Source organism: Camellia sinensis, chromosome 14 (genome assembly GCF_055761805.1).
Source record: "Camellia sinensis isolate YWXY chromosome 14, ASM5576180v1, whole genome shotgun sequence".
Taxonomy (NCBI): Eukaryota; Viridiplantae; Streptophyta; class Magnoliopsida; order Ericales; family Theaceae; genus Camellia; species Camellia sinensis.
Window position 1 is genome coordinate 61,728,269 of NC_138974.1, and position 144,179 is coordinate 61,872,447.

Genomic DNA, 144,179 nt, shown 5'->3' on the forward strand with positions numbered 1-144,179 from the left:
ACTTACACTAAAGTGATGTTTGATAATTTAATTTAATACTTAAAACTGAATATAAGCGATAATCAATTAAACTTGTTTGATTACTATAATTGATATAAAATATAGGCTAAAAACTAATAAAATTGTAAATAATATGAAATTTACTTAATTATGACTGAATTTATAAATACTAAATATAAAAATCGACATACTCAAATATATAAAGAAAAATATTGACATACATTATTATAAACTCACTACTGTCGTGTTGCCGCCACTACTACTACCACTACTACTACCAATACCTTCATCACCCTTGTTATTATTGCCATAAGTATTTCCATCATTTCACTACCGCTATCATATCACCACCACATTTGCCATTGTAATTATTACCACAACTATAACAACCACTACAACCCTTCACCTGCACAACTATTGTCACAACCACCACCATCATCGCTACCTTTTTTTTATTTTATTTCTACAATATTATCCTTCCACCATCACCACAATCATTATCCCTTTATCTCTACCATTACTGACATTGGCCATAACTAAAGTTGTCGTGTCTCCTCCATCACTACTAATCACAATCACAATATAAAAATTGTAAGGTATACAATTTGAATAAAAAAAATTTAAATTTAACCTTATATATATATATATCAATTTAGTTTAGTACTTAATTTCTTGTCGAACAACTTTCTAACTTAAAATTTTCATCATTCAGTTTTTAATATTTAATTTTTAATTTTATCAAACACCACCTAAGTCATAATAAATTTATTATAAAACTTAAGAAGGAAATAAATTTATAGTTATTGTTCAAAAATGGTTAATTATTATACATATTTTTAAATTGCATATATTAATAAAGGACTATTAGTTGATGCTTATTTTATGAATAAAACTCTCATTCAGGCTTTGATATTTTGTTAGACCAGACTGTTTGAACTGAACAAACTAATCGACCACAGTCAACCTTAGAGGATGAAGTGTATTTATGATTTACTTTAAACACAATTTTATAACCTACCCAAAAAAAATTAGATTTTTTATTTTAATAAATTATGTATAATTCACACTTTAAATAATAAAATTTATAATTTATTATTATTTTTTTAAAAAAAGTAAATGCTAGAGTGACCATATTCTAATTATCATATAGGGGCATTTTGGCAACCTGATAAAAAGTTAATTTTTTAATTTTTTGACTATTTTATGTCTTATCACCTCTCTATTTTTTTTACACCAAAAAATTACAAAAAAAAAAAAAAATCAAAAAAATCAATTTTTTACCATCTTTCTAAAATACTGGGCTCTTGACATTAGGTGCCACACCGTACATTTGGTTAGTTCCTTTAGGGCATGTTTGATTGGATGGATTAGAACATGTGATTGAGATTATTAATCCGTAGGTCCAATTATCCTATGTTTGTTTTAATATTTTGGTTTAAGATTATTAATCTAATGGATAATTAATCCAATAAATTTGTAAGATTATTAGTAATGGGGTAGGGGTAGGATTATTAATCCAATAGATAATTAATCCAATTGAATAGTGAATACCATACTAATTTGATAGGATTATCAATACCTCACTATTAATCTTGTGAATCAAACATGGTCGTAAGGCGCGACATCAAAGATAGTATATTATTGTGACCATTGCGTTATTAAATTTTTATTTTCGATTTTTTAAAATTTAAAATCTAAAGTTTTATTTTAAAATTTTCATTTTCAAATTTCAATTGAAATGTGACTTATATATAATAATAAAAACAATTTTAAACTTTTTGTTTCAAGATCTTTAAAATTTAATTACGTTGCATATATTTCTTAGTTTTTAAAAATCAAAATATAGCCAAGATTTTATTTTTGAACTTTTGATTTAATAGCTTTAAAATTTTGAATTTAGATATAGTTAATAGTTATATGTCATTTATATTTCTCAACTTAAAAAATAATAGTTTAAATTAATATTTTGAAGAACTTAAATTCTTCATAGATTTTGTGATGGTGATACAAAATAAAAGTTATTTTTTTCCCGTAAAACAGCGCAGACTCCCAATTTATATAGATATCAATACATATTCTATTAATATTATTTTGATTTTTAGCCTATAAAATTTAAATATCTATTTTTTTTTTCATTTTCAAAAGTAATGCAATTTAGTAAAATTTAAAAAATGTTTTCATATTGATAAAAGAATCAACAAAATAAATATAAAATTTATAAATAAAAAAAAATTGTATGATAAATTGTTGAAAACTAACATGGATATATGTATTGCATAGGTTGACATCATGTTTACTGTTATAGTAAACAAATAAAAATTGTTGAAATTTATTTTCCATATCAATGTCATAAAAGCAACATAAATTATTGAATTTGAAAGGTAGCAATTAATAAATTTGATATCATATATATATAAAGTTTTTTTTTTTTTCCTTAGGTGACATATTCTAAGGGTTAACTCAAACCCAATTTAAATTATACTAATTTTACCTATTTTATATAAATTTTATTTGAGAAATATTTATTTTTCATATATTTTCAAAGTAGTGTTTTTATATGGACTCTATACAAAATTATTATATGATAATTACATTTTTATAATACAATAGAACTAAAATTATTAAAATATACAAATAATTTAACCAAAATTAATATATATAAGTATTTAAGTAACATTTTTATAGAACGATAGAGCAAATATTATCAAAATTAATAATTAAAATCATATTTTCATTTTAAATTAAAATTAAAATTATTTTTTTATAACAAACAAATCGTACCATCAAATATTTTTTTGAAAAAAAAATAACATGTACATTGCGCGAGTCAACCGCTAATATATTACTATAATAATGAAAGATTCAATAGATATAATTAAAATGAAAGAGCTAATAATTTTATGACACACAATTTTATATTTTTTAATTTAAAAATCTAAAAAAATTAGGTTAAGAAGTTTACCTTGATAAACTTAAAACCGTTTTTACTTATATTATATAATTTCTGTACATATATATTAGACTCCTTGACCATGAGTTAGATAGTCATTAATATTTTCCTAGAATGACAAATGACTTATAAGGGTCAAGATATACAAAGATGAAGGTTGATTCACACGAGAATTGATGTGGAATAGAATTGAATAAACTTCTAAAAATCATTTTATATGGTCGTATACATTAGTGAAAATATAATAAAAAAACAAATATATTTTTATAATATTACATATGATCGTGGTGGGTTGGGTGGGCTACCATTCCCCTCACTTGACCTAAAACTTTATCAATTGTTCTATTTCCATCTAGTCTAATCTTATTTATTTAAAAAAATATAAAAATTAAAAACTAATTTCATTATAATCGGAAAGAGTCAAGAGATTCAAATTGAATTCTTTTGTCAAGATTGAGACCTTCCCTACTTTATAAATGGAATGTAAATCTAAATTTTATAATTAATGATTGTGACATATCCATATTAATAAATATTGATGTTAAATTTAAAAATGATTTTAAATATTTACAAAGTTTATGATTAAATGATAGTTATTATAGGCTATTAATTTCATGTGTTGATAACGTGTTGCAACTTAGGGGTATTTTGGAAAGATGGTAAAAAGTTAGCTTCTGGCTTTTTTGGGTTAATATTTATTTATAATGTCATATCACAATAAAATGACCAAAATACCCCATCTAAATTAAGAAATTTACCTTTTGACCAATGTGGCTCATTTACAACATGGAGGGTAGTCATGTAATTTCATTGCTTACGTTTTTGCAAACTTGCCAAATGATGTTTAGCTTTTTATGGCTGCCTGTAGCTGCGTTTTTTGAAGATGCAAATGCAGCTTTTAATTGGTTCCCAAAAGACCACATAATAAAGGCCTCGTTTGAAAAATTGGTTAAAATAGTTGTATTTTGAAAGATGGTATTTATTTATTTATTTATTATATTTGATTTGATGATTATGAGAAGAAAACATTGCAACAAAAACACACTTTAGTGACACTACTAGTGGCATATTTTTAAAAAATGTCACAAAAATAATATTTTGTAGCACGTTTTAGAAAAATGTCACAGAGCCACAAACATAAAAGGCTCTAGTGACATTTCAATAAAGAAGTGCCATATCACTACAATAAAAATGTAATCTAGTAATATCAATTTTATGACATTTTATAAAAGAATGACACAAGAAATTATTTTAGTAGCACTTATTAAGGCTTGGTTTGGGAAGTAAGTTGGCTTTTTGGCTTTTTGGCTTTTTTAGCCTGGGCTAAAAAGCTTGGTTTGGGAAGGGCTTTTTAGCTTTTTGGCTTTTTTGACTTTTTTTGTGAGAGAAGAATGTAATGATTATAGGTTGGATGTGATGTTTTGTTTGTTATGACTAAAATAGCCTATTTTGTTTTTTGTGGCTAAAATAGCCAAAAAAGCCTGAAAACCATCTTGCCAAACAGAGGCTAACAGATGCCACAAAACTTTAGTAGCAATAGCATTTTTTAAAAAATTTCACTAAACTAAGAAAGTGCAAGCTTGTTTTTATGGCATTTTAAAAAATGCCACTAAGCCAAAAACTTTCCAAGTTATTTAATGGCATTTTTTGAAAAAAAAAAATGCCCAATATACTTTCAAATTTTTTAAAATGCACAAAATAAATATAAGTAAATAAATTGAACTCAATACAGCATGTTTTTCAACTGTACTTGCCACATGTACAAAATTGATCGAGGATTTTATATGAATTAACTGAATAAATAAAATTTCAAACTGCTCTCTTATATAATGATAAAGCTACTTGAATTTTTAATTGAAATAAATTTCTAACATTATCAAAAAGTGTTAATTAGCTTGATGATTTATTAATAAAATGGATAATTTATTATGAAATTGGAAACTTCAAAGGACAAGATTTGGTCTTTGTTTCATTTTAGTCCATATAGTTTCAATTAACTCAATTTGACTCTAAATTTATGGATTTATCTCAATTTATTCCAATTGCTTATAATTGTTGGGTAAATTACATCAATAGTCCTTTCAATTTTGTTATTCCCTAGTTTCAATTGACCCAATTTTGAACCTTAATTTTAGATTTTATATCAATGTAGTCCAATTGATAGCATCTTTAGGGGTTTTGATAGAAAATTTTCACTAAATTGATTATAGTCACTGAATTGACCAAATTTATGATTTTGCTCATAAAATAATGACACATGTTGCATTTGCCATGAAAAAATGCTATCAATTGATCCAATTTGTGACAAAATAAAAAAACTCAAGGTCAAAATCAATTCAATTGAAATTACAGGAATTAAAATGACACAATAGCCAAAATAGAGGGACTAACAGTGTAATTTTCCCTAATTGTTAGCATTTTTTAATGAAAAATATGCACATGTCATTTTTTTTATAAGCAAAATTATAAATTTGCTCAATTTAATAAATTAATCTCGACCAATTCAGTGATCATTTTTTGTCAAAAATACTAATGGTACTATCAATTGGACGAAATTGATACAAAATTTAAAATTAAAAGTCAAAATTAATCTAATTAAGAGCGTAAGTACCAAAATTAATATTTATTTATTTTTATTTAAAATGCAAACAAACTTATCAAAAAATAAATAATTAAATAAATTTTTGGTACACCAATTCATCAACTCATTACCAACTCTCCACATATACATATATATATATATATATATATACACTAGCGGTAACCCGTGCGATGCACGGAAAAATAGACTATATATATTTTGTGTGTCACTTGATAATATAAATAACTTGTATCAAACTAAACAAAACATTAAAAGAGAGAAATTCTATAAGCTCAGAAAAGTTATCATAAATTTACTTGGACTTTTAAATCAGTGGTGTATATTATTATTGTGGGATCAAATTATGAATAAATATCAACTTTTAATTATAATTTATAAGTAGTTTTTAAAAAAAATTAATCTAAGTTTGTTGTCTTACTTATAAAAAGAACTTCTCAAACAAATCATTAATTGATTATATTAGCAACTCTCTATCTTTGATTTCCTCTATCAATGACACACTCATATCATATCAAAGTATAAATCATTCTCCATAGTTTGAATAATACTTGCATAGTTCCTACGTCATTTTAAAAAAATTAATCACGATAAGAATGTCTTAGTATTATAAAAATTATATAAGAGAATAGTTTTAATCCATTTTATTTATAAAAAAAATGATAAAAAATTATTTAAATTGTACTTGAAAAAATATAACAAATGATAGCTTTAATCATTATATACCAAAAAAAAAATTATATCGGTTACTCAACGAAAAAATGGTCAAATACAAATAGAGTCATGAACATTAAATTAAATCATATGGGCTCTAAATTAATAGTATAATCTAGCAAATCAACTAATAATAACATAGAGATATTGACAAATATGTAGTATTTTCCTATCATTTTCGTATTATATTCATTAATTTCATATATTATATGAAAGTTTTATTCGTCTCGATCCTTCAATAAAATAAGGATCAAGAAAACAAATTTGATAAGAAATTGATTCTAAACTTAATTATTGAAAAAACAAAAATTTCAAAGAGAGAATTTAGAGATGGAATTGAAGAAATACTATAACGAATGACAGCCTTATAAAAAAATTAAAAAAAAAAAAAAAACATAACAATGATCTAATGCAAATTATTTTTAATAACTAATAGAAAGAATCTCAAATTATTACCTTTTATAAATATAGTGAAAAAAATTAATTTTGTGAGATTTTTGTGCACTTAATTATTGAAAAAACAAAAATTTCAAAGAGAGAATTTAGAGATGGGATTGAAGAAATACTATAACGAATGACAGCCTTATAAAAAAATTAAAAAAAAAAACATAACAATGATCTAATGCAAATTATTTTTAATAACTAATAGAAAGAATCTCAAATATTACCTTTTATAAATATAGTGAAAAAAATTAATTTTGTGAGATTTTTGTGCTACCTTCTCCCATGTAGCCTTTATTATTTCATTATTAATACTATTCTCATCCAGAGCGATAATTTTTTTTTTATAATCTTTATCATTTGGTAGATAATAACGAATAATAAAAATTATCAAGAGAAGGTTAAGAATTTAATAGGAGATAAGAAGTTATAGATAAGAGCATTTCATAAGATAAAAAATTTAAAATAAAAAATAATAATATGTGATAGGAGAAAAAAAAATGAGTAAATCAAAATAAAGATTTAGATATATATGTTTTTCATAGATATATAGATTAACAAATCATATCTTTATCTAAATTTTATTATTTTAATTTTTTGAAAATCAATTATTTAATCTTTATCTTTATCTTTATCTGTAGGCCACGAAATTAATCTTTATAAATTATTTATCAATTTTTATATGTTTATTTATCTATAAGTCATGAAATTATTTTTTTAAAATAATTTTTAAAATTTTTATCTTTATCTATAGGTCATGAAATAAATTTTGATAAATTATTTATGAATTTTTAATTAAAGTACGAAATGAGGGGGGGAAAGAGAGTAATTTTGTTTTTTTTTTAAAAAATCAATTATTTAATCTTTATCTTTATTTGTAGGCCATGAAATTAATTTTTATAAGTTATTTATCAACTTTTATTTGTTTATTTATGTGAAGAAATTTTAAATTATTTATAAGTTATGAAATTAATTTTTTTAAATTAATTTTTTATTTTTTATCTTTATTTGTAGATTATTAAATTAATTTTTAGTTTTTATATGTTTATCTATATGGAGGAATTTTGAAATTCAAATCTTTATCCATAAGTAATGAAATTAATTTTAATTTTAATTAATCAAACAAATAAATAATGAAGAAAAATAGAAAACATGAAAGGTAATCAAATAAGGTTGCCACGTAGGAAAGAGAGTGTTTTAAAATTATGAGAATTTAGGAATAAATATTTGGAGACTTTTGACAAAATAACTACATTTGGTTATATATATAGTATAGATATATATATATATATAATAAAAACAGAGGAAACAGGACTTACCGGGGGGGGGGGGGGGGCGGAAACCCACTAAACTACACTAAAAGATTTAAGAGCAGCTTTGGGACAAAATTGTTTTTGGTGAAGCAATCCAATCTACGAATCCAACAAATTTGAGTTCGTTAACCTGATCCATAAGTCCAATAAATCTGAAATTGATAAAGCAAAATTGATTTTGGCGGGACAAAGAGGTGGGAGCGAAATAATGAAGTAAGGGTTTATCATTCTTCATCTTTCACGCCACTATTATCTAATATCTGCACCACAAATTTGCAGTTTTTTCATCTTTTACAATCTACTGAGTTCATTAGGTATTCTTTCTCTCTTTCTCACTCTCACACACAAAGGCAAACACACACAATACCTCTATCTTTCTTTCTTATTTATGATCTTCTTATTTTAGGTGTAAAACTTGATATAATCTGAAAGCCTTATCTTTTAATCCATGAATTTATTAATTTTCATCTTTTAATATTAAGGGTTAATTCTGATTTACTATTATTGTATTTATATTGTGATTTTATATAATGTCATGCTAGTGTTTGTTTAAATGTCTCAATGAGATATTGCATTATTTTGCTATGTTTGTTTGTTTGTTTTTTATTTTATCTATTTTTTTGTAATTGTGGGGACACATTTTTTGAATGACAACACGTGGCCGAGGTGTCACCGAAGTGCCAGCCGAGGTGCCACGTGTTCTGGTCATGACGCCGAGATAACCTCGGCTAGGCCGATGTTATCTGCGAAGATACCGGAATCCGGGATAAGCGGATAAGGGACAAGATTCGTAGAATGAGAGAGGACTTCAGTTTGGGTAAAGATAAGACTCTTAGAGAGTTTGTCCCAATCATACTGGGAGTCCAAGATTAGCAGTAATCTTAAGTCCATTGAAGCTAGGTTTCTATTGGGACTAGGTTTGTGTTGGCACTAAGTTTGTGTTGGCGATAAAAGAGAGGCACCCCCATAGGTCTAAGGTACGCTTTTTGTATTCTGAATAGTGAGTTAAGCACTTTTGCTATATTTGAGAGATAACTGACTTGATCGTTGGAGTGCCCCCGGGTGGACGAACCACTGCCGGAATCTTATCTTTTTGTTGACTGGTCGTTCGGGCTTAATCTATTCTGCTAGTATTCTCCAGCTGAGTACTAGGTTGGCAATGTGGTCGGAAATTGACACACACAATTTGGCGCCGTCTGTGGGAAATAAAGGAGAATAGATGGCCAACAACGGACAGAAAGAGAAGGTTGAAGACGACACTCCTACTGGGAGTGGGAAACCTGTTGACCTTGACGTCGAAGAAGACAACTGCAACGAAGAGACTCGTGATGGGAGTCACGGAGAAAAGGACGTCGGCCAGGAGGGCGATGTGCCAAAGAAAACGGACCGAAGCGGGTGTTATAACGAGGACGACCTCCAGTTATGGAAAGAAAGATGCCTGCGGAGGGACGATGAGGTGAAGGCCATGGCGGACAAATTGGCAGACCTACAAACAGTGGTCAATTTCATGATGCAGAATAACGTTATGCAGCCACCATTCCCGCTGCAAGATACGCCGATTCCAGCAGCCAAGAAAGATGTCCGAAAAGATGGGCAGAAAATAGTCCTTACAGTTTCCCAGCACACCAAGAGCGAAAAACACTCTCACCGGCCTTCAAGGGAGGTCGGACGAGGAGAGTCAAGAAGGGAAGAATCAAGAAGGACACATCGCACCAAGGAAGCAGACCCTAAAGAACATCAGCATGTTCAAAGGCAGGAGTTGTGCTTTGACACAACTAATGGAGAAAGGTCGAAGAGGGCTCACAATAAAGCTGAGAGTAGTGCACCGAAAAGGCTGAAGTCAGGAGATAATCGAGCTCCTAGACGGACCACGGAGGATCTAAGGGATTACCTATAGAGGAGGCAACAAGATGTCGAGGTAACCTCCTCGGTCAAGTCGAGAATGCCGTTCTCAGTAGAATTGGACAAATTCGAAGCCCCGAAGAGGTTTAGCATGCCGAGATTCCAGATCTACGACGGTAAGTCGGACCCCAACTTTCATGTCGGTTTGTACCTGAACTCGATGGTGTTATACACCGGGAACGAGCCATTGCTTTGCAAGGTGTTCCCCTCATCCTTCGGAGAAATTGCATCGGACTGGTTTCACAAGTTGGTGAAAGGAACTGTGAAAACCTGGAAAGGCTTGGCCAAGATGTTTGTGGCCAGGTTTGTGACAAACAAGCTGCAGCCATTAAGGGTGGACGCCCTGATGGCCCTGAGAATTAGCGATGACGAAAGCCATAAGGCCTACGCCAAAAGGTATTATGAGGTATTTAATCAAATACCAAGATGCAACCAAGAGGTGGCAGTTGTGTCGTTTAAAAATGGCCTAAAGGATGACTGTCTGCTTCAGAAATCATTAGCAAAGACATTGCCAAAAAGCATGGAGAAGCTTATGGCCAAGATAGAAAAGTATGCCAGGGCCGAGAAGGACACGCCGGGAACAAAGGCACCAAAACTAGAGAAGAAAAATGGCTCGCCGAAGCGAGGCCGAGGTGATGGTCGCTATTACAAACCAAAAATAGGATTAAGGGCTGTTCAGGCAGTCACAACCGTATTCCGAATTCCGTTTTACAAAGTCTTGGAGAAAATTCGCAATCAGCCTTACTACAGAGCACTAGCAAGGGTACCAGGCGAGTTTATGGGAAGAAGCCTTGACAAGAACTATGCTTACCATAATGAAGCTGGACATCTGACTTAGGGGTGCAGAGCCCTGAAGACACATCTGGAAGACCTGGTAAGGCAGGGTCATTTAAGGGACAAGGTAGATGAAGCCAGGACAAGGGAAGGGCAGGCAAGACTGCCCCAGGCACCAACAGCACCACCCCTACCAACACTACAACCATAGGCAGGCGGACCTCGAGTGATCAATGTGATCCACTCAAAGGTAAATGAGAATGAGATAAGAGGGGAAACCCAAAAGGTAAAACACCTGCAACATGTATATCAGGTCCGGAAAAAGAGACCTAGGGTAGGCAAGAGCCAATGACCAATGGTGTCCTTTCCTGAGGAAGACCTAGAGATGGTGCAACATCCACACAATGATGCCTTGGTAATATCCCTCCAAATTAGAGAGTGCCAAGTGAAGCGCATCTTAGTTGACCAAGGCAGCTCTTGTGACATCATGTATGTCAGGTGTTACAAGGAACTTGGCCTTCACCAAGATGACCTAAAGCAGTCCAATGGCCCAATGGTTGGGCTCAATGGAACGCCGACGTGGCCACTGGGAGCAGCAAGTCTGGAGGTGCAAGCTGGCACCAAAAGGATAAAAACAGAGTTCACCATAATCGATACCCCTCCTCTTATAATGCTATCTTGGGAAGGCCATGGCTACATGCAATGGGGGTTGTTCCCTCAACATTGCATCAACTATTGTGGTTCCCAACAGAACATGGAATAGAAGAAGTCAGAAGGGATCAGCTGCAGGCAAAGAATTGCTCCATGGCAGTAATGAAATCCACCTGCAGCATACAAGAACCAAAAACAGCAGAGATCAAGGACGAGGACGTGGAAGTCCTGGAGGACGTCGGCAAAGAGCCAGCCGAGAAGAGTGAAGAAGCACTGAAGAAAATCCTTGTCCAGCAAGGGGATAAAGAACGCTTTTTTCTTCTCAGCTCGGGCTTAGCTAAGGAAGATGAAAGAGAACTAGAGGCATTCCTGAGAGCAAATCTAGAGGTATTTGCATGGACGCCCAACGAGATGCTTGGCATTGACCCCAAGGTTACCTGCCACAGGCTGAATGTAGACAGATCAGCCAAACCTGTTATCTAGCGAGCAAGGAGGTCGATATTAATGCATGTTGAGGCAGTGGAGGAGGAAGTAGATAGACTTCTGGAAGCCAGAGCCATTAGAGAGGTAAATTACCTGACATGACTATCAAATACAGCGGTGGTGAAGAAAAAGAATGGTAAGTGGAGGGTCTACGTGGACTTTACCAGCCTAAACAAGGCTTGTCCCAAAGACAGTTTCCCATTACCCAAGATAGACCAATTAGTGGATGCCACTTCAGGGCATGGAAGGATGAGCTTCCAAGATGCCTACAAGGGGTACCATCAGATAGCCATGTACCCCCCAGATGAGGAAAAGACTGCATTCATCACCCCAAAAGGGCTATACTGCTACAGAGTGATGCCTTTTGGACTGAAAAATGCAAAAGCAACCTACCAGAGATTGGTGACTAAGATGTTCAGACATCTGATTGGCAAAACAGTGGAGGTATACATAGATGACATGGTCGTGAAGACCCAAGAACCTGGGGGTCATTTGAAAGACCTAAAAGCAGTCTTTGACATCCTTAGAACATATCGGCTTCGACTCAATGCATCGAAGTGTGCATTTGGAGTTGGGTCTGGTAAGTTCTTAAGATACTTGGTAACTAGAAGGGGCATTGAGGCAAGCCTAGATCAGATCAAAGCCATCTTAGAGCTGAAGAGTCCAACGTCGACAAAACAAGTACAGGTGTTAACTGGAAGGGCTGTAGCCCTGAATAGATTCATAAGCAGAAGCTCTGACAAGTGCAAACCTTTCTTCAGCCTAGTAAAGAAAGCCATAGACTTCTTGTGGACAAAAGATTATGAAGCTGCCTTGGCCGACTTGAAGAAGTATTTGACCACACCTCCAGTTCTCTCAAATCCAATACCTGGAGAGGAGCTGTTCTTATACTTGGCAGTTTCAGAGCATGCAGTGAGTGTAGTAATAGTCAGAGAAGAAAAGGGAGAGCAAAATACAATTTACTACGTAAGTAAAACCTTGGCAGATGCAGAGACCAGGTACTTACCTTTGGAGAAGTTAAAACCCTAGCTATACTGCTACAGAGTGATGCCTTTTGGACTGAAAAATGCAAGAGCAACCTACCAGAGATTGGTGACTAAGATGTTCAGACATTTGATTGGCAAAACAGTAGAGGTATACATAGATGACATGGTCGTGAAGACCAAAGAACCTGAGGGTCATTTGAAAGACCTAAATGCAGTCTTTGATATCCTTAGAACATATCGGCTTCGAGTCAATACATTGAAGTGTGCATTTGGAGTTGGGTCTGGTAAGTTCTTAGGATACTTAGTAGCTAGAAGGGGCATTGCGGCAAGCCCAGATCAAATCATAGCCATTTTAGAGCTGAAGAGTCCAACGTCGGCAAAACAAGTGCAGATGTTAACTGGAAGGGCTGCAGCCCTGAATAGATTCATAAGCAGAAGCTCTGACAAGTGCAAACCTTTCTTCAACCTAGTGAAGAAAGCCACAGACTTCTTGTGAACAAAAGAGTGTGAAGCCGCCTTGGCTAACTTGAAGAAGTATTTGACCACAGCTCCAGTTCTCTCAAATCTAATACCTGGAGAGGAGCTGTTCTTATACTTGGCAGTTTCAGAGCATACAGTGAGTGCAGTAATAGTCAGAGAAGAAAAGGGAGAGCAAAATACAGTTTACTACGTAAGTAAAATCCTGACAGATGCAGAGACCAGGTACTTACCTTTGGAGAAGTTAACACTAGCATTAGTAATGGCTTCCAAGAAGCTGAACAATTACTTTCAAGCCAACAAAATTGTGATATTAACTGAACATCCTTTGAGGTCCCTGTTGCAGCAGGGAGATCTGACAGACAGAATAGCCAGATGGGCAGTGGCCTTGGGCCAATATGACCTGGAATTCAGACCAAGGACAACAATCAAGGGCCAAGTCTTAGCCGACTTCATGGCCGAATTCACACCAGATGGCGGCATACATTGGACTCTATTGAGCCGAGGTATGCAACGTCCAAGTGAGCAAGGAAGTACCCAATAGGGGACAACGGAACAAAGGAAAGAAGAGAAACTCAGACCCTGCAGCATTTACATCGACGACTCCTTCCGGTCGTTTGTTGATGGGAGTTCAAACCGACAAGGAGCGGGGGCAGGAGTAGTGCTAGTATCACCAGATGGGTAGATACTGGAACAATCCATTCGTTTGGGGTTTAAAACCTCAAACAATGAGGCAGAGTATGAAGCACTAATCGCAGGATTAAAACTGGCAGCAGCCATGGAAGCAGACGAGGTAATAGTCTTTTGTGACTCCCAGCTTATAGTCAATCAGGCAACAGGGGAATTTGCAACCCGAGATGAAAGGATGTCGGCCTGCACAAAGGAAGTGGGCAGACTGGTAGCCTTATTTCAAAATTGCCGACTACAGTAGGTAAGCCAAGATGACAACAGCCATGCCAATGCTCTGGCCAACCTGGCTAGTGCAATGAAGCCTGGAGAGGCAAGAACAATAATGATTGACTACTTGTCAGGTCTAAGCATAGAACCACTGAGCACAAAGCGTGAAGCAATGCGTGTGGAGATGAGACCAAGTTGGATAGATACAATAGTAGTATTCCTCAAAGAAGGAAAATTTCCAGACGACCGTAAAGAAGCACACAAGATCAGACGTAAGTTGGTAAGATTCAGTTTGACCGAAGAAGGACATCTCTACAGAAGATCTTTTACTGGACCCCTTCTGAGGTGTGTGCATCCTGCACAAGTTGAAGACTTTCTGCACGAGATACATGAAGAAGTATGTAGAAGCCACGCTAGGGGCAGGTCACTTACTCATAGGGCCATTACTCAGGCGTACTGGTGGCCCTACATGCAGAAGGATGTCGAAGCCTATGTCAAGAACTGTGAGAAATGCCAGAGGTTTGCACAGTTAATACATCAACCAGCAACAAACTTGCACCCGGTGTTCATCCCTTGGCCATTTGCCCAATGGAGGATGGATCTTATTGGAAAATTACCTCAAGCAACTGGAAAAAAGAAGTACCTGTTGGTAGCAACAGATTACTTCACCAAGTGGGTAGAAACTGAACACCTTGCCAAGATTCGGGACGTTGATGTGAAGAACTTCATATGGAAAAACATCATCACCAGGTTTGGAATCCCAAGAGCAATAATAGCTAACAATGGCACACAGTTTGACAGTAAGCTAATCAAGAGTTTCTGTGCAAAGTTCAAAATCAAGAATTATTTTTCCACCCCAAGTTTTCCTCAAAGCAATGGACAAGAATAAGCATCCAACAAAGTTATCTTGGATGGGATTAAGAAGAGGTTGCAAGCAGTAAAGAGAAAGTGTGTGGATGAATTACCTAGTGTACTCTGGGCATATCGGACTACGTCGAGAAGATCAACTGGGGAATCTCCATTTGTCATAGCTTATGACACAGAAGCAGTCATTCCTCTGGAGGTTGGCATCTCAGGGATCAGAACCCAGGGAGTGGAGAATGGAACTAATGATATATTTATAGCCCGAGATCTGGATCTACTAGAAGAGAGAAGGGAGAAAGCAACAATTCAGCTGGGGGCATACCAGCAGCAGCTTGCCAGGGCTTAAAATAAGAAGGTGAACCCACGAGAGTTCCAAGTTGGTGACCTTGTCCTGAGAAAGGTCGTCGGCAACAAGAAGGATCCCAGAAAGGGCAAGCTTGGCCCGAATTGGGAGGGACTTTATAGAATCATCTCGGTCTTAGGCAATGGGGAATATCGGCTTGTCGACTGTGAAGGCAAAGAATTGCCAAGACCCTAGAATACTTGCAATCTGAAGTTTTTTTTATCACTAGATTTTCTTGTTTTTTAAGTTTTCTTTTTGTCTTGTTATTAGCAGAAGTAACAAAGTTTTAGCTTGATCTTTAAACTTGTGTAATGTGATTGACCAAATACTTGACGATGTTTCTAAGCGAAACATTCCGAATAACTTAGACTTATTATATGAAAGAGTAGAACTTTGACTTGCATATAATAGAGTTGAACTAAGTTGACGATATTTCTAAGCGAAACATGACGAATAACTTAGACTTATTATATGGCAGAGTAGAACTTTGACTTGCATATAATAGAGTTGAACTAAGTTGACGATATTTCTAAGCGAAACATGACGAATAACTTAGACTTATTATGTGGCAGAGTAGAACTTTTATTTGCATATAATAGAGTTGAACTAAGTTGGCGATGTTTCTAAGCGAAACATGACGAATAACTTAGACTTATTATATGACAGAGTAGAACTTTTACTTGCATATAATAGAGCTGAACTAAGTTGGGATAACCTGGGCTTGTCATATTGGCAAAATCAAACTCAGATTGGAACTAAGTACGTATCGGTCATATTAACAAAGAGGCCGAGGTTGGTTACCTCGGCCAGTCTTTATTTGAATCTGACCTATGTAACAAGGTCAAAGCCCCAGGCTTAAATGAGAACCCAAGTAGAACTTAGGTTCACATTAGGGGGGCAGAGGGCTGGAAATTGATGATTAGAAGATTGGTTTAATACTTGTTGAAATTTGTAAAAAATTTACAAGTTGAAATTAAACCGAGGTCATGTTTAACACTTGTTGAAATTTGAGAAAAATTTACAAGTTGAAGTTAAACCGAGGTCATGTTTAACACTTGTTGAAATTTGAGAAAAATTTACAAGTTGAAATTAAACCGAGGTTATGTTTAAACACTTGTTCAAATTTGAGAAAAATTTACAAGTTGAAGTTAAACCGAGGTCATGTTTAACACTTATTGAAATTTGAGAAAAATTTACAAGTTGAAGTCAAACCGAGGTTGTCTCAAAAGAAGATTGGTTTAAAACACTTGTTGAAATTTTTTAGAAAAATTTACAAGTTAAGCCAAGGTTGTAACGAAAGAAGTACTTGCGTACTTGCCGAGATGAAAGCATTGGTTTGAATAACTGAGGTATGTCACCTCGAGAAGATTGCACAGTTAATATGTATGTAGAAGACATGCAAATTATTCAAAATATAGAGGCATTAAAGGAAGAAAAATATACGAGCATTCGAAAGAAAGGAAGTTATATTTACATTCACGAGAAGGCACGTCAGCCAGCTAAAAGCTTAACATAAACAGAGTACAAGGTACAAGAAATAAAGAAGGAAACATCAAAATAAACTACTCGGCGTTGGCAGTGGGTTGTGTCTCACCTCCAGAAGATAGTTGGGAAGACTTTTCAGCAGCCTTCTCAGCCGCGAGCTCATCATCAATCTCCTGAAGAGTTTGAGCAAGGCTCTTCTCGGCGATTGGCACCTCGTAGTTTGTCTTCTAAGAGGAGGCATCTTTAGAGACCTCACCATTCTCATCTTGAGACAAGTCCACGACTTGCTCATTCAGAGTAGGGGACTTGCCCCAGCAGCTTCCTTCTTTTTCCTCACCAAAGCTTCATCCTCAAACTCAGAATCATCTTCAGATTGGCTTGGAGTAAGGGGGAATGGAAAGGGGAGGACGTCGGCATTCTTGAGGGGGGAGTCCTCGGGGACATTAAGCTTTTTGAGGGCAGCCATCCAACCAAGGGTGAAACCCTTGTTGCATGCTTGCTTCACTTGCTTTTTGTAGTCCTCCATGACATCGGCCGCCCCCTCAACATACACCCTCTCATCAGCGGCCTTGATCTTGGCCTCTTTTGTGGCCAAGGCATCCTGAAGTTCTTTTTAGGCCTCGGCCACCTTTTCTTCGACCTCTTTCTTTTGGGACTCAAGAACCTTCTTAATGGCCTCTGCAGCATCTGCTTTTTCTTCGGCCTCGTCTTTAGCTTTAATGGTTGACTCGGCCTAGTCTGACAAGGTCTTCATTTTAGTCTCGGTCTTTTTGATGGTCTTCTATAAACTAGCGACCTCCCTAATCTTGTCGGCCAACTCCTTCCTCATTTCAAAAGCTTGCATTGAGAAGGAGTGGGCATGCTGGATCGCCTAAAAGAAAAAAGACAAAACAAAAGTTAGTAAAAATCTCTAAAAATATGAAAAAATAGAGAAGGAAAAATACTAAGTGCAAGGAAATTACTTGATCGGAATGCTGCAGCATCAAAACGAAGTTTTCATACTCGCTCATCCTGGCGTTACGGTTGAGATCGTTGGGAAGGAGTAAAGCTGTAGAGAAGGCAACGCCGACTTCGAGATCAGTCGCACTGTCGCCGACTCTTACTGACTTGTCCTCAATAGTAATGGGAGGAGCGCAGGGGGCATTTAACTTCATAGAGCCCGAGGCTGTTACCGATTCAAACCTCAGCCTCTTCGACTGAGTTGATTGGGATGGTTCGGCCTCGGCAGGCCTTTTCTTGGCAGTGGTAGGGGTCTTCTCACTCTCAGCCAATTTCGAAATAGGCAAGGTGTCTTCAGTGTCAATCTGAGTCACTGTTGCCGTGGGCTGAGCCTTCTTTAGTCTTTGGGGCTTTGGCTTTGGTTGAGGCTGGGATTGCGCCGGTTGAGCATTGATGATGTCAGAGATGTCGGCCAGAAGATCCTCTGCGACTGCCTTCTTGCAACCCATCTCGGCAGAAATTGCAGTTCAGCGTCAGCGTCGGCGTTGAGATGGTGGGATTAGCTGTGGAGCCGAGGTAGATGGCTGCTCAGCTGGATCAGAGGTTGATCTCTGATCTGGCCGAGATGATGAAGTTGCTGGTGGAGTTGTGGTAGACGGGGGAGACTTGCTCTTCTTCTTCTTCGGAGTGTCGGGAAGAACCGACTTGTAAGTCGGGATGAAGTTGAGCAATAAGGGAGCTCTCCGCCTCTGAACTAGCAGATCCAACAGTTTCTTGAGGTCCTTATTGGGAAAGAAAGACTTGCGAAAGTCCTTTGGTGGCTGTGGAAGAACTGCACGAAAGAACACAGACGTTAGAACATACAGAAAGAATAAAGTTTTAATGACTTGAAAAATAAATCTGTGTAATATTTGGTTTTTACCATTACCCTCTACGAATACTGTTCGGCTAAGAGGGTAGAGATGAAGGTTTTCATCTGGAGTGAACTCCCAGTTGCCCGAGACAATGAACTAATCGTCCCCGGCTCCCTTGTTAGAGTCAGGGAGGTCGACAACAATTTTATATTCAGTGGACCTCGGTTTAAGGTAGTAGATGTAGTCTTTTTCTAGTTTAAGGCCACACATGGTGTAGCAATACTGGATGTCGGCAAGGGTGACCTTAGCTTTTTCTTTTTTGGCTAAGGCAATTATACCATTGATAACTCGGTAAGAGTTAATGGCAAGCTGCATCGGGTTTAATTTGTAGTAATGGAGAACTTCTCGGAAAAGGATGTCTAGTGGAAACCTAAGTCCACATTCTGTATAGGCAACGACAGGGAAAGGCATGAGGCTTTCATCAGGTATGATGGTATCATCCTCCCCGGCCAACCTCAGGTAAACATCGGCTGGGATGTCAAACTCCTGCCTGAAGTATTCTAAATTAGTTGGGGTGTCTTCCCTATGCCTCCACATACCCATAATCTTGGAGGAAGGTGTTGGAGTTTAAAAGGAAGTGCTTTTGTGAAGGTTTGAGGGACCTCGGCTAAAACCTAAATGTGCACTGTGTTCAGAATTTGTGAGGATCTAAGAGGGATTCGTTTCAGTTTTCCCTAAGATTTTTGAATTCTACAAACCTAGATCTATAGAAACAAGGATTGAATGCAAGAATCTGGAGAAAACACAAAACAAAAACAAAGATTCAGAATCAAGAAAGGGGATGCTCTATCAAGAACACTGTGATAGAGTGTGTGCAAGGGTACAAGGCCAAGAACGGTGGCAGAAAATCAACAAATTTGTGAATAGTGTGTGTATATTCAAGAATGGATTGGGCCAAAAAAAGAATCATGGAACAAACATGTTCAATACACGGTGGAATTCAAGATGTAAATACATGAGCAGGATTGCATAAGCAGCAAGTGAAGCAGTAGAGTTCATTGAAGAAAAACAAGAAACTAAAACATGGAGTTAAATCGGAGAGAAACAGTAACTCACCGAAGAAAAATGAAGCCGGTGTTGAATACGTCAGAGTCAGATGATGGTAGCAAACGGAAAAGATCAACAAGAGCCTCGCTGGAGGAGGTGAACGGCGGTGGTTGTAGAGCTTGATAAGCTTGGAGCAATGGCGGATTTGGGAGAGAGAGAGAGTTTGCACGAGAATGAAGAGGCAAAAGTGAAACGACGAAGAGAGAGGGAAGAAGTTTTGTCAAAACACGAAACGGCGGCAAAAAGGCAATTAATGTGCCTGAGACGACGTACGTGTTAGACGGCGCACACAAAAAAATGATACGACTTATTGGCGCGTGTCAGATACGACCCAAAAGGGGAAAAACGCGTGGCAAGAACGGTTGAGTTATTGTGCGTGACAGCTCATACACGTGAAGGAGCTCTTGGAGTTCTTGATTTAATGGAATAGTACCTCGGCTAGGAGGACGATCTCGGCTGAGAAACTTGAACAAAACTTGGTTGTTGGTTCCAAAACATAGATGAAAGCAGACTATAGGTCTTGGTCATATTGAGCCGACGAGTTCTGACTTCAGCGATGAATGATAAAGTGATCTTAGCCGACGTGCTAAATGAAAGGAATAATATAGTTTCCATCACCTCAGGATGTCGAGGTAATAAAACCTAGGGGGCAGTTATGGGAACACATTTTTTGAATGACAACACGTGGCCGAGGTGCCACCGAAGTGCCTGCCGAGGTGCCACGTGTCCTGGTCATAACACCGAGATAATCTCGGCTAGGCCGAGGTTATCTGCGAAGATACCGGAATCCGGGATAAGCAGATAAGGGACAAGAGTCCTAGAATGAGAGAGGACTTCAGTTTGGGTAAAGATAAGACTCTTAGAGAGTTTATCCCAATCATACTGGGAGTCCAAGATTAGCAGTAATCCTAAGTCCATTAAAGCTAGGCTTCTATTGGGACTAGGTTTGTATTGGCTATGAAAGAGAGGCACCCCCATGGGTCTAAGGTACGCTTTTTGTATTCTGAATAGTGAGTTAAGCACTTTTGCTATCTTTGAGAGATAACTGACTTGATCGTTGGAATGCCCCCGGGTGGACGAACCACCACCGGAATCTTATCTTTTTGTTGACAGGTCGTTCACGCTTAATCTATTCTGCCAGTGTTCTCCAGTTGAGTACTAGGTTGGCAGTGTGGTTGAAAATTGACACACACAGTAATCCTGTTGTAGGGATGAATAAGAAGAAAAAAAAATCATTTTATTAGATTTTGTTTTGATTTTATATTAGATATTTGTTCAATGTTCATGTGGTTGGTGATGTTTTTTTTTTTTTTTTTAAATGTTTTTTTTTGGGTATCTTTGGATAATAATTTGGTGATATGGGTAGATAAATTCTATTTTTCTAAGTTGGTTATGTGATCCAATGTTTGGGGTACCATGCTATGCATAAAATTTACTGTCTTATGATGATTTAACTGAAACATACTAGTGGTGGAGCAAAAATTATAACTAGAGGGGGTCATACTTGATAACAAAGTTCTAATTATTTCTTTCATAACAATAGTATCATATGTAACTATATTAAAAGATACATTTTTAACATAAAAAATGAAAAATATCACTAAATCCATAAATAAAATTCTCAATCAAGAAAGAGAATTTTGATTTCCAAGTTAGAGAAAACATTGATTAGAACTTTTCTGATAAGTATTTTGCTTTGTTGTTTAAAATATTTTATGCTTGTACTCATCATTCTGTTTATTTATTTTCTTGATCAATAGGAGGCCATACCTTGGAATTAGTAGTCTTGCCTATAACAAAACTTGAATACTTAAACTTTTAGTCTAGCCAACTTCACTACCTCCAATTAATTAGGCTTGAACCCTTTGACTTATCATTATTTTCTTCTAATGTCTCAAAAAATAAATCATTGTATAAAATTTAGTTATGGAGCCAGTCTTTTATTAGTTAAACAAGAAGATAGTATAAATTTCAATTTATTGAAAATATATAACCATAAAATAATTTGTGTATTAACATAAAATAATTTGTGAGGTCACCTCTTCTATGGGTGTTAGGAGGGCTACTAGATTTCAGATTGGCCTTTGGAGGTGAGGGGCACCCCTTGGCAATTTACCAACCAAGAAGAAAAGATCTACAAAACAAATAGGATTTTAAAACGTTGCCCTTCCAATCTGCCATTGAGCATGCATACCATTTTATATAAGATGTGTCATCATTTTATGTTGACTATATGTAATGGTTTGGATTAAAAATAATAATGAAAATACCATGCAGCTTTCATCGTATGTAGCTTTGATGGGTCAGTGCAAACTAGTAGTTCTTTATTCTTTCTAGGATTTTTAAGAGAGGTGAGAAAAATAAGATTGGAATAACTACAATTCTCCCTGTTTCTATCCCTTTGTTCCTTCTTTATTGACTCCTCTTGAACTATATTATGGGGAGTTCTAGTGCCCTCTATTTGTGTGTGTATATTTGTTTATATAAATAGTATGTATATTATTTGCAATTGTGATAGTGTTTGGCATCTTATGTTTGTTGAATGTTAAAAGGAAGATTTAATCATTTACTTTATTTAAAATATGCAAATGAAATTATTTTTACGGCTTAACTTCATAGTTGCAGTGGCATAATACAGTATGAATTTTGTTCATTAAATAATTGGTTTGGAAAAGTCAACTATGTTTGCAATGTATTGAGGGTATATGAAGGTGGTCAATGACCCACCCTTTTATGGATGTAAAGGCTGAACATCATTGGTATGTTGCTTGCCCAGTTGCCTATGCACTTGCTTTGGGATTATTAAACTGGTTTTATGGTATGTAGTTAAGCTTCCTCATCAACAAAGAGACTCAAAATCAGTTTTTCAAACACAATATTTGTTTTAAAATATAGCATTTTATAGTATATGCTTTCATAATCGTTTTGGCACTTGTATGTTTCCAAATAGTTTAATTTTAAGTTACAAAAAGCGAGATTTGCTTATAAAACTTGAAAACAGTCTTGTGGATTATTTCATAAGTTAATTTAATGAGATATTGTGACAACCTTACCTCTGATTACTGCAAAAATGTGACCGATTATGACAAGTAACTGATTAGGAGGAAATCCTAAACTGATTGCATGAGTGTATTGTCTGTAAATACATTTCTATCTGTTTGACTGCTAAATGATCTGTTCGTGTTTTAATTTCGAATTGCGAATTGAAGGCCTTATCGGCGGCCGAATCTGAAATTGATTGGTGTTTTATGTTAATTAGAATTTATGTGATTTTATGGTAGCTCTAATTTAAATTTGATTTGGGATGATTAAATTAGAGTTATTTAAGTTAAAGTACATTAGTTGGACTTAATTACATTTTTGCCATACTAGTGGGCCACTATGTCAAAAATATTGTTTAGAGCTTAGTTGCATCATTCTTCATCCTTTTCTAGAGGAAAACCGTGAGAGAGAGGGAGAGTAGAGGAAAATTGGTTTCATCAAGAGTTTTGCTTGGAAACTTAGAAGATTTGAAGAGGAATTGCATAATTAAGCTTCCATACTTGAAATTGAAGACCTAAGGTAGAGATTTCATCCTCTCATTTGTGAATTTGAGTTGTATCTTGCATGGTCCATGGTAAATTAGTGTTTAGATTCAAGAATTGGTTTAAAGAGTTGAATTTGAGAGTGAATTCATGCATGCATATCTATACTATAGCATTTTGAGGTTGTTCTTCATGAATTTCCACATGCATGTCCACATTTTTGTTATAGTTCATGAATTCATCATGCTCTTGAGCTAAAACTTGCATTTGGTCATGTGTTAGTAGCTTTGAATTCAATTGAACACATGCATGTTAAATGTACATCTTGTTCTTGAAGTTTATTTGAAATTAGTGTTCAATTGGTTTACCTTTGATTTTACAAAATTGATCTTTGAAACATGTTGTATTATGGGTTTTTAAGTGTTTTCCAGAAAATTAGCCCAAAAGGATCGAGTTTGAGGCTTAAATGCTTGAGTTTTGTGCTTGGGGATGAATCTGGAAATTCCAGATTTTGGACCCACGCTCGAACGTAGGACTTCACGCTTGAGCGTACCCTCTGAGTCGTGCACTTCCGCTTGAGCGTGGAAAGTTTCTCTCGAGCGTGAAATGCATGTACCCAGAAGTTCTTGTGTTTTACAGTCCGCTCGAGCGAGAGAGTTCACGCTCGAGCGAGGACCTGAGTCTCACGCTCGAGCGGAGGTCGAGCGTTCGTCGAGTCTGAATTGCATGCATCCAATACTTTTCATGAAGTTTACAATCCGCTCAAGTGAAGGAAGTCACGCTCGAGTGGAGATCCTTTGTCTGCATGTCCGCTCGAGCGTAGAAAGCCCCGCTCGAGTGAGACCCCTGTTTTCTGAAAATTTTGAAAAGTGTTTTAAAGTGAATCTTTGCATCATCTTTCCATCCTAGGCATTCCTAGGCCATGTTTAAGGCATCTTAATGGGGTGTAGACGTCCCCGAACGCCACGGGAGGATGAGTCCCGTTCTGTTCATTTGGGCCCACTACAGTTCGGACTCTCAAATTGTCACGGTTCTTAATTTGAACCAAAGAGTCCAAATCCGGCAAATCGTTTTGGAAAAAAACAGATTTTTAGAAAAGAAGTGCCAAACATGGACTGCTTTGCCAGATACAGAGTCGCCACCTAAATATTTTATTTTGGGGGAATTTAGGAAACCTTGACTCGTTTGCCTAAGGCCACGTGTCTGTCATCACTAAAGTTGCCTCGGCTCGGGAACTTGGGTATGATTGGGGAAGGTTAGCTATGAGCACCGTCTCTCGCCCAATCGAAGATGGGCATCTACTAACCATGATATCTTGTTTTGAAAACATTACATGTTTTTACTCCGTTTATTAGCCTAGAATTACTATGTTATGCGCACAGCAAACAAGTATAGACTAGATCGCCTAATTTGGAACAAAGCATCGCATATCCGTTTGTTTGGAAAATGTTTTGAAATTTGCTACTCGCAAGTAGGCTAAAATGCAGGTTTTGCCACCCTCAAGTGGGCTTTAGAAAAGATGGTTTTACCACTATCTAATGGGCTTAACACTCACAGTTTTAATGCATTATTCCAATTTAGGTAATTCAACCTCCACCCACAGGCATTCAAGCAGTTATATCACATAAGCAAGTAGCCTCATGGTAAGCATGCTATCATAGCAACACTTACACGCATGCAAGGATGCTAAAACATAAATGCTTACCAAGTACTCCAAGCCAAAACAGAAACTAGTTAGTAATCATATGCATGATCCTAGTTCATGTTAAGATGTCTAATGCAACACATGCAAGATGCAGCTACAATAGGCTCGGCTAATCTATGGATGGCATATGATGATGCTACAACTAACACGTATTCAACTTGGAATTGAAATACAATGTAGTTAGTATGATGCGCCGAGCCCGTACATGCAAGACAAATGTATGGATGCATACATGCATAGCATAAGGTATGCTAATTTAAATATGACCCAATACTAACCATCAAAAGCAGGTAAGTAAAAGGGAGAAAGAAGTCGGGGTTGGAAGACATACACACATGCACTCACACTTATTACAAATTCGTCCTCACTCGGAGAGACCAAAAGAATAATACAAACCGAATAAGTAATTAACTACTCTAGCTAATTAAATATTACAAACCCTTAATTAATTAAACAAATTAACTAAGCTACTAAAGCAGTAAAACAGCCTCAGGAAGAGGGATGAATGCATGCTCGGATTGGCTTCGCTCGGAAATCCATTGCCATGACACATGTTGCCTCTGTTTTCACTGTTTGGCACCTCTAAAGACTACACAAGTCCTAAGGTATGCCCTCTGCACACTGTGGAGTGCCACCGGCCAAGGTAAATGATCACCGGCTAAGGGGATGTGGTCATCGGCCACTGGTGTGACTCTCGGCCAGCAATACATGGTCGGTCCGCACTGTATGTAGTCGACCGGCCAATTCTTCCTGCAGAACCTGTTTTGACAGCAACAGAGGGCAAAACAAGGCATGGCAATGCATTTCAAGCAAATGTGTGCACCAACACACCCCTTATCATGTTTATGACTCAAAGGGGTATGGTACTCGATTCTCGGACCACCAATCGCGTATTTCAATGCGTGATGGCCCAAGAAACCAAGTTGTGCATTTTAATGTCAAATATAATGCACACAAACACACAATGAACTCAACCTCTATCATACTCAATTCAAGAGGCAAAGCATGCATGCCAATGTAATGCAACCTAGGCATGTGAGCTAAGTGTGCAACATGATCATGCAAACAACAAAACCATGTGCAATAGGCACATGAACTAAACAAGTAAGCATGCAAGGCATATAACATCAATGTTAATGACGCACATGCAACAACATGAAAGGCATAACACATGTAAATATGCAAAGCGACTTAACACAAGAAGCATGCCAAATGCAATGACACTTAAACATGCAACATGTTAATAGGCTAAGTACCTAAAAATACAAACATGTATAGCATGCAACAACATGCCAAAGGGATGGTCTTAAACTAATTTGGACAGCCCTCTACTAGGTCCAAAACAGTGGCCAACATGCTCAAGAATGGAAGCCAAAACACATACAAATAGGCATGCATGCAAGGTCCAACACTTAGGCACATAGAGACAACTTTTAAGCACACTTAAAAGATGAACAACATGGGCATATGGCATGCGATGTAAGCTTTGAAAATCATGTTAATGATGGTGCCAAAACAAGCAAACAAGACAAGCATAGCATACAACAAATGATCTAAAGCTTAAGGCTCACCAAAGAAGCATTGAACTACACTTAGTGCAACCACACATGGCATGAATTAAGTGACTGAAAACAGAGATGTGACATGCTAAAATGAGCCTCAAAACCCACCTAAATGGCATCTAAATGGCTTAAGTATGGAAACATGCACAAGGGCTCAAACAAGGAACATAAGACAACAACCTTTTAACACATTAAAGGGATATCAATTGCAACCATATAGGCATGCCACAAGGACTGAAATAACATGACAAGTTGTTTCAAACCACTGAAATGATGCAAGGATGGCATGCTAGAGGGGTCAATGCTCAAGGTATACAGGGGGGATTACATGGTAGCTATACAAAGCAAAGCATGGATGCCCCAAATGACCAAAAACAGTCCTCCAGCACATCAAAACAAGCATAAAAACTTAACAAAGCTAAGCCAAAAACATGCTAGAAACAAGGCTCAAAGCATAAAGCATGTTAAGGCAAATCATGGCATTACAAGACAAGTATGCAAAGCAAGCATGGTGTGTCTAAACCAAGTAAAAACAGTGCTATATCATGGCAAAATAAGTACAAATAACACTTAAGACATGGCCAACATGAACTCAAGAATGGTGTTCACACATGAAGCTAAAATGGCACATTTTGAAGACAACAAAGAGAGGGGATGGCCCTCTCCTTCTTAGGACCTTAAGACACCATCCTCACCACTAAAATCCCTCAAGATTTCAGTGGTGAGGAGGCCCAAACAAGGTGGTCCCGAAGCTCACCAAAAATAGCACAAAATGGGGCCAAACAAAATTCAGTTTATGACAAAGCCCAAATATGCTTTCAAGTAAGGCTAAAAGTGTGTGCAAAAACGAGGAATAAAGAGGGAAAAGGAGTTACCTTTGTAGCCAAAAGGGGACAACAGCCTCTTGGTCCAAAAAAACAATCCCTTAGCCTCTAAAAATGGCCTCCAAGCTCCTTAGGTTGATGATGGAGGTGTTGTGCTAGGAGGTGTAGTTCAAATGGCCAAGAACTAGACCCTTTTGCACCCTCTAACCCACACAAATGTAGAGAGAGAGTGAGATATAGAGAGAGAGTGATATATATATGATATATATCAGATTTTCTAACCCTTGAAATGGGAGGAGAGGCCCTCTATTTATAGAGAAAATAAAGGCTTGAAGCTTCTAAGGGAAGCTAAGCAAAAGGGTCAAGGGGGTCAAGCTTCTCTTAGAAGCTTGGAGCAAAAGGAGCCAAGCTTCTTGGAGAAGCTAGGCAAAGGGGTCAAGCTAAGCTTGAGGAAAAGGTGCAAAAGGTGCAAGCTTCTCTTGGAAGCGTAGAAGGGTTCAAGCTTCTTGGAGAAGCTTGGAGCAAAGGGTTTTAAGCTTCTTGGAGAAGCTAGAACAAAGGTTCAAAAGGTTCAAGCTTTTTCAAGAAGCTAAAACCAAGGGTCCAAAAGGTTCAAGCTTCCTCAAGAAGCTAGAACCAAGGGTTCAAACGGTTCAAGCTTCCTTAAGAAGCTAGAACCAAGGGTTCAAAGGATTCAAGCTTCCTCAAGAAGTTAAAATAGGGATTCAAAAGGTTCAAACCCTCTCAAGAAAAGGGCTCGGCCAGAAAAAGTGGCTGATTGACCAAAATCAGTGGCTGGCCGACCAAACAGAATGCCGACCGGCCAAACATTTGGCCGATGGCAACAAAACACAGCCGGTGGCCAAGACATGGCCGGTGATGTGTGGGGATGGCCATCAAGCCACTCCCTGCCCCTCAAAGGCAAAACACAAGTGTTTGGTGCAAAACCAAACACAAAATAGTCAAGTCGAGAGATCCCGAGGCAAGACGCGTAGCCGAGACCTCCGGGAACTCAAGACGAACACAAACAAGGATGATCACCGAGTGTTCAAACGGTGACGTCCAAGTCTTGAGGTTGGTCAAAAATAGGGTGTCTACATGGGGATATTGATGTAGAACCACACCGAGTCAAGATAGGGACTAAGTTGTTGATTCCCAAGTGTGTAACTTTGTGTGTGTTCGTTCTGTAACTGTGTAGGGTTGGCATCCGAGGAGGCTCATTAGCTGCTTATAGCCCAGTGCTCTGTGAGTAACAATGTTGTAAAGATATTTTCAATTATGAATATTTTCTGAATGATCAACTGTTCTGTTTATTGAAACGTTATTGTTTAATGAACGAATGTTTGTCCTATTTGTAAACTGTATTCGTGGCATCCTTAGCAACTTACTATTACTATACTGTTATTGCTACTGTCACAGAGATCTCTGTCGGTTCCCAAGTTTGGAACCACTACTGTTACTGTTATGATGGCCATCAACTGACTGTTTGGTCTGTTAAGACCTACTGTACTATTTTGCTATAGGATGTACCACATATGACTGCTATGGTTTCTAAACGACTGATATGACTGTTTAATTACTGAAAAGACATTCATTCTTAACCTCTTTATATAACTGTTATTCACTGGGCTTTAGCTCACTGTTTATATATATATATATATATATATATATGTAGGTGTCCAGGCACCGGACCGATGCTAGGAGCGTCAGGCTAAGCTCCCGTTTTGTCAAAGCCAACCATTGTGCCTCACTTCGAGGTTCAGAGTGCGTCAAAGCCAAGGCTGGTTTGGGGTGTTTTAGATTTTCCCTTTTGTCTCTGTTCTGTAATAAATGTTGAGACTTGCACTGTACTGTTATGTTAGGGATTTGGTCCCTGACCTAAATGTCTGTATATGATGTATGTATATACTGTTTTGGTTTTGAATGTGAATATGTTCAAGAAAGTCTTTTTGCATTCAGAATGTCACAGCTCATTGAACACCTTTTATTTACTGTTTTGGCTTCCGCCAGCCCCTTACTCTGTATTACTGTCCTTACTGTTAAGCAGCCTTTGGTAATCACAAATTATTGGCCGGTTACGGTGCTAAACCCATAGGGGTGGGTTTGGGTCATGACAGATATACTTAGGCTCATTCCTATAAATCATGGACATTCATATTTATATGAATATAGTTGTACCTTGTTGACAATCGTTGGTAATGTTGGTAGACCATGGGATTTCAAGGAATTATGGTAGGCATTATGATGGCATGAGACCACCTCCTTTTATAGCAGAATTGGATCATGGGGACCGGCTCATTCTTTAGAGTTATGCTTAGTAGGTGTGATACACCATATTTTGTACCATAATGGATAGGCGTGATACACTTCTTGTGGTATCACATGGCTTGGTCTATTTGATCTTCTTGTAGACGTCTCTTTATCATGTCTGGCCAAAGTGGGGTCACCTTGAGAGGGCTAAACTAAAAAAATTTGATGATCCCTCAACTCTGGCTGTCAATCATGTCCTTAGATAGAATTTATAAGTTATTAATTGTTTTCCTACATATATCTATGTGTGTGTGTGTGTAAAAATAATTAGTTCAAATTTGGTTAGGTTAGAATAACTTCTAGTCCTCTTGACATGGCAACTCAACATCAAGTATAGTCCTCATCATCGATACAATATGCCTCTCTTACTCAGGTACCTACTAAGAGCTAATCATATATATGACATTACTTCCAGCTTTGTTTTAGAATAGCATGCAAAACTTGTCTTAGACTTGTAGAATGATAAGAAAGTGTTCCAAAATATATCTCCCTATTTTGGTAGCAAATTTTAGTTAGCAGTAAGTTTTGGATTAATTCTCTATTCGACCCTGTTTTGAGGAAGGAAGCTAAACAATTGTAATCGAGTTGCAAATCTGTTTACAAAGACTTTTGTATAAATAGGGTTCAAGCAAAACAAAAAAAAAAAAGGAAGAAATTGCAATCAGTACTCTTTAAGGAAGTGTAATTCTAGAAAGTTTCTTCTCGTTTTTGTTCCAGCTTGTGAGAAACTATGTGAGCTCTTGTTTCTTGGTTAAGGCTTGTAACAATCATAAATAAAGACATTTTGAACTTATAAAGGTACATGAATGTCATTAAACCTTGGCATTTTCATTTCTAACTTATAGAAAGGAGTCAAAAGTAGTGAAAATGGATCCTGATATTGGTAATGGGCATGGTTTTGGTTGTTGCTAATTTCTTAAGCTATTGTTTAATACGGTCTAAAGACTTACGGTTGTTGCTTTCATATAATCTGTTGTAATGTGGTGGACCAATTAAATGATTAAACCATGGTAAATTGATTCCCAAAATATTTTTGTTTTTTTTCTCTAAAATATATATATGTGTGTATCCAAAATGTATAAAAAGTAGACAAGTAGCATGTGACATGCTTATCTACGAGAGAAATGCATCACTTTCAGTTGTGATCATTAGCATTTTGCACTAGTTTTTTTTTTTTTAAAAAAATATTATTTATTAATTGTAAATACATATTTACTTAAGTAGTTAAATATTGATAAATAGGGTGGAGATATAGTTATTCTAAAAAGTATCATTAGGTCGACAGAAACAGTTACAATCGGAGTATTTAAAAACATAGATCCATCAAAAAAAGTAGAAGGGGAAGAACTAGGACCTGATTATTGGGAAGTATATGTTCAAGTGCCAATCAAACCTAATGAGAGCTTGATCCGAACATATGGACTTGTTAAAACAATTGGACAAGCTATTGGAGCTCATGTTGCTTGGCCTGCTCCATTTATGGTATATTTCTCCCATAAATTCTAATTTCATTAGCAAATTTATATTAACTTAATATAGTTTCTAATACTTTTGTATGTTTATCTTTTGGATGCAGATTTCGTAAGTTATGAATGTTAGTCGAGAATACGTATACAAGCGAGGTTGAGAATTTGGGGACTGAATTTGTTTTGATAATTTGTCTCTATGAAAGATGGATATAACTATAGTTTTTGAGAATTTATAGTTTGAGTATTTTTTTTTTTTTTTTTTGCTTTGACTTTGTTAGAGTGGTAGAATTTTTTATAATTTTCATTGTGATTTTTATGCTAATATAAATAAATTTATATTTTTAGATCCAAAAATAATTGTGGTTTGAATTTTCTTTGTTTTTAATGTGATGATCCTATGGTGGTAATATTTGTTTGTTATTATGGAAATATTACAGGATGAATAGATGTCAAATTAATATAAGATGTGATAATTAATATTTAATTTTTTATAAAATAAGAGACAATTTTTACAGACATTTACGCATGCTTAGTTGTGGCTTTTAAACGTGTCGTTAAAAAGAATATATAAGTGGCATTTCATAATAGTGGTAGTAACTTTGCAAAATGTCACTAGAATAAGCTCTAATGGCACTTATATCCGTTTATGGCACAAATGAATTGGATTTAGTGGCATTTATAAAGTTGTTAAAAATATCAATTGTGGCATAACAAGCACCATTAAAAAAGCATATAGTGGCATTTTTTATATTTTATGTCTTTTTTAATGACAATTGATAGCGTCACAAATAGTGTCTATCATGACATCAAAGTGTCATTGAAAGTCTTTAGTCTTAATAGTATAATGGCACTTACAAATGTCATTGAAGTGCCACTAAGTGTTTTTTTAATGGCACTTGGTAGTGTCACGAATAGTGTTTATCATGACATCAAAATGTCATTGAAAGTCTTTAGCCATGATGGTGTAATAGCACTTGCAAGTGTCACTGAGGTACCACTAGTATCTACCATGATATGGGTATAAATGACACTTGTTCAAAACGCCACAAGACTAAAAAATGTCACTAAATTAAGAAAACACTACAAAAAAATTGACTTTTTGCGACGGCAAAATGTCGTCGCAAATACTCAAAATGTCGTCTCAAAAGGTTTTTTGCGACGTCAAATGACTTTTAGCGACGGCAGGGGGGGTCACAACAAAGGGGGTCGCAAAAAGGTTTTAGCGACGGCATGTTGCCGTCGCCTTTTTTTTGCGACGGCAAGTTGTCTTTTTTGTGATGGAATTTTTCCGTCGCCATTAATATAAAAAAATCTGAGATTTTTTGAGACTGCACTATTTTACCGTTGCTAAAGGTGTTATTTGCGACGGCAAAAAAGCCGTCTCTAAAGAATTTTTTGTAATGGGATACCTGCCGTCGCTAAAAAAATATTTGAGACAGCACGATGCCCGTTGCTAAAAGAGTATTTGCGACGGCTAATGGTACCGTCGCAAAAGGCTTTACCGCAATTCTACCAATATTATTTCAATGTTTAAATATATAATGTTGTTCACAATTCAAAATAACGTAAATCAAAAACAAAACTTTCCCACATGATTCTTCCGTGGGTAACAAAAACAAAAGTAAATCGCAATCTTCAAACACCTGTATTCCACAAAAGCAAACTGCTACTCGGGAAATATCTTAAAACAAAAAATAAAAATAATTAATGACAATATAATTATGTGTTAATATTTTAATTATAAAAAAACATAAAAAATTAACTACTATATAATTACAAAGATAATTAAGTAAATAATTTTAGCTAGACGAAAATCTGGCTCTAACTCCCAAACCGAGAACCCGATTAGAGTCCCGTCTTCTCCCACAAGTCCCTCGTGCCTAGGCGGTCGTGTGTGCCAAGTTTCGTGCTAAACCGACGCCATTTGGTGATTTTGGGACGTCAACACCTCCAATTCAAATTTTTTAATAAATTAGTTTGCTTAGACCGAAATCCAGGTCTAACTCCCAAACCGGGAACCCGATTGGAGTCCCGTCTTCTCCCACAAGTCTCTCATGCCTAGACGGTCGTGTGTGCCAAGTTTCGTGCTAAACCGACGCGTTTGGTGATTTTGGGGCGTCAATACCTCCAATTCAAGTTTCTTAAGGAACTAGTTTGCCTAGAGTGAAATCCGGCTCTAACTCCCAAACCGGGAACCCAATTAGAGTCCCGTTGTAACAACCCTCATACTATTTACCGATTAATGACTAATTATGACTGATAATTGGACTGATTAAAGTACTGAATTGACTGACTGGAATCTGGAATTAATTGAATGAGTCTATCTGTTTGATTGATTATTTGATCTGTTCGTGTTTTGCGTTTAAACTGCTAATTGAAGGCCTTGTCGGCGGCCGAACCGGGAATTGATTGATGTTTTAGGATCCTCATAATTAATGTGATTTTATGGTATAATTATCTGAAAACTGATTAGGTATGATTAAATTAGATTAATGGTGTTAAATTACATGAACTGGACTTATTACCAAATTGCCACCCTTAGTGGCACACTCAATATAACACAATAGAGCCCTTGCATGCTTGAATCATGAATCAAAACATTTCATTAGTTCCTTCTCCTTGTTCAACCGGCCTTAGAGAGAGAGAAAGGGAGAGAGTTGAATTATTCTAGTGAATTGGCTTGAATTGCTTGGAATTGAAGTGCAAATTGTCAAATTGGGCACCTAAACCTTGAACACAAGACTAAGGTAGGACATTCATCTTCTTGTTGTTGTCATAGACTTGATTCTTGCATGATTCATGCTTCATTTGTAGAGTTAAGCCATGTTTTAGTTCATACATGTAGGATTAGAACATAATTCATGTATGCATGTTTGAATTGATGAGTTTGAGTTGAATCCATGGTGAAATGGAACATGCATGTTCATAATTTTGTAATGGTCCATGTTTTCAACTTGTTTTTGGATCAATTGGCCCCTTAGAGCATCAGATTGGAACTTCCAAATGATTTGAATTCATGCATGTTTGCGTGTTCATATTGTTCATGAAATTGGTTTGAAATTGAGTTTGAATTAAACACCCTTGGGCCTTGATTTCTCAAAATTGAGCTTTGAACTAGGATATTCTATGTGTTTCTAAATGTTTTCCAGAAAATGGGCCCAAGAGGATTGGTTTTGATGCATTTGAATGTGAGTTTGAGCTTGGAGGTGCAATATGGAATTCCCAGATTCTGCATTTCCGCTCGAGCGGGGGAAGTGCCGCTCGAGCGTGGAATCCGAGCATCCAGTATCTCTGCACTGTTTTACAGTCCGCTCGAGCGGAGGATTGGGCGCTCGAGCGGAGTCATGTCTCAAGCTCGAGCGGGCGTCGAGCGGAGATTTCACCCATCCAGTACTTTTACAGTACGCTCGAGCGGGAAAGTTAACGCTCGAGCATGTACCTTTGTTGCATAACCGCTCGAGCGGGGAAACCTGCGCTCGAGCGGGACTCTGTTTTTCTGCAAATCTTGAAACAGTCTTCTGATCACATCTTTGCATCCTCATTCCATTCTAGGCATTCTTAGGCCTAGTTTTAGACATCTTGTTGAGGATAGATGTAGAACACACCGAGGCAATATGGGTTAAATTATGTTATCTCCCAACTGTGTAGCTTAGTGTGTGTTCAATCTGTTAACTGTGTAGGGTTGGCGACTGGGGAGGTGCGCTCTAGCATACTGTAGCCCAAACTCTGTGAGTAACAACTGTGTAAAGATATGTTCAAAATGATTATTTTCTGAACAATTGAACTGTACTGCTTTCCGAACTGTTACTGTTAATTGAATGAATGCATGTCCTCTATTCTGAACTGTATTGTGGCATCCTTAGCAACTACTGTTACTGACTGTTACTGTTACAGAGATCTCTGTCAGTTCCCTCGTGGAACCACTACTGTTTACTGATTGATGGCCATCATTACTGTTCGGTCTTTAAGACCTACTATTTACTACTATGCTAATAGATGTACCACATATGATTGAATAACTGTTCTGACTGAAAGACTGAAGTATTGTTAATGAACTGATTTCAATATTGTAAGGACATTTCATTCTTAACCCCTTTACGCATTATGTTATTCACTGGGCTTTAGCTCACTATTTATATATATATGTAGGTGCTCAGCCACCAGATCGGAGCTAGGAGCGCGGGTTAGACTCCAGTTTTGTCAAGCTAGCCTTTGTGCCTCTCTGCGAGGTTCCGAATTGCCATGCTATGGCTTTGGGGTGTCTTGTTTTTCCCCCGTCTGTCTCCGTACTGTTTGGTTTACTGTATAGACTGTCAGCTACTAACTGTACTGTTATCAAGGGATTTGGTCCCTGTACTGTGTGACTGTAAATTTTGTATGAATGCTTGAAAAATCTTTTTGGCATACAGACTGTCACAGCTCAATGGACATTATTTATTTACTGTTTTGGCTTTCGCCAGGCCCTGTACTCTGTTTTACTATACTACTGTTCTGCAGGCCTTCGGTAATCTCGGATTACTGGCCGGTTACGGTGCTAAACCCATAGGGCCGGGTTTGGGTCGTGACAGAGTGGTATCAGAGCGATACTTAACCACGAGTTATACCGCACACACGTGTCCAAATGAGCTATAGGGTGTCCTAGAAAAGTGATTAGGGCATTTCATGAACTTGAAAAGTGTGTGGCTATGTTATGACTGAATACATGTTGGTGTGGTAACTGTCTAAATATGCAACTGTTTATGTTACAATTGCTATAACTGTTATAACTGCTTATAGTGAAATGGACAATGCAAATGAACCTGAATCCTCATCTACCGAGGCAAGAATGGAAAGAATGGAAAGAATGATGGAACTGATAACTGCTAGACTTGAACAACAACAGAACCAACAACCCCCACCTCCTCCTCCTCCGGTACAGCCGGAACCTAATGCGAATGTGAATGATGGGGATATTATTGCTCTCACCCATAAATTCAGCAAGATGAAACCGCCATCCTTTCAGGGAGGACTGGAACCGCTAAAGGCTGAAGCTTGGGTGCTTGAAACAGAAAAAATATTTGAGGTGTTCCCGTGCTCAGAAGCGAATAAAGTATTGTTAGCTACCTTCACCCTTCAAGAAGAAGCTAGAAGGTGGTGGATGTTGATCCGCGATACAAATACTGTTATGACTTGGGCTCAGTTCAAGGAGTCCTTCTTTGAAAAGTATTTTCCTCAGTGTGTCAGGGATAGAAAAGTGACTGAATTTGAACAGCTGAAGTAAGGCACAATGTCCGTTGCGGAATATGAGACGAAATTCACCGAGCTTGCTAGATATGCACCGCATATGGTGTATACTGAATATAAGAAGGCCAGGAAATTTGAAAGCGGCCTTAATGTTGCAATTCTCGACAGAATAAATGTTTTGAAGCTACCGAACTATGTAAATGTTCTTGACCGAGCCTTGATGGCTGAATCAAACATTGAAGCACTGAAAACTGAAACACCAACGTCGGAATGGCGTAGTAAGAGGCAGGGTTTCAAATTCAAGAAAGACAAGCACAACCCGGCCAACAAGAAACAGAATACGGGGTCGACAACCAACCCCAGCCAAGGGAGTGGGTTCATACCACCCTGTTCTGAGTGTGGCAAGAAGTACAAAGGGGTCTGCTACAAACTATCTGGAGCCTGTTACAGGTGTGGCAAGGTGGGTCACATGGTTAAAGACTGCCCCTCTGCCCCACAAGCCAGTAGTAAAGCTGCACCAAGCATGGCAGCATCAACTGTAGCACCAAAGCCTAACCCCAAAGCTACCGGGAAAGAGCCCATGAGGCAGGGCCGAGTGTTCGCCCTAGTACCAGGAGACGTGCAAAATACAGAGACCGTTGTGTCAGGTATCCTCTCTATCTGTACACAAAATGCATATGTATTGATTGATTCGGGGTCTACACATTCTTATGTATCGCATGCTTTCTTACGGAAATTGAATAGACCCTTAGAACCCATTAACTATCTGCTAGCCGTGTCATCACCCGTAGGAGGATCCATGACATGTGCTTATATGTACCCCACATGTGAAATCATTGTTGGGGATATGCATCTGTTTATTGATTTACTACCATTGAACATTGATCATTTTGATGTAATATTGGGGATGGATTGGTTACACAAATATCATGCCACTATTGATTGTGTGACCAAGCAAGTTGTTTTCCGTCCACCTGGTTTGCCTGAATTCGTGTTTAATGGGAGTGGAGTAGTACCTCCTCCGTATTTGATTTCGTCAGTGAAAGCCGTTAAATTAGTTAGAAAGGGATGTAAGGGATATCTGTGTTCTGTACTGACTATATCTACTGATGATAATGCTAATGTGAACTGTATTCCTATAGTCAGAGAATTCCCAGATGTCTTTCCAGACAATTTGCCAGGAGATTTGATTGACAGGGAGATTGAGTTTACTGTTGATGTGGTTCCCGGAACACAGCCGGTTTCTAAAGCTCCGTACTGAATGGTTCCAACTGAATTGAAAGAACTGAAAGTGCAACTGCAAGAACTGTTAGACAAAAAGTTCATCAGACCCAGTACCTCACCATGGGGTGCGCTTGTTTTGTTTGTAAAGAAGAAAGATGGCTTATTGAGATTGTGTATAGATTACCGTGAACTGAACAAGGTAACTGTGAAAAATAAATACCCATTACCGCGCATTGATGACTTATTTGATCAGTTACAGGGTGCTCAAGTGTTTTCTAAGATCGATCTCAGATCGGGATATCATCAACTGATGGTTAAACCGGAAGACATTGATAAAACTGCTTTTAGAACAAGGTATGGCCATTATGAATTTTTAGTTATGCCATTCGGAGTCACGAATGCCCCTGCTGCATTTATGGACCTTATGAACAGAATTTTTAAACCATACCTTGACAATTTTATTGTTGTATTTATTGATGACATATTGATTTATTCCAAGAATATAGAAGAACATGAACATCATTTGAGACTTGCCCTACAAACCTTAAGAGAACAGAAACTGTATGCTAAACTGTCTAAATGTGAATTTTGGCTTGACCATGTTATGTTTTTGGGGCATGTTGTTAGCAAAGATGGGATTTCTGTTGATCCGCAGAAAATTGAAGCTGTAGTGAACTGGCCTAGACCGACAAACGTGACTGAAGTCCGAAGCTTTTTGGGTTTGGCTGGATATTACAGAAGATTTGTCAAAGATTTCTCCAAGATTGCTTTATCGTTGACTCAACTGACACAGAAGGGGACATCATTTGACTGGACTGACCAAAGAGAATCTGCTTTTCAGGAGTTGAAAACTCGATTAGTGACTGCACTGGTTCTTACCTTACCTTCAGGTACGGATGGTTATACTGTATTTAGTGATGCTTCTCATAAGGGTTTGGGCTGTGTTTTAATGCAGAATGGGAGAGTCATTGCTTATGCTTCCCGACAGTTGAGACCACATGAAAAGAACTACCCGACCCATGATCTGGAACTTGCTGCAGTAGTATTTGCACTGAAAATCTGGCGTCACTATCTGTACGGGGTGACATGTGAAGTATACACCGACCACAAGAGTTTAAGATATTTCTTCACACAGAAAGAACTAAATATGAGACAGCGCAGATGGCTAGAACTGATCAAAGACTACGATCTACAGATACTGTACCATCCGGGAAAAGCCAATACTGTGGCCGATGCATTGAGCCGAAAGTCAATTGCCAATTTAGCTTGTTTGCTCACCGGACAGAAAGAGTTGCTTTGTGACCTTGAAAAATCTGAAATTGAAATTGTTTTGAGAGACCAAGGTGGAACCTTAGCTGCTATTTTTGCCTAACCGGCACTGATTGAAGAGCTTAAAGAGAAACAGCAACTGGATGACTTCTTGAAGAAGATCATCGAAGAAAGAGAATCTAAACCGAGACCGGGATTCAAATTTGAGAACAATGTACTGAAATTTTAGGAAAGACTGTGTGTACCGAATGATATTGAACTGAAAAGACGAGTTCTGCAAGAAGGCCACAATTCGAAATTGTCTATCCACCCGGGGAATACGAAAATGTACCAAGATCTGAAATAGAATTTCTGGTGGCCGGGGATGAAGAAAGAAATTGCCGACTTTGTGTCCAAATGTCTTCATTGCCAACAGGTCAAAGCTGAACATCAATGACCTGCCGGATTATTGCAACCCCTACCCATACCAGAGTGGAAATGGGAGCATATCACGATGGATTTTATCATTGGGTTACCTCGCTCCAGAAAAGGTATGGATTCAATTTGGGTTATTGTTGATAGACTAACCAAATCTGCTCACTTCTTACCTGTCAAGACAATCTATAATGCAGACAAATTGGCTGTTATCTATATTGATGAAATTGTGAGACTACATGGAGTGCCTGTGTCTATTGTTTCTGATAGGGATTCAAAGTTTACATCGAGGTTTTGGCAAAGTCTACAGACTGCATTGGGTACTGATTTGAGGCTGAGTAGTGCCTATCATCCTCAGATAGATGGCCAATCAGAAAGGACTATCCAAACTCTGGAGGATTTACTGAGAATGTGTGTCCTTGATTTTCAGGGAGATTGGGAGAGTCATCTGCCATTAGTTGAATTCGCCTATAACAACAGCTACCATTCGAGTATTGGTATGGCGTCTTTCGAGGCATTGTATGGCAGAAAATGTAGATCTCCGATTTGCTGGGCAGAAGTTGGAGATGGGCCTTTGCTTGGGCCCGAGATTGTTTATGAAACAACTGAGAAAGTGAAACTGATACAACAGAGATTGAAAATTGCACAGAGCCGTCAGAAAAGTTATGCGGATGTCAGAAGACGGGACAAAGAGTATGAAGTGGGTGATCACGTTTTTGTGAAAGTGACACCAATGAAGGGCCAGACTTGTTTTGGAGTCAAAGGCAAGTTAGCGCCAAGATACGTCGGACCATATGAGATTATTGAGAAAATTAATCCGGTGGCGTATCAAGTCGCGCTCCCTCCTGAAATGGAGCACATGCATAATGTTTTCCACATTTCGATGTTAAGAGATTATCTCCGGGATCCCTTCCATGTGATTGAGCCTACTCGAGTAGTGTTGAGTGATGACTACACTTACGAGGAACGGCCTATACAGATTGTAAATAGACGAATCAAGAAGTTGAGAAACAAAGAGATCCCGTTGGTGAAAGTTGATTGGCAGAACCATGGTGGCATGTATGCCACTTGGGAAAGGGAAGACGACATGGCTAAAAGATATCCTGAACTGTTCCCACTGAACCATGTTTTCTTCCAGAATGAAGGTAACTCGAGTTTAGAGGACTAAACTCTTTATAAGGAGGGGAGACTGTAACAACCCTCATACTGTTTACCGATTAATGACTGATTATGACTGATAATTGGACTGATTAAAGTACTGAACTGACTGACTGGAATCTGGAATTAATTCACTGAGTCTGTCTGTGTAATTGTGCATCTATCTGTTTGATTGATTATTTGATCTGTTCGTGTTTTACGTTTAAACTGCTAATTGAAGGCCTTGTCGGCGGCCGAACCGGGAATTGATTGATGTTTTAGGATCCTCATAATTAATGTGATTTTATGGTATAATTATCTGAAAACTGATTAGGTATGATTAAATTAAATTAATGGTGTTAAATTACATGAACTGGACTTGTTACCAAATTGCCACCCTTAGTGGCACACTCAATATAACACATTAGAGCCCTTGCATGCTTGAATCATGAATCAAAACATTTCATTAGTTACTTCTCCTTGTTCAACTGGCCTTAGAGAGAGAGGAAGGGAGAGAGTTGAATTGTTCTAGTGAATTGGCTTGAATTTCTTGGAATTGAAGTGCAAATTGTCAAATTGGGCACCTAAACCTTGAACACAAGACTAAGGTAGGACATTCATCTTCTTGTTGTTGTCATAGACTTGATTCTTGCATGATTCATGCTTCATTTGTAGAGTTAAGCCATGTTTTAGTTCATACATGTAGGATTAGAACATAATTCATGTATGCATGTTTGAATTGATGAGTTTGAGTTGAATCCATGGTGAAATGGAACATGCATGTTCATAATTTTGTAATGGTCCATGTTTTCAACTTGTTTTTGGATCAATTGGCCCCTTAGAGCATCAGATTGGAACTTCCAAATGATTTGAATTCATGCATGTTTGCGTGTTCATATTGTTCATGAAATTGGTTTGAAATTGAGTTTGAATTAAACACCCTTGGGCCTTGATTTCTCAAAATTGAGTTTTGAACTAGGATATTCTATGTGTTTCTAAATGTTTTCCAGAAAATGGGCCCAAGAGGATTGGTTTTGATGCATTTGAATGTGAGTTTGAGCTTGGAGGTGCAATATGGAATTCCCAGATTCTGCACTTCCGCTCGAACGGGGGAAGTGCCGGTCGAGCGTGGAATTCGAGCATCCAGTATCTCTGCACTGTTTTACAGTCCGCTCGAGCGGAGGATTGGGCGCTCGAGCGGAGTCATGTCTCAAGCTCGAGCGGGCGTCGAGCGGAGATTTCACCCATCCAGTACTTTTACAGTACGCTCGAGCGGGAAAGTTGACGCTCGAGCGTGTACCTTTGTTGCATAACCGCTCGAGCGGGGAAACCTGCGCTCGAGCAGGACTCTGTTTTTCTGCAAATCTTGAAACAGTCTTCTGATCACATCTTTGCATCCTCATTCCATTCTAGGCATTCTTAGGCCTAGTTTTAGACATCTTGTTGAGGATATATGTAGAACACACCGAGACATTAGGGGTTAAATTATGTTATCTCCCAACTGTGTAGCTTAGTGTGTGTTCAATCTGTTAACTGTGTAGGGTTGGCGACTGGGGAGGCGTGCTCTAGCATACTGTAGCCCAAACTCTATGAGTAACAACTGTGTAAAGATATGTTCAAAATGATTATTTTCTGAACAATTGAACTGTACTGCTTTCTGAACTGTTACTGTTAATTGAATGAATGTATGTCCTCTATTCTGAACTGTATTGTGGCATCCTTAGCAACTATTGTTACTGACTGTTACTGTTACAGAGATCTCTGTCGGTTCCCTCGTGGAACCACTACTGTTTACTGATTGATGGCCATCATTACTGTTCGGTCTTTAAGACCTACTGTTTACTGCTATGCTAATAGATGTACCACATATGATTGAATAACTGTTCTGACTGAAAGACTGAAGTATTGTTAATGAACTGATTTCAATACTGTAAGGACATTTCATTCTTAACCCCTTTACGCATTATGTTATTCACTGGGCTTTAGCTCACTGTTTATATATATATGTAGGTGCTCAACCACCAGATCGGAGCTAGGAGCGCGGGTTAGACTCCAGTTTTGTCAAGCCAGCCTTTGTGCCTCACTGCGAGGTTCCGAATTGCCATGCTATGGCTTTGGGGTGTCTTGTTTTTCCCCCGTCTGTCTCCGTACTGTTTGGTTTACTGTATAGACTGTCAGCTACTAACTGTACTGTTATCAAGGGATTTGGTCCCTGTACTGTGTGACTGTAAATTTTGTGTGAATGCTTGAAAAATCTTTTTGGCATACAGACTGTCACAGCTCAATGGACATTATTTATTTACTGTTTTGGCTTCCGCCAGGTCCTGTACTCTGTTTTACTATACTACTGTTCTGCAGGCCTTCGGTAATCTCGGATTACTAGCCGGTTACGGTGCTAAACCCATAGGGCCGGGTTTGGGTCGTGACACCCGTCTTCTCCCACAAGTCTCTCGTTCCTAGACGATCGTCTGTGCCAGGTTTGGTGCTAAACCGACGCCATTTGGTGATTTTGGGACGTTAACACCTCCAATTCAAGTTTCTTAAGGAACTAGTTTGCCTAAACCGAAATCCGGATTTAACTCCCAAACCAGGAACCCGCTTGGAGTCCCGTCTTCTCCCTCAAGTCTCTCATGCCTAGACGGTCGTGTGTGCCAAGTTTCGTGCTAAACCGACGCCATTTGGTGATTTTGGGGCGTCAACACCTCCAATTCAAGTTTCTTAAGGAACTAGTTTGCCTATAGTGAAATTCGGCTCTAACTCCTAAATCGGGAACCTGATTGGAGTCTCGTCTTCTCCCACAAGTCTCTCGTGCCTAGACAGTTGTGTGTGCCAAGTTTCCTGCTAAACCGACGCTGTTTGGTGATTTTGGGGCGTCAACACCTCCAATTCAAGTTTCTTAAAGAACTAGTTTGCTTAGAGTGAAATTCGGCTCTAACTCCCAAACCGGGAACCCGTTTGGAGTCCTGTCTTCTCCCACAAGTCTCTTGTGCCTAGGCGGTCCTGTGTGCCAAGTTTCGTGCTAAACCGACACCGTTTGGTGATTTAGGGGCGTCAACACCTCCAATTCAAATTTCTTAATAAACTAGTGTGCCTATACCGAAATCCGGCTCTAACTCCCAAACCGGGAACCCGATTGGAGTCTCGTCTTCTCCCACAAGTCTCTGGTGCCTATGCGGTTGTTTGTGCCAAGTTTCGTACTAAACCGACGCCGTTTGAAGATTCTAGGGTGTCAACACCTTCAATTCAAATTTCTTAATAAACTAGTTTGCCTAAATCGAAATCCGGCTCTAACTCCCAAACTGAGAACCCGATTAGATTCTCGTCTTCTCCCACAAGTCTCTCGTGCCTAGGCGGTCGTGTGTGCCAAGTTTTGTTCTAATCCGACACCGTTTGAAGATTTTGGGGCGTCAACACCTCCAATTCAAATTTCTTAATAAACTAGTTTACCTAGACCGAAATTTGGCTCTAACTTCTAAATCGAGAACCGGATTGGATTTCCGTCTTCTCCCACAAGTCTCTTGGCTCACAATGAAGTCACAAGAAGTTAGTCATGAAGACAAGAATATCAAAGATACAATAGAGCCCATGAACCTGCTATTAAAATTTAATGAAAAAAAAACAGTAGTTGAGGTGGTGGTATAGTGATTCTTCTTCTTGCAGAAATTAAATTTGTTTTAGATGTCCCACTAGAAATAAATAAACTCAATAGCAGGTTTCGAAAAGTTTAAATGATCCAGATGGAACCTACAAAGAATATATAATAGTAATGGAACAGTAGCAACTATGCGGCTCAGAGACAAGCATGGACATTGACACATAAGGACAGGCTAACTATGAAAGATCCAAATTCTATAAACCATTTTGTAACTCAAAAGATGAAGCTCCACAAATATATGAAAGGTTATTGTGCACCCACATATTACATATATATATATATCTTATTATTACACAATGTTATTTTCTTATATCAAAATGCATCTTGATTCATTTTGGCCAAATCCTTAATAATAAGTTTCTTTCAAAAACACTTTAAACATATATGGGCTAGCAGATGTATTTCCAGGAGTGTCACATCAGAGACAACATCCAACACAGACCATACCAAGGACTAGGTGCCCAGGCTTCCTATCCATTGTGATTTAAAGAACGTGCAGAACACAAAAATTGCTAACACAGAAACCATGATATGTTACAAACACTTCGTGAGACACTTCCCGACATTCATCAAACATTTACAACATGTGTCCAACACACATCTAAACATGTCCTAATTTTATTTTTATTTTTTTTAAATTAGACTCAAACACACTTTGGATACTTGGCAAACACATGTCCATCGCTTCGACATTTACAAATTTGAACAAAATAACTTCTGATCCAATGATAAAGAAAAATAATGATGATTTAAACCTGCTAATACATCATCCTTTAAACTCTAGAAACCGGTATTGTGTTGTACAATCATCCTGCACGCACACACACACCAAGCACGACAGTGGCACCACACAGTGGGCATAAAAGATAAGAGTTTTATTCCAGATGGTGCATGCTGAGTTCAATTTTCAAGCACAAAAGAACCAGCAAAAAGTTAATCTATTCAAAAAAATAAACAAAATCTCCAACATTAACATTTGTCTTAAATATACCTTAATCATATGTAACTATATGGTAGTAGCGCTTCACTAAATTTTTTTAAAAAATGAGAAGGGGAACATGCATATTGGTATTGATAACTTAGACTTCTAAAGTTTTCTTAGATCAGATACAAGGTGGTAAAGTGAACCATACCTTGAAAAGGTTAAACGCATCTGCTTCTGAATACGAAAACTATGAACCCTTTCATGATCCACAAGATCAAAATAAATATCCTTTCCAATCTGTTCTACTAGGTCTTCATCACGTGCAACCTACAAGTACCAAATGATTATTTAAGTGATACACACCCATTAAGTTTTTTCAATAAAAATAAATAAAAGAGGACATGCTACAATTGTTCACTGAAAAAATTTTCAGGTAAGAAACCAAAACCTTGATAATAGTATAAAGGTGAGCCTGAGCTTTGTATCTTCTTTTGTCCTCTTTTTCTTCTTGTTCTTTCTTCAACCTTATCTGGAATAAGATAATTATCTATGTCAACCAAGACCCTGGCATATGCAAACTAACATCTACACAACACTAAAATTTATGAAATTTATTTAAACTATAAACAAAGCCAAGATTTTACCCTAAGATGCCCTGCGATGTCCTTTTCATCCACATTATCTTCTCCTTGTCACTTTCACGTATATACACAAGCATGTAAGCATTTGAATATTTCTTAAATTTAAATGGGGTATTATTGAAACCAAGATTTGTCTGCGGCAACTGTTGAGCAAAGCAGCAAGAGGAAACAAGATAACTTCGTAATCAAAACAAAGATATAGGAAGAAAAAGCTCCTGAAGTAATGCTGGTAAATGCCTACCTCTTCCTCACCACCATACTGCTCCTCTAACGCCCTCTTTATGTCTTCCTTTGTTCCCCGTTCATCATCAAATTTGAACCTAAAGAGGGAAATCATGAAAACCACAACAATAATAGACCTTGACACATGAAATAATGTTAAATGAATGAAAACATGGAAGACACTACATTAACATAACATAACAAATAAAAGGAAAAAATTTCTAATCAAATCAATTTGAAAATCCCCAATTTTTGAAATTGAAAAATTATAAACTCTAATATTGATATTGAAAAGCACTAAATCAAAACTCAAAACCCTAATATCTGGACATGTACCTGAAATTGGGTGGCGGGAAGGAAAGGTGCAAGAACTCCGGTCAAAGGGAGAGGTAAGAGCTCTGTTTGCTTAGTTTGCTGGTCACGGCCGGAGAGAGAAGCTAAGGACTCCGAAGAACTTCGTTTGCTGGTAATGGCTATCGATAAAGAAGGGAAGGACTCCGACAATGGTCGTCGATGTCTGGCTTCCTTCATTCACTGGTCCCCGTGGCTCGACGCCGTCGTCAGCCATACTCACAATTGCGAGAGAGAAAGAGAGAGAGATTTGGTAGAAATTAGGGATTTTGGTTCTAAGAGATTGGGGTTTTGGGGATTCATTGGTCCCCGTGGCTCGACGCCGTCATTGGTCATGCTCACAGTAGAGAGAGAGAGAGAGAGAGAGAGAGAGAGAGAGAGAGAGAGAGAGAGAGAGAGATATTTGGTAGAAATTAGGGATTTTGGTTCTAAGAGATTGGAGATTTGGGGGGGCGCGGGAATTGAATAAAAAGAGAGGAAACCGAGTGGGATTGGGAAAAAAAAAAATTAGTTTCCATCACAAATGAATATTTAAATAATAAAAAAAATCATTTTGTTTATTTTTGATTTTTTTTTACGACAGAGGTTGCCGTTGCCAAACAAAAATAATTTTTGTTAAAATATTTTTTTTTATAGTTAATGATTTTTTTTTTTGATTTTTCATTTTCTTTTCGTTACTAAGATTGAGAATTTATTTGTTTCATTTTTATTTTAATGAATAAAAAATTATTCAGCTTGTTTGTTTTCATTTTTCAGAAAACACTTTTCAGAAAATTCTACTTTCTTATTTTCCGTATTTTTTTGTTTTTATTGAATTTTTTTAATACTTTAAGAATTTTTTTTTTACTTTTTAGACACATCTAACATAAATATACCTAAAAAGTAAAAAAATTATAAAAAAAATCTTTTAAAAATTCACTAAATACCAAAAATACAAAAAAAAAAAAAATACAAAAATTCAATACATTTTTTATATTTTTATGTATTTATTAATTTTTTAAAATATTTTTTTACAAATTTTTTATTTTTTAGATACATCTAACTAAGGTGCATCTAAAAAAGTAAAAAAATGTTTAAAATTTAAAAAATATTCACTAAAAACAAAAGAATACGAAAACCAAAAAACTCAATTTTCAAAAAACTTAATTCAGAAAACTCAAACCAAACACACTTATTATTATTATTTTTTTATTTGGTAGAAGTAAGGATAATATTTTAATGAAAAATATTTTCTATAAAAATAAAGTTATTTTTTTGTAATCAATGAAAAATATTTTTCTGTGACCCATTTTTTTTTTGTTACTAAAAATCAGGAACTAATTTTTTTGTGGTAGAGAATAGGGAGCAGCAGTAGTGGTGAAGGTGGTGGATAAGAGGTGATAGTGGTGGTGGTGGTGGTGGTGGCAAAGGAGATTTGTGGTGAAGTTATGGTAGTGGTAGAGGAAATAGAGTAACGGTGGTGGAGGAAAGGTAATGGTAGTCGTAGTGGTGGTAGTGAAGTGGTGGCGATAGTGGTAGTAATGATAGTCATAAAGGTGGAGTGGCAACAGTGGTAGTAGTGGTGGTAGTGGAATGACATTTGCAGTAGTGGTGAAGGTGGTATAGGAGAAGAGTGATGAGTGAGAGAGAGACAAAGATAGAGAAAGAGAAAGAGAGAGAGAGAGAGAGACAGACAGACAGACAGACAAAGAGAGAAAGAGATAGAGAGAGACAGGCAGAAAAAAAGAGAGAAACAAGAGATGAGCGATACAAAAAGAGAGAGAAAGAGAGCGAAAAGAGATGAACGAGAGAGAGAATAGAAAAACAGAGAGATAGAGAGAGAAGAGAGAAGAGAGATGAGAGATGAGCGAGAGAGATAGAGAGAGAGAAAAAGAGAGATGAACGAGAGAGAAAAGAGATGATAGAGATAGAGAGAAGAGAGATGAGCGAGAGAGATAGAGAGAGAAGACAAATGAGAGAGATAGAGAGAAGAAAAATGAACGAAAGACAGACAGACAGACAGATAGATAGACAAATATACAGAGAAAGAAGAGTGATGAGTGAAAGAGAGAAAGAGAAGAGTGGTGGTAGTTGAATGACATTTGCAGTAGTGGTAAATGTGATAGAGAAGATGGGTGGTGAGAGAGAGAGATGAGTGAGAGATGGATAGAGAAAAGAGATAGAGAGATAGAGAAAGAGATAGAGTGATGAGCGAAAAAGAGACAAAGTGGTCGCTAAAAGTGCATTTTCTTGTAGTGGATCGATAAATCAAAAGGGAGCTCAATAAATAAAGAAGAGATGAGAGAGAGAGTGAGCAAGACGAACACAGTGGGGGAGAGAGAGAGAGAGAGAAAGACAGACAGACAAACAGATAGGCAGACAGAGAGAGAGAAGAGTGATGAGTGAGAGAGAGAGACAGAGAGAGAAAGAGATAGAGAGAGACAAAGAGAGAAAGAGATACAGAGAGATAAAGAGAGAAAGAGATACAGAGAGACAAAGAGAAAAAGAGATAGAGAAAGAGACAGAAAAAGAGAGAGAAACAAGAGATGAGCAAGAGATAAACAAAAAGAGAGAGAAAGAAAGTGAAAAGAGATTAACGAGAGAGAGACATAGAAAAAAAAAAGAGACAGAAAGAGAAGAGAGATGAACGGGAGAGAGAGAGAGAGAAAGAGACAAAAAAAGAGAGAAACAAAAGATGAGCGAGAGATAGACAGAGAGAGAGAGAGAAAAAAAAGGAGCGAAAATAGATAAACAAGAGAAAGACAGAGAGAGATAAGCGAGAGAGTGAGATAGATAAAGAGAAGAGAGATGGGCGAGAGACACAGAGAGAAAGAGAGATAGACACACAGAGAAAAGTGATGAGTGAGAGAGAGAAAGAGAAGAGACACAGAGAGAAAGAAAGAGACAGACAAAGAAGAGTGATGAGTGAGAGAGAGAAAGAGAAAAGAGACAGAGACAGAGATAGAGAGACAGGGAGATGGAAAAATTGGTGAAAAAAGAAATGTTATATCAAAATAGTAAGATGACGTCGTTTTATTTATTTTTTTTTTGTGAAAGAAAAATACCGTTGCATTTATTTAAACCATTTTGTGACTATATATATATGAAGCTGTCTCAAAGCCTAAATATATATATATATATATATATTTTACTTTTTTTTTTTTGCAACGGTACCTATTACAGTCACAAAAAATTCCTTTTTTTTTTTTTTTGCGACTGCAGCTGGTGTCGTCACAAAAATACTCTATTTTTTTTGTGACAGCAATTTCTGCCGTTGCAAATGCTCTATTTTTTTGCGACGGCAAGCTGTGCCGTCGCAAAAAGTCACATTTTTCGAGACGGCAAGTTGTGCCGTCTCAAAAAATCACATTTTTTTTGGCGACGACAAGTTGTGCAGTCTTAAAAAGTCACATTTTTTGCGACGGCAAATTGTGCCGTCGCAAAAAGTTCCGTCTTTTAAACCCACTTTTCGTGTAGTGAAATGTTGTAATGGAAATAAAATAATGATAAGTTAAATGTGAATTATTTTGGCCAATTTTACCTTTATTAACTATTTTAACCCAAATAATTCTTCCCAAACATGATCAGTATAAAACAAAATAAATGTACTCATGTATGTAACGAAGTGGATCAAACTTTCCACTAATAATCTAATACATAGAAGCTGAAAGTGTTGAGCAACAGTATACCTATACGCGCACATAAAACATCTCACAGTAAATGCATGAACTTTTATGAAAATCACTTGCAACCACCCATTTATAGAGAACTTTTATGATACACATTTTAAAAAGGTGTGTATCATATATCTCTAATTATGATTTTTGATGATACACATTTTAAAAAGGTGTGTATCGTATATCTCTAATTATGATTTTTGTGATCTTTAATTACGATTCATTGAGATATTAGTTATAATAATTTTTTTTTTCTTCTTTTGATCAGAAAGAAAATTTCATTAAAGAAGTCAAACAAAGGAGTCCATCCAACAGAAAACTTACACCAAGTAAAGAAAAAATCAAATCACATAACACATCGGAGTAAAACTATGAAAAATATAGACGCGCATCTCGTGCTTGTGTGCTCTTACTACAAAGCAGAAGCCAAACAATCGGTCATACAGCATGTCTGAGTAGATCATAGGTTTCAACCATAAAGTGAGTAGGCCATAACAAAGCACTGATGGACTCCATAAAAACTCCTAAACCAAAAAATCAATTTTTTTTTTTGAAAAACTCAACTTCAAACCCAAAGAAACCGCTGGATCCTTGGAGGTGGCCAGATTTGAAGTAGATCTGACGGTGGAATAGCGGTGACGACTATGGTGAACAATAAAGGAAGAGGAAAATGACAGATATGGCATCGGAGGAATGGAGAAGGAGAAACTTAGCAAATTTCCACCAAGGGAAAAAAGACTCCTGAGAGATGTTGGGAAGAGAGATCTCTCAAAGTTTATTGAACAGAAACACAAGAGGGAAAGAAAAAGGGGGAGAGAGGTGGCCAGCGGCCGAAAGCCCCCTCTCCCTCCCCAAGCGGCGCTGCTCACAAAAACCCTAAGTGAAGGGATAAGGAGAGAAGCTTCCATTCTTAGAGAGAGAGCGTTTACTTATGACTTGGTAATAACTTAGTTATATATATTGTGGTGTTAGTTATGATTTATTATTATATTAGTTATTAAATTATTTTAATTATGATCTATTTTTTTTAATTATTTTTTATATAATATTTGATTATAATTTATTTTTTAAAATTATAACTTATAAATTATTTAATTACAACATTTATAATAATCAATTTCACAAACTGTACAATAGTATTACCCATTTATATTGTGCATATTTTTTAGTTTGCAGCTCAAAGAGCGTGGGACACTAAAGGCACTTTTGGAAAGAATTAAAAAAATTAAATATTAATTTTTAATTTATTTTGAATTACGTTATTTTTCATATTTTTTAATATATTTAAAATTTTTTTTTAAAAAGTTAACTTTTTTTTTAACAATCTTTTCAGTATAATCTTAAAAACTAAGTATAATTTTTCTTAGAGAGCTTTTTTAGTAAATCCATTCTCTAAGAGTGGAGTTCCAGGAAACCCATACTGTTTTATAATATTCCATTAGGTCCATTTTATACAAAAAGACCAAAAAGCCCTAAAAAACACGCGTCCCTCTCTCTCTCTCTCTCTTTGAATCTAATAACCGTTTCTCTTCCCCTCTCTATTCTTGCGCAAGAAATCACGCACAGTACCTCTAGAGTCCAGAAATCCAAACCATATTCCACATCGCCTCGACGCCCCGAAGACTGTATTCCTTCCATCGTTGCATCGTCACATCGTCTCATCATCTTCTCCCCATCCCTACGCCGAGAAGCCTGTCTTCGTTCGATCGTCACATCGTCTCATCATCTTCTTCGCCGTTCGTACGCCCAGAAAACTGTATACGTTTCTTCGTCGAATCGTCCCTTCGTCTCAACATCTTTGTCGTCGAAATGGGCAAAAAACGTAAGCATTCATTTATTCTGAACCCCTCAATCGTAATCCCTAAATTTTTTCATTTTTGCACTCATAAACATTACACTTGCCATTACATTGTGTTCACAACTGTCAACAATCGACAATGTTATAGTTGTAGTTGTTATTATTGAAAAATGTGAACATTCACATTGATTGGAAATGGTTTGATGATCAACTTATTCCAGATGTTACCCCGTTGTTGTCCAATGCTGTGACCATTAACATGGTTTCAAAAATTTTTTGGCCAGTTCTTTTTCTGTTGCTGTGGGTAACAGATATGAACATTCACATAGAGTTAAAATGTTTGCGTAATCAGGTATTAATGGTGTTGTTGTTGTATGCTGTGAAAATTCACAGGCATTGACACACTTTGGCCAATTCTGTTGTTGTTCTTTTTGTTGGAAACTGTGAACAGTTACATTGCCTGAACATTGTAGGACAATCAGATATTATTGGTTTATCTTGTTATAGGCTGTGAACATTCGCATTGCCTGAAAATTTTTGGACAGTCATATATTTTTGGGGTTGTTGTTCTATGCTGTCAACATTCACATTTGCTGGAATTTTTAGGAGAGTCAGATGTCGGTGGTGTTAATGTTCTTCGATGTGAACATTCACATTGCCTGAATGTTTCAGTTCGATCATATATTATTGGTGCTTTTGGGCTAGTATGTGAAATTTCACGTTGTGTGGAACATTGGCCTGAAAATTTATGACATTCAGATATTATTGAACTTTCACATTGCCTGAAAGTTTTAGTTCAATCAGATATTATTGGTGCTTTCGGTCTAGGCTGTGAACATTCACATTGTCTGAAAATTTGCCTGAAAAATTTAGGACATTCAGATAGTATTTGTGTTGTTGTTCTATGCTGTCAACATTCACATGCCCTTCAAATTTTAGGAGAGTCAGATGTCGGTGGTGTTAATGACATACGATATGAACATTCACATTGACTGAAGGTTTAAATTCGATCAGATATTATTTGTGCTTTTGTTCTACTGTGAACATTCACATTGAATGTAAAATTTGCCTAGAAATTTACACAATACAGATATTGTTGGTGTTGTTGTTCTATGCTATCAACATTCACATTTGCTGGAAATTTTTGTAGAGTCAGATGTCGGCGATGTTAATGTTCTACCATGCCAACATTCACATTGCCTGAAAGTTTTAGTTCAATCAGATATTGTTGGTGCTTTTGGGCTAGGCTGTGAACCTTCACATTGTCTGAAAAATTTGCCTGAGAATTTAGGACAGTCATATATTATTGGTGTTCTTGTTCTACGCTGTCAACATTCACATTTCCTGGAAATTTTAGGAGAGTCAGATGTTGTTGGTGTTAATGTTTTACTATGTGAACATTCACATTGCATGAATTTGTTACTTCAATCAGATATTTTTGGTGCTTTTGATGTAGGATGTGAACATTCTCATTGTCTGAAAAATTTTAGTTGAGTCAGCTATTATTGGTGCTGTTGTTCTATGCTGTGAACATTCAAATTGCTTGAAAATTTTAAGAGAGTCAGATTTTATTTGTGCTGTTGGTATATGCTGTGAACATTCACATTCCCTGACGATTTTAGGACAATCAGATATTATTGGTCCTGCTCCTATGTGAATGTTCACAACCACAAACAAACTCTGGTGATTCACACCAACGCACACAACTGTGAACATGCACACCAGTGGAATAGTGTGAATGTTCACATCTGTTCGACTATGCTAATCACATGAGCCTTCACTTATTTTTTTTTAAATGCTCCATTTTGCAGACGTCGCACACAAGAAAACCGGAAAGAGAAAAAGAGATGAGTCCCATGCGAAGGAAGAAACCCCAAAAACAAATACTTGCACCAATGTCGACAAGCGCCATGTGAACTACAGATCTAATATGACAGGACTGGTCAAATTAATGAAAACCACCAAGTTCACAGAAGCACAGCTTCGCTGCCTTCGACAAACCCCTTTTTGGAATTTGTTTGACGCATTGAGAAACAATCAAATTGACCTGGATAAATGCATGAAGTATGATGATGTTGTTGTGCATGTACTACAAATGTACCAAGCTTCAGAGGATGCCTTCTACATTGGGCAGAAGAAGATGAAAATACACAACAGCGACATCAAGCTGATTTTCGGTGTGGACTGTGGCAGCAAGCCAATGGACATAACATACGGTGCGAAACCAAAGACTGGCATTGTAAACAGAAGATGCAAAAACGTAAGCCGGTTGACTTCAAAGTGGATACAAACCCTTTTGACCGAGGCATTGAAAGGAAAAAAGAAAGATGACAACGAAGAAGTTGCCCGACTAGTGTGCATGTATGCTTGCCAGAAGCTTTTTTTCTCAACAAGCGGAGAGACAATAGGATGGGGCTACTACGCACATATGGTCCCACTGGAAAGCATGCAACAATATGATTGGGCGAAGCAAATTAGGACAATGTTGACATCGTCTATTTCCCAAAATGACAAAAATCCAGCAAAAGTCACCGGCTGTGTCATGTTATTGATGGTAAGTACCCATGTTTTCCAATAGTAAGATTGAAATGTCCTCCAGTGTTTTTCATCTAAGCCAACTGTCAACATTGGCATCTGCACCTCTGATGTGAATGTCCATAGGCAATTGTATTTCACATATGTGAATGTTCACATCTGAACCACTGATCATAACATACTACTGTGCATGTTCACAACAGTGCCAAAGCACTTATGTTTCTGTCATCATTCACATCAGTGATTCAAATGTGAACAGTGTGAATGTTCACATTCAATGATAATGTACCACCCTGAATGTTTACCACACTGCTCTGTAGGCAATTATGTTTTCACTACTGTGAATGTTCACATCTGAAGCAGTTAATGTGACTGATCACATTGACTCATAACATAACTCTGTGAATGTTCACAACAGTGCCACATCGTTCACGGTTAGCAGATGTGAATGTTCACATTCAATGACAATGTGCTACTGGGATGTTCACAACAATGCCACTGTGATTAATGTTCACATAGGTTGCCATTACTCTGCAAATGCTAAATAACAATATGCGATTCTTGTTTTATTGAAGTACTGGTTGTGTGAGCACACAACCATCCTCCAACCTCACAGACCCAATGCTTTTCCTCGCTGTGTGAAGTGGGATCTGACTGCTTTGCAGAAGAAGATGAAAACCATCTCCTTAGCAGATTTGGGTTTTAATGAGGTAGGGCCTTCAACTAGTGATCCAAACATTCACATTATAACACCACCCAAATATATGCGTTAATTAACATAATTTTTTCATTTCCAGGTTAATGCCGGTGAACTCTTTGCAATCCCAACAGAATTACAAAAGTTCAAGCGTAAAACATTGAAGGTGGAGCCTGAAATTTATGAACCAGGCAGAAAATGTCCCAACATTTCTGACATCAAGGGAGAACAACACAGTGGCAGCAGCTCCCACTTTTCTGGGGATGGGGTAGACCTGAAGGACAGTGATGAGGACATTGACATTCCATTTACCAGCCAACATTATGACAGAGCTATTGTAATACCAGACACAAACCACCCTGATATCATTGACGTCCTTATCCAAGAAAATCGGAAGGCTTGGGGCGTCATAAGGCAATGGGAAGCAAAGTACAAACACCTTCAATTTTCATGGGAGTTGAGGGCAAGAGTCATAGCTGATCTTGAGCATAGATTGTTTAACCAGACCAGCCCGCCCAACGTGAATATCGAAATGAAGAAGTCCATGGAGCAGAAGGATCAAGAAATCAAACGCTTAACGCAGCTGGTCATCGACTTAGAATGCGATAAAACAATTCTTCAGGATCTTTACGATGACCAGTCAGTCCACATTGTCACACAAGCTATGTCAGAAAGGCAACCCCCTAGCCCAATGCAACACAATTTCAGCCCACCTTCTAGGGTCAAGCGTATAAAGGAAAAAGATCGCAAAGAACATCGACTGCCTGACTTCCAATACCCAGATTTACCTGGCCAAAAGCAGCCCCCTCCAGTAGAAATGGTTGAAGATGAGGAGGAACACCCACCAGCGAAGCAGCCAAAAAAATTATCCTTCACCAAGAAGTTCAAAGTCTGGGCCAAGATGTCCAAACATGACAAACAAAAGGTCCAAGCTTTACAAAAAAATGGAGGCGATGAGTAAGTGACTGTGCAAACATCCAATGTTAACATTCACATTCCGTAATAGTCTATATTCCTAACTCTGTTCAGTTTTTTTGGGTTGTTGAGATATATGCAATGTGAATATTTACATTGGTTTGTTAAATAATGAACAGGCTGCTGGTGTGGAAAGGAGATTCGAAGGCTACACATGTGTATTTTGATGACATTGTCAACCTTATCAAGGAGGAATCAATACACAGCAATGTATGCCATTACAAATATAATTCAGTCTTCATGCATTTGCACACACAGACACACACACACTGATGTTGTATCACATGTGTGAACATTCACAGTTGTGGTTGCTCATAGCAATTGTGAACACTGATGTGAATGTTCACACTCATGTACGATATTCATAATATGACCCCATGTTTGTGCAGCTCATAGATGCATATGCTGAACTGTTGCATGAACAACAAGAGGTGGTCAACCCAACTTCAGATGAAGCCTCATTGATCTTCACGAGCATGTGTTTGGTAAAATCTATCATTCCATTACTTGTAATGTGACTGTGAAACTTCACAGTTCATTAATTATTTGTCAAATGTGTACAGAAAGTGATACGAGAGTACCATCCTCGCAAAAGGAGTAAACACATTGACGCACATGTCAGAAACTACCAAGGAGAGAGATACCTACTATTCCCATTGCATCATGAGTACCACTGGACGACAGTTGTGTATGATGCTAAAGAAAATTTGTGGAAGCATTACAACTCGTTGCGCCCAAGACCAGGCATACATGACCCGCATATCGACCAAGCACAGGAAATTGTAAGTGTCTATTTTTCAACACAAACATGACTTGTTCTCGTGCATTAAATGACTGTACACACACATATGTTTGTTGGTCCCTAATGTGAAATTCCATACACAGAGGAACTACATTGAGCATGTTGTGACCGTTATTGGCGAGTCATCACCGCTACACACTAAGTTAGCAGGCCAAAATCCAGCACAACCAACCAAAAGTGTTGATGTCTGTCCTCAACAAGGCGACGCCTCGTAAGCCTCACTAAATTTTTTTTCAAATCCTCCACAACCATTATGCAAATATTCCTGTCAACTGCTAATCAAAACCATTTCACATTTACAGAGTGGACTGCGGACCTGCAGTATGTTACATCATGCGGGCACACGTATATCATGAAGAAATTGTGGGCAGCCTCAGTAGTGCAGAATGGTGTGGACTACGAGATTTGTTAGTGCATAGTTTTTTGAATCATAAGAAATCAGAGCTTCCTTAAAACCTATAGGTGGGGGGTGTCCACCTACGAACTAACCAACAGTCGGTTTGAATGTTAATATGGAAAGCGTTGATATTTTGACACAGCAACTGATTGTAAAACAGTGATACAACATCTGTTAATAGGAAAAAGGCAGCTGCGAATTTTGAACTACTTTTGGTGTTGTTATGTTTTACATATGTGAATGTCCACAATTGTACCGCTAATGTGAATGTTTACAGTCACGTACGATATGCATACTGCTATGTTGTTGTGAGAAAAATTTCTGCAAATGTTTGAACCTGACTGTTGTTAAGTACACATACTTTGTGCAGGAGTGTACACTTGGTCTACGTGACATAATTACGGATCACATACACATGTGTGAACATTCACATTTGTGGTTGCTCATAGCAATTGCAAACACTGATGTGAATGTTCACACTCACGTACGATATTCATAATGCCGTGTTGTGATGAGCATTCACTTATGATATTCAAATGCATATGCACTAATGTTTAGATTCACTTACGATATTCATATGCACTAACGTTTACAGCTATGACTGTTCACTGTTTCAACACTGATGTGAATGTTCATAATCACTTATGATATTCATAATGCCGTGTTTTGATGAGCATATTTGATGCGATTTGTGGAACTAGTTTTCAATGTAACACACATACCTTGTGCAGGAATGTACACATTGTTTGCATGACATCATTACGGGTAACATGAACAGGTGTGAATATTCACATTTCTTTACATTCGTAACAGTTGTACATGTTCACACCATGTCAATCTTCATGAATGTGAAAGTTCACATCACATCTTGTATTCATGTCGACATTGACAACAATAAGGTAAAAACGTTCAACCCATGTGCAAGTATTCACATAATATGATTCGTTTACGTAAGTGTGAATGTCCACATCATGTATTTATCGTTACAACTGTATCAAAAAATCAGTTTCGTACAGAAAAAGAAAATGAAAAGGCACAAATGAATATAAGAATCCAATGTAAAACACAACGTTAAAATGAAAAATGTACATCCTATATCGGCTCCTTGCATGACTTCCGATTATGGCTCCCCAGCTTATCACATCTCCCGCACCTTATTTGCTTAAGTTTCTCACCCCTTGATGGGATCCTATTCTTTTTCGGCCTTCCGGGTGGTCTTTTCACAGTTGGCGGGTATATAGTGAAGTCCATGGGATCAAAAGACGGCTTCTCCACCGATGGTATAGGGAATATGGCACCCGAATACGCTCCACGATATGTCTGTACATGAAAGTAATGTTCCACACAATCATTGAGATTGTAACGGCTCTTCTGAATGGCAACAACAGCATGGTCACATGGGAATCCGTTAATTTGCCATTTGAAGCACGAACATGTACGCCTCGCAACATCAACAGTGACAGATGGTATCGAATGTACTTCAAACACATTCTCATTGGCTTTGCTAACTTGCCAAGACCTGCTGTTATTGAACGAATCCATAAGCCTTGTTTCAAATGTAGGACAAATAAGCTCATTCCATTTGTTTGCTTGGTCACGCCGTGCAGACATTTGCCGCATCAACTGAGTACGAATTGTGTCCACCATTTGAGTGATAGGAAGATTACGCGCTTCTTTAATCCAGTTATTAAATGACTCCGCCGCATTGGAAGTCATCTCCCCATAACGCATGCCCCTGCACAATATCACAAACATTTTACACCCCGAAAGTTAACAGGTTTGAACACTCACGTTGACTGATGTGAACATTAACACCATTCGCAGTGGACATTAACATCAACTTACACGATGCACAGATGTGAACACTAACATCAACTTAAATGACAGAATGATGAGAATGTTAACAACAGCAAAATATGACAACTTGTTTGAACATTCACATCATTCAAATGAGTCATTGCTATCAGATGTGAACATTCACATCACTGACATTGAACGTGAAACACAATTGGAATATTTTTACAAATCGTAACTGATAATTCACATCGCTACCATTTTGACTTGCCCAATGGAACAGTTTATGAAACTGTTATTACCTGAAGTATGAATTTGCCCAGTGCTCAGGTGCCAAGTCCTTGAAGAAATCATGTGCTCGTTGTTTACCCTCCTCTTTTAATTTTGCAAGCTTTTCATGGAACCCTACCACAGTTGGCTCATAAGCACAATCACCCAAACTACTTACTAGGTGATCCCTGAAGCCATTATCAATTCCTTTCATCCGGTCTCTTAAATTGCTCTTCAAGTGCTGTAAGCAATAACCGTGATGGCCCGATGGGAACACCTTCGGCATAGCTTCTAACAAGCCAAGATTACGATCCGAAATAAAAGTAATCTTACGGTTACCATCAACAACCTTCCCAAGTTCATGCAAGAACCACGACCAATTCGCCGTGGTCTCCGAATCAACAACCGCAAATGCAACAGGAAACAGACCTACAACACAACACCAATACACAACTGTTCACAGTATTCCAAAATGAATAGAAAACAATATAAACGAAACAGGTCATGTGATTGTTCAGCAATTGATAATGTGAACATTCACATTAACGCCCATCAATAATTCATTTTTGATTGTTCAGCAACTGATAATATGACCAATCACAGTAATGCTCATTAACAGATCAACTGACAGTAGTATACACTGATCTGAATGTGAATGTTCACACAACTATCATTAGCAGGCACAGATGTACAATACTGTGAATGGATCAATGTAAAATAATGTGAATGTTCACATTCCAGGCATCAGCAGACACAGATGTGAACATTCACATCAGTGCATACTAATGTCAATGTTCACAGTACTTATAATTTCTCCATCACTCATTTGTCCGTACTATGCATGTCAATGTGAATCTTGACATGAATATAGAGGTAAAAAAATTACTAACCATTGTTTCCGTCTTTTGCCGTTGCCGCCAGTAGCTGACCTTTGTACTTTCCTTTAAGGAATGTTCCATCCAAGAATAATAAAGGCCGACAAGAATTGAACCCAGAAATACACGCAGCGAATGACACAAAGAAACGACGAAACTGTTGACTACTCGCATCATAGTCAATATTGACATAACTCCCCGGATTGTACCGCATCACCGCATCCGAATACCACCGCAGCTGGTCAAACGATAATGAGTGATCTCCATGAATACTAGCCTTTGCTTTCTCCACAGCCAACCATACGACGTGGTAACTCACATCTAGCCCATAATCCCTCTTCAAAATAGTAACAACATCACACGGCCGAGTCAACGGCTTGTCCCTCACAATTTCAGATATGGTACTCGACACCAAATCCGAACTAACTCGTGGATTCTTCGATGTTCGGACATCCGTACCACACGTATGCACATCACTAAAACTCTTGATGTAGAAAAAATCATTTGCTCGTTGTGCTCTACAATGTATAGCCCACAAGCAGCCCCTCTCCTCCCGCATCGCACACACAGCAGTAACTCTTGTTGTCTCGTTCTTCACATATGTAAACTGAAACCCACATTGGATGGCGTACTTACATAAAACGTCACGAAATTCTTGTGCACCTCCAACAAACCGTTGTCCCACATGCGTAATACCATTTGCCCAAGAGGCTGACAACAACACCTTCTCGTTATGGTGGCAAAATCTTCGTAATGCATCAATTTCTTCCTCAACCCCCACACGAACCAATCCCAAACTAGTCGACTGAACAGTACCACTTTTCAACTCAACCACAACTTCTACATGTTGTACCCCCATTGATTTAGCAAGCAGTAACATGTTCTGAAATTCTTCCTCATTGTCCAAATCACACTTCCTAATCCCAGGTAGTTTACAGAACAGTGAAATAGAACCAGCAGACAACTCATCCCATTTCTCACACAAACACTCCACCAAACGAGAATAACACATTGCGCGGGCAACATTTATTACAGTTGTACTGCAACCATATGTACACACCAACAGCATAAAGGTATCCATCTCCTATAAAAACACAAAAACCACAACAATGAACATTAATATAAATCAATATGAAAATTCACTTTGTGCAGAAAATGGATGAGAACGCGTACAACAGAAGTGCTAAATCCATGCTTCAGAATACGAAGATGTGAACATTCACATTGTTGTTAACAACATGTCAACATTAAGGAAACATCAAAGTAAAATGACAAAATCAACAATCTTCACATCATATTCGCGCGATGTGAACATTTACATTCAAACAGACACTCTAAATTATATGACACACACAGAGCCTCATTCAGCAAACATCAATTTCAAATGAGAACATCCACATTCTTCACATAATCCACATTAACAAATTGTTAACATCCACATTGACCTACATACTGATAATCAAATCATCTACAGAGATCCTCATTACGCATGCGTCCAAGTAAAATCAGAACTACACATTTAATCAAAATCGACATCAAAAATCACATTGTGCAACTAATCAAAAATTACTACGTGTACAGTTCAGGTGCTAAATCCATAATTCACAAATACAAAGATGTGAACATTCACATTTATATTAACAAGATGCCAAAATTGCAAACATCAAAGTAAAAATGAGAACACCAACAAACTTCACATAATATTAACAAAATCTGAACATTTACATTGAAACATACACTCTGAATTATATCACACCACACAGAGCCTCATTAAGTAAACATCAATTTAAAATGAGAACATCCACATTCTTCACATAATCCACATTAACAAAATGTCAACATTCACATTGCCATATGTACTGATAATCAAATCATATACACAGATCCTCATGACGCATACAACTAACTAAAATGAGAACTAACACTGTTCTTCACATAATATGAATGTACTCCTCTCCACATGACGACGTAAGAAGCATATAATTGAAAAGCCAGCGCATCCAAATCACATCAATCAAAAAACAGAGCATCTGCTTCATCATACAAATGAACTGAACATTTATTCACAATCAAATTGATACTAACCTTAACCATGCAATCCTACAATCCTCCAGAAAGTCGAACACAACTGATTCGAACTACTTAAAGCTCGGAAAATGTGACAGCCGAACAGCTACCTCTTCGTCATCTTCACTCGCAAACCACAGAACCAGAACCAGACTAGAACACCAACAATGAAACCCTAGCACCACCAATCCTTCGAACGAGTATGCAAAACATAAACGTATCTCTTGGAATTGGCTTGACGAAGAGAAACGTAAAATGGAAACTGCCAAACTGAATCACCGAGAAAACAGCCACGTAAACAGCCACATATTATGTAAATGCGTATAACACTGTACACATACATATATATATATGGGGGGCAAAATAGTCCAGTAAAATATGTTAAATTAGGAAAATGGACCTTATGGAATAAAAAGAAAAGTTCATGGGACTAATCAGGTTATCATATTCTTTAGTGGACCTAATGGGTTATAACAACTCTAGAATGGATTTATCAATAAAAATCTCTTTTTCTTATTATTAAAAGCTCGATTGTGGAACTTACTCGCAACGTATCACGCGAATCCCACTTTTAAACTTTTTTTTAAAAAAAATTAGCCATGACATTTCTTTCCATCACATCACTGGAATAATCCCATAGTACATGGACCCACTAAGCTCCACCCCATTAAAATAAAAAATTATTGGGTAGCTGTGAAGTTTGATTTGGAATGTGAATTGATTTTTTGTATTTTATTTTTTTAACCTTGTAGTATGGGATTAAAATAGTTTTATTTGGAGTAGAGTTTTATGATTTTTTTGACGTTTGGAAAATAAAAAAATAAAATAATTATAATTTAAATGTGATAATTTTTAGTCTAAAATTAAAAAACTAACAATGATACATTCTTTTAAATCAATAAACTCCAATGACATGAAAAGTCAAAAAAAGAAAAAAAAAAAAAAAGCACAAGACACAAACTTCACTATTATAATAGGATCCACACCCCATTAGAGCTGTTAGAGCTCCTTTATTAGAGTTCTAAAATATTTTTATTAAAAATCTAATTTCATCTTTTTTGACTGAAATCCAACCTAATCCAAACATACATGCCAAACGAGCATTGAAGCTAATGCAAATTCTTGAATCCTACTTCCTCTACAAAGCACAACACAATTGAAGCACCACTTTACAGAACCCAAGACCAACCAATAAGGTCAAGTTTGGGAAGATTAAATAAGTGCATTTTTTAATTTTTTTTGTATTATGTGTAGAAAAAATAGAGAGGAGATGTTGATTAATGCGACCCAAAAAAGATAAAAAGATGAAATAAGTGTACTTTTTTAAGTTAGCCAAACTTGGCCTAACTTTTCCATTAAGGGGGCAATTTGAGAAAAGCTAACTTTTTAACTTTTTAACTCATTTTAAATCACATTATGGCTCATATTTTTTACACACAAAAAAACCAAAAAAAAAAAAAACTAAACCAACTTTTAACCAACTTCCTAAATCACCTCATGTCCCAACTGTTGTACAATATTTATTAAGGTGACCGTGATACCATTCTGATTCTTGTTGTAATCATTTAATGAACATTGCAAATATAATTTTGTGAAAAGCTCTTATTTTTCACTTTTTTTGTTTTAAATATTAATTTTTTAAAAAAAATTTGTCTAATATATATATACTAGTGGATGACCCGTGCCTACGGCACTCTAAGTTTTTTTTAAAAAAAAATTCACATTCAAGTTAATACATTTTGACCAATAAAAAATAAAATTTAAGACAAACTATTGAATAGTTATGATTTATTCAATTCATTAATAATTCTTCATATTCAAGGTTAAACTCCATGTCACAGTGTATATGAAACTTTCAGTATACACATATAGACAATTACAGTCATTTTTAATTCCCTTGTCCTTTTACTTTGTAATTACAATATGAAATCAGGAGAGATTTACTTAATACATATAGTTCATAAATTAATTTGAAACCAAAACATAAATAATCATACATTCTATATGTATAGCCTCAAGTGTAGTCCCACTTTAAACTTGATTCAACATCTCTATATGCATTTTAGATCTGATTATTTCTTATTGCCAATAGCACACCACCATAAATGCTTGATGCTTGAAAAAGATCAAAAGATCCATTTGCAAATCCAATTGATCTTTCAAAGGGAATTACAATCTCACAAACAAATATCTTTCAAATGGAACCATTTGATCTATTCACGTTAAATAAACTCATTCTATCCATTACATTATACGCATACATATGTGTATGCATTTATAGTATTTAAAGAAGGAATGACAGTAAAAAGAAAAGACTTTTTATGTTAGATACGTATTGTCTCCCAGTTGTGCAATCCATGTCACCCACTTGTATATTTCATCACCTAATAACCTGTAATTCAAGTGATGAAAATGAACAATAGAAGGGGGAAAGGAAAAAAAAAATCAAAGAAAATTTTAAAGACTGGAGAGTAGTATTTTAAGAAGAGCCATTTGAGGAAGTAGTGCTTACATACAGGCAAAAAGGAAAGACGAAGTGGGTGGAGTGGCTATTGGGCATGTCAACATTGTTGATTCCTCTGTATCAAACTGATAAACATCAACCCAACTTCGATTTCGGTGGCTGAGTACATGAGAGAGAGAGAGAACTTAGCCATTCAAAAAGCACCAAAATGGTTGTTACTCCATAATTTTTCTGAAATCTTCTTGTTACTCCATAATGGCACATTAGGAACTACAAATTAAAAACTGAACTGATATTCGAACTGAACATACTGTGTCATCGCCTAGATGTTAACAAAGAAAATTTTGGAAGAAGAAATGATAAAGTTCACAAATTACAATTTAACAATCAACTTAATGATAAAAACTTAAATTCCACAATTTAGGAAAGAGGGCAAAACTACCAGTTATGCCAAATCCACTTGGGAAAAAATAATAGTTCAAATATGATTCTGTGTTTATTCAAAATTCCAAAAAATGTAATTAGCATAATTACGCTTGTATCAAAAACGTGATCTAATCAAAACCCACAAATGAAACCAAATAAGTAGTAGAAAATGCTAGAAAAGTTATGATGAAATTCAGTCAATAGTGGCAAGTACTCCAAAACCAAATTTCAGTCATGACCATAACATCTCACACCTTCAATTCAACTTAAAAAAATAAAAAATTTATATTTTGAATTCCACACAAATTGAATTCAAAACCTAACCAGTATAAAAATTAAAAATTAAAAAGCAAATTGAGATTTAGTTGAGAGAGGGAGGAAGTGAATCAACAACTATTAACAACTCTATTGAAACTCTATTCAAAATCACGTAATAACAAAGGTTACATGCAAAAACAAAATTAAATGTCCCAAATGACCAATACTCAACAAAACAGCCCCATCCACAAAACTTTTTAGTTCAAACTTCCCAATTTCATTTGATTATTCAAGTAAAAATGATAAAATTTACAATGAAATCATGAAAATGTCCTATTTAACCCAAAAGTCAGTATATATTCATTTTACTATTACCCAATACTATTAATTTAACTAAATTGAATCAATCTGACAAAGATATGAGCTATTGCACTATGTTTTTCTACGCATTTTGTTAGTTTCTTTTGATCAAGAATCAAACCATCTATTTCAAGCAATCAATCAAAACCACACACATATACAGATGCCAAACTAATAATATAAAATTTAAGCTAAAGATGCACTGTTTTATGTCAATATCAATAACCTACCAATCAATAATACCAAGAACAAATAGAGATTAGATTCCACAATGAACATAGTTAAATCATTACACTATGAAAAAAAAATAGAATTTGGAAATCAAATTGAAAGCAGGCTAACAAATAGAATGCTTCTCTGTTAAACCAACTAATAATGATGAAATTCTAAATAACCAATTAGAGGATTCTATGTAAATAAGAATACTTTTGTTAATGAGATTAATCAAAAATTGAACTGGATGATATTACAATTAGAGAATTCTATCCAAATTATGATGTTAAATATATGACTTGAGAAGACATCAAATAGCACCAAAAAAACTGAATAGACTTCAAATAAATGTGAAAAAGACAAAAAAAATTGAAACAATTAGAGGACACTATTATTTTTCTTTCCTTCTTCTTCTTCTTGATTTTTTTTTTCAAAGAATGTTTTTTAAAGGGAAAACCCTATTTCCTTACCCTTGCGGTGTTGAAAACCGCATTCTTGCAATCGGGGAGAATGCTGACGGACCAAGGAGGGAGGTCATATCGCATATTTTGGAAGGTCACTGTTGCTGAAGATTTTGTGTCATAGTTTGCAAGGAATGCAGCACAACCAGACTTTGAGTTAAATACATGAACCTGGAAAATGAAAAATAATGAGAAAAGGAGCTAATATCGATGATTGTCAAAAAGATGCACATGAAGAAAATTGTAGTAGATATGCATAGCTTTCTTGTAGCCTCAGAAGAGTTAATCAAACCTGGAGATTATTGCCTGGCCAAGTCACTGTAGGATATGTAGAAACTAAAGCCGGTTCACATAGCTTGATGGCTTGATGCAAATCTCTCAAATGTCCCCATTTTGGTTCCCTTTGTAATCCTTGCATATGATAAATTACCCATCATAAAAATGCCAAAAATATCATTATTTGCATCAGAAAAGCCCTACCATATAACATACATACAGGCAGAATATCATGGGCAGAGCTAGCAAATGGCAACTGGCAAGTGTGCAAATTTCTCAAATGCCCCAACTGAACTTTTAAAAAATTCTATTTTGACATATATTTGTGAAAAAAGTTTCCAATTTTACCCTTTCAGATTTTATTTTTGCCCATGAATCTTATATTGTCCACTTTGCTTCAATGAAGTCCTTACAATTGCTTGTATGTTATTTTGCTAAGTAAGAACTTTTTCTTGAGATTATTTTTTCTTTTTTATCCTTCCCTCATTTCTCTTTTACTTCTTTGTTTTTCTCTCTATTTCCTCTCTTGTTCCCCAAATATGAGATGCTCTTGCAAAGGTGAACCATTCTTTTCATCCCATCGATGTTCAATCTCTTTCACTCTCTTGCCTGTTTAGTTTAAAAATTATATCTGGGGATTGAACGATTGAATAATACTTCTATGTGATTGGTGTTTATGTGATATTGAATTGTGTATTGTTTTTTTATTATCACTTCAAATTGTTTACTTCTTTTGATTGTCAATTATGAAAAAGATCATTTATAGTCCACAAAACAAAAATCTTTATTCTGCTCCCAGGTAGAATAATTGTGCTAATGATCTCATGTGCTACATTGTACGGTCCTATTCCTTCCATGCAATGTGTGTTTGCACAAATAGACTACTTGTATGCATTGGCAACAATCTTAAATCTTAATTGCTTAAGTAAAGATTGTAATACAAACAAAAACCTCAGCATAATATAATCAAGTTATTTTCATGTGTATGCATAACATATTCGTCAATTGGGGCATCATAATCATAGCTAGTGGCAATGAAGAGACCAGCAGTCGTCCGTCCAAAATTTGTTCCTCCATGGTACTAATGAAAGAAAAAAAAATAAGAAATATAAAAAATATACTTTACTTGATATAAGATAAACATACAATTAAGAATTAACTCACCATATAATAATTAATAAAGGAACCATTATTCTGTATAAACCTTGCCACTGAAAATGCCAAGTCTTCAACAGGTCTCTGAGGAATTGGACCACCAAACTTTGTATACCTGAGGATAAAACAGAGGAATCCAAAGACTGAATTAAGAAATTCAGAAAAAATGTACCGTTGTTTGAATGATGAAACAATTTATAATTAAAACAACAAAGAAATAGGGGGAAAAAAAAAGTTTTTAAGTTATATGGGTGACATATGTGTGACTTACCAGCCAGTCCAAGCTTCAGTCCACATTTTTGGGTTATGGCTCTTTTTTCGGTCTGAAGGCTTCGCAGTAAAAACCATTGCAAGTGTCTATCTGTAAGATGATCAAGTGAGAGAGAGAATCGATAATTTGCCATTGTACAATTCAAGAAAATGAAAATTCAATGCAAAATATTTTTGGGTAGGTACAATCCAAAATATGACTATCAAGAAAAAAAACACATTCTCATCTTTTCATTATTTTTCTAAACCACAGATAGATAAAAATCCAAACCCATTACCCCCTCCCAAAAAAAAAAAGGAAAAAAAAAAATTGATTACGTTGATTATCATCTGATGAGACATTAAAATTTGGGCCACTGATTATTCAAAAGATTCACTCAAGAAATGAACTGCCCCAGCTCCACTCAAAATAGTTAAGCAAAAATTAATGGCAGAATCATAATCATGATCATTCCCAAGAATATTTAACATTCAAAACTAATATCTCACATTTAATGTGAATCTCTGAATCTCCCATCTCTTAGTCATATAATGTCGTAACATTCAAAACAACTCTCACTTCGATCCAACAAACACCCCATATTGGAATCATATACATCCATAATCATATATAAAATCTATATATACATCCATATATAAAATCTATATATAAAATCTACATATATATACATATACATCCATAATCATCCATAATCATATATAAAATCACATAATCATACATAATACATACAAATGCATATATATACATACATTTGGTCCCATCTCTGAATCTCCCATCTCTGAGTCATATATATAGTTGCTCCATTCGGTCGAAAGAGAGACGATGACGATTAGGAAGAGAGAAGGGAGGAAGAGAGAAGATGAAGAGACTAATAGGGGTTTTGGGTTCGGTTGCCTGCAAGGGTTGATGGGGAGAGAGAGAGAGAGAGAGAGAAGGTGGGTCAGATTTCAAAATTTGAAATCAGAAACAAAGAGATGAGAGTGTGTGTCTGAGAGACGGGCTGTGGGTTGAAAATGATCTTGGATCAAATAGAGTGAGACATTGTGAGCCTTTGGATTGAGTTCAATCCAATGGTTCATATTTTGACAAACAGAAAAAAAGAGTTGTTTTGTTATATAGATATAACCTCAGCCATTGGATAGATATTACAATTGATCTAGACCATTGGATCAAATGTATCTCACACACATTTTTGACATAAATTCAAAATCCTTCTTGCCTTATTATATAGATATATATAAGAAAAGTTTACAATATATATATATATATATATATATATATATATATTTATAACTTAAGGTTCTTCACTCGTTTCTTCACACTACTTTCTAAAGAAAATCGCAAGCTCTCTCCCTCCGAGAGTATCATCACACATCGAGCTCGGCTATGAAAATTAATGATCTCATCAAACTCCGTCTGTCCCCAACGACGAGAAGCTTCCCATCCCCAAGTTTGGCCATGAAAGAAGACCAAGAACACCAAGTACACAAACAATATATATATCACTCAATGATGTGATCGAGATCGCGAAAGTCATGAAATCGAGATTAATGGCCAAAGATTTTACTGGTACTGTTAAGGAGATTCTCGAAATCTATCTTTTTGATAGATTTGTAGTAGAAGATTTCAGATGATGATGTCGAGATTTCTTTGGATTAATACGAATTTTTTTTTCTAAGGTTTGTTCTTTGACTCTTATTTTTTTTCTTTCAATTTTCTGAATTTCTCTGTTTCAAGATTTTATATCTCCGATTTTTGTGTAATAATGATCTTTGATTTGTTTGTTTGAATGGGGAGATGTAATTTTTATGTCTAGGGTCTGGATAGGATGATATTGGAAAATTTTCAAAATACAAAGAAAATAAAAAATAAAAAAAATCAGAGCAGTAAACAGTTAGCTTAATTTTCTTTGGTTTGGTAAAAAGACGGAGAAAATTGTAAGCAAATCAAAGAAAATTGGTCAAAACATAAAGAAAATTATGAGCAAAGCAAAGAAAATTTAAACTAAAGAAAAATTTCAAAATACAGAAAATCAATTAAATTTCTCTGAATTTATCTGTGTTTTGAAATTTGTTTGAAATTTCTCTCACTACAAGAATTTACACATTTGGCGACCACTTTTGCCGACCAAAAAAATTTTGGTCGCAAAAAAATGACATTTGGCGACCAAATATTAATTAGTCGCGAATGATCATTATTTTTGGCGACCAAATATTATTGGTCGCAGAAGGTTATATTTTGGCGACCAAAAAATGAGTTGGTCGCAGAAAGTGGTATGCTTTTGCCGACCAACTACAAATTTGGTCGCGGAAGGTCACATATTTTTTGGCGACCAAAAATTTGGTCGCCAAAAATTTATTTTCAGCAACCAAAAAAAATTAGTCGCCAAATTAGTATTTTTAGCGACTAATATGTTAGTCGCCGTTGATTGAGATTTGGCGACTAAAAAAATTAGTCGTTATATATTTGAGATTTTGCGACAAAAAAGGAATTTAGTCGTTAAAGGCGAAATTTTTTTAGAGGGAAATCTCGCGCCCACCCCTGTTCTCTGTTTACAATTACACACAACATTTTGTTCAAATTATCCTCCATCGCCAAAACTCACCCCATCGTAACAGATCACCACATCTACATCGTCGATGATCCTCCTCCTTCTCCTCCGCCTGTGCCTCCGCCGAATCCGAGAAGATCGTCGAGATCTGAATCAGATTTGAGTCCTAGGCCGAGATCTGACCGTCGTGAGCGATCCACAGCGACACAATGGCTTCCAAATCCTACAAGAAGATCATCGATATCTACGACGACCTCATCCTTCAGGTACATACACTACCCCTCCTTCTATTCCATGATTGATCTCTCTTCTTATCAAACCCTAATCCTACGACGGTTATCCTGCCTCTTATCTCTCTCTCTCCCTGTGCCTGATCTCTACGCCGTCTCAGAGCTTCAAGCAGTTCGATTTCGTCTAAAGGTTCGATCAATTTCAATCTCTCTTTTCTCTATTTCAATCTGTGTGTTGTTTGTATTGGTTTAGCTTTAATAAAACTGATCTGATTTGGCGTATGAAAGCAAGTCCTTCCATTTTATAATCTAGCTAAAAACTCTAGTTCCCAAACAAGGTCTAAATCTAGTTTCCATGGTTCTCAAAAAGCACATCAAAATGAAATTACATTTGCTAGTGAAGGCAGTTTATTTATATGTAAGTGGCATAATAGTTTTGGGATTTGTTGCTATGCTAGTTGCAACAGTATGGTTCTTGAACTATAGTTTGTTGGCCATTTCTTCCCTGTATCACATGCTTGCTTTTTAAGCTGGAAAAATTATGTGTTGAATTTCCTTTCCTATTTCTCCTTAGCACATGGTTTCTCATTTTTAAGTAGGTTGGTTTCTTTTTCAGGGATCCATACTCGAAAGGAATTGATCCTGATGCATTGAAAACTTCTCTAGCTGCTGCATGTGGTATCTAAATTCTAAAATAATTCCTAAAAGCATAACAATTGCCATTCTATCTTTTAGTGTTTCTTTGAAAATGTTATATGCATTTTGATGAGCTTTACACTTAGTTATTTGATTTGGTTGGTTGGTCTTAGTCGCGGAAGGCCCAAGTCATATTCCTGGATTTAATAGTTGTCTTGTTGGCTGAGAATGCATGTGATCACTTGATGTTGCACAGGTCTTTCAAAATTGTTATTTATTTTTTGCCTTTTTATATAATCTCAAGTGGTATGGTTAAAAAAATAATGGTTGCCAATGAAGAAGTGGCAGTTGCTTCTTATCCTTGCTCCTATATGCCCCTGTATTTATTTCTTAATTCTTGTCAATACATCTGTGCACCTAGTAGACTAGTGTGATAGATAGATTGGGTGCTCTAGCATTCTCCAATAGCATGCTTTCTGGACAATTTTCTTTTGGCTGCTAGATATGGGTGCGATAGCACTCTCTAGAAGCTTCCATTATTGTGCTGCATTGACTTAATTTCATCTCTTCCTTGCTTCTAAGCCTCTCCAAAGCTCTTTAACACCACATTGATTGCCAAGTTATTCCTTACAATGAGATTTCCACAGAATTAAACATAAATTGAAGGAATTAACATCAAATGAATGCAACCTTGCCTATGTAAATCAACATAAATATGCGTTGTTCGGCATTCATGGTAAGCAGGCTTGCTTACTTGTACGTCTTTGTCCATATTGACACTAGTCAACTCATTGATTCTAATTTTGGGTTGTGATATCTGAAAAATGAAAAAGCTAGTCAAGCTTTTCTTCAATTGAACCTGTATTTTCTGTTGCTGTAACTATGTACCCTTTGTGAATCAATAAATTATTTATAATCACATCTGCTGTATTCTATCTGCATGTGCATACAGTATGTAGAAAGTCAATTGGGGAAGAAAGTAAACTCTTGTTTAGCTGTTCTCAAAAGTTTTTTTTATACCTTCTGTGACAGCTTCCATTTTTAGTTTTGGGATCTATGTTCATTCCTGCATGTTAGTGTTGCGTTTAAACTTACTTTACATTCAACAAAACAATGATGAGGTAGAAATTAACCTGCTTTAATGTGACGTGCAGGAGCGTTAACATCCAATAAGAAGCTAGAAGAATCAAGACATGAGAAGCCATCTGAAACAGAACCAGTCCAACTTGCTGAGGATGTTAAGTCGGCTCCTTCTCCAGATGGGGAAGTGGGAACTGGAGGACAAACAAATGGAAAGAAGACTTTAATAGATGCAGTGAAGCCCAAGCATAAGAGAAAAAAGAAGTCATCCTCCAACGTTGATGCAAGTTAGCTGAATGAAAAAATATATCTAGGTATGATACTGACTTTTTTATTTGTGCTAAAAATAATTTTCTTGCCATGCATCTCATAAGTGGATGAATCAACTGGTGAATCTCTGGAAACTGCTATTGATTGGTTGAACTAGTTCTTAATATAGGCTAATAGCCAATATAATTCTGATAACTATGGTGTTAAAAAGGAAGGGTATTTTCAAATTCTAAGACTAAACAAACATGGGACTTATTTTATGTGCAATCTGTTTATGTTTTATTGAGGTATTTTTGTCTTCGTCCGTATATTTTCTCAAGTCATCTTTAAGTGAGTCACGTGACAAACTGCTATGTTTTCGGTGTACATGAAGCTACCGAGAAATAGTTTGACTTGTGTACTATAAGTGACAAACTAATAGGAGATTAGTCATTGCTTGGTTAGAAACATTCATGGGCTTGCAAGTTAATTTAGTTGTTATTGTGGAGTATGCATGATTGACGTGGTTGAATTTGGACTGTAAACGAAACGGGCCAAGTAGTGGGCTACTCAAGCATGACTTGTTTTTAGTATAATCATTGTATAACCATTGACTTTGCAGACCTCTTTGGCCTAAGAAGACCTCTTGGCCTGGGGACCTTAGATGTGGATATAAAAACCACCTTCTATTTAAATCTTATGTGGAATGCTGTGCTGAGTGCTGGACTATTCTGATGCAGATGGTGGCAACAATGACATCCAGTGGGAAATCTCTTTGCTACAATCTGCCAGTACTAGAAGTATTGTCCCAGAATTTCATCACCTTTGGATACTTTGACCATTTTAATTATTTTCTTGTGTATCAGACTTCAATATAGTAATAATATCCTTCTGAGGTGGTCCACTTATCCTGATGAGCTGAGCTGACCCTTTTTCTTCTCTCTTTTGTGTTGTTGAATAGTTTTGACAATTTTATGCAACTTGTGATTGGTACATTATGAACACCCATGAGCTGAGTTGAGCTAACCTGGAGCCGAGCTGCACCTTTGGACTCTATTTCGTCTTCGCTTGCCAATTGCTCCTCCTCCAACCACTCATCTTTGGCCTAGGTAACATTGTCCCACTTCGTACTCTTCTTCTTCAACCTCCAAATTGATTTCACTTATAGATGATTCGACTTTAAGTTCAATCTTGTACAGAATACTTGTGGTTAATCCACTATATTGAGCTCTATACATATATATATATATATGTGTGTGTGTGTGTGTGTGTGTGTGTGTGTACTAGAATGTGTGCACACCTGATGGGTGATATGAAAATAAAAAATATATGTGGGGAAAAAAAACTGAAGAAGTTACAGAATTTGAAATTTGAAATTTAAACTAGGCCTCAACTATATAGTACATTGAGGATTCATTTAAGTGTCGATTCGAGTAAAGAGGATTCGTTTATGTTCATAGAATTTTCTGTTTTGATTTTGTTTTTGTTGTTTTTGGGTATTGTATTGAAACAGCTATGAGTTAAACAAATCAAAGTTTATTGCATATCTGAGGGATGTGAAGCTAATTTACAATACCATGATAGGTAATGGACTTACCCAATTATCGGGATTTGAACAAAAAACAAAAAAAGGATGAATTTTTGTTCAGAAAACTATGATTTGCCTAATAGTTTGTACAGGAGCTAAATAATCTGAGATTCAGAAACATTGGTGTTGTTTGTAAAGCAAATTGATCCCATATCAGAAAAAAAGAAGTTGAGGTATGACATGACATGGAACTAGTGTGTATATAAAATGAAGTTCTCAAGTTTTTTTTTTGGCATATAATATCATAGACTACTTTGTGTGACTTGAAACCAACCAAAGGAAGACAGATGTAAAAATAAAAATGAAAAAGAGAACTAAAAGGAAGGGAACATAGATAGCCTTCCATCACTGAGGCCCGTTTGGGGTGGTTGCTTTTTCGCTAAAAATAGTCAAAAAGTCAAAACACTCAATAACATCAGTCTTACTATTTTTTTGCATGTCTTTCATAAAAAGCAAAAAAGTTAACTAAAATAGCCACTTCCCAAACACCCCCTAAAGATCATTGAAATTTTGTATCTTTGTGCTGTTTATCTAGTGGGAATGTAGGGGCTGTCATCTTCTTTTGGTGATATTGGTATTGCTCTTTTCCATGAATTTTAAAAGGTTGAGAATCCCGTCTCTGTGCTGTGCTTTAGTTTGGGAAGGGGAGGGTGAACACATGGAAGGAAAGGTGAGATTACCCATAGGTGGATATGGCTTCCTTGAGGCAAGTGATACAAGGAAAATGTTATCCTTCTTCTCAATGCTTATACTTTGTAGATATGTTTATCTAGTGGGAATGTTATCCTTCTTCTCAATGCTTCTTCTCAATCCTTCTTCTCAACCTCTTGTTCATTCTGTAATGGCAGGGAAGTACATATATTTTTCTTGCAAAGATTGACAATTTACTTGGGGTGATCCCAACTATATGTATGGATCAGTTCTGATTCAATTGAGATGGGAATATCCTGGCTTAATACTCGAGCATTATGAACTCTAAAGTCTAAAGAAAAGTGAAAACTGATTCAGGGCGATCCAGGGCTAAAGACAGGGTGTTCATAGTGAACACTCACCTTACCAATTTACGGGTATTCAGAGTTTGTTTTGCTCGCCGCCAAGGATAAAGAGTGGTTACCTGCAGTGAGGCATAATAAGTTTCCAAATAGAGTCTCAACATGCAAATGTTGGAGCTTGATATACATTTTAAGCCCATTCCTGGACAGCTTAAGCTTTTGAGGTAACTGGTTACATAACAGTACAATTTACTGTTGTAGATTAATAAGCTTTTCTAGTCAAAAGTAACTTGTGAGTACCTAAAGTAACAAGGCATTGGAATCGTGGAGGGTTTCTGTCTCATTTCATTAGTGAAATAAAGCTTCAAAGAGTTGCTATTTATGAGCGAGTATTAAGAGAGTTCCAATGTAAGGCTGGTTTAAAGATTTCAGTTATTTGCTTTCATGATGTCCTACTTTAACGGGCATGACTCCTTTTGGATTGTGATTGCAGTGTTGACTAGCAATGCAACTTTTCCAGACAAGATACCATCGTCTAGCTCTTCTTTGTTTGATCAGCAATCAACTGACGCATCTTCCTCTGGGTAAGTTAATGTTCTTCAGAGATCTCAGATGATATTTTTGGTCGAGTTTATGCTGTTATTGTTATCATTTACATAATGCTTAGAAGCTTATAACCAGGAAAAATCGTTTGTCTTCTAAACACATGCATTGCTTTTCCATCGTTTGGCTCATTTCACTTGGTGAGAGCTATCTAAAATGTGGAAAACAGTGCTTTTCTGGTCCCCCCACATACATATTTTTTTGTTATGCTGGTGTCTGTAATTGTTTAGGGAGTCACTGAAGGTGAAGGGAAAGTGTTCATTCACAAATGACCAGGAATGAGTCTTGAGCTTTGTAAAACCCCTGTATTTGATTACCCTTAAATGAGAGACTCATTATTGAAATTCTAATTATTGAAATCCCTGTATTGGATGCTAATTATTGAATTCAAAATTGCAGACTCAAATGAATGAGCTAACGGAGCACATGGAGGCAGCAACTTTTGCACCCTCGAACCCATTATATAGGCAGCAGGTATTTTCATTATTTTTACTAGTTTTTACTTTAAATTGCCCAGAGCTACTATACAACTTAAGCCTCTTATTGAATGATAGGTTGCTGATTCACTTAGTAGTCATCCCACTGTTCGGCCAATGTCACATCAACAACAATCTCATGCATTTTCATCCCCAGAGGTGAGCAATCATTTAATCAAAGCTTTTTTGACAATACAATATCTTATTAATTAAAATACTTGTTCTGATTAAATATAGGTTTACCTTTCAAAGAAGAAGAAGAAGAAGAAGAAGAACTAACAAGGTAAAAGTACTAACATCACTAGTTTTTAATTTCTCACTTTTCTAAATCTATTAAGACATGATGTTTGCTTAATGTTTACTAGTGAGTCAATTCAACAAATAAAAGAATAGATGACATGTAGAAAAGAGAGATGTGAAGTACTGGTTTTGTCATTGATGGAGTACTCCTTAGAAGTGATTAACATGTAGAGAAATAAACAATATCAAATCAAATATATATATTTCTGAGTGCTGATTTGCATCCAAATCTATTTTTTAAATTATACTAGCTCAAAGTTGGACCAAAATTTGCCAACCTTGTAGAAGCCCTCGAATAACTCACTTGCATCCAAATCTGTTTTCATCCTCCTATAGAAAAGCACATAAGCAGCAGCTGACTTCACATCTTCTTCGTTTATGGGCGAAATGTGGCTGTCATCGAAGTTTATTTCCTATACGTAAAGCTTATTTCTAGTATGCTACTTTGTAAGAGGAATACCGTCGAGATATTTTTTGTTATCTGTCTGGACTATGATGCTCTGGCTCTAAATAGACTGAATCATGCTATACTCATTTGTCTTCAAGAGTTAGTAGTCTCCTTTGTTTTATTTATTGCTTTTCCTATGGTTTTTTATTTATTTAATTTTTATTTATTCCAGGAATACTATAGCACCAGTTCTAATAAAATGTTGCTTTTAAAATGATATTATCAATGAGAAATACAATGAGAGTTGATATATCTCTACAAGGTATGGAGTTGGAGTTGGTGACTGTGGTACAGTTGCACCCCTTGAATTTTTTATAAGAAATACAATGAGAGTTGAGTTGAGTTGACCAGTTCTATCTGTTGTAGTTTATAAAACATTGAACCTAGCGGCCTTAACCCTCCCCAACCTTGTTGAGTTCCTCCCCAAACCCGTCACATTGGGGATAGTATGGGCCAAGTTACTGGATGCGTTTGCTATATTGCACTCACTATGTTTAATGGGTTGACACTGCTGAGCTTCGATGAACATTAGCAATGGGTGGAGAGAGATATGGTGTTGGAAGCTAAAATAACAGTTGAGGCCAGAGGATTTGAGCTTAGAATAGGATGGGGTTGGAAACCATCAATGACAACAAATATGAAAGGTCCCTCAAAGAATTTGTTAAGAGATGATTTTGTAAAGTATGTATTATGGTTGGGGTAGGGTGGGACTCCTATATTTTTTTTTCTCCTTGTGTCTTTGTTTTTGACTCTGGCAGGTTTAAATGCGGTCAAAGTATCAGATAAATCCAGTGATATGTAGAACTGTATCATTACAAATGCTCATTTGCATAGCTATATCTTCGTCTTATTCTTATTCTTATTCTTATTCTTCTTCTTCTTCTCTCTCTCTCTCTCTCTCTCTCTCTCTCTCTCTCTCTCTCTCTCTCTCTCTCTCTGGTTGAGAGTTGAGATAATGTTTTCTGGGTTTGGCACTGATGAGTCAAATTTCCAGCAGTGATTATGCTCTTTGATTTTTATTTTTTCGTTTCTAAGGGTTGCTGGCAAGATTATTAATGTATGGAATGATGTGTTGGGGACTTTCCATAAATGTGTCCATTGTTTAGACACATGAAATACATTGTTAGTTTGAAAAAAATAACTTGGTATCTAATGATAAGATAAAAGCAATGGATTTATAGCTATTATTTTCTTAACCTTTAGACTTTTTAATTTTAGGTGTTCTATTTCAATTTGTGTTTTAATAGAGTTTTCTAAAATATATACTACTTTTTGTTCATTACTTCTTTTCCATATGTAGAATGTGAAAAATGATTTCTTATTAATTTGGTATAATAAAGAATATACTTACTTCCAACGTAAAAGATGATGAAATTATTTTATTTTCATGTGTTTATATATATATATATTAATAGCTGATTTTTTTTTGGGTATGATTTTTGAGAGATTTTATATTAGCACACTTACTGTTCTTTATTCACCTGTTCATTCTTTATCTTTAATTATCTGTTGATGTTGATCTATCTTTGCTTACTGTGCATCAGTCATTGGTTCATTGCTTATTGTTGAATTGCAAGACGAACTATAGTTCTATTCTGTGCATGATGGTGTGAAAAATTGTATCCAATAACAGATTAAACTCGACTATCGTAGTATATGATTATTTACAGATTTTATTCATATAAAGCTTGTATTTTTGTAACTACTGCTTCATTGTTGAATAGCATGGTAGTATTGACCTATGCAACTTTTTTCTTTACTTCTTTGCATTTGTTATCATGATTCATGAGTTAATAGCTCTAAAGAATATGCTGTTTAGATTCTCTTATTAATTTTCTTTTTGATTGGTTGGAGTAGGGGGAGTGTATATCTTACATAGCAAGCACTGAATATCGATGGGGCCATCATTGAAAAGTGGATCAAAAGTTGGGAAAAGTGGATCAAAAGTTCACGAACCAGACGAGCACCCTTCCCAACATATTTCCTAACAAGTTCACGAAGCTAAATTGTACAAGACTACTTGGCAGTATAACATTTTTGGGAGGATTAAATATTTTTGGATGGATGTGTATGGATAACAAATATTAGTAGTTTTATTTGTTGATAGCTGCGCATGGATAACAAATAGTTATGTTTCAATTTGTTATGCTAGATGGATGTGACTTGTGAATGAAAATTTAGAATAGTTGTATTGTGTCGAATGTTAATGAATTATGTATTGTGTCGAATGTTAATGATTCAGTTAATTTGAATGATGCTTTAAAATTATAGGTTTATTATGGATTGAATGCATTATTAGGAATTACAGGTGTATTGTTTTTTTGCTTTGGCGACCAATTTATTAGTCGCGACAAATAAATAATTTTTTTTTGCAAAAAATGACAATTGCCGACTAAAAGTTTTGGTCGCAAAAAATACATCTATTGCCGACCAAAATAGCTCTTGGTCGTGGAAACTCACTTTTGCCGACCAAAAGTTTTGGTCGCGAAAAGTAACAAATGGCGACCAATTTTTTTGGTCGCGAAATGTGATAATTGGCGACCAAAAATTTTGGTCACGAAATGTAATAATTGGCAACCAAACTTTTTGGTCGCAAAATGTGACAATTGGCGACTAAGAAATTTGGTCGGGAAAATATCACTTTTCGCGACCAAAGTGTTTTGGCAACAAAATAAATTAGTCGCGGTAATTAAATATTTAGCGACCAAAAATTTAGTCGGCAAATCTAACTTTTGCCGACCAACAATAATTTTGGTCGCGAATTACTTTTGCCGACCCTCAATTGGCGACCAAAGTAGCGACCAAAAAATTTGGTCGCGGATAACTTTTGCCGACCAAAAATAGACTTTTAGCGACCAATTTTTTTGTTGCCAAAAGTGTTAATTCTTGTAGTGTCTATGTTAAGGTCGAAATGTCTCTGAGTCAGGCTGAAATTTCTCTAATGTTGTGTTTGGTTAGTGGATTTTGAAAGAAATTTAGAAAGAGAAAGAGAAAAGATATATAAAATTATGTGAAATTTAGGTATAATTTATTTATATTTCACCTACCTTTTTCATTTCCTTTTCCAAATCTCTCAACCAAACATAACATAAGTCATTTTTTCTCTGTGAAAATGTTGAGAGAGCTTAACTATTATGAAAATATTATATATTTTTTATCTTATAAAATCTTAGTATCGGAGACTTTAAGATAATATAATTATTATATTTTAAAAATATTAATTTTTCAAAACTATTTTTTGGTAATACAATTATTATATATTAAAATAATTAATGTTAATTTTTTTATGATAGCTAGTATTGTTCAAACTAGTCACAGCTAGAGAAAGGAAGGTGCAACAAAATTCTACGAACCAACACTCTTCTCTCTCTCTAAAACTCCCCTTTCTCTCTCTCTAAATTTCTCATTCTACCATCTCTTACTGAGCTCAGATTACCTAGTGATGGCGGTGTGCGCCACCGACACGGCTCGAGAGCTTTCGTGCCGAGACAGCCGAGCCGCAGCGAACCTCAAGCTCGTCTCGATGTTTGTGATCTTCGTCACGAGCGTCGTCGGAATATCGTCTCCGGTGATGCTCGCGCGCTTGTTCCAAGGTAAGCCGGTCTACGACAAGGCCATTCTCATAATCAAGTGCTTCGCGGCCGGCGTGATTCTCTCTACATCGCTCGTCCACGTCCTCCCCGACGCCTTCGACGCTCTCGCCGACTGCCACGTGGCGTCGCGACACCCCTGGAAGGACTTCCCCTTCTCCGGCCTCATCACGTTGATCGGAGTACTCACCGCACTTCTGGTAGACCTAACCGCAACGTCGCACGTCGATAGCCACGGAGGAAAGGCGAGTAGTAATTACACGGCGATCGGGACGAGCGAGGAATTGGCGGCGGCGAGGAAGAAATCGGCGGAGAGTGGAGTGGAAATGGGGGTGTTTGGTGAGAGGGAATCGGAAGAGATGGTGAGGATGAAGCAGAGATTGGTGTCGCAGGTGCTGGAGATTGGGATAATATTTCATTCGGTGATCATAGGGGTGACGATGGGGATGTCTCAGAATCAGTGCACGATCAGACCGCTTGTTGCTGCACTCGCGTTTCACCAGATCTTTGAAGGGATGGGCCTTGGAGGCTGTATTGCTCAGGTACGGAATCAATCTTTTTTTTATTTTATTTGATAAGATATGCCTTGCTCTTGGGTTGGAATCAGATGAACGGTGGTGAGTGATTAGCCTACTTTACTCTGTATTGCTCAGGTACGGAATCAATCTTTTTTTTTTATTTGATAAGATATGTCTTGCTCTTGGGTTGGAATGAGATGAACGGTGGTGAGTGATTAGCCTACTTTATTTAGAAAAATGCTTGGGAGCACTAGTGCTCCCACTAATTAGGTGGCAGTGGGTTTATCATTAATGATGTGATGTTTTGTTCTTGGAGTTGTATTTTATTTTCAAAAATGCTAGAGGCTTCAAAAATTCTATCAAAAGTTTTACCAAATGTCTCACATGGGTGTGGGACCCACATGGGACCCACATTGTGTGGGTCCCACACCCATGTGAGACATTTGGTAAAATTTTTGATAGAATATTTAGGGTCTCTAGCATTACGCTTTTATTTTTATTTTTTTTACTTTTTTAATGCATTAGTGCTATTAGTGGTAATGTTTTTAGTAGGATGAATCATTGTTGCTTTATTTATCAGCGATAGATTTTCGCTGATGCATTCATGTCACGGCCATTAAGTCGTGGGACTGGTTTTTAATGACGTGGCGTTTCAATAACCGTTAGATAGCGTGGTAATGTCACGTGTTAGTAATAATGACCGCACATTGGAATACCGATTATGTTGACTTTGGAGATATACCCAATACAATCCTGTGGAATAGCTTCCATTGTTTAAATTGCATAACCATTTTATATATGGACGCGTGTCAAATGGTCTAATTGTTTTGGCAATTAAGCGTTTGGATCAGTTTTTTAAACTAATTTTATAATCAATTTGTAACTGTGCATATGAATAGCGAATCAAAACCCACTAATTCACTATCCCTCTCTCAATAGTAGCAAGATATGTGCATGTTCGTTAGATAAATAAAAAAATATTAATTTTAAATATTTTTTTGACAATTTTTCATTAACAATTTAAAAAAAAATTTATGGGTCTCTATTTGACTGAGTTGGAGCTAGCAATATTTAGATTCATTACAGTTTAGAAGAAGATGTTTAATAAAAAATTGGACTCCATGTAGCATCCTACCTCTACAATTCTCTATAAATAGAGTCAGTTGGCATCAGGAAATTGGGCTACACGAGTAATGATGTGGGTTTGACCACCCATCAGGCATGTAGTTCCACAGCAACCAACTACTGTCCAAACTCGGAACTTACTGGGAGGCAATGTAAGCTTACGATTTGGAAATTATGTAGCAGCCCAACGAAGTGAACCTGTTACATTTTTCCTCCTTTCAGCTTCTTATTGGCCTTTGACTGTGAATTTAGACCACTCCAAGATGAATACACTGCATATGGCTCCGTTGCAGCCCTTGCATTGAAACATGTGATTTTGTAATTGATTCCCACCTCATGAATACATCATCAAATTTTTCGAGAGGATGAGCTTTGTGATCAAGTCTGCTGGGACGGCTGTTATAATTGAGAAGGCCCAACCAAGAGCGTAAGCCGTTAGTAGACAAACCTGAGTCAGGGATATAAACCTATGATCATGGAATCTCTGGAGATGAATTTGCAGAAATCCAAGCTTCAGAAACTTTCTTTCATTGCAGGAGTGATATGCTTCATGGGCTTGTCATCGATGATGAAATCTGAATTCTTTAAAGCATTCTGTGCTAAATGCAATGCTTGTCCTTCTTCTCCACAAAGATAGCATTTGCAATGCTTTGATTTTTGGTCCTCCAGGTTATCCACCTGCTACAGGACATACACCAATGAATATTCATATTCCACCGAGGCCCTCATATGCAGGAGAAGAATGAACATAGACCCTGTGATGAGCATCATCTCGTTGGGATATGTATAACACCTTATCTACTGGGTGCATAGCAACCTGATGAAATCCGCTTTTTAGAACCATTGATATGATCTAAAGATAAAGCTTCCTTATCCAATGAGGAAGATGATGCCATACAGCAAGTAGCTGCAACGGAGCCATATGCAGTATATTCATCTTGGAGTGGTCCAAATTCGGTTACAAGTCCTTCACCGAATTGAACAAGGAAATTTAGCCGTAATAGTCTTGAGAGATACACGGTTGGTATCAGTATGGCTTCGAAGCCTATAGATTCGGATTCTGATTCGAATTCTACCCTGAATATCATTGCCATGATGGAGGCTCTGATACCACCAATAGTCATCATAGTATTTGGAACTATGTAGACCATTTTCAGAAGATCTCATTAAATGCAATCCTGGATACTGGAGCGACAATTGTTAATTCAGGAACATACGTTGATCCAGTCACGAAGGAGGAAAAACGTGGAGTTTAAGCTGTTGAATTTTGACAAGCTGTTGCATGTATAAAACTGAGCTTGAAGATCTCAGACTGAGCATACAACTGGAAAAAGATGAAAAGGAACTACGAACAAAGGGCAAATTCAAAGAGGATGAACAAAGAGCACGAAGAGCACTGCAAAGATTACAAGGAAGGATACCAAACCTCCATTATCCCCTTGTACAAAGATTCGATTTGATGTTCAGAGAATCAGACAAAAGTTATTGGCTTGGAAAAGAAGGAGGTTACAGAGCACAAGTTAAAGTCACTCCGGAAATATATCACTGTCAACATGAATGGAACCAACGTGATCCATTGCCCAGTGATAGAAGGCCTGGTGAGTTCGAAAATATTCAAACAAGGCAATCCGTTCGCTAATTTAGTCACGATTAGCGAAGGAAATGAAGGTACACAGAACATCATTTCTAGAGAATCAGACAAAAGTTATTGGCTTGGAAAAGAAGGAGGTTACAGAGCACATGAATGGTGGAATTTACCATCTGCTATGCATCAGACAGGAGCAATGTTTGATCTGGTGAGAAAACCAAGATGTCATCAATATAATTTGATAGCTACAACTTTTGAGAGTAAAATATATTAGTTTAGCAATGAAAACCCAACGTGATCCATTGCCCAGTGATAGAAGGCCAGAATGTACTACTTGCAAAAGAAGTATAGTTGCCCAGTAGATTGTTTCAACCAATCCTCCACCAATTTGTTCCGTATCATCAAATCCATCTGATACAGAATAGATGGCGTCTGAATCATCATCTCCTGGTTGAACTGATAGAACATCATAATCATCAGGAATGCTCAGATTTTAACTCTTCCTAGGGTAAAGAACAAAAGACGTAAGAAGAATTGGCCTCTCTCCCTCTGTGGGAAATATTACAGTACCTGCTGAGTTCTTGAGGCCATCAGATCTGCTTGAGCTTCAGCAGGTTGCTATGCACCCTGATTTTATTGAATGGACAGCATTCTGGACTCCTCTTGGATTATATGAATGGTTAGTAATGAGTCACTCCTCCAACAACTTGAAGATCGTCTCACCTATGATCATGGAATCTCTGGAGACGAATTTGCAGAAATCCAAGCTTCCTTATCCAATGAGGAAGATGATGCCATACAGCAAGCTGATCACAGCAGAATGAAGAATCCATTCTGGTGAGGGATCATAATAATGATCAATCGCTGGATTGATCCAAGCATACATCCCATATCTTCCGGTACCTCCTCTGTTGGCTCCATCATGGCAATGATATTCAGGGTAGAATTCGAATCCATGATCATATGTGAGACGATCTTCAAGTTGTTGGAGGAGTGACTGATACTGAGCAGCACAGGGATGTATGCTTGGATCAATCCAGCGATTTGATGGTTGTTGGTCTTCCTTGTAATCTCTGCAGTGCTCTTCGTTGCAGAACATGATTCCTGCGTTGTCTTTGGCGATACTCTCTAACTGCTCATTATCTATTTCCTTGAGCTCACAGGTTTGTTGATGGACTTCTGGCAGTTTGCAGTTCATCCTCTTTGAGGTAGGATGCAATAATGTCGAGTACCAGGTCATGGTGAAATAAAATTGCAAACCCACATCATTACTCGTGTAGCCCAATTTCCTGATGAAAAACTAGTATTATTAGAACCATTGATATGTTCTAAAGATACTGAAGACAGTGGAGCATAAACCATCACGAATCTTTGTACAAGGGGATAACGGAGGTTCATCGCGCATTAGCATGACGACATCAAATAGCTCATTATCTATTTCCTTGAGCTCACAGGTTTGTTGATGAGTATAGTGATTGCGATGCCGTGAATTTTGTCAAAGTAACTGATTATGGCCTGGCAATCAGTCCGAAGCTGAACGCCATCAAATTCTCGCCACTGGATGGGAAGACGATGAAGATGAACCTCCGTATCTTCCGGTACCTCCTCTGTTGAATCTCAGGTCTGAATGTTTTCTATCTAGTTCTTATATTCTTATCCTGAATTTGAATTTCATTATTCTTTCCGCGCTTCCCCTTTTGGTATCAGAGCTAGTTTATCTTTGGTAGTATGGCAGCTTAAACTTAATATCAGGATAGCAAAGGCCTCGAAACTGCGTCTTGTTCCACCATTCTTGGAAGAGATACTCAGAACAGCACCCGCTGAGGTGTTAAGCATATTCTTCTTCTTCTCCTTTATTTCTCCTTGAGCGATTGTTTCTACAAAAGCATTAAGTTCTAGGCCCAACCAATCCATCATAGATGCTGAGATACATGCCTGCATACATTCCAATCAGAATCCGAATCTATAGGCTTCGAAGCCATACCATAATCCTTTTGCTACAACCATAGCGCCGCCCATTGACTCAGAATCAGTTCCAGCTGACGCCCTGGAGGATAAAGCTTCCTTATCCAATGAGAAAGATGATGCCATACAGCAAGCTAGAACAGCCCTGCAACAGCTTGTAATAATCGCCCAACCATTCCTCGAGTGATTAACAGATTGGCTTCTCCTCCTTGCGATCAAGTTAGAGAGTATCGCCAAAGACAACGCAGGAATCATGTTCTGCAACGAAGAGCACGAAGAGCACTGCAGAGATTACATGGACTGGATGTGTTTCGCATGAGACTTCTCATCTGGTGAGAAAACCATTTTTCCTCCTTTCAGCTTCTTATTGGCCTTTGACTGTGAATTTATTCCATTAAATTCCACAGTATATGTGTTATCCTCCAGGGCGTCAGCTGGAACTGATTCTGAGTCTACAACGCAGGTTGTCGCTCCAGTATCCAGGATTGCATTTAATGAGATCTTCTGCAATTCTTTGTCCCAGTTGCACTTCAAAACATTCCATATTCCTCCCCATCCTTCCATGCAACCATCTGTTTCAAGGATGATGAAGTAATGGTTGGCACATAGTGCGCAGGTTAAAGCATTGCATTTAGCACAGAATGCTTTAGACTGGGCAACTATACTAACTGGTCTAGGCATAGAAGTATCTTTAGAACATATCAATGGTTCTAATAATACTAACCTGGAGGACCCATCATTGAGTCAGTTGGAGGGTTGTAATTGGAGACTGCCGATGAGGAAGAAAGCACATATTGCGGGTTACTGTGCTTTGGATAAATTTTCAGCATTAATCCCTTACTTTGCCCTGGTAATAAATTAATACTTTTGCCAACATCATTTCACAAATGAGAACTGTGTTTACTTTGGAAGATCCTTATGCCAGGAGACCTTGGTGAAAGGATTAAGAAGAGCTGCAACGGAGCCATATGCAGTATATTCATCTTGGAGTGGTCCAAATTCGGTTACAAGTCCTTTACACAATATCGCACACCACTTACTAATGCTTTATCAAAACACCTCTGTGGGAAATATTACAGTACCTGCTGGTTTAAAAACTGGCCATCAGATCTGCTTGAGCTTCAGCTTGTGGTTGCTGAGCAATTTCGTTTACAAGGATTCTGACTTCTGCACGGGTTAAGGGTTTGTTTTCAGATCTTCCAAAGTAAACACAGTTCTCATTTGTGAAATGAGTATCTCTTCCAAGAATGGTGGAACCGTATTGGTTGTCATTAGTAGCGGCTCTTGCGACGGCTTCCAGTTTAAGCTGTCCCTGTGCTGCTCAGTATCAGTCACTCCAGAGATTCCATGATCATAGGTGAGACGATCTAAATTTCCTTGTTCAATTCGGTGAAGGACTTGTAACCGAATTTGGACCACTCCAAGATGAATATACTGCATATGGCTCCGTTGCAGCTCTTCAATTTAGTCACGATTGGCGAAGGAAATGAAGGTACACAGAACAAATGAATTTCCTTGTTCAATTCGGTGAAGGACTTGTAACCGAATTTGGACCACTCCAAGATGAATATACTGCATATGGCTCCGTTGCAGCCATTCGCTCTTTGCCACGTTTTTCCTCCAACGTGATCCATTGCCCAGTGATAGAAGGCCAGAATGTACTACTTGCAAAAGAAGTATAGTTGCCCAAGTGATTTGATTTGAGGACTATTACTCGTGTAGCCCAATTTCCTGATGAAAAACTCAAAGAGACTAAGGGCTTACGCTCTTGATCTATTTTGACAAAATTCACGGCATCGCAATCACTATACTCACCACCTTCCGTTAGAACATTGAGTGATTCAATGGGCGGCGCTGTGGTTGTAGCAAAAGGATTATCCCAAACAGGTGGTTGAGGATAATCTGTTTGAGCAGTACCATCAGGTTCATAAGTGGGATCATAGCCGAACGGGACACCAGCGTCGTCGTCATCATCGTCGTCAGGAGGATATTCATCAAATCAGAAGTGTTTCTTGTCGATTTTCTGCTTCATTTAGAATGGGACTCTCTTCATCCGAGTCTGGGACTTCATTATCATTGTGACCATAGTGAACAGGTTCACTTCGTTGGGCTGCTACATAATTTCCAAAGGATCCTTGCAAAGCACAGTAACCCGCAATATGTGCTTTCTTCCTCATCGGCAGTCTCCAATTACGCAGGTTGTCGCTCCAGTATCCAGGATTGCATTCCCATCTAGTGGCGAGAATTTGATGGCGTTCAGCTTCAAAAGACTGCCAATTATCAGGTCCTTTGTAACGGACAAGATAATCATATTTTCTACTTGGAGAAACGGAGAAGCTCATGTGGACGTAATGGCGGATGAAGTACACAGATGAGTTCGCTAATTTAGTCACGATTGGCGAAGGAAATGAAGGTATAAATACTATTATGGCTAAGGTTGGTTTACTTTACTAGAGAGACAGACTCTATCGTAAATAGTAATCACATTTTTGTAAAATGTGACATTGTCGCCTTCAATTCTTACTCCACCATACATGGCTCTGATGAAGTTACATCCGATAATCATCTGGATCCTGCCTCCAAGATGAAACAGAAAGCTGTATGTATATGGGATTCGAAACCAATTATCCCCAATATACATTTTTCCTCCTTTCAGCTTCTTATTGGCCTTTGACTGTGAATTTATTCCATTAAATTCCACAGTATATGTGTTATCCTCCAGGGCGTCAGCTGGAACTGATTCTGAGTCTACAACGCAGGTTGTCGCTCCAGTATCCAGGATTGCATTTAATGAGATCTTCTGTAGATTCGGAATTTCGAGCTCAACAGTGAGATTATAAAGCATATTCTTCTTCTTCTCCTTTATTTCTCCTTGAGCGATTGTTTCTACAAAAGCATTAAGTTCTTCTGCTTCTGCGGCTTCTGTAAGAAGATCTTGCAGTTCATCCTCTTTGAATTTGCCCTTTGTTCGTAGTTCCTTTTCATCTTTTTCCAGTTGTATGCTCAGTCTGAGATCTTCAAGCTCAGTTTTATACTGGATTGCTTCATCACGAAGCCTCTTCATTTCTGCTTCACACCATCTAATGTACTCCCGTTGTTCCTGGAGTAATGGCTTCTGATTGTATGGGATGGGTGGTTTCTGCATGACGAACTTGGAATAGTTGAAGTAATGGTTGGCACATAGTGCGCAGGTTAAAGCATTGCATTTAGCACAGAATGCTTTAGACTGGGCAACTATACTTCTTTTGCAAGTAGTACATTCTGGCCTTCTATCACTGGGCAATGGATCACGTTGGTTCCATTCATGTTGACAGTGATATATTTCCGGAGTGACTTTAACTTGTGCTCTGTAACCTCCTTCTTTTCCAAGCCAATAACTTTTGTCTGATTCTCTGAACATGTAGATTGTTTCAACAAATCCTCCACCAATTTGTTCCGTATCATCAAATCCATCTGATACAAAATAGATGGCGTCTGAATCATCATCTCCTGGTTGAACTGATAGAACATCATAATCATCAGGAATGCTCAGATTTTCAAACATCGCTACTCGTTTAACATTCTTCTTGTCCTTTGTGCAGTCACGAGCATAATGTCCTTCTTCTCCACAAAGATAGCATTTGCAATGCTTTGATTTCTGCAAGTACTTTCGTTTATCAATTCGGACAAGTGAAGAATGCGGTTTTCCTTTATAGGTCTTCTCGAGCAACTACCGGATCTGTTGGCTATGATCTTAGTTCAACACAACGTATGTTGATACAATCACAAGGAAGATAACACATATACTGTGGAATTTAATGGAATAAATTCACAGTCAAAGGCAGATGTCTTTAACATCTCTGCATGCCAGTCTTTCGAGATCTCGATAAGCTTTTCTTGTAAGCTGGTGAATAGAATTTTCTAGAGAGTTCAACTGGAGCTGCTGACAACGAAATTCCTTTAGGTTTACTTTACTAGAGAGACAGACTCTATCGTAAATCACGGCTATATTATGAGCTAGTTCTTTAGTTTTGGGTTTTTCAGTATTATCTTGATAAATCCCATCTAACGTTAAGGACTGATTGCCAGGCCATAATCAGTTACTTCAACAAGACAGTGGAGCATAAACCATCACGATCGCGATGGATAGCATTTACAGATTATATAACTGGTCTAGGCATAGAAGTATCTTTAGAACATATCAATGGTTCTGATAATACTTTAGCTGATGCTTTGTCTCGACTTGTTCACTCATTATGCTCAATTATAGAATGGCCAACAGAGGAGGTACCGGAAGATATGGAGGTTCTAGCCGGCCTGCACCAAATCGAAGAACTTATCCAGCTTTGCAGAGAGAAGAACGAATCATCCTGTCAGAAACAAAACCATCAAATAGCTGGATTGATCCAAGCATACATCCCTGTGCTGCTCAGTATCAGTCACTCCTCCAACAAATTGAAGATCGTCTCACCTATGATCATGGAATCTCTGGAGACGAATTTGCAGAAATCCAAGCTTCCTTATCCAATGAGGAAGATGATGCCATACAGCAAGCTAGAACAGCCCTGCAACAGCTTGTCAAAATTCAACAGCTTAAACTGGAAGCCGTCGCAAGAGCCGCTACTAATGACAACCAATACGGTGACAAACTGCCAGAAGTCCATCAACAAACCTGTGAGCTCAAGGAAATAGATAATGAGCTATTTGATGTCGTCATGCTAATGCGCCTCTTTCGCTACTGATGGTGGAAGAACGTGGTGGACCTCCTTTCTTTGTCGACTTGTGAGATATTATATGCTTTGATAAAGCATTAGTAAGTGGTGTGCGATATTGTGTAAAAGTATTTTGTCGTATTAGTCTGTCAGTGTTATCCCACTTCAATCACTACTCAGTTTTACTGAGAAAAGCTGTTGGGATTTTTATTAAAAGTCTTTTGGCGTCTTGTGCTTTGATAAAGTTATGCTTTATGCTTTATTAAAGAGAGAATCTTTGTGTAGTGGAGCATCCAATAATGTGTCGATGAGGCCCAATGTGTACTCGACATTATTGCATCCTACCTCTACAATTCTCTATAAATAGAGTCAGTTTGTAATACTCTAGCATCAAGAGAAGTTAGAACAACTAAACTTGGTACTTGAGTTTGAAGTTTGTAACCACTCTGAAGTTTGAAGTTTGAATCTCAGGTCTGAATGTTTTCTATCTAGTTCTTATATTGTTATCCTGAATTTGAATTTCATTATTCTTTCCGCGCTTCCCATTTTGGTATCAGAGCTAGTTTATCTTTGGTAATATGGCAGCTTAAACTTAATATCAGGATAGCAAAGGCCTCTGATGTTGTTAAAGTTTTCATTGCTAAACTAATATATTTTACTCTCAAAAGTTGTAGCTATCAAATTATAAGTAAAGATAGTCTTATGCATGCCAAGGCAAAAGTATTAATTTATTACCAGGGCAAAGTAAGGGATTAATGCTGAAAATTTATCTTTACTATCTTAAGGTCTATTAATTGTTTTTGTGATATTGAAAGAACAAAAGACGTAAGAAGGCAATAAGGCAGGTGGCCGCAGTAAGCCCTTCAAAAAGGTCCACCACGTTCTTCCACCATCAGTAGCGAAAGAGGCGCATTAGCATGACGATCTTGCCAATACTGAAAAACCCTCTGGCAGATTTCCAACATGGACTGGATGTGTTTCGCATGAGACTTCTCATCTGGTGAGAAAACCAAGATGTCATTAATATAGACGGCAATGAAGTCTTCAGTTTGCGGGTACTCAGTCTCTGTTTCCTCCATCATGGCAATGATATTCAGGGTAGAATTCGAAAGAGGGGTGATCCTGGTGTTGCTGTAGTTGCTTGTGGACGATTTGTAACCCTAGGAAGAGTTACCGTCTGAGTTCTTGAGGCCATCAGATCTGCTTGAGCTTCAGCTTGTCTAGCTCGTCTTGTAGTAACTTGTTTGGATTTCGATGAACTCTGAGTAGCCCTCTTGACTCCTTTGGCTTTTCTTTTGGACCTAGAGAAAGGTTCTCTAGCTTTGTGATCAAGTCTGCTGGGACGGCTGTTGCTTTCTGTGTCTCCAAGGTGCGAACTCTTGCTTCCAGTGCTTGTACCTGTTTTGACAATTGTACACACAACTCGATGATTGTGTTATTTTGGCGAATAAGAGTTTTTAAACCAGCAGGTACTGTAATATTTCCCACAGAGGGAGAGAGGCCAATTCCTGGTGCTTCAGTGGATTCTGATGCTTTCAAGGCAGTCAGATATACCAATTCTTCTTGACTCATCCAATTAAGGATCCTTTGATATGGTGAAGCAGAGCCTCCACCTGATCGAGTTTTTCCTGCAGATTTCTTGTTAACTTTAAGGCTTGTTCTTCAACAATTTTTGGTTGCTGAGCAATTTCGTTTACAAGGATTCTGACTTCTGCACGGGTTAAGGGTTTGTTTTCAAGACAAACCTGAGTCAGGGATATAACTCCTTTCTCAAGTTTTTCAATTTTTCTTGTAAGCTGGTGAATAGAATTTTCTAGAGAGTTCAACTGGAGCTGCTGACAACGAAATTCCTTTAGGTTTACTTTACTAGAGAGACAGACTCTATCGTAAATCACGGCTATATTATGAGCTAGTTCTTTAGTTTTGGGTTTTTCAGTATTGGCAAGATCAAGATAGCTTAGGCGTGATGTGTCTGATTTTTCATACCATTCCTTTATATTCTGCTCCCAAATATTTGTCATATCTTATTATAAGTTTGAATAGGATTATACATACTAGTCTGGGTATTCGTTTATTACTGGTCTGGTAAGGAAAATACACGATTTCTTATCTTATGGAAACTACCAAGGTTTCTATTAATCCTGTTTGAATATTTTCGAACTCACCTTTTTGAAGGGCTTACTGCGGCCACCTGCCTTATTGCCTTCTTACGTCTTTTGTTCTTTCAATATCACAAAAACAATTAATAGACCTTAAGATAGTAAAGATAAATTTTCAGCATTAATCCCTTACTTTGCCCTGGTAATAAATTAATACTTTTGCCTTGGCATGCATAAGACTATCTTTACTTATAATTTGATAGCTACAACTTTTGAGAGTAAAATATATTAGTTTAGCAATGAAAACTTTAACAACATCAGAGGCCTTTGCTATCCTGATATTAAGTTTATGCTGCCATACTACCAAAGATAAACTAGCTCTGATACCAAAATGGGAAGCGCGGAAAGAATAATGAAATTCAAATTCAGGATAAGAATATAAGAACTAGATAGAAAACATTCAGACCTGAGATTCAAACTTCAAACTTCAGAGTGGTTACAAACTTTAAACTCAAGTACCAAGTTTAGTTGTTCTAACTTCTCTTGATACTAGAGTATTACAAACTGACTCTATTTATAGAGAATTGTAGAGGTAGGATGCAATAATGTCGAGTACACATTGGGCCTCATCGACACATTATTGGATGCTCCACTACACAAAGATTCTCTCTTTAATAAAGCATAAAGCATAACTTTATCAAAGCACAAGACGCCAAAAGACTTTTAATAAAAATCCCAACAGCTTTTCTCAGTAAAACTGAGTAGTGATTGAAGTGGGATAACACTGACAGACTAATACGACAAAATACTTTTACACAATATCGCACACCACTTACTAATGCTTTATCAAAGCATATAATATCTCACAAGTCGACAAAGAAAGGGGGTCCACCACGTTCTTTCACCATCAGTAGCGAAAGAGGCGCATTAGCATGACGACATCAAATAGCTCATTATCTATTTCCTTGAGCTCACAGGTTTGTTGATGGACTTCTGGCAGTTTGTCACCGTATTGGTTGTCATTAGTAGCGGCTCTTGCGACTGGGCAACTATACTTCTTTTGCAAGTAGTACATTCTGGCCTTCTATTACTAGGCAATGGATCACGTTGGTTCCATTCATGTTGACAGTGATATATTTCCGGAGTGGATCCTTTGATATGGTGAAGCAGAGCCTCCACCTGATCGAGTTTTTCCTGCAGATTTCCAATTCTTCTTGGCTCATCCAATTAAGGATCCTTTGATATGGTGAAGCAGAGCCTCCACCCTCCAACTGACTCAATGATGGGTCCTCCAGGTTGCAATTTGGACATGATTATAGAAATCACCACCTTCCATTAGAACATTGAGTGATTCAATGGGTGGCGCTGTGGTTGTAGCAAAAGGATTATCCCAAACAGGTGGTTTTTCCAGGAAAGACATTCTGGAAACACAATTGGTGTTGCCCCACGAATTCTGTTTGCCTATAAATACTTGGAAGCAGAATGCAAAAATGCAGCTTTCCAGAAATCTCTTCGAAATTTGGAATTTTGCAAAGAGATTCCTATTCCAGGATATTACAAGGAACCAGAAAAGAAGTATGGTATTCGTAAGGCAACAACCTATAAAGGAAAACCGCATTCTTCACATATCCGAATTGATAAACGAAAGTACTTGCAGAAATCAAAGCATTGCAAATGCTATCTTTGTGGAGAAGAAGGACATTATGCTCGTGACTGCACAAAGGACAAGAAGAATGTTAAACGAGTAGCGGTGTTTGGCAAGTTCAATCCAATCAAATCCACCATAGATGCTGAGATATATGCCTGCATACATTCCCTTGAAGCATTCAAGATATATTATCTTGATAAATCCCATCTAACGTTAAGGACTGATTGCCAGGCCATAATCAGTTACTTCAAGAAGACAGTGGAGCATAAACCATCACGATCGCGATGGATAGCATTTACAGATTATGTAGCAGCCCAACGAAGTGAACCTGTTCACTATGGTCACAATGATAATGAAGTCCCAGACTCGGATGAAGAGAGTCCTATTCTAAATGAAGCAGAAAATCGACAAGAAACACTTCTGTTTCTACAACAAAAGGATGACCAGTATGATACTTTGGGACAACCAAGTGGAAAATATGATTATCTTGTCCATTACAAAGGACCTGATAATTGGCAGTCTTTTGAAGCTGAACGCCATCAAATTCTCGCCACTGGATGGGAAGACGATGAAGATGAACCTCCGTTATCCCCTTGTACAAAGATTCGATTTGATGAATATCCTCCTGACGACGATGATGATGATGACGCTGGTGTCCCGTTCGGCTATGATCCCACTTATGAACCTGATGGTACTGCTCAAACAGATTATCCTCAACCACCTGTTTGGGATAATCCTTTTGCTACAACCACAGCACCGCCCATTGAATCACTCAATGTTCTAACGGAAGGTGGTAGATAAGCCCATTCCTCTGGCAGATTTCCAACATGGACTGGATGTGTTTCGCATGAGACTTCTCATCTGGTGAGAAAACCAAGATGTCATCAATATAGACGGCAATGAAGTCTTCAGTATTTTTGAAGCAAATATCCATCTTCCTTTAACCTGCGCACTATGTGCCAAACAGAATTCGTGGGGCAACACCAATTGTGTTTCCTTCTTCCATTTGCATATTCCTCCTCATCCTTCCATGCAACCATCTGTTTCAAGGATGATGACACATCCTTCTTGTGGGATAGCCAAGTTATATAGATCGGGAAGATTATTTGTTGGAGAGGAATTGTCTGAAAAGCTATGGTCAAAGATGCCAGGAGACCGATACTCTTTCAAATATTATTTGTGCAATTCTTTGTCCCGGTTGCACTTCAATAAGAAGCTGAAAGGAGGAAAAATGTGAAGTGCAACCGGGACAAAGAATTGCACAAATAATATTTGAAAGAGTATCTCTTCCAAGAATGGTGGAACAAGACGCAGTTTCAAGTTCGTCTAGACAAGATAAAGGTTTTGGTAGTTCAGGTATGGCTTCGAAGCCTATAGATTCGGATTCTGATTCGAATTCTACCCTGAATATCATTGCCATGATGGAGGAAACAGAGACTGAGTACCCACAAATTAAGAAGCTGGAAAAACTTATTGCAAAGCACAGTAACCCACAATATGTGCTTTCTTCCTCATCGGCAGTCTCCAATTACAACCCTCCAACTGACTCAATGATGGGTCCTCCAGGTTATCCACCTGCTACAGGACACACACCAATGAATATTCATATTCCACCGAGGCCCTCATATGCAGGAGAAGGATCACGACCCAACTTTCGCCGTGACTCGAAGAATGAATGGTGGAATTTACCATCTGCTATGCATCAGACAAGAGCAATGTTTGTTATTCCACATCCTCTCGGAAAATTTGATGATGTATTCATGAGGTGGGAATCAATTACAAAATCACATGTTTCAATGCAAGGTTTCACTGATGTTCGTGATAAAATCATGTTCATAGAAAACCTCAAAGTTGATGAAGCAGCTACAAAATTGTGAAGTCATAGGTGAAAACCCTATGAAGCTTTGGTCCTCAAATCAGATCGCTTGTAAATTGGATTTAAAGAATTCAGATTTCATTATCGATGACAAGCCCATGAAGCATATCACTCCTGCAATGAAAGAAAGTTTCAAGAAACATATTGATCAGCTTCTGGAGCTCAAGGTGATCAGGCCAAGCAAAAGCAGACATCGAACTATTGCTTTCATTGTTAATTCAGGAACATACGTTGATCCAGTCACGAAGGAGGAAAAACGTGGCAAAGAGCGAATGGTTTGCAACTACAAAAGGCTCAATGATAATACCTACAAGGATCAGTATAGTCTTCCTGGTATAAATACTATTATGGCTAAGGTTGGTCATAGTCGTATTTATTCGAAGTTTGATTTAAAAAGCGGATTTCATCAGGTTGCTATGCACCCTGATTTTATTGAATGGACAGCATTCTGGACTCCTCTTGGATTATATGAATGGTTAGTAATGCCATTCGGATTAAAGAATGCTCCTGCAGTATTCCAAAGGAAGATGGATATTTGCTTCAAAAATACTGAAGACTTCATTGCCGTCTATATTGATGACATCTTGGTTTTCTCACCAGATGAGAAGTCTCATGCGAAACACATCCAGTCCATGTTGGAAATCTGCCAGAGGAATGGGCTTATCTTAAGTCCAACCAAAATGAAGATAGCTGCAGTACAAATGGATTTCTTGGGCTCGACAATTGGTCATGGTGAAATAAAATTGCAAACCCATATCATTACTCGTGTAGCCCAATTTCCTGATGAAAAACTCAAAGAGACTAAGGGCTTACGCTCTTGGTTGGGCCTTCTCAATTATGCTCGCAGCTATATAAAAGATTTGGGCCGGTTACTTAGCCCACTTTATTCAAAGGTCAGCCCAAATGGAGAACGAAGACTCAATGCCCAAGATTGGAGCTTGATCAGGGAAATTAAGGCCCATGTTCAAAATTTGCCAAACTTGGCTATCCCACCAGAAGGATGTGTCATCATCCTTGAAACAGATGGTTGCATGGAAGGATGGGGAGGAATATGTAAATGGAAGAAGGCATTAAAAGATCAAGTTAGAGAGTATCGCCAAAGACAACGCAGGAATCATGTTCTGCAACGAAGAGCACAAAGAGCACTGCAGAGATTACAAGGAAGACCAACAACCTCAATCACTTTGGAGCAGGAGATTGCACCAGAAACCCAGCTTCAATTATCAATGGCAGAGCGAGCAAATATAGCACCCGCTGAGGTGTTATACAGATCCCGACGAGATGATGCTCATCACAGGGTCTATGTTCATAGATCGGAAGAAGCAATACTCTGTGTAGGTGACACGCAGATTGAACGACCATTCATCCAGGAAGAAAGTTATGAAGAGCTGCAACGGAGCCATATGCAGTATATTCATCTTGGAGTGGTCCAAATTCGGTTACAAGTCCTTCACGGAATTGAACAAGGAAATTTAGCCGTAATAGTCTTGAGAGATACACGGTGGACAGGAGATCAAGCTATCTTCGCATCCATGGAGGTAGATCTCACCAGAGGAATCCAAATGGTCTACATAGTTCCAAATACTATGATGACTATTGGTGATTTCTATAATCATGTCCAAATTGCAATACAAACCCGAGGTTATGAAAATTGGCAAGGAGGAGAAGCCAATCTGTTAATCACTCGAGGAATGGTTGGGCGATTATCTAACACTCCTAATGTTGGTTTTGCCTATGAAATTGAAGGAGTTACAGAGTTCCTTACATCCAAAGGTGTCAAAGCAATACTAGGAGAGAAGATGTCAACACAAGAACTACGAGGAAGAAATTGGGTAATCAAACCACCCATCAGGCATGTAGTTCCACAGCAACCAACTACTGTCCAAACTCGGAACTTACTGGGAGGCAATGTAAGCTTACGATTTGGGCTGTTCTAGCTTGTTGTATGGCATCATCTTCCTCATTGGATAAGGAAGCTTGGATTTCTGCAAATTCGTCACCAGAGATTCCATGATCATAGGTGAGACGATCTTCAATTTGTTGGAGGAGTGACTGATACTGAGCAGCACAGGGATGTATGCTTGGATCAATCCAGCGATTTGATGGTTCTGTTTCTGACAGGATGATTCGTTCTTCTCTCTGCAAAGCTGGATAAGTTCTTCGATTTGGTGCAGGCCGGCTAGAACCTCCATATCTTCCGGTACCTCCTCTGTTGGCCATTCTGTAATTTAGTCACAATTTTGGAGCAGGAGATTGCACCTCATTGGACTTGACTCCTTTGGCTTTTCTTTTGGACCTAGAGAAAGGGATCATAATAATGATCTGCTATGAAATCTTCACCGAGGCCCTCATATGCAGGAGAAGGATCACGACCTGCGTTGTAGACTCAAATTCGGTTACAAGTATAGTTGCCCAGTCTAAAGCATTCTGTGCTAAATGCAATGCTTTAACCTGCGCACTATGTGCCAACCATTACTTCAACTATTCCAAGTTCGTCATGCAGAAACCACCCATCCCATACAATCAGAAGCCATTACTCCAGGAACAGCAAGAGTACATTAGATGGTGTGAAGCAGAAATGAAGAGGCTTCGTGATGAAGCAATCCAGTATAAAACTGAGCTTGAAGATCTCAGACTGAGCATACAACTGGAAAAAGAAATAAGAGCTCTTCCTTGTGATTGTATCAACATACGTTGTGTTGAACTAAGATCATAGCCAACAGATCCGGTAGTTGCTCGAGAAGGCATAATAGCACTTGGATCTATTTTGACAAAATTCACGGCATCGCAATCACTATACTTTAAATTCCATTTGGACTCTATGGAAGAATTGCTCAGCGCCGCCCATTGAATCACTCAATGTTCTAACGGAAGGTGGTGAGTAATATAATCTGTAAATGCTATCCATCGCGATCGTGATGGTTTATGCTCCACTGTCTTGTTGAAGTAACTGATTATGGCCTGGCAATCAGTCCTTAACGTTAGATGGGATTTGTCATCATCATCATCGTCGTCAGGAGGATATTCATCAGTAGGACTGATCACAGCAGAATGGCAGTTTGTCACCGTATTGGTTGTCATTAGTAGCGGCTCTTGCGACGGCTTCCAGTTTAAGCTGGATGACCAGTATGATACTTTGGGACAACCAAGTGGAAAATATCAAAATTTGCCAAACTTGGCTATCCCACCAGAAGGATGTGTCATGAATCCATTCTGGTGAGGGATCATAATAATGATCTGCTGTGAAATCTTCTTCTTCCTTTACTTCGAGCAGGTTGACACATATTGCGGGTTACTGTGCTTTGCCCTGGTAATAAATTAATTCTTCCATAGAGTCCAAATGGAATTTGAAGTACTACTCAGTCTCTGTTTCCTCCATCATGGCAATGATATTTCACAGCAGATCATTATTATGATCCCTCACCAGAATGGATTCTTCATTCTACTGTGATCAGTCCTACTTTTGAAGAAAAATTCCCAAAGTTGATGAAGCTAAATTTCCTTGTTCAATTTGGTGAAGGACTTGTAACCGAATTTGGACCACTCACACCACTTACTAATGATCCATTGCCCAGTGATAGAAGGCCAGAATGTACTACTTGCAAAAGAAGTTCAGCATGGAATCCATGTAGGAGCAGGTGTTATTGATCCAGATTATCGTAGTGAAGTTAAAGTCTTATTATTCAATCTTGATCTGGAATGTTTTGAAGTGCAACCGGGACAAAGAATTGCACAAATAATATTTGAAAGATGAGAAGGCCCAACCAAGAGCGTAAGCCCTTAGTCTCTTTGAGTTTTTCATCAGGAAATTGGGCTACACGAGTAATGATATGGGTTTGCAATTTTATTTCACCATGACCAATTGTCGAGCCCAAGAAATCCATTTGTACTGCAGCTATCTTCATTTTGGTTGGACTTAAGATAAGCCCATTCCTCTGGCAGATTTCCAACATGGACTGGATGTGTTTCGCATGAGACTTCTCATCTGGTGAGAAAACCAAGATGTCATCAATATAGACGGCAATGAAGTCTTCAGTATTTTTGAAGCAAATATCCATCTTCCTTTGGAATACTGCAGGAGCATTCTTTAATCCGAATGGCATTACTAACCATTCATATAATCCAAGAGGAGTCCAGAATGCTGTCCATTCAATAAAATCAGGGTGCATAGCAACCTGATGAAATCCGCTTTTTAAATCAAACTTCGAATAAATACGACTATGACCAACCTTAGCCATAATAGTATTTATACCAGGAAGACTATATTGATCCTTGTAGGTATTATCATTGAGCCTTTTGTAGTTGCAAACCATTCGCTCTTTGCCACGTTTTTCCTCCTTCGTGACTGGATCAACGTATGTTCCTGAATTAACAATGAAAGCAGTAGTTCGATGTCTGCTTTTGCTTGGCCTGATCACCTTGAGCTCCAGAAGCTGATCAATATGTTTCTTGAAACTTTCTTTCATTGCAGGAGTGATATGCTTCATGGGCTTGTCATCGATGATGAAATCTGAATTCTTTAAATCCAATTTACAAGTGATCTGATTTGAGGACCAAAGCTTCATAGGGATTTCACCTATGACTTCACAATTTTGTAGCTGCTTCATCAACTTTGGGAATTTTCCTTCAAAAGTAGGACTGATCACAGCAGAATGAAGAATCCATTCTGGTGAGGGATCATAATAATGATCTGCTGTGAAATCTTCTTCTTCCTTTACTTCGAGCAGGTTGACGGATTGCCTTGTTTGAATAGTAATCACATTTTTCATTCCTCTGGCAGATTTCCAACATGGACTGGATGTGTTTCGCATGAGACTTCTCATCTGGTGAGAAAACCAAGATGTCATCAATATAGACGGCAATGAAGTCTTCAGTATTTTTACAGCTTTTCGTTCCATCTTGGAGGCAGGATCCAGATGATTATCGGATGATGTATTCATGAATGCGGTTTTCCTTTATACAGAAGCCGCAGAAGCAGAAGAACTTAATGCTTTTGAAGCTGAACGCCATCAAATTCTCGCCACTGGATGGGAAGACGATGAAGATGAACATGAAGATAGCTGCAGTACAAATGGATTTCTTGGGCTCGACAATTGGTCATGGTGAAATAAAATTGCAAACCCACATCATTACTCGTGTAGCCCAATTTCCTGATGAAAAACTCAAAGAGACTAAGGGCTTACGCTCTTGGTTGGGCCTTCTCAATTATGCTCGCAGCTATATAAAAGATTTGGGCCGGTTACTTAGCCCACTTTATTCAAAGGTCAGCCCAAATGGAGAACGAAGACTCAATGCCCAAGATTGGAGCTTGATCAGGGAAATTAAGGCCCATGTTCAAAATTTGCCAAACTTAGCTATCCCACCAGAAGGATGTGTCATCATCCTTGAAACAGATGGTTGCATGGAAGGATGGGGAGGAATATGCAAATGGAAGAAGGCATTAAAAGATCCTCGTTCAACTGAGCGAATTTGTGCCTATGCAAGTGGCAAGTTCAATCCAATCAAATCCACCATAGATGCTGAGATATATGCCTGCATACATTCCCTTGAAGCATTCAAGATATATTATCTTGATAAATCCCATCTAACGTTAAGGACTGATTGCCAGGCCATAATCAGTTACTTCAACAAGACAGTGGAGCATAAACCATCACGATCGCGATGGATAGCATTTACAGATTATATAACTGGTCTAGGCATAGAAGTATCTTTAGAACATATCAATGGTTTTGATAATACTTTAGCTGATGCTTTGTCTCGACTTGTTTACTCATTATGCTCAATTACAGAATGACCAACAGAGGAGGTACCGGAAGATATGGAGGTTCTAGCCGACCTGCACCAAATCGAAGAACTTATCCAGCTTTGCAGAGAGAAGAACGAATCATCCTGTCAGAAACAGAACCATCAAATCGCTGGATTGATCCAAGCATACATCCCTGTGCTGCTCAGTATCAGTCACTCCTCCAACAACTTGAAGATCGTCTCACCTATGATCATGGAATCTCTGGAGACGAATTTGCAGAAATCCAAGCTTCCTTATCCAATGAGGAAGATGATGCCATACAGCAAGCTAGAACAGCCCTGCAACAGCTTGTCAAAATTCAACAGCTTAAACTGGAAGCCGTCGCAAGAGCCGCTACTAATGACAACCAATACGGTGACAAACTGCCAGAAGTCCATCAACAAACCTGTGAGCTCAAGGAAATAGATAATGAGCTATTTGATGTCGTCATGCTAATGCGCCTCTTTCGCTACTGATGGTGGAAGAACGTGGTGGACCTCCTTTCTTTGTCGACTTGTGAGATATTATATGCTTTGATAAAGCATTAGTAAGTGGTGTGCGATATTGTGTAAAAGTATTTTGTCGTATTAGTCTGTCAGTGTTATCCCACTTCAATCACTACTCAGTTTTACTGAGAAAAGCTGTTGGGATTTTTATTAAAAGTCTTTTGGCGTCTTGTGCTTTGATAAAGTTATGCTTTATGCTTTATTAAAGAGAGAATCTTTGTGTAGTGGAGCATCCAATAATGTGTCGATGAGGCCCAATGTGTACTCGACATTATTGCATCCTACCTCTACAATTCTCTATAAATAGAGTCAGTTTGTAATACTCTAGCATCAAGAGAAGTTAGAACAACTAAACTTGGTACTTGAGTTTGAAGTTTGAATCTCAGGTCTGAATGTTTTCTATCTAGTTCTTATATTCTTATCCTGAATTTGAATTTCATTATTCTTTCCGCGCTTCCCCTTTTGGTATCAATTGTGAAGTCATAGGTGAAAACCCTATGAAGCTTTGGTCCTCAAATCAGATCACTTGTAAATGGTCTGGTAACGAAAATACACGATTCTTCCACCATCAGTAGCCAAAGAGGATGAACTGAGCGAGCAAATATAGCACCCGCTGAGGTGTTATACAGATCCCGACGAGATGATGCTCATCACAGGGTCTATGTTCATAGATCGGAAGAAGGCTCAATGATAATACCTACAAGGATCAGTATAGTCTTCCTGGTATAAATACTATTATGGCTAAGGTTGGTCATAGTCGTATTTATTCGAAGTTTGGAATTTTGCAAAGAGATTCCTATTCCAGGATATTACGGTCATGATCCTTCTCCTGCATATGAGGGCCTCGGTGGAATATGAATATTCAGACCCTGTGATGAGCATCATCTCGTCGGGATCTGTATAACACCTCAGCGGGTGCTATATTTGCTCGCTCAGCCATTGGGAAAGGTCTCCTGGCATCTTTGACCATAGCTCTTTAATATTCATTGGTGTATGTCCTGTAGCAGGTGGATAACCTGGAGGACCCATCATTGAGTCAGTTGGATGGTTGTAATTGGAGACTGCCGATGGCATTGAGTCTTCGTTCTCCATTTGGGCTGACCTTTGAATAAAGTGGGCTAAGTAACCGGCAAAATTGGCAAGGGATTGAGGTTGTTGGTCTTCCTTGTAATCTCTGCAGTGCTCTTCGTGCTCTTCGTTTGCCCTTTGTTCGTAGTTCCTTTTCATCTTTTTCCAGTTGTATGCTCAGTCTGAGGTCTCCTGGCATCTTTGACCATAGCTTTTCAGACAATTCCTCTCCAACACATGGCTCTGATGAAGTTACATCCGATAATCATCTGGATCCTGCCTCCAAGATGGAACGGAAAGAGAAGCTCATGTGGACGCAATGGCGGATGAAGTACACAGATGAGTTCGCTAATTTAGTCACGATTGGCGAAGGAAATGAAGGTACACAGAACATCATTTCAAGGAAGAGCTCTTATTCTATTCTTGTGTTGACATCAATAAGTTTTTCCAGCTTCTTAATTTGCGGGTACTCAGTCTCTGTTTCCTCCCGATTTGATGGTTCTGTTTCTGACAGGATGATTCGTTCTTCTCTCTGCAAAGCTGGATAAGTTCTTCGATTTGGTGCAGGTCGGCTAGAACCTCCATATCTTCCGGTACCTCCTCTGTTGGCCATTCTGAGTCTACAACGCAGGTTGTCGCTCCAGTATCGCCTGCTCCTACATGGATTCCATGCTGAAAAGCAAGACCTGATCGAGGGATCATAATAATGATCTGCTGTGAAATCTAGGTCCAAAAGAAAAGCCAAAGGAGTCAAGAGGGCTCATATGCAGGAGAAGGATCACGACCCCAGATGAGAAGTCTCATGCGAAACACATCCAGTCCATGTTGGAAATCTGCCAGAGGAATGGGCTTTTGTAGAAACAATCGCTCAAGGAGAAATAAAGGAACGACCATTCATCCAGGAAGAAAGTTAAATTATTCTTGCTATTGCTATAATCGAAATCCGTAAAAATCATTTATGATTAAATTACCAGTACCAGTTAGAGATTGTTCCTAAATATGTATATTTTTTTGATTTTTTATGAAAAAATATACAAAAAAAAATAAAGAGAAGATATGATCTAAATAAATATACTTATTTAAAAAATATCAAACAAAACCTTAACCACATATTTAAGAAATAAAATTAATATTTTCTTGAAATAGCATTACTCTATAGAATATTATTCTGAGCCAGTCGGTTAGCCAGTACATCAGGATCCCCTCCTTGTATTTCTTACTTGCAGGGCTATTGAACCCACTTTTAGGCCTAATTTTGATAATCCGAACCGTTCATATTTTAAGATTTGTTCAGTATATCATACCTGTAAAAAATCAAGTTGATCAGATATCAGAAAACATATGTTCGGAAAACTCGAACTAAAAACTATTTTTTTAAAGAATTTATAAACAGTTTTTTGAACACATGCTTTCTGATATCCGATCAACTTGATTTTTTACAGGTATAATATATTGAACAAATCTTAAAATATCAATAATTCGAATTATCAAAATTAATCTTAAAAGTAAACCTAATAACCTTACAAGCAAGAAATGTAAGAAAAAAATACAAAGAGGAGATCTTGATTCTAGCCGGTATACCGTGACGTAATGTAATCTTCCAACTAATTCTATCACGTAAAAGATTTGTATAATAATGTTATGTTTCAGGTAAAGTAGAACATATCTTGTGGCCAATGGCCGAACCACATGGGCACTAGGGTCACGTGCCTTCTGGATTTTTTATTTTTTTTATTTTACATATATAAATAAAATTTTAAATAAAAATAATATTTAGAATAAAATATTAAGAGTATTTTTAAATTTATGAAATTAATAGTAATTGTTTTATTAAAAATGAAGTGACTATAACAAATTATATTTTTATGTATGAAAATTTTGTAAAAAAATCTCAATATAAAGGTAATATCTATTATTATTGATATGCAAATATAATTAATCTTACGATATATATGTAAAAATTACTAAAGTGTTAGTTATATTTGTATGTGGAGTTCACCTTTCATATGTTGCTTTAATATTGGTTAGTAATATCATATTCAATAATGATGTGATATCATTATTATATGAAATTTTTACTCAAATTTTGTAAAAAATTGATTTATCTTGCCATTATATAATTTATTTTATGATTTAAATATATGACTTTTTTATAATGTCCGTAATACACTAGTTACACGCAATACTTTCTTTTTGATTTTACTCAAAGTTAATTGTAAAATTTTATGTGAAATACTTTGTAACAATTTATTGCATGCATTAGGTTCAGTTCATCATTCCCATCGTTGTCATTTCCTACTTACTTGAATACGTGCGCTACCGCATGCTTTGAGTTGATTAGTATGACATGTTAAACAAACCAGACCTAGTAGTTGCATTTTGTATGTGTTGCATTAGTCACTTGCATATTAGAGCATGCATTTTTCTAGTTATTTTTTTCTTTTTGAGTTGCCTCGATTGAGTACTAGGTGAGCATTTTTTTGATTTGACATATTGCATATGTGTTTGTGTTGCCATATCAAGCATATTACCATGAAGGTACTTAATATTAATTCAAAAATTATTATTATCTTCTTGTCATTGATAAAAAAAAAAAACAATTATAATTAATAAGTATCCCTGATTTAATTTCCTAACTCTTGGGACACAACATGATTGAAGAACTAACCCGCTCATTCATACTGCTACCATTAGGGAGTGTGTGGGATCCACACACCCTTTTGCTCGTTAGATAAAATTGATATTGGAATGCTGGATGTTTTGGTTGAATTTTTCAGAGCCGTGTGTGTTTTACCAATCAATTGTACTGAAATTTGGTCTAAATGGACATATCTGAATCAGTGACATTGTGTTTGGCTCAGGATTTTGTCTAGGAATTTAAAAACGAAAAAAAGAAAAAAAAGTCAAATGCGAGTTAAATGTTTTTAAATTGTTACTTAAATTTATGATACAAATACAACTTAAATAAAATTATAAAAATAAACAAACAAGAAAAAAAATTATAGACTTGGATATAATTGAAGAAGTAGCATATGTAGCTAGATACGGCTATAATAAGGTTTATTTAAGTCATATATGCAAGCATGAAGTCAAAATTAGTGAGAATGCAGACCAGTCTGCAATTGGAGTTAAAATACATTAAATTTGGGAAAATTATTTGTAAAGGCGTGTGAATAAAATTGCATGTAGATTTCATCACTTGGCGTAGAAATGATTATATGGAAACTCCATACTTCTTATATTTGATCTTGTTGATGATAAATTGGTGATGATGATGAATGTGCATGCTAATTTGACAGGCAGGTTTCAGCTTTGGAACAACAGCGTACATGTGCTTCATGTTTTCGGTGACAACACCACTGGGAATAGTGTTGGGTATGATCATTTTCTGGTTCACTGGTTACGACGACAGTAGCCCCAATGCCTTGATTCTGGAAGGTCTGTTGGGTTCCCTATCCTCAGGTATCCTTATTTACATGGGTCTAGTCGACCTCATAGCTCTCGACTTCTTCCACAACAAGTTGATGAGTTCCGAGTCATGGTTAAAGAAGGCCTCTTTCATTGCCCTCACACTTGGCTCTACCTCCATGTCTATCCTTGCCCTTTGGGCTTAAGAGTTAGTGTTTTGTGCAAAGCAATGAAAAAAATGATAGTAGTATGTTGGACTATCGGTATTAATTTATCCAAATTGTCAACTGTCCATGCTTAGACATAGGGCGACCAACGTCCATAATACAAATTATTTATTTTTTTGGATTGGAAGCAAATTCTCTCTAGTTGGCTTTGTTAATTGGACTGTTGAACTTCAATGGGTCCACCACGAGTACCAATTATTTATCTTATGAAGCCACATGATTGATTGAAAAATGATATTCGGTCTTTAAAATAATAAATGATTTATCTTCAAAAATTATATTGTCGTCCATTTCTTTGATAACACATTCAATATGATCATGTGCTATGGTTGTTTAACCAATTTAACTTTTTAATGGGTGATTTGCTTGGAAGCAGTAGTGGAGGGAGTAAAGGCCCAGGGACGTCACGTTCCTCAATTGGATTTTGGAATTTTTTTTTAAATTTTTTTTATAAACATAAAAAAAATATTTTAAATAAAAAAAATTACAAAAATATTGTTAGAGTGAAATGTCAATGACATTTTAAAAATTATGAGAACAATAATGATTATTTTGATTAAAAATGAAGGCACTATTATAAATTATATTTTCTATGAAATTTTTTTAATGTAACAGTGATGTCATTATTATTGACATGTAACTATAAGTAATCCCATTATAAAAATATGAAATTTATTCGATTTTAAGTTACATTTGAAATGTGAGGTTCATTCTCTATATGTTTATATACTATTAGTTGGTGGTATTATCAGTATATTAAATTTTTAATCAAATTTTGTATAATTTTTTTTTTATCATTATATAATTTATTTTAAGACTTATATCTACATTTTTTTTTTGTATTGTTCATGATACACTAGTTACAAATAATATTATTTTTTTTTGATGTTTCTCGAAATCAATCATAAAAACTTGCATGAAATATGTTTGCAAAAAATTTCAATATTGTAATTAATAAGTGCTTCCTCTAATTTAATTTTTTGGCTCCGCCACTGCTTGGAAGCCTCTGTAAGATAAACAATTGGGATCATTAAACTAAATCTTGTTATAGGTTTACTAAGATCTAACAGCAGTCTTCTTCTTCTTTTTTTTTTTTTTTTTTTTTTTTTTTTTTTTTTAAACAGAGGAACTAAGAAAACAAACCGCAAAGACTAAGGCTTCGTTTGGGAACAGGTTTTTTTAGTAACTTTTTAACTTTTTAGCAAAAATATGATGTAAAAAAATTAGTATGTTTGTGATGAATTTTTGGTTCTTTACGAAAAAATGTATAAAAAGTAGAGAGAAAATAGAATCTTTGACTTTATGATATAGGTTGTTGATATTTTAATTTTTTTAGTAACTTTTTGACTTTTTAGCTAAAATCACCACTTGCTAAACGAGGGCTAAAAACTAAAAAGGCTTCAATCAAAGAAACAAGAGCAGGAGGGGGGTAAGAAACCCAGTCAAGAGGGAGTTGATCATGGAGAAAAGCTTTCGTCACCCAATTAGCCACCTTGTTAGCATACTTGGGACCCAACGAAGAGAGAAACGCCCTTGTTCAACCAAATGCTTAATGCCGCTAACTATTGCCCCAAATTCTCAATGAGGGACTGTTTCATTGACACTTAGGTAGATGACGATAAACTACTTGATTGAGCAAATAAACAAGCTCATCGACAAGTGAAGGCCTCACCTTGCAGAAAAGAGGTGACACACACCTTTTTAGTAAAACCATCCAACAACATCCCCTTAGAAACCTGTAAAATAGCCATAACCAAGGCCTGATTAGAACCCTTTAAGGTAGCCACATGTGCGTACCGAATACCGCACTAGATGATTGTGGACTGAAGCTCTACACTCGACTGGACTATCCAAGAATCGAGACCCTGCAACAGTGAATGCCATTAGAGTTGCCTGGCTGGAGTTGGCTGGATAACCCCTCCGGTGTGAGAGTAAATGATCGGAAAAGATGGAATGTTCTCTCTAAGTGCAGAGAGATATGTTCAAGTGAGTATAATGTAGCTCCACTTTGTTACCTTCAATGTGAAGTCCTTGCAGTTTATATAGAATTCCTTACTTGTTGTCCAAGATGGTTTCATGAGACTTTGGTGTTGCCATGCTCCCTTTAACATCGCTCAAGGTAGAGGACCATGAGGTAGTTAACAATGGATGCATATACTCGTTGTATTCATGCTGATAACAGACCACATTCCCCTGATCAACCATTTCTGTGATTCTAGGGAGAGGGGACTAGTTGAGGTGGATGCATGCACATGCATGCATTCATAGCTTCCACGTTTTTTTGAAAGGTTCTCTCAGCTCGATACTGTTGTGCATCAGCTCGGTCATTTGTGAGACTGCTTATAGAGATGGGCTGGCCCATTTAGATATTTTTGTTTAGGCTCAGCCCACTTTGGTTTCTGGCGATGGGTTCGGCCTATCAGTTCGGTCCCAAGATTGAGTCCTGCAGCTCAGCCCAGCCCAGCGTCACGGATAGATTGACCTTTTCAGTGCAAATTGGGCCTAAGTGCTTGAGGACTTGGGGTGGACTGTTGATCATGAAGTTAGGCTTGATTGGCTTACCCTTACACTTATCTAACGCACTTGGACTTGGGTTTAAAGGATTAGGCCGACCCAAGGCTTGGATCTGACCCGTTTATATTTTGCCTTTTCATTTGCCCTCTAGTTCGCACTAAGGTTCCCTTCAGGGGGAGTTACTGTCCAGTACCCCAAGCGTCATGTTGCTTCGGATCCGCCCCAGTTCGGCCTTGGTGGCTATTCGATCCTGACACATGCACTCTACATGATGACACGTGGCGACGCTATACTGGTGTGCAGAAGTAGTGTGCCGAATCCATACAGAGAGGCATGATTTTGTACCTTTGCACCGATTGAGGGTAATAAATGCTATTGGGGTGTCTATTCAAACCCCTTCGTCTACCCCTAAATTTCAGGAAACCCTAAAACCCTTTCATTTTTCCACCTTGGTCCTGACGGTGCTTTGCCCAGATTCTTGCCACCATTACTGCCTCATTCTAGTCTCAAGGTGTCACGACCCAAACCAGGCCCTATGGGTTTAGCACCGTAACCGGCCAGTAATCCGAGATTACCGAAGGCCTGCTTAACAGTAATACAGTAAAACAGAGTACAGGGCCTGGCGGAAGCCAATATAGTAAATGAATAATGTCCATTGAGCTGTGACAGTCTGTATGCCAAAAAGATTTTTCATGCATTCATACACACAAACAGTACAGTCTATACAGAATTTACAGTCACACAGTACATGGACGTAATCCCTTGATAACAGTACAGTTAACATTCAGTCTATACAATCCATTGACAGTACAGAAGGGGAAATTGTAAAACACCCCTAAGCCTTAGCAGATAGGCTCGGAACCTCGCAGTGAGGCACAAAGGCTGGCTTGACAAAACTGGAGTCTAACCCATGCTCCTAGCTCCGGTCTGGTGGCTGAGCACCTACATATATATATAAACAGTGAGCTAAAGCCCAGTGAATAACTTAATGCGTAAAGAGGTTATGAATGAAATGTCCTTACAGTAATGAAATCAGTTCATTAAACAATACTTCAGTCTTTCAGTCAGAACAGTTATTCAGTCATATGTGGTACATCCATTAGCATAGCAGTAAACAGTAGGTCTTAAAGACCGAACAGTAATGATGGCCATCAGTCAGTAAACAGTAGTGGTTCCACGAGGGAACCGACAGAGATCTCTGTAACAGTAACAGTAAACAGTAGGTGCTAAGGATGCCACAATACAGTTCAGAATATAGGACATACATTCATTCAGTAAACAATATCAGTTCAGTAAACAGTTCAGTTCAGTATTCAGAAGATAATCATTTTGAACATATCTTTACACAATTGTTACTCACAGAGTTTGGGTTACAGTATGCTAGAGCGTGCCTCCCCAGTCGCCAACCCTACACAGTTCACAGGTTGAACACACACTAAGCTACACAGTTGGGAAAGATAACAACTTAATCCCTAAGATGCCTCGGTGTGTTCTACATCTATATCCTCAATAAGATGTCTTAAACTAGGCCTAAGAATGCCTAGGATGGGATGAGGATGCAAAGATGTGATCAGAAAACAGTTTCAGAACATTCAGAAAAACAGAGTCCCGCTCGAGCGCATGTTTCCCCGCTCGAGCGGTCATGCAACAAAGGTGCACGCTCGAGCGTAAACTTTCCTGCTCGAGCGTACTGTAAAAGTACTGGATGGGTGAAATCTCCGCTCGACGCCCGCTCGAGCTTGAGACATGACTCCGCTCAAGCGCCCAATCCTCCGCTCGAGCGGACTGTAAAACAGTGCAGAAAGATGCTGGATGCTCGGATTCCACGCTCGAGCGGCATTTCCCCCGCTCGAGCGGAAGTGCAGAATTTGGAAATTCCAGATTGCACCTCCAAGCTCAAAACCAAGTTGTTAACAACTCAAAACCGATCCTCTTGGGCTCATTTTCTGGAAAACTCTTATAAACACATAGAATAACATGTTTCAAAGCTCAATTTTAAGAAATCAAAGCCCAAGGGTGTTTAATTCAAACTCAATTCAAACCAATTTCATGAACAATATGAACATGTAAACATGCATGAATTCAAACCAATTCAAAGCTTCAATTTGATGCTCTAAGGAGCTAATTGTTTCCAAAACATGATGAAATCATGGACCATTACAAAATTATGGACATGCATGTGAGGAAACATGAACTTACAACCTCAAAACTCAAGAATGGCAACATGCATGCAACAATCAAGCTACAATTCAACATCTAACCCATGATTGGCTCTAAACTCCATCAATATGACATGAACCATACAAGAATCCACTCAAAACATGAACAAGAAAACAATGGAGCTACCTTAAGTCTTGTATTTTGGATAGGGAAGCTCAATTGTACAAAACTCCTTCAACTCTTCAAGATTCTCAAGCTAAATCAACAAGAACAATTCCCTCTCTCTCTAACTCTCTTCTTGGTCAGTTAGAGGCAACACAAAGGCTGATGAAATGTTGGTTTTAATCAAATGCATTAAGTGTAATAAGCCTTAAAGGGTTTGAGGTAGTGGCCCACTACAAGGCTAGTTTGGTAAATAAGTCCAATTCATGTGATTGACTCATTTTAATCTAATTTAATCATACCTAATCAGTTTTCAGGTAAATACACCATAAAATCACGTTAATTATGAGGATCATAAAACATTAATCAATTCCCAGTTCGGCCGCCGATAAGGCCTTCAATTAACAGTTTAAACATATAAGCATGAACAGATAATCATACAGTCAAACAGATAGAATGCAATTCAACTAACATATACTCAATCAATTCAGTTTCCAATTTTAGTCAGTCAGTTCAGTACTTTTACCTAGGGGTGGGCAACGGTTTATCCGAACCGCTCAAACCGCCCAACCCACCTAACCCGCATATAAATGGGCGGTTTCGCAAACATAATGCGGGCGGATGCGGTTTAAAATATGATAAATTTGGGGGTTGCGGGCGGGTCGCGGGTTAAAACCGCAACCCGCAAAAACCGCCCGCACTTTAATTAGTATTATTATTATTATTTTTTATATACCAACTTTGTAACTTTAACAGGAGCACCATTATGTTCTCTATGACACTAGGATCCTTATTTTTAAGTATTTCTCAACTTTCTTAATGTCATAGAATTATCAAGTCCTAAACTTGGTTTCTTATATGATTTTCATTGATGACTCATCCACTTTTTCCTAATAAAATTTTTCTTCTGGTGATCGATGAAGCTTCTAGTTTGATTATTGATTACTGAATTGACAATTCTAATTGAGTACAACCTTTAATACATTGATATGTATTTTTTTCATGACAAAAATGCTAGTGATATTAAATTTTTATTTATAAACTCATCAGAAAATTGTTATCAAATGATCACAAATATATAAAATGAATCTAATGCTTAAATTCGATGGGAAAAAAAAACTTAAAAATTCATTTTTAAAGAAAAAAGTGTAAACCACAAACCGCCCGCAACCGCCCGCACATCTACAAACCCTATCTGCACAAACTGCAAACCGCACTGCGGGCGGTTGCGGGTTGACTTTTTCCTAAACCGCATAGATGCGGGCGGGTCAAAACCGAACCGCAAACCGCACAAAACCGATCCGCGAACACCCCTACTTTTACCAGTCCAATTATCAGTCACGATCAGTTCAGTTTTAACGGTAATCAATGTTTATCGGTAATCAATCAGTCATTAATCGGTAAACAGTATGAGGGTTGTTACAGTCTCCCCTCCTTATAGAGAGTTTAGTCATCTAAACTCGAGTTACCTTCATTCTGGAAGAAAACAGGGTTCAGTGGGAACAGTTCAGGATATCGTTTAGCCATGTCATCTTCCCTTTCCCAAGTGGCATACACGCCACCATGGTTCTGCCAGTCGACTTTCACCAATGGGATCTCTTTGTTTCGCAGTTTCTTGATCCGTCTGTTCACAATCTGTATAGGCCGTTCCTCATAAGTGTAGTCATCATTCAGCACTACATGAGTAGGCTCTATTACATGGAAGGGATCCCGGAGGTAGTCTCTCAACATGGAAATGTGGAAGACGTTATGCATATGCTCCATTTCAGGAGGAAGCGCAACTTGATACGCCACCGGATTAATTTTCTCAATAATCTCATACGGTCCGACGTATTTTGGTGCTAACTTGCCCTTGACTCCAAAACGAGTCTGGCCTTTCATTGGTGTCACTTTCACAAAAACGTGATCACCCACTTCATACTCTCTGTCTCGTCTTCTGACGTCAGCATAACTCTTTTGTCGGCTCTGTGCAGTTTTCAATCTCTGTTGTATCAGTTTCACTTTCTCAGTTGTCTCATAAACAATCTCGGGCCCAAGTAAAGGCCCATCTCCAACTTCTGCCCAGCAAATTGGAGATCTACATTTTCTGCCATACAATGCCTCGAAAGGCGCCATACCAATGCTCGAATGGTAGCTATTGTTGTAGGCGAATTCGACTAATGGCAGATGACTTTCCCAATCTCCCTGAAACTCAAGGATACACATTCTCAGTAAATCCTCCAGAGTTTGGATGGTCCTTTCTGGCTGTCCATCTGTCTGAGGATGATAGGCACTACTCAGCCTCAATTCAGTACCCAATGCAGTCTGTAGACTCTGCCAAAACCTCGATGTAAATTTCGAATCCCTGTCAGAAACAATAGACACAGGCACTCCATGCAGTCTCACAATTTCATCAATATAGATAACAGCCAATTTGTCCGCATTATAAATTGTTTTGACAGGTAAGAAGTGAGCAGATTTAGTCAGTCTATCAACAATAACCCAAATTGAATCCATACCTTTTCTGGAGCGAGGTAACCCAACGATGAAATCCATCGTGATATGCTCCCATTTCCACTCTGGTATGGGTAAGGGTTGCAATAGTCCGGCAGGTCGTTGATGTTCAGCTTTGACTTGTTGGCAATGAAGACATTTGGACACAAAGTCGGCAATTTCTTTCTTCATTCCCGGCCACCAGAAATTCTGTTTCAGATCTTGGTACATTTTCGTATTCCCCGGGTGGATAGATAATTTCGAATTGTGGCCTTCTTGCAGAACTCTTCTTTTCAGTTCAGTATCATTCGGTACACACAGTCTTTCATGAAATTTCAGTACATTGTTCTCAAATTTGAATCCCGGTCTCGGTTTAGATTCTCTTTCTTCGATGAGCTTCGTCAAGAAGTCATCCAGTTGCTGTTTCTCTTTAATCTCTTCAATCAGTGCCGGTTGAGCAGAAATAGCAGCTAAGGTTCCACCTTGTTCTCGTAAAACAATTTCAATTTCAGATTTTTCAAGGTCACAAAGCAACTATTTCTGTCCTGTGAGCAAACATGCTAAGTTTCCAATCGATTTCTGGCTCAATGCATCGGCAACGGTATTGGCTTTTCCCGGATGGTACAAAATTTGTAGGTCATAGTCTTTAATCAGTTCTAGCCATCTCCGCTGTCTCATATTCAGTTCTTTCTGTGTGAAGAAATATTTTAAGCTCTTGTGGTCGGTATATACTTCACATGTTACCCCGTACAGGTAGTGACGCCAGATTTTCAGTGCAAATACTACTGCAGCAAGTTCCAGATCATGGGTCGGGTAGTTCTTTTCATGTGGTCTCAGTTGTCGGGAAGCATAAACAATAACTCTCCCATTCTGCATTAAAACACACCCCAAACCCTTATGAGAAGCATCACTAAATACAGTATAACCATCAGTACCTGAAGGTAAAGTCAGAACAGGTGCAGTCACTAATCGAGTTTTCAACTCCTGAAAAGCAGATTCTCTTTGATCAGTCCAGTCAAATGATATCCCCTTCTGAGTTAACTGAGTCAATGGTAGGGCAATTTTAGAGAAATCTTTGACAAATCTTCTGTAATATCCAGCCAATCCCAAAAAGGCTTCGGACTTCAGTCACATTTGTTGGTCTAGGCCAGTTCACTACGGCTTCAATTTTCTGCGGATCAACAGAAATCCCATCTTTGCTAACAACATGCCCCAAAAACATAACATGGTCAAGCCAAAATTCACATTTAGACAGTTTAGCATACAGTTTCTGTTCTCTTAAGGTTTGTAGGGCAAGTCTCAGATGATGTTCATGCTGTTCTATACTTTTGGAGTAAATCAATATGTCATCAATAAATACTACAATGAAATCATCAAGGTATGGTTTAAAAATTCTGTTCATGAGGTCCATAAAAGCAGCTGGTGCGTTCGTGACTCCAAAAGGCATAACTAGAAATTCATAATGGCCATACCTCGTTCTAAAAGCAGTTTTATCAATGTCTTCCGGTTTAACCTTCAGTTGATGATACCCCGATCTAAGATCAATCTTGGAAAACACTTGTGCACCTTGTAACTGGTCAAATAAATCATCAATGCGCGGTAATGGGTATTTATTTTTCACGGTTACCTTGTTCAGTTCACGGTAGTCTATACACAGTCTCAGCGAGCCATCTTTCTTCTTTACAAACAAAACTGGTGCACCCCAGGGTGAAGTACTGGGCCTGATAAACTTCTTGTCTAACAGTTCCTGCAATTGCACTTTCAACTCCTTCAGTTCAGTTGGAGCCATTCGGTAAGGAGCTTTCGAAACTGGCTGTGTTCCGGGAATCACATCCACGGTGAATTCAATCTCCCTGTCAATCAAATCCCCTGGCAAATTCTCTGGAAAAACGTCTGGGAATTCTCTGACTATAGGAATACAGTTTATATTAGCATTAACATCAGTAGATACAGTCAATACAGAACACAGATATCCTTTACATCCCTTTCTAATCAGTTTAACAACTTTCACAGACGAAATCAGATAGGGAGGAGGTACTACTCCACTCCCATTAAACACAAATTCAGGCAAACCAGGTGGACGGAAAACAACTTGCTTGGTCACACAGTCAATAGTGGCATCATATTTTTGTAACCAATCCATCCCCAATATTACATCAAAATGATCAATGTTCAATGGCAGTAAATCAATAAACAAATGCATATCCCCAACAATGATTTCACATGCGGGGTACATATAAGCACATGTCATGGATCCTCCTACGGGTGATGATACGGCTAGCAGATAGTTCATGGGTTCTAAGGGTCTATTCAATTTCCGCGAAAAAGCATGCGATACATAAGAATGTGTAAACCCCGAATCAATCAATACATATGCATTTTGTGTACAAATAGAGAGGATACCTGACACAACGGTTTCAATATTTTGTACGTCTCCTGGTACTAGGGTGAACACTCGGCCCTGCCTCATGGGCTCTTTCCCGGTAGCTCTGGGGTTAGGCTTTGGTGCTACAGTTGATGCTGCTGCGCTTGGTGCAGCTTTACTACTGGCTTGTGGAGCAGAGGGGCAGTCTTTAACCATGTGGCCCACCTTGCCACACCTGTAACAGGCTCCAGATATTCTGTAGCAGACCCCTTTGTGCTTCTTGCCACACTCAGGACAGGGTGGTATAAACCCACTCCCTTGGCTGGGGCTAGTTGTCGACCCCGTATTCTGTTTCTTGTTGGCCGGGTTGTGCTTGCCTTTCTTGAATTTGAAACCCTGCCTCTTACTACGCCATTCCGACGTTGGTGTTTCAGTTTTCAGTGCTTCAATGTTTGATTCAGCCATCAAGGCTCGGTCAAGAACATTTACATAATTCGGTTGCTTCAAAACATTTATTCTGTCGAGAATTGCAACATTAAGGCCGCCTTCAAATTTTCTGGCCTTCTTATATTCAGTATCCACCATATGCGGTGCATATCTAGCAAGCTCGGTGAATTTCGTCTCATACTCCGCAATGGACATTGTGCCCTGCTTCAGCTGTTCAAATTCAGTCACTTTTCTATCCCTGACACACTGAGGAAAATACTTTTCAAAGAAGGACTCCTTGAACTGAGCCCAAGTCATAACAGTATTTGTATCGCGGATCAACATCCACCACCTTCTAGCTTCTTCTTGTAGGGTGAAGGTAGCTAACAATACTTTATTCGCTTCTGAGCACGGGAACACCTCAAATAGTTTTTCTGTTTCAAGCACCCAAGCTTCATCCTTTAACGGTTCCAGTCCTCCCTGAAAGGATGGCGGTTTCATCTTGCTGAATTTATGGGTGAGAGCAATAATATCCCCATCATTCACATTCGCATTAGGTTCCGGCTGTGCCAGAGGAGGAGGTGGGGGTTGTTGGTTCTGTTGTTGTTCCAGTCTAGCAGTTATCAGTTCAATCATTCTTTCCATTCTTTCCATTCTTGCCTCGGTAGACGAGGATTCAGGTTCATTTGCATTGTCCATTTCACTATAAGCAGTTATAACAGTTATAGCAGTTGTAACATATACAGTTGCATATTTAGACAGTTATCTCATCAACATGTATTCAGTCATAACATAGCCACACACTTTTCAAGTTCATGAAATGCCCTAATCACTTTCCTAGGACACCCTATAGCTCATTTGGACACGTGTGTGCAGTATGACTCGTGGTTAAGTATCGCTCTGATACCACTCTGTCACGACCCAAACCCGGCCCTATGGGTTTAGCACCGTAACCGGCCAGTAATCCGAGATTACCGAAGGCCTGCTTAACAGTAATACAGTAAAACAGAGTACAGGGCCTGGCGGAAGCCAATACAGTAAATGAATAATGTCCATTGAGCTGTGACAGTCTGTATGCCAAAAAGATTTTTCATGCATTCATACACACAAACAGTACAGTCTATACAGAATTTACAGTCACACAGTACAAGGACGTAATCCCTTGATAACAGTACAGTTAACATTCAGTCTATACAATCCATTGACAGTACAGAAGGGGAAATTGTAAAACACCCCTAAGCCTTAGCAGATAGGCTCGGAACCTCGCAGTGAGGCACAAAGGCTGGCTTGACAAAACTGGAGTCTAACCCACGCTCCTAGCTCCGGTCTGGTGGCTGAGCACCTACATATATATATAAACAGTGAGCTAAAGCCCAGTGAATAACTTAATGCGTAAAGAGGTTATGAATGAAATGTCCTTACAGTAATGAAATCAGTTCATTAAACAATACTTCAGTCTTTCAGTCAGAACAGTTATTCAGTCATATGTGGTACATCCATTAGCATAGCAGTAAACAGTAGGTCTTAAAGACCGAACAGTAATGATGGCCATCAGTCAGTAAACAGTAGTGGTTCCACGAGGGAACCGACAGAGATCTCTGTAACAGTAACAGTAAACAGTAGGTGCTAAGGATGCCACAATACAGTTCAGAATATAGGACATACATTCATGCAGTAAACAGTATCAGTTCAGTAAACAGTTCAGTTCAGTATTCAGAAGATAATCATTTTGAACATATCTTTACACAATTGTTACTCACAGAGTTTGGGTTACAGTATGCTAGAGCGTGCCTCCCCAGTCGCCAACCCTACACAGTTCACAGGTTGAACACACACTAAGCTACACAGTTGGGAAAGATAACAACTTAATCCCTAAGATGCCTCGGTGTGTTCTACATCTATATCCTCAATAAGATGTCTTAAACTAGGCCTAAGAATGCCTAGGATGGGATGAGGATGCAAAGATGTGATCAGAAAACAGTTTCAGAACATTCAGAAAAACAGAGTCCCGCTCGAGCGCATGTTTCCCCGCTCGAGCGGTCATGCAACAAAGGTGCACGCTCGAGCGTAAACTTTCTCGCTCGAGCGTAAACTTTCTCGCTCGAGCGTACTGTAAAAGTACTGGATGGGTGAAATCTCCGCTCGACGCCTGTAACAAGCCCGCGGAGGGGGGACCTCGCTGCTACAGTTCGGACTCGCGGTTTTTGTTGTCGCGGTTCTTAATCTGAACCAAAGAGTCCAAATCTGGCAAATCGTTTTGAGAAACAGATTTTTGAAAAAGTAATGCCAAACATGGACTGCTTTGCCAGATACAGAGTCGCCACCTAAATATTTTTAAAATGGGGAAATTTAGGAAACCCTGACTCGGTGCCGAAGGCCACATGTCCGTCATCACCGGAGTTGTCTCGGCTCGGGAGCTAGGGTACGATTGGGGAAGGTCAGCTATGAGCACCCCCTCTCGCCCGGTCCGAAGACCGGCCTCTACTAACCATGATATCCGATTTTGAAAACTTTATGTGTTCTTATTCCATTTATTAGCCTAGAATTACTATGTTATGCGCGCAGCAAACAAGTATAGACTAGATTGCCTAATTTGGAAAGAAACATTGCATATCCGTTTGTTTTGAAAATGCTTTGGAATTTGCTACTCGCAAGTAGGCTAAAACACGGATTTCAATGAGTTTTTCCAACTCAAACAATCCAACCTTCACCCACAGGCATTTTAAACAGTTTATCATATAAGCATTTAGCCGCATGGCAAGCATACTGTCATGTTAACATTCACACACATGCGAGATGCTAAAGCATAAATACTTACATTGTACTCCGTGCCAAAACAGTAAACTAGTTAGCAAACATGCATGTCCTAGTTCATGTTAAAAATGGCTAATGCATCACATGCAAAAATGCAATCTAGGCAGGCTCGGCTAACCCTAAACATGGCATGTGAAATGCGGTTAACTACCACATATTCAATTTGTGAATTGAAGTGCAGATGCAGTTAGCGTGATGTACCGAGCCTAATGCATGCAATACAAATACATGAATGCACACATGCATAGCATAAGGTATGCTAATTTTAAAGATGCCCTAATCTACCATCATAAACAGGTAAATAAAAGGGAAGAAAGAAATGGGGATTGGAAGACATACACACCACCCACGCACACTTATTACAGATTTGCCCTCACTCGGAGGGACTAAATAAATATTACAAATTAATTAACTACGCAAGCTAATTAATGATTACAAATTAATTAATTTAATTAACAAATTAAATTAAGCTAAGAAAACAGGTAAACCGCCTCGGGAAACGCGCCGCCATGCATAGGCTGCCTCTGTTTTCCTTCCTTCACTCCTCTGGAGGCTGTCAAAACCTCAGGACTGCATCCCTGGACACTGGGGAGTGCCACCGGCTGAGTGGAATTACCACCGGCACTGGTGTGTGGCCATCGGCACAAAATGAAGCTGTCGGCAGAGAAATTATTGCCGGTCGGCACTATACACTGCCGGTCGGCAGAGTGTTCCTGCAGAATCTGCAAATGACAGCAACAGAGGGCAAGGCAAAGCATGGCAGCACAATTCAAGGCATGTATGCACCACTTATGTCCCTTATCATGATAATGACTCAAAGGGGCATGTGCCTCGATTCTCGGACCACCAATCACGCATTTCCATGCATGATGGTCCAAAGAACCAAGTATGCAACTTTGATTTCAAATGAAATGCAAACCAAATCAAACCAAAGTCCTAATCCCTATCACCAAATCAAGGGGCAAGGAATGCATGCAAAATGCAATGCACCCTAAGCATACAAGCTAAGGATGCAACATGGCATGGAAACTAACCTATGCAAGCATACAAGCATACATATGGCGATGCAAATGGGTGCGAAGATGGACTTAAACATGAATTAGACAACTCTAAATAGGCCTAAAACAGTAGCCATAATGCTATAATGAAGGACCAAATATACATGCACACATGCACCTAATTGAGGGGCCAACACTTAAGCACAAATTGAACAACCCTCAAACACATTTGAAAAGGGGGAACATGGACTAATTAGCATGCAACATGAGCTCTAAAAATGCATGTTAGGATGGTGCCAAACCAAGCAACAAAATCAAGCCAAACATGCAACAAATAGCCCAAGTGTTCAAAGCAAACCAATGGGGCATTGAACTACAATTAGTAAGACCAAACATGGCATGAACTCATTGACCAAAAACAGAGTTTTGGGACATTAATACAAGGCCTAAGGCCCACTTAGATGACATCCAAATGACTCAAAAAATAAAGGCATGCATAATGGTCAAAACATGGAGCATTGCTACACAAGCTTCCAAAGCATTAAAGAGGGATGCAAGGCAATCAAACAAGCATGGAAATGGGACTGAAATAACATGTGGGGGGACCCCAAATCACCAAATCGATGCAAAGATGTCATGCTACACATGCACATACTCAAGGCCAACAAGCCTAAATACAAAGGAGCTATATCAAGCATGCCAAAATCAACTCAAACAACCTAGGACAGACCTAGAACATGGCAAAACATGCACTAAATCTTCACAAGACCAAGCGTAAAACATGCTCCAACAAAGGCTAACAACCTAAGACATGTTAAGGCATAAACAAGGCATTACAAGGCAACTATGCTAAGCATGCATGGAGTACCAAAACCAACTTAAAATCATGTTATATTATGGATATATAAGCATGAAAAACAGCCTAAACATGCTCAACACACACTCAAGCATAGGCTCTCTCAAGAGGCCAAAACATGCCCTTTTCAAGGACAACAAGGAGAGGGGGTGGCCCTCTCCTTCTTGGGACTTCAAGGCATCACCTTCACCATTGAAATCCCTCAAGATTTCAGTGGTGAAGAGACCCCAACACCAAAATCCCGGAGCTAGCACAAAATGGCTCAAAATGAGGCCTTTCAAGGCCTAAGGGGGGGTCAACCACCCTCAAACAACAAAACACTCTTAATAAACAATAAAGAGGGCCTAAAAACAGAACTTTTTTATGTTATACAATAAGCACAAAAACAGCTCTAAGACAGGTGGAAAATCAATGCAAAAATGGGGAATAAAGGTGTAAGTTTCTTACCCTTGTAGTCCTCTTCAACAATGGTGCTCCAATGGCCTTCCTTAGCTTGAATCCAACACCAAAACTTTAAAACCAGTCCCTTAGAACCTCAAGAGCCAAAAGAAGGTGAAACACTATGTGTTTGTGTGCAATAGTATGGACTAAACACACTAAAACACACACAAGAGGGAAAAAGAGAGAGATAAGGTGTAACAAACCCTAACCCTAGATCTCAAACCCTAACAATGGCTGTCTAAGCTCTCAAAATATCTCAAAAAATGTGTCTCTCAAGCCAAGAGCCCTCCTCTCTCTATATGGCACTTCTTGTCTTGTAAAGCTTACAAGACAAGCTTCATAAGAGGGAGATCCCTCCATACACGTGTATGGAGGGGAGCTAAAGTAAGACAGCTGTCTTAAAATATCTACTAAAGCAGATGCACAGTAATCGGCCGGCCAAAAATGCCATCTTGGCCAAAGAGAGTGCCGGCCGGCACTAAAAAGTGCTGACCGACAACAAATAGTGCCGACCGGCAATATACATTGCCGGTGGCAGCAAAAACCAGCCGGTGGCTTCTAGCCACTGCCGGTGATGGGTGGGGATGGTCTACAAGCCCTACCCTGCCTCTCCAAGGCAAAACACAAGTGTTTGGTGCAAAACCAGACACTAAACGGTCGAGTTCGGAGATCCTGAGACAAGGCGCGTAGCCGAGACCTCCGGGAACTCCAAACGAACACAAACATGGATAATCACCGAGTGTTCAAACGGTGACGTCCAAGTCTTGAGGACGGTCAAAAATGGGGTGTCTACAACGCCCGCTCGAGCTTGAGACATGACTCCGCTTGAGCGCCCAATCCTCCGCTCGAGCGGACTGTAAAACAGTGCAGAAAGATGCTGGATGCTCGGATTCCTCGCTCGAGCGGCATTTCCCCCGCTCGAGCGGAAGTGCAGAATCTGGAAATTCCAGATTGCACCTCCAAGCTCAAAACCAAGTTGTTAACAACTCAAAACCGATCCTCTTGGGCTCATTTTCTGGAAAACTCTTATAAACACATAGAATAACATGTTTCAAAGCTCAATTTTAAGAAATCAAAGCCCAAGGGTGTTTAATTCAAACTCAATTCAAACCAATTTCATGAACAATATGAACATGCAAACATGCATGAATTCAAACCAATTCAAAGCTTCAATTTGATGCTCTAAGGAGCTAATTGTTTCCAAAACATGATGAAATCATGGACCATTACAAAATTATGGACATGCATGTGAGGAAACATGAACTTACAACCTCAAAACTCAAGAATGGCAACATGCATGCAACAATCAAGCTACAATTCAACATCTAACCCATGATTGGCTCTAAACTCCATCAATATGACATGAACCATGCAAGAATCCACTCAAAACATGAACAAGAAGACAATGGAGCTACCTTAAGTCTTGTATTTAGGATAGGGAAGCTCAATTGTACAAAACTCCTTCAGTTCTTCAAGATTCTCAAGCTAAATCAACAAGAACAATTCCCTTTCTCTCTAACTCTCTTCTTGGTCGGTTAGAGGCAACACAAAGGCTGATGAAATGTTGGTTTTAATCAAATGCATTAAGTGTAATAAGCCTCAAAAGGTTTGAGGTAGTGGCCCACTACAAGGCTAGTTTGGTAAATAAGTCCAATTCATGTGATTAACTCATTTTAATCTAATTTAATCATACCTAATCAGTTTTCAGGTAAATACACCATAAAATCACATTAATTATGAGGATCATAAAACATTAATCAATTCCCAGTTCGGCCGCCGATAAGGCCTTCAATTAGCAGTTTAAACATATAAGCATGAACAGATAATCATACAGTCAAACAGATAGAATGCAATTCAACTAACATATACTCAATCAATTCGGTTTCCAATTTTAGTCAGTCAGTTCAGTACTTTTACCAGTCCAATTATCAGTAACGATCAGTTCAGTTTTAACGGTAATCAATGTTTATTGGTAATCAATCAGTCATTAATCGGTAAACAGTATGAGGGTTGTTACACAAGGATCTTCGCTCGTCGCTGTTACTTCGCTGAATCTCTGCAAGTTCCCCTGAAACCTATCTTTTCTTTTGCTTTTCTGTACTGATCGCCCTCTTTGGTCCTTGCGCCATTGTTTCCGGGGACTGGTTCCATCTCTTGCTTAGTTGAGTTTTGTCCCTACCCTACTAGGTCTAGATAATGGAAAAATTTCAGGCGTTGGTGGGTACTCCTGAGACAATAGTCTTGTTCCACCGTGACGATGGTATCCCTAAGGATGTGACCCTTTTGCTGGTGAGAGTTAATGCCAACCACATGGGTACCAGAAACACTGTTGCTTTCCCCATCATTGCCATTGTTAAAGGAGGGGTCTGGTTTCCCTTGATCCCTTAGTACGCCATTTCATGCACCAAGTTCAACTTACCCCTCTGCAAGTGTTCGTAAACTTGTTTCTAGTCGTCTGTGGTGTTTTCGCTTTTAATAGGCGGTTGGGTCTAAACTTGGACATATGGGACATTTTAAGTTGTTACACCCTTTCACATAATAAAGATCATAGCACCTATTACCTTCGCGTCTGTTCAGCTGACTGGCACCTTGTCATCAGCTTACCTGATTTCGACAAACACAGTGACGATTTCTTACAAGGTGGTAACTGGGAGTTTCCTGCTAGGATTGAGTTCTAATCTGAACGGATGCCCCAAAAAGATGGCTACCCAGGTCTAAGTCTTGTGCCTTAGTATTTCTGTACTTCTTTTTTATTTAAATGTTGTTTTAATGTTGTTCCTCATCTCTGTAGAGCCTTCCTATTTTTAGCGCAGGTGGAACCGCGAGAACGTTAAGGCAATTAAGGAGTTCCGAGATACAAAAAGAGGTCTGCTTCAGAACTATTGGATTACCAAGTAACATACCGAACCACAATCCCCAAAAAAGCAAAACTTGTTGCATCCCTTCTCGATTCTGATACTAAAACTGACACACCCCCTGCCTCTCTAGTTACAAACCGCCGCCGTGGCCGAAGTTTATCTGTTGAGAGGACATCTTCTCCTGCCCCCAATTTCGCAGGGGGTGGATTAATGTCAAAAAGGAGAGTGTTAGCGGACCTGGAGGCGGAGGCTTTTGGCTCATCTTCGATTCTGGAGGCTCCTTTGGCCAAGGTTGAGCCAAAGAGCCTTATGGATGTAAAATTGGAGATAAAGCCTCTGGCTCTTCTGCCGTTGCTATCGAACTCGCTACTTCAATCGTTGAAAGGGAGAAGAAGATGAGAAGTGAGACTAGTAAGGCTATAGTTGGAGAGGCATCTGAAGATCCTGTTAAGGATGAGTCTTTTGAGAAATGGGAGCCGTCCATGCTTTATCAAGGCAGGCCTATTTCCATTTCTGACTGAATTGTTGCTTTTGGAGATTTTGCTTTTGATTTAACCAAAACCCTGTTGATGCCAGTAGATATGGCATATCATAACGGACCTTAGGATATCCCCATCTTAAAGGGAAACCTTCAAATGATAACTACTACAAGTGCTACTTTATTTCTTTTTTTTGTTCTTTACTAGTTTGTATCATTTTCTTTCCTTTGATACCTGTTTATTTGCTGCAGTGTATCCAGAGGATGTATCTGTCCATCACCCGAGCTAAGGAACTAGAGAAGGCCGTATTGGAGGCCGCTATGAATACTAAGAGATTGACAACAAATTTGAAGGCCGAGAATGAGGGACACAGGATTGCTGAAAGGAAGGTGTTACGTTTGAACAAAGTTGTCGCTTCTACTGAGAAGTCCAAAGAAGTTGTTATTAGGGACCAGGTCTAACTCAAGGAAAAGTGGCTGAGCTGAAGGCGGTTATTGCAGTGATGGCTGTTGAACGCTCAACTTTAGAGGCCAAGCACTGGTAACAGGGCTGGGATGAAGCTGGAGCTGCTGCTCAAATTCCTGAAGACTCCTCTTTGTTTCAGAGCATTCCAGTTCCCTCAAAATCTTTGGGTCTGAAGGCAGCTACCACCCTTGCTACTCCTCTAACAAGGATTTCCCTAGGGATTGACTCTGCAATCAAGACTCTTGAGAGTGGTGTTGCCAGTGAAGCAATAGGTACTGAAGGGAGTGGGGACTTAGACACTGAGGCTGTGGAAGATGTGGTTAAGGAGGCTCTTGTTTCCCAAGATGTTAGAGCTTCTTCTACTTTTCCTCTACAAGCTGATGTGGACAAAATTGTAAATGATGCCTCTAAAGTTCCTCCTGCTGATGAGAGTTAGAGTGGTTTCCGTTTAAAAAGACTTGAAGTTTGCTTCTTCTTTTTTTCTTTCTTTTTTTTTCTTTTTTGTTTTTGACACACTGGAGCTCAGTCTTCCTAACAAGTTGTCTCCTTTGATGCTTAATGAGACAATTTTTCTTTTTGTTGCTACTTTTGTGAGGCCAGTTGTGCCTTGGTTGAATGATGGAACTTTTTCTTGTTAATTGTTACAATCTGATGCTCTTATGTTAATGCTTGTCTTGTCTATACTATTTTCCCCTGGCCGAGCACTGTTAGGACTACAGGGCTGAATAGATGCTCGATTTTGTCATTTGATATGCTTGGCTTGAAATCGAAAGAGAATGTGTTACTTAGGTCCAGGTTGAGTTTGAGAAAAATAGTTGTTTGCCCTTACCTAGAGCTAAGTAAGATTGTCATTGTAGATCTTTGCCCTTGGATAGATCTTACTGAAGTCTGTTTCAGCTTGGAAAACGAAAGTATACTTGAATGGAATGAAAAATATAGAGAAGTAGAGTCTTACTCAAGTCCAGGTTGGTTCTGAAAAATAATTGTTTGCCCCTACCTAAGGCCGATTAAGATTAATGCTAGGAGTGTGATCCTGAAAGGAGTACCCAAGTCAGTTCCAACTTGTGCTTTGTATGGAGCAACGCTGAAGTATTGAGGTATTTATAGTTAAGAAATTCTGCGATTTCCAAAAAAGGAAATGAACAGTGAAAATTCGTTAGTGTGGTTTCCACCAAACAATTCCACTTGGCTAATAGGTCCATTTTAGTTGCCAAACATAATTCTACCAAGCAATTCCACTTAGCATGTTTAAGTGCTAACCAAAACTAAATTTCGTTCTGTCGCTCTGAGACAAAGTTCGTTTCGTTAAAATCAAAGCTAAATCCATTTGATTAACATCAAAGCTAATTCCATTTGATAATCATCAAAGTTAAAATCCATTTAGTAAACACCAAAGTTATATCCATTTGGTAAACACCAATGTTAAATCCATTTGATAATCATCAAAGCTAAATCCGTTTGGTAAACACCAAAGCTAAGTCCGTTTAGTAAACATGCCTCTAGGCTTGGATTAAAATAATCTGTTCTAACCTCAAAGCTGTATAGGTGTTAAAAGCAAAAAGTTCAAAGAAGTGAAGAAGCATTCTCATTAAGCAACAAATAAATGCTTGTACACTTGATGGACAAATTTGAGGGTCTAGTCTATTGATAGTACTCCAGGGCCGAGGTATGACTTTGCCCTTGAGATCTTCTAGGTAGTATGCTCCATTTCCAGCCATAACTGTAACTTTGTAGGGGCCCTCCCAGTTAGGTCCTAACTTCCCTTCGCCATGCACCTTTTTGTGGTCTATGACTTTCCTTAGAACTAGCCCTCCCGGTGTGAATTGCCTTGGGAAAACTTTCTTATCAAAACTTTTAGTAAGTTGCTGCTGATAGGCAACAAGTCTGATCAGTGTTGCTTCTCTTCGGCCTTTCGCCGTGTCTAAGGCTTGTGCAATAGCTTCCTCATTATTTGCATCTTCAAATAATTCCGATCGGAGGGTTGAGAGACCAACTTCTAGTGGAATAACAGCTTCCATTATGTAGGTCAAGGAGTAGGGTGTTTCCCCCATTGAGCGTCGTGCTATGGTTCGGTAGGCCCATAATACATGGGACAACTCTTCGACCCACTTGCCTTTTGCACTTTCAAGCCATTTTTTTATACCATCAATGATGGTCTTGTTTGATGACTCTGTCTGCCCATTGCTCTGTGGGTAGCCTAGAGAGGAATTCCGATATTCAATCCTGAGATTAGCAAAGAACTTCCACTACAACAAAAAAGGGTTTTTACGACGCGCAATGCATGCCGTAAAAACCCTTCTACAACGTACAGCGCGCGTCATATTATAATCAATCATGGAAAGTCATTCACTTTCAACGACATGCTTTGTACGCCATTAAAAACTATCTAACGGCAAATTTTGTGCGTTGTCGTTACATTTTCTACAACATGCTATAGTACGCCTTTAAAAACTATTTAACAGCAGATTTTGTGCATTATTATTACTTTTTCTACGACTACTTTTGCATGCCGTTAATTAGTGAGACAAATAACGATGCTGGTTGCGCGCCATAAAATATTTAATACAACAACTTATTATGTCTGTCATAGAATATGCAGTTTTTTTTTTTAATTTTTAAATTCAGCAGTTCTATTTGACCAATTTTGTACAATCTAACAAATATTACAAACAAGCATCACAAAATATCAATCAATCACCAAAATATTGTTTGAAACATCAAAAAGAAGCTATATACATAAATTATAAACATTCAACAATTGTCTATACATTCCAAACATTCAAAAACTATGGGGGTGTTTGTTTCAGTTTTTCAGAGCCAACTTATGGCTTTTAGCTTTGAAAAAGTTATTTTGGACTGTTTGGTTAAACTTATTTCAAACAGCTTCTGATTCTAACAGCTTATTTTAACTCAAAAAAGCTGATTCTGAGAAGCTGCTCACCCCTTGCTTCTGATTATCAGGACATGTTAATTTATGGTTATACTCTTAAATTTTTTTATTTTTTATTTTTTTAAAAATAGAAAAAGACTCAAATGGACTATAAATTATTATTATTATTTTTTATGAGAAATGTAGACCAAAAAAAATAAAAATTAATTGGAAAAACTATTTCACAGCTTATTTAATAAACACTACTCAGCAACTTAAATTTATAATCCAACAGCTACACCAAACAGATTAACAACTTCTGATTAAAGTCATAATCTATAATCTGTTAAGCTATAATCTATAAGCTATTTTAACAACTACACCAAACGGGGCCTATATCCTTAAATTCTAAACTGTACAAAAAGTTTAAACCATCCAAAATTATGCATATCTAACTTTCTAAACATATCTACAATTATTAAGAGATTATCTAAAATTGCCTACAACAGTTCCCATAACAGTTTTGTAGCTGCAGCTGTAGCAAATCCACTTGCTCCTATCACAGGGACGAGGGTACCCAATGTATGTGTTAAGGCACCTAAACCCACGACAATAGCTGGAGCAACTAGCCTTGTTGCATTTCTTGTCTGCGTGACAAAGGAAACTTCACATAAGTACAAAAACTGATGACTCTGGGTCAAAAATATTTCTTAAGGTATTAAGAAATGATCAAGAAATTTTAAAAATATCAAAAAAACATTTTTTAAATTAATAAGGTAATTCAATAGCCTCATAAAAGCAATGTCATAATGAAAAATTAGCAAAAATTCAAGATCTCAATAGTCTCAACGTATATGCAAATAAAATCCACATAAAGCAAAATCTTTTTTTTTATAGCTCAAATAAAGTTATCTCTAATGAAGTTACCTCTTTTGTTGCAATGTTTCTAAAGGAAAATGAATAGGAATCTTCAAACAAACCATTACGGCGTAAAGCCTATTCGAATTCAACCTTTCTGAAACATAAACCAACAGAGCCATAACAACTAAAATTATGGTAAACCTCCTAGCCAAACATCTCCTAGAATCAGACATTATATATACCCTCTAGTGTATCAAATTAACAGCAAAATTGGATAATTTAGCAACTCTATGTATGCAGAAGTAAGAAATCCAACAAAACTAATTAATGGTTATGTATAAATAAGAAGAAGAGGTTGATTAAACAATCATCTCAAAGAAACAACTAAATAAACACATCGAAGTTCAAGGACTTAACGTACCTCTAAAGTCCATCACTCATCAGAGAAGAGAAAACCAAAATAGCAGTGATTCCTTCAAGAAGCTACACTACAGGAATAAATCTACACTTTACAGGGCTTAGAACCTAGACTGAACATTGTGTGCAAATCTGGCTAGGACAGCCACGAAAAAAACAAGGTTAAGGTAGTCTCCTAGGCTCATTGGATTACATTATGAGCCCAGCAGGTGTGTGCTGGTATAGAAGGGTCCCACAGATGACTGGGACCAAACCAGTTCAGCTTTCAACAATCAAGGTGAAGCAAGGCAACAAACCGCAAGGTCAAACCCAAGGAGAAGACTCAACACAAGCAACAATTGCAACTAACATCATATTTTAATCTTACATATATAATATTAATCATTTATGGTTGTGTTTTTTTGTCCTAGATTTTGTTTCTTAGGTACAAAACAAAGCAAGTTGAATTGGTTGGATGCATAGATGCAAATCTATATTAGGAACAGGCTGCATTTTAATAATTTTAATAACAAATGAAAATCTTAGGACTAAACCATCACCCATAGATGATTGGGACCAAACCAATTCAACTTTCAACAATTAAGGTGAAGCAATGCAGCAAACTGTAAGGTCAAACCCAAGAAGAAGACTCAACACATGCAATAGCCAACTCAGGAGCAACACAGCAGCAACAGTTTGTTTCAACAAATATATTAAGTGCTTTTAGTGATTTGAAAATTAAATTATGAAAAACATACTTACAGAGCAAGCTGTAGTGATTATCTGCTTTATCATGTCTTACTTGTAGGACATTCATGCTGCCTTCAATTACTGCTTTTTTGCTGGTATCAAGGGCAGACTGCAAAGTGTATTCTTCTGCTCCCTCCTTCGGTCTGTATTGGACTTTAGTGAGGGCATCTGCCAGTTCACGCAAATCAGACATTCAACAACAGAAACTCATGCAGTCAACATGGGTTGTTAACATCAGATATTTCTTTCTGTAGTATCTCTGAGCAGATACATAATATATTTTAAAAAACAACATATGGTTCGATTTCTAAGAGTCTATATGTCAGTATTCTACGAGCGACATGTAAGAAGATTCGCAACTGAGGGCCCCCTCTATTGTTGTGTTATCTAAAAAATATACTAATGATAATGTTGATGTTTGGCATTGCCCTCCAACAAAAGCCATTCCGATTCTACACGGACTAAGTCTGTTGGTTTACCGAAGAGGCGAAGAGATTTGTTGTTAGGAGGTTTTGGGGAAAGTGGTTCAGTTATTCATAAACGCAGAGGTCGTCTGGGTTTGTCAGAGATTGATGTACGCAGAGGTGGTGATGACACTAGTGATGTTGATCCTGGTCCGTCGATTTCAGAGGTTGGTGTTAGCAAAGAGGAAGTTGATCGTAGAGGATCAGTTGTTATGGATGCAACAGAATTTTCTAATGTTTTATGAAATGTATTCATCAGTGTAAAAAATAGTGATGCGACTCAAGATGTAATAGTTGATGATAAGGGAAATGTAGTAAGTAAATAAAATTTTGAGTGGTTTCATAAATAAAATTAATAAAATTTTTCATTAATCATGACATTGGTTACATTAACATCAAACCATTCTCTCATTTTTTGGGGCATTGCATCTAACCAACTACTGTCCCCATTTGTTAATAAAATACAAGGAATTCCTCCTCTAATAGTGAGATCTGGTTGGAACTTAACAAATACATGAAAATCTCTCTGGCAGCCTATTAAATTCTTCATTAATTCGGTAGGGGTTGTCGAGTATTTGATGTCGTCTATGACGTTGTAGACGGCATCTTGGTCGTAGTCCTTGAAGCTTATTCTGCCGGAGAAGTAATTGTGTCGTCCGAGGCTTCTGGCCCAGGCGGTTTTGCCTGTTCTTGAGGGTCCTTCGAGGTAGAGGGAGATTGGGCGGATGGGCCTCTGCTCTGGTTCCTGTTATCAGAGGAGAAGGAAAGTTCTTCATCAGTATATAAATTATTGACATTGTTTTTGTGTATCCTTAATCTAAGGAAGTCATCTTCTCTCCAAACAGAGAGACAACAATTTTAACATAACTCGTACTGAACGAAATTTCGACTTACAAACAAACTACTATTTTCTGCCCATTTTTTTACTTCTTCATGTAAGAAAGGAAATGAATTAAAGGGGCTAGTATATAGGGGCCTCTCTCTTTTGTAATGATCCCTTGAAAATGTTTTTAATTGGGGGTATTTTGTGACGTAATCGATGGGACATCTTTCTTTACAGAGAGCAAAGAATTGTTCCTCCGTTTCTGCTTCGCCAAGTATTCCCCTCCAGAGTTCGTCTCTGTTTTTCGAAGGACTTTTCTCCTTAGCTGAAAATTCTCCCCAATTGACGAACTTGCCCTCTTTCTGTATATACTGTCTACTTGCTATTGGGGAGTGGAGTTTTTCTATATTTGGATGGTAGATCCTCCCGTTGGTTCCAGTGAGATCGAAAAATCTCGGGTTTGAGCTTTGGATTTTCTTCGTGCATTGAACCATGGCATGAAGGTGAGGGTTTCCATCTTCATAGAGCTCCCTTGCGACAAGTATGTAGTATGGCTGGCAGGCTAGTTGGAGGAGAGATTGTAGGAGTTCTAGGAGTTGTTCTTTTGGGCATGGACATTGTGGGTAAGTGAGGAAAACATTCTTGGCATAAAAACAGAAAGAGGCTTGGCAAGGCATTTTGTAGTGGTAAACAGTGAACTCACACCAGCCGTACAAGGCCTCCCTATTAGTTAAAAAACCTGGAGTGAATGGTATGAGTGGTGTGACTAGGGGGCCGCTGTATTAATATTACCAGCGCCCCTCCTCCTGCTGATCTGAGCCGTCCATTGTTGTACTTATGGACACGTGTATGTATGTAGTAAAAAGGAAGTCACACCCGGGCCCAGGTGTGAGTGGTGTGAGTACTTTTGATTCCTTTGCCAGATAGTGCTATACACGTGTCGCTCTTCTGGTGGTTTGCGTGGCTGTAAAGAAAATATTTTCCCTAGAATGATAGACATAAAGCAAAGGCGGGAAAATAAATACGTTTGAATTATTTTGAATGGGGAATCTTCGTCCTTACACGCGGGCCAGTTTTGCTATATATTTGGTACCATAAAATATTTTATGGCATAGAGGAATATGCTTTTGCAGTGGGATAGCTATTGTGGTGAAGTTGCTTTCTGGTACTTTATTTCGTCCCTCATTTTCTTTTTGTCTTTTTTGGTGATTTATTTGGTATACAATGTTGTACTCCTTAGAAGAGTATCCCGAGAATTACGGGCAATTCACTCAAATGTGTGTAGATCGCTTTTTGACGTGGCAAATAAGGCTGTGGGAAGGGAGCCGGCGGTCAGCTCCGGCGAAGTTTGTTCCGGTGTACAAGGAGCAGAGGGCAAATATATCAAAGCTAAGGTGTCTGAACAGAAGGGTTAGCAGAGGTAAGAGAATCAGCAGAATTTGTAGGATAAAGGATTTGGAGTGTTTTATAAAAAATTGAAGGAATAGGAAGCAGCCAGTATCGGACGAAGAACTCTCCTCCTCCTCCTCTGATAACAGGAACCAGAGCAGAGGCCCATCCGCCCAATCTCCCTCTACCTCGAAGGACCCTCAAGAATAGGCAAAACCGCCTAGGCCAAAAGTCTCGAACGACACAATTACTTCTCCGGCAGAATAAGCTTCAAGGACTACGACCAAGACGCCGTCTACAACGTCATAGATGACATCAAATACTCGATAGTCCCTACCGAATTAATGAAGAATTTAGTAGGCTGCCAGAGAGATTTTCATGTATTTGTTAAGTTCCAACCAGATCTCACTATTAAAGGAGGAATTCCTTGTATTTTATTAACAAATGGGGACAGTAGTTGGTTAGATGCAATGTCCCCAAAAATGAGAGAATGGTTTGATGTTAATGTAACCACTGTCATGATTAATGAAAAATTTTATTAATTTTATTTATGAAACCACTCAAAATTTTATTTACTTACTACATTTCCCTTATCATCAACTATTACATTTTGAGTCGCATCACTAATTTTTATACTGATGATTACATTTCGTAAAACATTAGAAAATTCTGTTACATCCATAACAACTGATCCTCTACGATCAACTTCATCTTTGCTAACACCAACCTCTGAAATCGATGGACCAGAATCAACATCACTAGTGTCATCACCACCTCTGCGTACATCAATCTCTAACAAGCCCAGACGACCTCTGCGTTCATGAATAACTGAACCACTTTCCCCAAAACCTCCTAACAACAAATCTCTTCGCCTCTCCGGTAAACCAACAAACTTAGTCCGTGTCAAAATCAGAATGGCCTTCGTTGGAGGGTAATGCCAAACATCAACATTGTCATTAGTATATTTTTTAGATAACACAACAATAGAGGGGGCCCTCAGTTGCGAATCTTCTGGCATGTCACTCATAGAATACTTCAGATACCCCTTCATTTTACAATACGTAACCCCCTTTTAATATTCGAATTTTCAAGTCGATACTTCACCATCCATGGCACATGTTTGCCGTTAATTGAACAATAATCATTTCTATAATAGACTAACTCGCATTGACAATCCACTGGGAAAATAAACCACGCCTGCAAACTGTCATTACCGTCTAACCTCCGATCATAAATATTTACTCTGACCAATCCACTAACATTGGGTGCGCAAAAAGGAGAATATTTTATCAATATTTTATCAACCTTAATAATTTTTTGTTTGTATCTTAACCTCAATTGAGAAAATAAATTAGGCAACGCAAGTTCAATACAACTGAAATCACTTGTTGAAACACCTTCAACAACCCCAGTTTTTATATTGTCCACCTCCATTAACCTGAACATTAGAAATAAAATACATAAAATTACAATTCTAAACAGTTTTAAAGTACATTTGACTCCTTAAAGTAATTTGGCATTCCTTTCCATTAACAGTAGCAGCCACTAAATATATGTCGCCCTTTTGAATACTTCCAACATTTCCCAATAGCGTATCTTTGTAGTCCGTCCAAACATCAACTGGGAAGAACTGGTCTACAACTTCTATCCAGTGACGAACGTACTCTTTGTCCTTGCTACCAACGAGCTTGAATCTCATTTTCTTTAGCATCAGAAACCGGTCGGACTGGTCAGGATCAACAATCCAGGTCTCAGGATTACCCTCCCCAACTCCAATAAATATCTTGTCAGGTGTGAGGACAGAATCTGACGAACTATTATCACTTATGATGAAAAACAATATGTGGTGGACCACAACTTCGTCTTCAGCATCTTGTCCCAATTGAACATTTCCAATTAATTTTATACCCTTAACCACGATCTTGTCTGATTGACGGTCACATCTCTTATTACCCAACTCAATACCATTAAGCAATCTGGCCACACCTTTATTATTAAATTTAACATGTCACCCTGCCAGTTATTTTTGAGTTACTGTACCTAGTGCATCTGTGTCAACAAAAGCAAGCTGAGATATCAAGTAGCAGATGAAACTACAACGGTGAGACTAACCTGAGATATCAAGTAGCAGACGAGAAAATGTGGTATCAATATACTGTTTGACAACAACACAAGTAGCCTGTACCCATATAAGAGAAATCAGTATACTAACTTCGTCCAAAAATATAAGCATCACAGGGTTTATTTTCAGTTAAAATCAGAAAGGGGAGAGACATACGTAGTGAGAGGTAACCATCAACTATAAAATTGAAGAAAATGACAAAGAAAAACCTTTAAAGAAAAATCAGAGAGAGCAGCCTCAGGCAACACTTCATCCATCAAGAGCGCATCAGACCATATTACCCCTGCATGAAGATAGCCATTTGATTATAAATCACTTTCAGAGTGCAATATGCTAATGTATAAGAGCATGAGTGAAATATTTTAACTTCAAATCAAAGATCTTCGTGTCAAAATTTGAAAAGAACATTCATGATTATATTAACAGAAGTGTAATGGTGTTAAGCATTAATTCTTCATGGGCCATGACAACAATCAAATTTTTGTTGAGACTTATTTTTAATATTAATTAGGATAACTGGCAATATTTAGTGACTTTGGCGGTATTCTGAAAATGAATTCTCCAATTGGCATCCAGATACTTCCTAGAACAATAAAAAATTCTTAAACACAAAATTAACTCAGCAAGCAGACTGCTTGTTCACTCAGGAGGACCCAAAGGCTCTACTGTTTTAAACGGCAATAATTGGGAAATGATTAAGGAAGTCCACAGTGCAAAGCCCCTAAATTAGGAACAAAAGAATTTCTTATTTACAGGATTTCTTCTAAAAGATCATTAAGAAGGTTGGTTTTGCTCTTATCAGGTAAATGAGACAAAAGAAGATTTTGTTGCATTTAGGTTATGAACAAGAAGAAAAACCTCTATATTCAGAGGACATGTGTGAGGACTTGAAAAAGTCTAAACACTTCAGTCATTGAAAAGCACTTATTGTTTGCAGCGGCCATCTAAGTGCTTAGATAGTTGCCTCGCTATTGTCAGGATATCTGCTTTATCTCTCAACAATGTAGTAATTTTCATACTTTCCTTTCCTAATTAGTCTCTCATTACTAGTTATTTATAGTTGATACTCATGTGGCCGGTTAACAAACATAATCACACTATGAATTAGTAAAATTTGACACAAATTTAGCTTTCATTGAATGAGTGAGATTTAGAAACTGTTCAAGTCCTGGCTTCATCCCTTATTTGCAAAGTAGTTAAAAAAAAAAAAAAAGTGTGCTCATAAAATTACTAGATCTGTCATTAAACCTATGTGTTTGACAAACATTTTAGGAATATTGACAACATTGATTTGGAATAAACAAGGGGTTATCACGATTATAAAAATTAATTTGTGTTTGGGAATCATTATAAAAAAAAATCTAGAGAAAAAAGGGGAAAAGAAAGAAAAGAAGAAAAAGGGCTTCTGAATTTGAAACGTAGTCATATCTGGAGATATTAACTATAGATTGAACTATAATTAAAATCATAACCACAACTTTGATCCACATGAACATAAATTTCATGATCAAGGTTACTGATCTATAAACAAAAATCTATGGTTCTTGTTGAAGGCAACACAAACACAACAGGAAAGCGAAATAAAGTGAGGTAAGGTAAGGTAGAGAGAAAATAAACTAAAAATAAGTTCTAGTTGAGTTTTCCAAAATATTTTACAGCCAACTCATAACGATCTTGTGACCATTAACCCAAAACATAGTAATATATGTCCAATAAGTCTTGTGAACAATTAGAAGTACGAAAGCTAAACCAGTGAAGCATACATATGTTGTTGGTCATGGAATTTACGTAAGGAATTATGTACACATATGGATATAAGTGAACATATCACGAAGATGATACAGATGTAAGTAATTATGATAATAGACATATGGTGGCCTCCCAGTGACAATAGACATTACCTCATTTCCTTTGTTACCATAGCTAATGGATATCTCTTTCTCGATTTGGAGGTGACTTTGACCAACTTTCAAAGAGCGACAAATAAAATGTCATGATTAGTCAGATATTGTGGTAACTTAACAAAAAGGAAAAGGAAGAAAGATATGATAGAACTTCATTACAAAATTTTACAACTACATAAATTTAATTTTAGATTAGATTAACAAGGAAAGTTAACACTTGTATAAAGGACAAAAGAACATGAAAGGGAGAGTACCTGTTGTCAATCATGTTCCATCCACTTCCCAAGTCACCATAGCCTTTAAATCTGGACAACAATTTTGCAGCAACGTAGACAGAATGAATACACAAGAAAACCTTAGAATCAGTTTGAATCTAAACCATGAAGAATATAGAAAAATCACCTAAGCAAAATAAAATCACCCCATTAGCCCCTAATTGGTGCCTTGGGCATATTTTTGCATACCAGTAATGATACAGTTTATGTATGGATCGTTCTTATACATACCTACTTACATGATTGCACACATACAAGTAGAAACCTTAATGCTAAGGAGTTGAGAGGAGAAGGTAATATAGAATTATTACTATCCAAGAAAAATAAAAGGCTAAATATCTTACTACTGATGACAGATACAGCAGATCAGTTCATGTTCATGATCCAGATCATCAATCACCTGCAGCTCAATCACTTGCAGCTCAAGCTCCACCGTATGCTAGTCATGCTTCTCATCAATGCAGAGCAGTTGCAACACAGCAGCAGAGCAGTTGCAGCAAATCAGTTGTACCTCTACAGTGTGTATAGGTTAAGAGTGTCTGGTGCACATTAGTGTTAGTTAAGTGTATGTTAGTAAATCCTTGTAACTTCTATTAGTTAGTTTGTTTAGATGGTTGTAAGTTTGTTAGCAGTCAGGTGTGTCTATATAAGAACAGTTTTGGATCTGCATAAAATGTGATTTTTGACTTCTATGAAATAATATCAGATAAATATAGCTTTATGATTGTTTCTCTGTTTTCCTTCATGGTATCAGAGCCTTAGAGCTCTCACGAGCAACAATGGTGATTCAAGCTGAGAAGCAATCTTTGCCTGCAAATGTTCTCCTTCTTATTTTCAATCTTAATGCTTTGATCATAGTTAAACTCGAAGCTTCAAACTATTCAATTTGGAGAAGTCAAATTCAAAATTTCTTTGAAGCCACAGAGTTATTTGGTTTTCTTGATAGATCTACTGCCTGTCCATCTGCTACAATGCTTGATTCTGATCATAATACAGTTTCCAATCCTGAGTTTCTGCAATGGAAGTTGACTAATTCTTGTCTTCTCAGTTGCATCATTGCAACTCTTACTCCTTCCATATTTTCTTCCATTCTTCATCTAAAAAATTGTTGTGCTGTTTGGTCAGCTCTTGAGAAACGATTCACATCACTTTCACGCTCTCATATTCATCAGATCAAAAATCGTTTGAGCACTACTACGAAGAAGTCCAAATCTATGGAAACCTATCTTCAAGAAATCAAAGATCTTGTTGAACAACTTGCTTTGGCATCTTCTCCAGTCTGTGATGAAGATCTTATTCTTCTGATCCTCAATGGCTTGCCTGAGGAGTACAATGCTTTCAAAACCACAATTCGAGCCAAATCAAAGGTACTTTCGATGGAAGAACTCTGTTCTCTCTTGTGTTCCGAAGCCATACATGTTGAAAATAGTCACAAGCATAGTACTTCTGATCTCACTGTGGCTTTCTCTGCTACGAATCCTCATTTACTCACAGACAATACTTCCGCTACATCATCTGTATTAGGTGCAGTTCCATCGCCTCATAATCAGCAGTATTATGGTCAATCTTCCTCTCGTAATTTCTCTTTTCAGAACAGAGGAGGTTCTCGATCTCAAGGCCAGTATAGAGGTGGTCATAGGTACAGCAGTCAACGAGGCAGAAGAGGAGGAAGACCTCAGAGTTATGGCTTGACCTGCCAAATTTTTGGAAAAGGAAATCACTCTGCTTTAGAGTGTCGACATCGACTGAATACTTCTTTTCAACCTGTGTTTCCTTCCTATACCATGGGACCTTCACAAATGCCTGCTTTTACTCCTAGAGCTTTTTCTGCACAAACTCCTTTTCCTGTTGTGTCCACCTCTATACAGTCTACTTCAGCTCCTTGGTATGTTGATTCTGCTGCAACTTCTCATCTCACCAATGATCTGAACAATCTGCATTTTTATCAACCCTACCAAGGCAATGATCAAGTCATGATTGGTGATGGAAATACTCTTCCAATTCATAACTCTGGTACTGGTATATTGTCCTCTCATTCTTTTCAATTTAGGCTTACCAATCTTCTTCATGTTCCACAAATCTCATCAAATTTGCTCTCTATTCATCAGCTTACTTCTGATAACAATTGTAGTATTACTTTTGACAATGAGTCCTTTGTGATTCAGGACAAGCTCACCAACAAGGTGCTCTGTAGAGGACATCATCAAAATGGCCTCTACCAGTTTCCTTCTTCAATTTCTCATAAAGCTTTTTCTGGTACTAGTTCTCTTGCTACTGTTTGGCATAAGAGACTAGGGCATCCTTCTTCTGCTGTATTTCATACTATTGCAAATAAAAGTGGCTTGTCATTTAGTCATCAAGATTGTAACACTTTTTGTCATTCTTGCTGTGTATCAAAGAGTCATAGACTCCCTTTTGTTCTTTCCACTAATAAAACTCATGCTCCTTTCACTCTGATTCACTCAGATGTTTGGGGTCCTTTTACTCAAGTACAGTCTTCTTTTACTTACTATGTTGTTTTCATTGATGATTTTAGTCATTTTACCTGGATTTACCCTCTGTCTTATAAAAGTGAAGTATATTCTAAGTTCTTAGAATTTAAAAACTATGCTGAAAACCAATTTTCAACTTCTCTTAAAATTTTCCGAACTGATGGAGGGGGAGAATATACTAGTCATCAATTTGAAACACTTCTTAAATCTTCTGGCATTGTTCATCAGCTTAGTTGTCCTCATACTCCATCTCAAAATGGAGTTGCTGAGCGCAAGCATAGACATATCATTGAGACAATCATCACTCTACTTGATCAATCCTCTGTACCTTTGAAATTCTGGTTTGAGGCTCTTGCAACTGCTGTTTATCTGATCAATTGAATGCCTTCTCTTACATTGGGCAATCTCAGTCCCTATGAGGTGTTGTTTCAGATGCTTCCAGATTATAATTTTCTTAAAGTATTTGGCTGCAGATGTTATCCATGGTTGAGACCCTATACTTGTCACAAATTGCAACCAAGATCTATGGCTTGTGTTTTTATTGGTTATCATCCAAGTTACAAAGGATACCGCTGCTTGGATCCTCTTTCTGGTAGAATTTACATCTCTAAGCATGTTGTGTTTGATGAATGTTCTTTTCCTTTTGCTTCTACTGATTCTTCTTCACCTCCTCTTCTTTCTTCAAAATCTGCTATTAAAACATTCTTTTGGGGAACTCCTTCTTCTGTGTTTTCTCCTCAAGTTCCTACTCAGTCTAATTCTGTTTCAACATCGTCACCCAATTCATCCTCTTCTCCCACACATGTTGCTGCTTCTCCTCTCGTCTCACATAATCCTGGTTTTATCTCTTCTCCTTTATCTTCATCTCCACCTGGTATTAATCTGACTATTCCCATTATTCCTCGTCCTTCTTCTGACTCTCTCAACTCACATCCTATGCTCACCCGAAGTAAGACAGCAAAATCTGCCAAGTCTTGTTTAGTTGCTACTCTTCTTGACACTGAGCCTCGTACTTATAAAGAAGCTTTGCAGTGTCCTCATTGGCATAAATCTATGCTTGATGAATTTCAAGCCCTTCAGACTCAACAGACTTGGTCTCTTGTTCCTTCTTCTGCAAATCAAAATGTTGTTGGCTGTAAATGGGTTTTTCGAATCAAAAAGAATTCAGATGGCTCTATTGCTCGGTATAAATCTCGCCTTGTTGCCAAAGGTTATCTTCAAGAATCTGGTGTTGATTTCTTGGATACATTCAGCCCCGTCGCTAAGCAACCAACTATCCGGGTCTTCCTTTGTGTTGCTCTTCATTTCAATTGGTCTATTAAACAGTTGGATGTGTCTAATGCCTTTCTTCATGGCAAGCTTGAAGAAGAGGTCTTTATGACTCAACCACCTGGTTTTGAGAATTCTCAGTTTCCTACTCATGTGTGTAAATTGAACAAAGCTCTTTATGGTCTTAAACAAGCTCCTCGAGCTTGGTTTTCCACTTTCTCCTCTTTTCTGCTTCATCTTGGGTTTGTTCCTAGTCATTGTGATAATTCCTTGTTTGTTCAATCTACCTCTACCACTCTTACTTATCTCTTGGTCTATGTTGATGACATTCTTGTTACTGGTAACTCTTCTTCTCATATTCAGTTCTTGATTTCTCAGCTTCACTCTGCTTTTTCTCTCAAAGATCTCGGTTCTCTTTCTTTTTTCTTGGGTATATCTGTTACTACTTCTTCTACTGGTTCTTTCTTATCTCAATCTCATTATGCTTCTAAGTTGCTTCAACAAGCTGGCATGTCAGATTGCAAGTCTGCCCCTTCACCTCTTAGTCCTTCTTCTTCATCTTCCTTGTCTTCAGTTTCTTCCTCTGCCTTTTCCAATCCTTCTCTCTACCGAAGCCTTGTTGGTGGTTTACAATATTTGACTATTACTCGTCCGGATTTGGCCTTTGCAGTGAATCAGATTTGTCAACATATGCAATCCCCTTCTCACGATGATTTTGCTAAGGTTAAGCGTCTCCTCCGATATGTTCATGGCACACTGCATCATGGTTTACATTTTTCTCCCAGTTCCTTTGCTATTCATGCCTTCTCTGATGCTGACTGGGCTGGTAATCCTTGTGATAGGAGATCTACTTTTGGTTTCTGTCTTTATCTGGGTTCCAATTTGGTTTCTTGGACCGCAAAGAAGCAGTCCACCGTGGCTCGCTCTTCTACTAAAGCTGAATATCGGTCCATGGCTCAGGCTGCAGCTGAGGTGTCTAAAGCTCTCCCTGTTGGCTGTTTCCTGTTTCTCAAATCCAAGCTTCTTGTTGATCTTCCCACTTTCAACTTGACGGGGGCTGATGACAGATACAGCAGATCAGTTCATGTTCATGATCCAGATCATCAATCACCTGTAGCTCAATCACTTGCAGCTCAAGCTCCACCGTATGCTAGTCATGCTTCTCATCAATGCAGAGCAGTTGCAACACAGCAGCAGAGCAGTTGCAGCAAATCAGTTGTACCTCTACAGTGTGTATAGGTTAAGAGTGTCTGGTGCACATTAGTGTTAGTTAAGTGTATGTTAGTAAATCCTTGTAACTTCTATTAGTTAGTTTGTTTAGATGGTTGTAAGTTTGTTAGCAGTCAGGTATGTCTATATAAGAACAGTTTTGGATCTGCAGAAAATGTGATTTTTGACTTCTATGAAATAATATCAGATAAATATAGTTTTATGATTGTTTCTCTGTTTTCCTTCAACTACTACTCAGCAAGTATTGTTATGGAGCATCATGAAGCAACTGGAGAGGATACACAGTATCATGCATTCACAAACTTTCACCATATGCAGCAAGGAATGAGTTAAATTCTAATAAAACCAAACAGACACTTTAGTAAGAGCCTAAGACCATCACTCTAAGCAACACTCAAGAGTAGATTGATAGAAAGGTTCCACTATAGGACTAAATGATACGTCTGAGATACAGAAGAGGAAATGTTATAAAGAGCTAAAGTACCACTTCTTGTACAAATAAAAAGATAAAAAAAAATAAAAAATTATGACTGCAATTTGTGGAAGCAAAAATGAAAAGTCTCAGACTCCTGATCAAACACCAGGTGACAGATGAAAAAATTTCTACAAAACCAGATGCACAAACACAGCTAGCAATGTGGGTGTTTATGGATTACAAATAACTTCAGCCCTGCATTTATCTTTGTTTGGATTGTGTCTGAAGCTACGTAAGTAGAGGAACTAATAAGAAAAGTAACAGTTTACACAAATAGGTTTCATAACCTAAGCAACCTCGATTTCTTTTTCCACACAAATAGTTAAATGAGCATAAAGAATGTGAAAGAGAAATATAAGCATAATTTCTTTTTCTTCCTTTGTGAAAATTCCTAGTAGGTATTATAAAAAATACTTAACCACTCATTTTCTTTCTCACCAAATTTTACTATTTTAAGTTAGAAACTACATTGCAAAACAAGATAGTTCTCTTTAACTTCATTTTTTATCATTTCTCATCAAATCATGGACACATCCATAGAACCCGTTAAACCCATAAAGCTATGCTCTTTTACAATTCAAAGCTTGTCTTATAACTTGCACAAAATACAAACCCATAA

At 37.7% G+C, this 144,179-nt stretch overlaps 4 protein-coding genes, 3 long non-coding RNA genes and 1 pseudogene across 8 annotated transcripts in view; 4 read left to right on the top strand and 4 right to left on the bottom strand.

The window, feature by feature from the left end:
* Nucleotides 1-50,583: 50,583 nt before the first annotated feature.
* On the top strand, nucleotides 50,584-57,297 carry LOC114305094 (uncharacterized). Its single transcript, XM_082904928.1, has 14 exons — nucleotides 50,584-50,829; nucleotides 51,843-52,040; nucleotides 52,140-52,179; nucleotides 52,295-52,378; nucleotides 52,839-53,081; nucleotides 53,179-53,271; nucleotides 53,500-54,242; nucleotides 54,799-54,933; nucleotides 55,021-55,877; nucleotides 56,015-56,105; nucleotides 56,285-56,380; nucleotides 56,459-56,677; nucleotides 56,781-56,908; nucleotides 57,000-57,297. The coding sequence occupies exons 1-14, from the start codon at nucleotides 50,584-50,586 to the stop codon at nucleotides 57,148-57,150; spliced, it is 3,324 nt and encodes a 1,107-aa protein (XP_082761054.1). The 3' UTR covers nucleotides 57,151-57,297.
* A 567-nt stretch (nucleotides 57,298-57,864) lies between these two features.
* Nucleotides 57,865-59,404, bottom strand: LOC145807711 (uncharacterized). Its single transcript, XM_082906390.1, has 2 exons — nucleotides 59,191-59,404; nucleotides 57,865-58,829 (listed from the first exon to the last, which is right to left on the bottom strand). The coding sequence occupies exons 1-2, from the start codon at nucleotides 59,370-59,372 to the stop codon at nucleotides 58,187-58,189; spliced, it is 825 nt and encodes a 274-aa protein (XP_082762516.1). The 5' UTR covers nucleotides 59,373-59,404; the 3' UTR covers nucleotides 57,865-58,186.
* A 639-nt stretch (nucleotides 59,405-60,043) lies between these two features.
* On the bottom strand, nucleotides 60,044-62,601 carry LOC145807026 (uncharacterized). The gene is made up of 2 exons (XM_082904929.1): nucleotides 62,119-62,601; nucleotides 60,044-61,117 (listed from the first exon to the last, which is right to left on the bottom strand). Exons 1-2 carry the CDS (start codon nucleotides 62,125-62,127, stop codon nucleotides 60,044-60,046), a joined length of 1,083 nt encoding a protein of 360 aa, XP_082761055.1. The 5' UTR covers nucleotides 62,128-62,601.
* Nucleotides 62,602-67,510: 4,909 nt separating this feature from the next.
* On the bottom strand, nucleotides 67,511-68,963 carry LOC145807027 (beta-galactosidase 1 pseudogene; annotated as a pseudogene). Its single transcript, XR_014350284.1, has 4 exons — nucleotides 68,734-68,963; nucleotides 67,985-68,074; nucleotides 67,723-67,828; nucleotides 67,511-67,639 (listed from the first exon to the last, which is right to left on the bottom strand). The product of XR_014350284.1 is annotated as a beta-galactosidase 1 pseudogene (transcript).
* Nucleotides 68,964-70,076: 1,113 nt separating this feature from the next.
* On the top strand, nucleotides 70,077-79,338 carry LOC114298764 (uncharacterized). Its single transcript, XR_014350692.1, has 10 exons — nucleotides 70,077-70,801; nucleotides 70,927-70,955; nucleotides 71,382-71,443; nucleotides 72,556-72,795; nucleotides 73,471-75,534; nucleotides 75,804-75,894; nucleotides 76,313-76,387; nucleotides 76,468-76,548; nucleotides 76,627-76,672; nucleotides 78,995-79,338. It is a non-coding gene; the product is annotated as an uncharacterized LOC114298764 (long non-coding RNA).
* A 1,081-nt stretch (nucleotides 79,339-80,419) lies between these two features.
* LOC114320632 (zinc transporter 6, chloroplastic-like) lies at nucleotides 80,420-107,363 on the top strand. The gene is made up of 2 exons (XM_028267699.2): nucleotides 80,420-81,269; nucleotides 106,896-107,363. The coding sequence occupies exons 1-2, from the start codon at nucleotides 80,580-80,582 to the stop codon at nucleotides 107,208-107,210; spliced, it is 1,005 nt and encodes a 334-aa protein (XP_028123500.2). The 5' UTR covers nucleotides 80,420-80,579; the 3' UTR covers nucleotides 107,211-107,363.
* Nucleotides 103,533-104,716, top strand: LOC114320633 (uncharacterized). The gene is made up of 2 exons (XR_003649964.2): nucleotides 103,533-103,977; nucleotides 104,111-104,716. It is a non-coding gene; the product is annotated as an uncharacterized LOC114320633 (long non-coding RNA).
* A 30,136-nt stretch (nucleotides 107,364-137,499) lies between the features above and the next one.
* The window catches only part of LOC114320608 (uncharacterized), a 7,477-nt gene continuing 797 nt past the window's right edge, over nucleotides 137,500-144,179 (bottom strand). The window contains exon 4 of the long non-coding RNA XR_014350943.1: nucleotides 137,500-138,124. This is a non-coding gene — a long non-coding RNA (uncharacterized LOC114320608). The remainder of the gene's footprint in view (nucleotides 138,125-144,179) is intronic.

What these genes read in the sequence shown, in the direction of transcription:
- LOC114305094 (XM_082904928.1), top strand. Translation starts at nt 50,584, where the DNA reads ATGGAGAAGGAGAAACTTAGCAAATTTCCACCAAGGGAAAAAAGACTC. An exon ending in CAGATTTGGGTTTTAATGAG is followed by an intron (nt 54,934 to 55,020) that starts GTAGGGCCTTCA and finishes TTTCATTTCCAG; the next exon opens with GTTAATGCCGGTGAACTCTT. An exon ending in TCTTCACGAGCATGTGTTTG is followed by an intron (nt 56,381 to 56,458) that starts GTAAAATCTATC and finishes AAATGTGTACAG; the next exon opens with AAAGTGATACGAGAGTACCA.
- LOC145807711 (XM_082906390.1), bottom strand. Translation starts at nt 59,372, where the DNA reads ATGAAAGGAATTGATAATGGCTTCAGGGATCACCTAGTAAGTAGTTTG. An exon ending in TGGGCAAATTCATACTTCAG is followed by an intron (nt 58,830 to 59,190) that starts GTAATAACAGTT and finishes GATATTGTGCAG; the next exon opens with GGGCATGCGTTATGGGGAGA.
- LOC114320632 (XM_028267699.2), top strand. Translation starts at nt 80,580, where the DNA reads ATGGCGGTGTGCGCCACCGACACGGCTCGAGAGCTTTCGTGCCGAGAC. An exon ending in TTGGAGGCTGTATTGCTCAG is followed by an intron (nt 81,270 to 106,895) that starts GTACGGAATCAA and finishes CTAATTTGACAG; the next exon opens with GCAGGTTTCAGCTTTGGAAC.